This window comes from Musa acuminata, chromosome BXJ2-9, assembly GCF_036884655.1.
Source record: "Musa acuminata AAA Group cultivar baxijiao chromosome BXJ2-9, Cavendish_Baxijiao_AAA, whole genome shotgun sequence".
NCBI classification, from domain to species: domain Eukaryota; kingdom Viridiplantae; phylum Streptophyta; class Magnoliopsida; order Zingiberales; family Musaceae; genus Musa; species Musa acuminata.
Genome location: NC_088346.1, coordinates 7,779,543 through 7,911,877, shown reverse-complemented (window position 1 = coordinate 7,911,877; position 132,335 = coordinate 7,779,543). Strand labels below are relative to the sequence as shown.

General features: G+C 40.3%; 18 protein-coding genes and 1 long non-coding RNA gene across 29 annotated transcripts; 5 read left to right on the top strand and 14 right to left on the bottom strand.

Moving 5' to 3' along the window:
* Positions 1 to 599: 599 nt before the first annotated feature.
* Positions 600 to 6,382, bottom strand: LOC103997665 (glutamate receptor 3.4). The gene is made up of 6 exons (XM_009418958.3): positions 5,762 to 6,382; positions 3,659 to 5,004; positions 3,248 to 3,525; positions 2,071 to 2,102; positions 1,528 to 1,934; positions 600 to 1,437 (listed from the first exon to the last, which is right to left on the bottom strand). The coding sequence occupies exons 1-6, from the start codon at positions 6,042 to 6,044 to the stop codon at positions 988 to 990; spliced, it is 2,796 nt and encodes a 931-aa protein (XP_009417233.2). The 5' UTR covers positions 6,045 to 6,382; the 3' UTR covers positions 600 to 987.
* A 4,487-nt stretch (positions 6,383 to 10,869) lies between these two features.
* Positions 10,870 to 20,304, top strand: LOC103997788 (phospholipase A I-like). Of its 4 annotated transcripts, XM_009419117.3 has the most exons (18): positions 10,870 to 11,570; positions 12,273 to 12,420; positions 12,558 to 12,636; positions 12,733 to 12,886; positions 12,969 to 13,178; positions 13,267 to 13,512; positions 13,600 to 13,762; positions 13,871 to 14,131; positions 14,222 to 14,343; positions 14,421 to 14,582; positions 15,953 to 16,145; positions 16,282 to 16,418; positions 16,714 to 16,852; positions 16,957 to 17,160; positions 17,261 to 17,735; positions 17,814 to 18,030; positions 18,126 to 18,215; positions 19,734 to 20,304. In XM_009419117.3, exons 1-18 carry the CDS (start codon positions 11,007 to 11,009, stop codon positions 20,169 to 20,171), a joined length of 4,002 nt encoding a protein of 1,333 aa, XP_009417392.2. In that variant the 5' UTR covers positions 10,870 to 11,006; the 3' UTR covers positions 20,172 to 20,304. The 4 variants fall into 4 exon arrangements, with proteins under 4 accessions (XP_009417392.2, XP_018686732.2, XP_018686733.2 ...); XM_018831187.2 differs by having other exon boundaries at positions 12,558 to 12,886; XM_018831188.2 differs by lacking the exons at positions 18,126 to 18,215; positions 19,734 to 20,304 and having other exon boundaries at positions 12,558 to 12,886; positions 17,821 to 18,024.
* Positions 20,305 to 20,559: 255 nt separating this feature from the next.
* Positions 20,560 to 22,415, bottom strand: LOC103997664 (protein LHCP TRANSLOCATION DEFECT). Its single transcript, XM_009418957.3, has 2 exons — positions 22,078 to 22,415; positions 20,560 to 20,954 (listed from the first exon to the last, which is right to left on the bottom strand). The coding sequence occupies exons 1-2, from the start codon at positions 22,354 to 22,356 to the stop codon at positions 20,697 to 20,699; spliced, it is 537 nt and encodes a 178-aa protein (XP_009417232.1). The 5' UTR covers positions 22,357 to 22,415; the 3' UTR covers positions 20,560 to 20,696.
* Positions 22,416 to 22,676: 261 nt separating this feature from the next.
* LOC135622949 (F-box protein PP2-B10-like) lies at positions 22,677 to 24,137 on the bottom strand. The gene is made up of 3 exons (XM_065125321.1): positions 23,777 to 24,137; positions 23,518 to 23,636; positions 22,677 to 23,268 (listed from the first exon to the last, which is right to left on the bottom strand). Exons 1-3 carry the CDS (start codon positions 24,092 to 24,094, stop codon positions 22,845 to 22,847), a joined length of 861 nt encoding a protein of 286 aa, XP_064981393.1. The 5' UTR covers positions 24,095 to 24,137; the 3' UTR covers positions 22,677 to 22,844.
* A 1,613-nt stretch (positions 24,138 to 25,750) lies between these two features.
* Positions 25,751 to 29,815, top strand: LOC103997663 (putative disease resistance protein RGA1). Its single transcript, XM_009418956.3, has 2 exons — positions 25,751 to 29,303; positions 29,457 to 29,815. The coding sequence occupies exon 1, from the start codon at positions 25,854 to 25,856 to the stop codon at positions 29,268 to 29,270; it is 3,417 nt and encodes a 1,138-aa protein (XP_009417231.2). The 5' UTR covers positions 25,751 to 25,853; the 3' UTR covers positions 29,271 to 29,303; positions 29,457 to 29,815.
* Positions 29,816 to 31,295: 1,480 nt separating this feature from the next.
* Positions 31,296 to 34,755, bottom strand: LOC135622948 (uncharacterized). The gene is made up of 5 exons (XM_065125320.1): positions 34,489 to 34,755; positions 34,318 to 34,367; positions 33,240 to 33,366; positions 32,165 to 32,269; positions 31,296 to 32,058 (listed from the first exon to the last, which is right to left on the bottom strand). Exons 1-5 carry the CDS (start codon positions 34,586 to 34,588, stop codon positions 31,439 to 31,441), a joined length of 1,002 nt encoding a protein of 333 aa, XP_064981392.1. The 5' UTR covers positions 34,589 to 34,755; the 3' UTR covers positions 31,296 to 31,438.
* A 2,516-nt stretch (positions 34,756 to 37,271) lies between these two features.
* Positions 37,272 to 43,630, top strand: LOC135622947 (TORTIFOLIA1-like protein 1). The gene is made up of 6 exons (XM_065125319.1): positions 37,272 to 38,355; positions 39,223 to 39,414; positions 39,578 to 39,662; positions 39,747 to 40,468; positions 41,283 to 42,149; positions 43,258 to 43,630. Exons 1-6 carry the CDS (start codon positions 37,504 to 37,506, stop codon positions 43,450 to 43,452), a joined length of 2,913 nt encoding a protein of 970 aa, XP_064981391.1. The 5' UTR covers positions 37,272 to 37,503; the 3' UTR covers positions 43,453 to 43,630.
* A 552-nt stretch (positions 43,631 to 44,182) lies between these two features.
* Positions 44,183 to 47,356, bottom strand: LOC135623397 (putative disease resistance protein RGA1). The gene has a single exon (XM_065126319.1). It carries the CDS (start codon positions 47,220 to 47,222, stop codon positions 44,298 to 44,300), a length of 2,925 nt encoding a protein of 974 aa, XP_064982391.1. The 5' UTR covers positions 47,223 to 47,356; the 3' UTR covers positions 44,183 to 44,297.
* A 2,052-nt stretch (positions 47,357 to 49,408) lies between these two features.
* On the bottom strand, positions 49,409 to 50,275 carry LOC103997660 (15.4 kDa class V heat shock protein). The gene is made up of 2 exons (XM_009418952.3): positions 49,996 to 50,275; positions 49,409 to 49,915 (listed from the first exon to the last, which is right to left on the bottom strand). The coding sequence occupies exons 1-2, from the start codon at positions 50,138 to 50,140 to the stop codon at positions 49,629 to 49,631; spliced, it is 432 nt and encodes a 143-aa protein (XP_009417227.2). The 5' UTR covers positions 50,141 to 50,275; the 3' UTR covers positions 49,409 to 49,628.
* Positions 50,276 to 51,031: 756 nt separating this feature from the next.
* LOC135622946 (protein DETOXIFICATION 40-like) lies at positions 51,032 to 54,291 on the bottom strand. The gene is made up of 7 exons (XM_065125317.1): positions 53,944 to 54,291; positions 53,021 to 53,652; positions 52,736 to 52,792; positions 52,300 to 52,538; positions 52,107 to 52,225; positions 51,857 to 51,943; positions 51,032 to 51,483 (listed from the first exon to the last, which is right to left on the bottom strand). The coding sequence occupies exons 1-7, from the start codon at positions 54,223 to 54,225 to the stop codon at positions 51,412 to 51,414; spliced, it is 1,488 nt and encodes a 495-aa protein (XP_064981389.1). The 5' UTR covers positions 54,226 to 54,291; the 3' UTR covers positions 51,032 to 51,411.
* Positions 54,292 to 56,908: 2,617 nt separating this feature from the next.
* Positions 56,909 to 57,253, bottom strand: LOC135624023 (uncharacterized). The gene has a single exon (XM_065127494.1). It carries the CDS (start codon positions 57,251 to 57,253, stop codon positions 56,909 to 56,911), a length of 345 nt encoding a protein of 114 aa, XP_064983566.1.
* Positions 57,254 to 66,264: 9,011 nt separating this feature from the next.
* LOC135583054 (probable nucleoredoxin 2) lies at positions 66,265 to 69,173 on the top strand. Of its 2 annotated transcripts, none has more exons than XM_065125315.1 (3): positions 66,265 to 66,417; positions 67,684 to 67,983; positions 68,057 to 69,173. In XM_065125315.1, the coding sequence occupies exons 1-3, from the start codon at positions 66,316 to 66,318 to the stop codon at positions 68,666 to 68,668; spliced, it is 1,014 nt and encodes a 337-aa protein (XP_064981387.1). In that variant the 5' UTR covers positions 66,265 to 66,315; the 3' UTR covers positions 68,669 to 69,173. The 2 variants fall into 2 exon arrangements, with proteins under 2 accessions (XP_064981387.1, XP_064981386.1); XM_065125314.1 differs by having other exon boundaries at positions 66,270 to 66,417; positions 67,504 to 67,983.
* A 968-nt stretch (positions 69,174 to 70,141) lies between these two features.
* On the bottom strand, positions 70,142 to 71,197 carry LOC135583052 (MYB-like transcription factor ETC1). Its single transcript, XM_065125316.1, has 3 exons — positions 70,747 to 71,197; positions 70,572 to 70,656; positions 70,142 to 70,476 (listed from the first exon to the last, which is right to left on the bottom strand). The coding sequence occupies exons 1-3, from the start codon at positions 70,793 to 70,795 to the stop codon at positions 70,386 to 70,388; spliced, it is 225 nt and encodes a 74-aa protein (XP_064981388.1). The 5' UTR covers positions 70,796 to 71,197; the 3' UTR covers positions 70,142 to 70,385.
* Positions 71,198 to 80,642: 9,445 nt separating this feature from the next.
* Positions 80,643 to 84,535, bottom strand: LOC135623724 (uncharacterized). Of its 2 annotated transcripts, XR_010491468.1 has the most exons (4): positions 84,419 to 84,535; positions 83,977 to 84,311; positions 81,021 to 83,130; positions 80,643 to 80,950 (listed from the first exon to the last, which is right to left on the bottom strand). It is a non-coding gene; the product is annotated as an uncharacterized LOC135623724 (long non-coding RNA). The 2 variants fall into 2 exon arrangements; XR_010491466.1 differs by having other exon boundaries at positions 80,643 to 83,130.
* Positions 84,536 to 85,073: 538 nt separating this feature from the next.
* LOC103997654 (uncharacterized) lies at positions 85,074 to 94,017 on the bottom strand. Its single transcript, XM_009418944.3, has 9 exons — positions 93,452 to 94,017; positions 93,256 to 93,301; positions 93,090 to 93,171; positions 92,941 to 92,986; positions 92,751 to 92,849; positions 88,743 to 88,811; positions 88,322 to 88,652; positions 87,157 to 87,305; positions 85,074 to 87,080 (listed from the first exon to the last, which is right to left on the bottom strand). The coding sequence occupies exons 1-9, from the start codon at positions 93,950 to 93,952 to the stop codon at positions 85,662 to 85,664; spliced, it is 2,742 nt and encodes a 913-aa protein (XP_009417219.2). The 5' UTR covers positions 93,953 to 94,017; the 3' UTR covers positions 85,074 to 85,661.
* A 1,366-nt stretch (positions 94,018 to 95,383) lies between these two features.
* Positions 95,384 to 107,801, bottom strand: LOC135583042 (ATP-dependent helicase rhp16-like). 3 transcript variants are annotated; one of them, XM_065125311.1, is made up of 15 exons: positions 107,617 to 107,801; positions 106,467 to 107,539; positions 103,872 to 103,994; positions 103,715 to 103,788; positions 100,551 to 100,614; positions 100,302 to 100,448; positions 99,972 to 100,057; positions 98,156 to 98,225; positions 97,289 to 97,408; positions 96,942 to 97,169; positions 96,569 to 96,673; positions 96,346 to 96,498; positions 95,910 to 95,998; positions 95,746 to 95,826; positions 95,384 to 95,650 (listed from the first exon to the last, which is right to left on the bottom strand). In XM_065125311.1, the coding sequence occupies exons 1-15, from the start codon at positions 107,654 to 107,656 to the stop codon at positions 95,578 to 95,580; spliced, it is 2,526 nt and encodes an 841-aa protein (XP_064981383.1). In that variant the 5' UTR covers positions 107,657 to 107,801; the 3' UTR covers positions 95,384 to 95,577. The 3 variants fall into 3 exon arrangements, with proteins under 3 accessions (XP_064981383.1, XP_064981384.1, XP_064981385.1); XM_065125312.1 differs by having other exon boundaries at positions 107,626 to 107,801; XM_065125313.1 differs by having other exon boundaries at positions 106,467 to 107,556; positions 107,617 to 107,762.
* Positions 107,802 to 109,665: 1,864 nt separating this feature from the next.
* On the bottom strand, positions 109,666 to 110,094 carry LOC135624022 (glycine-rich cell wall structural protein 1-like). Its single transcript, XM_065127493.1, has one exon. The coding sequence runs from the start codon at positions 110,092 to 110,094 to the stop codon at positions 109,666 to 109,668; it is 429 nt and encodes a 142-aa protein (XP_064983565.1).
* A 252-nt stretch (positions 110,095 to 110,346) lies between these two features.
* On the bottom strand, positions 110,347 to 116,755 carry LOC103997652 (nuclear transcription factor Y subunit C-2). 2 transcript variants are annotated; one of them, XM_065125310.1, is made up of 3 exons: positions 116,582 to 116,709; positions 114,088 to 114,155; positions 110,347 to 111,400 (listed from the first exon to the last, which is right to left on the bottom strand). In XM_065125310.1, the coding sequence occupies exon 3, from the start codon at positions 111,392 to 111,394 to the stop codon at positions 110,621 to 110,623; it is 774 nt and encodes a 257-aa protein (XP_064981382.1). In that variant the 5' UTR covers positions 111,395 to 111,400; positions 114,088 to 114,155; positions 116,582 to 116,709; the 3' UTR covers positions 110,347 to 110,620. The 2 variants fall into 2 exon arrangements, with proteins under 2 accessions (XP_064981382.1, XP_009417216.2); XM_009418941.3 differs by lacking the exon at positions 114,088 to 114,155 and having other exon boundaries at positions 116,582 to 116,755.
* Positions 116,756 to 119,497: 2,742 nt separating this feature from the next.
* On the top strand, positions 119,498 to 128,411 carry LOC135585761 (potassium transporter 7-like). Of its 3 annotated transcripts, XM_065125306.1 has the most exons (11): positions 119,503 to 119,562; positions 119,693 to 119,984; positions 120,273 to 120,501; positions 120,601 to 120,849; positions 121,015 to 121,065; positions 122,845 to 123,105; positions 124,492 to 124,544; positions 124,655 to 124,769; positions 124,989 to 125,282; positions 126,036 to 126,558; positions 127,736 to 128,411. In XM_065125306.1, exons 2-11 carry the CDS (start codon positions 119,727 to 119,729, stop codon positions 128,259 to 128,261), a joined length of 2,559 nt encoding a protein of 852 aa, XP_064981378.1. In that variant the 5' UTR covers positions 119,503 to 119,562; positions 119,693 to 119,726; the 3' UTR covers positions 128,262 to 128,411. The 3 variants fall into 3 exon arrangements, with proteins under 3 accessions (XP_064981380.1, XP_064981379.1, XP_064981378.1); XM_065125307.1 differs by having other exon boundaries at positions 119,499 to 119,984; positions 124,989 to 125,243; XM_065125308.1 differs by lacking the exon at positions 124,989 to 125,282 and having other exon boundaries at positions 119,498 to 119,984.
* Positions 128,412 to 132,335: the final 3,924 nt, after the last annotated feature.

Sequence of the window (132,335 nt, the reverse complement as noted above, 5' to 3'; positions counted from 1 at the left end):
ACAACATGAATTGCTTATCTCAGCGTGAAGGTTACTTCGTGCTATATCTCTTGGTTCTTGAATGATGTACAATTATTCTCATTGGAAATAATCAATGATACCCAGCAAAATCTAATGAATAATTTGTATTACCTATAACCATTATGCTAAATCATGCAGCAACTATAAACCTGAAACTTTGGCAGTGTGTTTTACATCTGAGAAGAACAACAACGATAACAAGAGGAACAAAAGGATATGGTCCTTTCATTGATTGATAAGAGTGAATCATAGGTTGGGGTAGCAATATTCCTGCGACTATAAGCATGCAAGGTATGTATCATTGTTCAGTAACGGAACTGAGGTTGCATTTCCAATCGTAGTTCATGTTCAGTAATATTAACCACTGTAATATTACCGTCGATCATATCGCGATATCACTGTAATATTAACCACATGCAAGTTCTAAATCTGCATTTTTTGTGCACAAGCTAAACAAGTTCAACAGATATGCTCAATTTGTAAATGATTGGTAAGTGCACAAATAAGATGCAGTTCGAGTTGAATCAAATGGCTTTCTTAGAATATCATGATAGCTAACCACAAGAGAGTTTAGGACATGAAGAATCAAAATTTTTTGATCTCATCACTTCATTCTTACATGAAATTTATGTAATACATCAAACACAAGAAAGACTTGAGCAATATAATTGCATTCAATTGATACAGACTCAACAGATCCACCTGCCTAAATACTTCTCTTTTAATTATAGGCATGAAATCACTTGGGTTGCCTAAAAGTATCCATTACAGGGAATGTAGATTATCCAAATTCAGAAAAAGACCCTTCTGTGCTACTAAGTCATTAGCACAAAAGGTTTAAACTTACCATTTACAAGCTCACATCTTTGTAGATTGCTGCCTATCCTGCTTTTGTACTATATACTCAAGCACTCGAACATGCAAGGAGTACAAACTATTCTCTTCAGCATTTTCCAATTGCTCTTCCTATGCTGGTGATATGGACTGTTCATTAGTCACTTGGCTACTCTGTTGCTGCTTATCACTAGATTTTCGCTTGATTGCGCACTTAACTTCTTCTTCCTTCTTATCGACAAAAGAAATCAAATCCTTGATGCTAGTTAATCGCATTGGACGCCTGAAACTGCGCTCAGGCTCAATGCTTCCAACATCGTCTTGGCTACTATACCTGCTATATTGGCAGAATATTCTCATGAAGAACACAATGAGAGCTAACAAGCATGCAAGACCACAGATGAGGAAAAGGCCCCAGAAACTGCCAAGGCTTAACCGGTTCGAATCTATCTCATTGTCTTGTGAACTGCAACCAGTGCGTGCTAGCCATTTGTCATGGATCCTTTGGAGATCACCATTTTCTGACAGTGTCAGGATGGCTGTCGATAGATCCACTGCAAGAGGAGAGTCTCTTGGGAAGGCCTGTCAATCCAAAATGTCAATTTTCAGAACTACAATAGGCTTTAGCTGTTGGGATCATGTGATGCAAGTGCAAAGAATGTTGATACTTACAAAGCCCCATCCACTTTTCGTGAACTCCTGACCAACCGTCGTGTACTTGCAGTTGTTGGACAAGAAGAGTTCAATGTATGGAAGCTCATCAACTATTGCAGCAACGCCTCCATTTTTTGGCCCAAGCTCAAGTGCCCTTGCGTAAGCTTCAGGACTATTTAGGGATACCAACCGCGACTCAGCAATGTTTAGCTCTTCCATCATATAGTTTTTTGCGAATGAACCAACCTGGAATCCTATAGGGTCAGAGCTAGAGATCAAACTATCAAGTCCTTGAATTCCTGATGAGAGTTGCTGAACTGTGAGGATAGATGTCAAACTTGCTGTGTAGCTTGAATTGATTATCAAGACCACAAAGAGCCAAATGATCAGCACAAACCGCCCAAGCGTACTCCCGGTGTTCTCTCCTGAAAATATGCAGAGGTGATATTAGAACAGACATTTTGGTTTCCTTACAGTAATGTGCAGAGGGTGAAAGAACAAAACCATCTGCACAATTATGCTGATATGTCAGGATTTGGGGTATTGGTATGATTTACTTACTGTGTGCAAAGAACATAGTGGAGAAACTAAACCTGCAAAACAGAAAATTCGTGTAAATCTATGTATCTAAGCATAACAAAAAAAGAAGGGGACTTTAACAGGTCAGTGGATCTAGCACCAGAGAAAGCTTACGATTACACAAATATGGTTTTCAAAACTTAATTTCACCAAAAAGTCAAGAAAATCTTGTGTGTAATCACCGAACTACATTCACATGCATCAAATAAATACATGGTTTAAAATACTAATTCAAACTCACTGAGCAAACCTGGAATAGTGCTAATATAAAACTCTAACCATCTTCTTCAACACCATGAGAGGATGAAAGTCTAAAATTCATAAACACGGGTAAAATACAATTTCTGCTACTAGGAATTGAAGAATGAGTTAATCTAGTAAAAATGTTTCCTGAACTATCAATCAAAACAGCGTCAAAGCCTCAAAATATAAAATAAAAATAATCGACGTTTTCTGTTTTCACCATTCCACTACTCACAAGGTAACGAACATTAACCAGTGTCAACCTGACTTAAATGACTAGTTCAACTGTTTATCTTGGTTTTGTTTATGTTTTCACTTGGCCAGAGACAGAGATAAGTGCTCAGATAGGGCACCAGATGAACAGACAAATTTGATGCAACACAGTCGATAGGCATTTCGCTATATTGGAATTCCTCAAGAGCATTTCTTTCATTGTAAGAGAAATGATACATTTTTTAACAAAGTACCATTAGGATTATAGAACCATAATCAAACTTTGTGTGTCACTCTTAGAAATGTCCTGTTCTTGGCAATATGCAGTATATGTGTTCATAGAATCAGATCTGCCAGGATGCAGCAGTATAGGATTTTCCATCCATGTTGACCCGCTAAGATGTCTAACGACTTAATTGTATGATTATGAACACCATGTATTTATAAGTTTACCAGTGAAAAAGTCCGAACATTTGAACTTGCAGTAACCAACTGATATAGTAGGAAAAATATGCTACGGTTATAAGAATTTAGCTGAAAGTAAGTTGGTCAGATGTTATATCTAAAACATAGTCTGATTGGTGCAAAGTTTATGAGCTTTAAGTGCATATCCTATTACTACATATCTGCTTATTTTATCATCTTCCAGCATATCACATTGGTAAACCATGGCAAGTAAACCTGAATAGTAGATAATACTAACCAAAAAATTGTCACGAGTTGTTGTCTAGGAGATCCACGAAATTCAGTATTTGTTCGATGCTCAAGAATCCAAACCACTGCTCCCACAAAAAGAAAGAGAACCCCTGTGACACCCCACATCTGGATCGTAAAAGGTTTTAGGAAGGCCCAAGGACTTGAGGTTCTCTCTTTGACTGGTGCAACAATTACAAGGCCTGATTCTATATATGGCTGTGTGAAGTCAACAATTCTCGTCCTGTTTGTCACAATAGATATGTCCCCTACAGCTGCATCAAAGTACTAAAGGAGAAAACATACAAGTTCCAAGATTTCAGAAATCACTATACAGAAGATATAGATGAAACAGTCCATCTTAAAACTAAATTGGCCATAGGAAAGTAAAGCAACAGTAAGTTGAAGGAGAAGTACTCACATTTTGAGAAACCTTTTCCACCAGATCATTGTAGTTAGGATTCTTAAGACCATCACCAAACAGAATGACTGAATAGGGGACTGGATATGGCAACAAGTTAACAGCAGCTTTAAACACATCGATACAATATCCTTTTACAACGTCAGGGCCATCATCTTTCGTTACAAATTCCTTATAACTAGTCCGGTAAGGGACTCCAATCCTTAGAGGCTTTCCATTATTTGGGAACACCCAACCACGCGGTATAGTTGTGGTATCACCAGGCCAAATGACACTGTGAAGCTGCTGGCTACTGGTGGATGTATTTGGTGGCTTACCATAAAGAACTTCAGGAGCAACAACTGAAAGACCGGAATAATTAGACCAAAATCCTAACCTTCGTGGAACTGGCCCTAGGATATTAAGTATGTCATAGGCTGGATGGATCATATTGCCATCCGAATTAAATTTAACATGACCAGTCACACCTGTAAAGTCTGTAAGCAGCAGTTGCTTGAGCAACTTATCACCACTGTCGAAGTACTTGAGTGCAGTTAAATGCAATGAACTTCCATTTGTGTCATGCAATCTAGGATCATCAGAGAAAGAAATTTTCTGTCCTTCATAGAGGAACTGGTCAAGAGCATGAGCAAGTAACCAAACAGAATCGTAAGCATACAATGCATATGTGTTCAAGCTTGAAGTTGTAGTCCCATTTTGGACCATATTACTCCATCTGGACGTAAATGTTCTCTTGAGATCAGAATCTGCAGTATGCTGTCGAAGAACAATAGTCCCTTGTATAAGATCCGTGGTGTCTGGATTAATTGGCACAGTTGAATCTAAAACAGAAGCAAGCCAGTCTGATGCTATCCACACATAACCACTACCCATCATTCCTAGAGATTTTGCCACCGAGAAGATCATGAGACCTGAATCAGGGTTTACATGAACAACATAAACCCGAGACTCCAAAAGATTTACTTTTACCAGCAAGTCATTAAGCACACTTGTGTCAGCATTCGAAGAGAATGGAGCTTTATAGGAGATTTTAGAGCGTTTCTTTGCCAGAGCATCTTCTAGTGCAGTTATTCCACCTCGACCATAATCATCATCCACAAAGATGGCAATGACTTCCCTCCAACCGTAGTTACTGATTATATCAGCTATTGCTTTCATCTGGAAATCGTCATTCTGGGTCGTGCGAATCAAGTAGGGGTATTGCAGAGGAGAAAGAGTTGGGTCTGTGGCAGCGAAAGTGAGAAGTGGCACATGGAGTTCGTTGACAGCATGTGAGATAACATGGGCAATCCCAGAGGATTGTGGCCCTATCATAGCAACCACATTCTTCTCTATTAGCTGCAATGCTGCAATAGCAAGAACTTTCACTGTCACAGTTATCCAAGATCACAGTCATCGGAAGACAATAAGTACTTGAAACAAGTCTACGGCCACAAAAGATGCAGTTTTGGAGCTAAACCTTTTTAGTGGCAGTTAACATATAGCGAGATGGTTTACTTGATCCTAAAGAGAAGGAGAATGGAGGCAAGAAAAAAGAAGAAAACAAAAACGGACCAATTTATTATTCAAGCGAAATATTGTCCAAAGATCGACCATTGAAAAAATGGAGCTAGAAAGAAATGGAACTCAACAATGAAGTTCCTCAAAAAATCATGAATTCTTCCAACTATTTTTATTTTTGTCCACAAGGAAAATGTTCTTTAAACCATAACTAAAATCAAACAGAAGTAGAACCAAGCAGAAGAATAAATTAAACCATCACACGCAAGAAACAATCATCCCGTACTAAGGAATTCATATGACTAAAAAAGGTATGTTTGCCACAGGAACAGGCATCAAATTCTTTTCCTTGAAAGGAAAGAGATTAGATTCTATTTGGTGACAAGCTCGGAAGCTTAAATCTAGCAATTTCTTCGAGAAAGATTCACATGCTGAGATACAACCAAAAGCCAACTACAAATCTAAAGCCAAATAATTCTAACAATCCCAACTACACTCAATTACCTGAAGACTAAACGTGACCTTATCGAAATCACTAACTGGTAACTAAGAGATCAGCGCTATCTGTGAGGTATACGTAACCGGGAGGTCAGTGTCTGTTACCTTCTATGGTTCCAAGAAACCCGCTGCAATTTGTGTCCTGGGTAAACAACCTGAGCCTCGTCCCTGCGAGAACGCTCGAGTTCTTGTTCACATCGTCGACTGCGAGCTCAATCGCCAGCTTTGCAGCCCTCCCAATCGTGGAATCGAAGGTGAAGAGAGCCCCAATACTGATCTCACTCGGCCTCGAGCCGGAAATCGTGTTGTTATCACTTGCAGTTGCAGCCATGGCGGCAATCAGAGTAAAAGAGAAACACAGAACCAGGAGAGGAATCGAACCCATCATGCAGAAGAAGAAGACGAAGAAGAAGAGGTGTATTTTGTTGACTATTGTGTAGCTAAAATGGCATGGGATCTTGAAGCTCAGGAACTAGATGAATCCCCATGTAGAAATATTAGAGACAGCAAGGGGCCCGAAGACTCCATGGACGGAAAGACTTACCAGCCCATGATAACGAGGTAAAGAAACCGGAGAGGAAAATGATGGCAATTGTCGTTTAAACTTGATGCCTCAGGAGATGTGATTGATCTTAAACGAGCGCCCCACTTTGACGGAAGGGAGAGATGATGGTTTTGAGGTGGCGGAGACAACTGGAAATAGAATCTAATGCTCTTACCGGAGGCTATAAAATAAAGAATGGGCAAATGGGTGAATATACAAGCATAAAGAAAGATCATAAGATCTTGAGTAGCTGTTGGGGTGAGCAGTAATGTTTGGGTCACGTGCTGAGAGAAAGATCCCTTGCCCCTCCATCCAGTACTGCTGCCTTTGTCCTCTACAGTCAAGGAACCTATACTTTCCCACAGGGTCTCAAAAGCAAAGCAGGATTGTTGAGAACTTTGGAATCACCATCTTCTCTCTCCCAAGAACACAAGTTGTTTTGTGGCGGTGGAAGTTTGTGGGATTCATAATGGAAGGATAAAAGTTCATTGGACAGACTTTCTATTCCCAATAATGAACTCTGCATATGTCTCAGTGAAATTAAAAGGCTATTTAGGTGGACTGATCCATCCTGAAAAGTTTTGAAGGTAAATAGGCCAGTCAGTACATGAGATGGAGGGGATCAGCTTACAATTTATGACAATGTCCAATAATTTGGATGGTTAAAGAATTCAGATCCCTTTCAAGATATGAGATAAAGGTGTTTTTTTTGTTTTCCTTCCATCCTTGATGATGGATGATTATTTTTTTAAAAAATTATTATTTAAGGTTAAATACTAAAAAAATTATTATTTAAGGTTATGATGTTTAACCTTAATTATTGGCACTAATCAATCTCCTCGACTTCAATCAATCAATCTCTTGAAGACACTCTAATTATCATCCTATTCGTCTCTGTATTAGATGATGTGTCCTTTTCTTTATCATCCATTATCTTTAATATTATCGTTTTCTTCTCGTCCTTATTCTTTACGTAGAAGAGATGGAATAATAAGATGAAGATTCAAGAAAAATGATAAAATTGATTTTGTTATTATGCTTTCAATCAGAATAATCTCATAATATTCCTCTCATATATATATATATATATATATATATATAAACTAGTCTTATGGATAAAATTTTCAGTTAATAAACAAATAGCATTGAGGGTGGTTCACAAGTGCAATTAGGGAAAACATCAAAAATCACATTTTGAATGATGAACACACATTGTCACTAATTAAACTAGGGTTTTTATTCTCTCCTCTCATGCTATGACATGATATTTTCACTATTTGGCGCTCGCCAACCCAACGAAATATCTACATCTTGTATTATCGTTTCTTCAATGTGAATCACATATAACCAAACAAAAAAGGACAGATTCAATGACAAGATCTGTCTACTACATCAGTGCGTGCAGCATTCTATCTCATTCCTTTAAGTTAATGAATTGATTAGGTTTAACTATAGACGAATTACCGATGATCACCATTGAAGCTCGTAATAATTTTATGTGAGTTATGTCTAATAAAAGAAAATTCATGCTTGAAAATTCCTTAATCATATTTTATTGATCATAGTAAAGAGTCTCGAAACGATCGAATCATGATATCATGTAGATATCTTAAAGGAATTGATTGCAGCATCTAAATTGTTTGTTGACTCGATGCTCTTGTTGCATGAGGCATGACATTAATAGATGAATTGATTTCTTTAAGATCCTCCTCCACGAATCTAGAGAAGTCAAACCATATAAATGATACAATTTCTTCGTTTGCAAAAAATATAGTGTGGTTATTTTATTAAGTAAAAAAAATGATTGGCACAGATAGATAGATCCCTTAAAAAATGGATCCGATATCATTTTATATTCCATCTAAAATTCTACATAGAAGACTTAGCTATCATCACTTTGGATCCATCATCTTATAAGATTTAGTATTCACCTTTACCAAGTCAGTGTCAAGGCATTTATTTGTTCTTCTACAAATTTACTCGAATGATTTCCTCTCTTAATGTGTAATTAATGCACTAATCGTAGAGGTCAAAACTTGACATGGAAAGAGAGAACAACGGGTCAAAGTGGAACATTGTCGCTGTCATGAGTCATCAGATCAGACCCAGTTTTTTCTTCATTTAGTTCTTCATTGGAGCTTAAATATTTGTGTAATTTTATTTATGACCTAATTAGTATAATAACTTAATTCTACCTAGAAAAACATTTGAGCAATGATTCGATAAGTAGAGTAGAAGACCTATGTACTTCTTTTTATTTGTTTATTTTATTTTATTAATGATAGAAAAATAATGATGCGAATCGATACTTTAGCCTTTACATGATCAATATTTCGATGATATGTAAGTCTCTATGAGTACAGATATGTATTCCTTCTTATATAATATTTATATTCTCTCTGCAACTTTGGTATTATTGATATTGAATTAAGCAGCAATTCAGTAGAATTTAGCACTACCAAAGGGTTGACTTTTCTTAGCATCGTTGAAAGAGCGACACAGAACAAGCCTTCAATCGACTCTATCTAATTCAAACCATCACGAGGCATTGTTTTCTTCATTCCCTGTCATAAAAATTACAAAGATTCAATATTGACAGCCACGATGTGCCATTTCGCTGACAAAGGTCCAAGCAGAATTGAATGATGGTCGTTTCGAATGCAGAACGACGATTGACTCTACAGCCTTCCTGCTTGTTCTTTGTGAGTGATGAACTGGAGAACAATACAAGGAATTAATCAATCCCCAAATATGATTACTTGCTAGTTTCTAACTTCATTTCATATTTCAGACGATGCTGCATTTATTTCTTTGGGAATTTTTGACAATTAATTTTGGTCGGTTTTTTAAATTTGTAGATGGGGTTAATTTTTCTGATCATCTAAATTTTTGAAAACTTTTATTGGTTTTTCTTAGTATTTTTTTATTTTATATTCCTTTGAAGAAAATGGAAGGGGTTTAGAAAATGATGACGAGATTATAACTGATAGGACATATTTTGGATCCCGGCTACGTCATGATCCACGCCACATCACGCCACTGTTAAGTCAATATAAGGGTTAACTTCCCGCGTCGAACCGAAGCCTGTACAGGGAGACCCCCCCTCGGAAAGCTCGAGACTACGTCGTATGGTGCTGCTCCACGCATACCGAGTGTCGGTCGCACAAAGGTACCATCTCGTCACTCGGGGGTCGACTGTCGTGCCAAGTCTGTGTACAATCGATCCTCGAGTAGCAGTATAAAAATCCATGACCGGCACCTTACCAGGAAAAAGAGAAAAACAAGACCACTGAGTTAATCTACAAGGGGCCCAAGTCGGGAACCTCCCCGACGAGGGCTTGTGTGTAGGAACTCAGCCAAAGGCGCAATCGTCCCGACCCCTGATCCAGCCGGCTCCAGCACTTCTTCCAACCGATCGAGAACTCGGGACATCGACCCGTGGACCAAGCCGTGCTGACTCCTCGACCACGACGCAATAAGTTCACCAATAATGACATCCCGATTAATCTCATATAAAAATAAATAATATTAATATTAATTTATAAAAATATGTTCGGATATACTATTATTAAGATAGCGGCATCATGAGAACAAAATTGGGGGTAGTATCTTAGAGTCTCACCGGTGCCTCTATAGATTGATGAGTCATGGTGATCATCAATGATGGTGATCACTCATAACTTATGACGAGTCATCGATGTAGCATTTGGGATAGTAACCCGAGCCTCACCGTTCTCTTGTCATTCAGATCACGTGGTGTGTGAAGATGGTGATCATCGTTATCTTGTAAACATGTCATTCATGTCACCGTTGTCTTGTCTCATCATTCATACGGTGATCACCCATATCTTATCATTCATATGTTGAAATCATCACGGATGTCACACATGGGCAAATCCGATATCAGCTTGGCCATTTCTCGCAGGTGTTTCATGCGATACCCATGTTGACATGCACAAATACAGAGACAAGGGGTTCCCATCATTTGACTGGTGTTTCTCGTAGACCTTTAGGCTATGCAAATATGCTAGGTCAGGTATAATAATGCTTTCGTGAAATTTATACCTTCAAAGTGCATGCAAAATTCATACACGAGTTAGTTATAATTTACCTGTAATTTGTGTTTTCTTTTCGAAAATAAAATCCACGTAATTGATTCAAAGCATTTTTACTGGTAATGCGTATAAGTTGATGCTGACTAGATCACCTCTGTATGGATTCCTAAGCAAACAAAGCAGCGAGCAAGAGAAACAAGTATCACCACCTCACCATGTGGTGGTGAGCATCTCGGACGACCCTTTTGTTTGCCACCATTGATAGATGTATAGTACCCGAAAGGAGACCACTTGCACTGATGCATGTGTACAATCTAATGTATTAATTACCCCTTTAGTCATCCTCTGCGAAGAAAACCCTTTAGTCACATGGACATCAAAATGTCCGTCTGCTTGTAATTTGTTTGTTCATATGGGTCTGTTTAATGACGTTGAAGATCATGGCAATCTCCGCATGTTGACGGCCTCGATGATGTGGTTTGCGGCCTAAAGGGGCCCATCGATATGTCTACGGCCCATTATGGCGAAGGCCCATACGGCGACCCTCCCCGCGTTTCTAGTTATTACACGTTGCCATGATTCGAACGCAACGACTGCGTGTCCCGCACAGAACACAACAGAAACCAAAACTGAAATGGCAAAACGGAAGGCCTTCTCTTTCCCCCGGTCTCTCCTCCTCCTCTTCCGTCGACGCTACAAACCCTAACCAGAATCCCCTCGAAACCTGCCGAGAATTCTAGTAGAGGAGGCCATGCAATCGTGGGGATTGGGGTGGAAGCGCCCCTCCGAGATCTTCCACCTCGCCCTTGACTACGGCGAATCCGACGCCAATGCCGACGACGACGACCACCACCTCCCCCCCCGCCCTCCTCCTCCACCTCCTTCCCCTGTACCTCCGCTTCCTCCGTCACCGCCTCAGCCTCTCTCCCCCCACAGCCTTCCGTCCGGGGAACTGGGGTTCCGAATCGAACTCGACTGGACCGCTGGCGACGACGAGGAGCAGATAGCCCTCCGCCTCCGGTCCCAGCTCATGGCCTCGCTTCAGCCACCGCAGGATACGGTGGTGTTGGATCTGAATGGGGACGAGGAGCTCGGCTGCGTCGGGGTGGAGATGAAGGTCATCAAGCGGCGGGAGCCCCTGAGATCGGTGCGGTTGTCCAAGGTGGCCGGGTCGGGCCAGCAGAACGATGGGGCCGGCGTCCTGACGCGGTTGATTCGGTCCAATTTTACATCCGGGCCCGCAGATGGGGTTCAGGTGTTGGTTGATCACTGGAAGAGTGTGACGACGCTGAGCCTGTGCGGCTGCGGCTTGTGGGTGAGTTCATGCCGCTTCATGTTCGAAAATATATATCTTTTGCGTGATCGATTTACTTGATTTGACAGATTTTGTCATTGTCATTGTATCGTGATCCTCTGTGCTCTCTGTTTGTGGGTTTTTTTATCACAATCTTGACAATCATCATTGTGCTTTATAGTCTCAAAGCTGGTTTTATTATATATATATATATATATATATATATATATATATATATATATATATATAATATAATATAATATAAAATTGTTTAAGAACATAGACGTATGATGATCTGTTCTTGATTTCATGGCACCAATTGTTAAAACAAACTGCTTGAAGGTTAGTTGGGTTTGAGTTGAAATTTGGAGGGGAATAATTAGTAGTAATCATTTTTGGATTCTTTATTGATTTTCTATAATTATAGAAATTAGAATCAAGCTTTCAAGGACACGCTATGGTGCCATTTGATCTGGCTTGTGCATTTTTCTTTTACTCTAAAACAATACATTGTTATTCTCTAACACATGAGAATATATGTTTCCTGTCCCAGCTAGACGTTGCTATTTAATACAGTTTTTATCAGTTCGTTTGGTGCTCTGTTGTCATACAATCTAATGCGACTTATCATCTGGTGCCATACTAACATCCTTGTGCCAATATACTTAGTATGTAGCTATCAAACACACACCTATTAATACAACCTGTTCTAAGATTTAACAGGTATTTCCAGTGGAGCTAACAAAACTGCCACTTCTCGAGAAGCTATATCTTGATAACAATAAGTTATCACTTTTGCCACCAGAGCTTGGTGAATTGAGAAATTTGAAGGTGCTAAGAGTTGACAACAATATGCTTAGTTCTGTCCCTGGTGAGCTTCGATGTTATATGTCCTATACAAAAGATCTTTCTTTGTCAATTTGGTTAAGTTGTTGACTCTCCAATTTGGATAATGCTTTAGGTGGATGCACTTGTATTACATTATTATATTATTCTATTTTTGAACAGTTGAGTTGCGGCAATGTGTTTTGCTGGTTGAACTATCACTGGAACATAATAAACTTGTGAGACCACTTCTGGATTTCAGGTCATGTAGCTGGAATATTTGTTGTTATCTTGTCATGTTGTTTTGTGTCTCTCAGTGTACTATTAGCCTTAACATTTCTCTTCAGCTCTATGGCAGGGCTATGGCTGAGCTTCGCATTCTGAGACTGTTTGGTAATCCTCTTGAGTTTCTTCCAGAAATTTTACCGTTGCACAATCTTCGGCATTTATCACTTGCTAATATAAGAATTGAGGCAACTGAAAATCTGAAATCAGTGAATGTGCATATAGAGGTAATTGATCGCTGTAATATTCACTAATCTGCCACAGTTCCTGCTTAGTATCTGGTGTTATGACCCTCTTTGGTCATTACAGATGGAAAACAGCTCCTATTTTATTGCATCAAGACACAAACTCAGTGCCTTCTTCTCTCTTATTTTCCGGTTCTCTTCATGTCATCATCCTTTGCTGGCCTCTGCATTAGCTAAAATCACGCAAGATCATACTAATCATGTGGCTATTAGTAAAGAAGGGAATGCTATACGGCAGCTGATAAGTATGATAAATAGTGATGATCGGCATGTGGTATGTAGTTACTGGAATGCATTATTGGGTATCTAGTTTATCTTTGGACATATGTTTGAACATTTCAAACACCTCTGATGAGTTGCAGGTTGAACAAGCATGTTTTGCTCTCTCGTCACTGGCAGCTGATGTTTCTTTGGCAATGCAGTTGATTAAGTCTGACATTATGAAACCTATTGAATTACTTTTGAGATCAATTGACCAAGAAGAACTAACCTCTGTATTGCAAGTTCTGGCCACATTAGCATTTGCCTCTGATAGCGTTGCACAAAAGATGATGACAAAGGATGTACTCAAACCTCTCAAAGCACTTTGTGCACATAAGAGCACAGAGGTAAGGCTATTTGGATAGAAGATGTTGTATTTGATTTTTATATGAAAGTTTGTCCAAACTAAACTTCTGTTACTTTCACTTTATTAGGTGCAACGTCTATCATTATTGGCATTAGGCAATTTAGGTTTCTGTTCAGAAAATCGTCGCATTCTATCTCAATCTGAAAGCCTGCATGAACTTCTATTACGCCTTACAGTTACACCTGTGCCACGTGTGAACAAGGCTGCGGCACGTGCTTTGGCAATTCTTGGTATCTCAAATTTGCACTATGCATCTGATTTTTACTCAAAAGTGTACATACATGATCTGGATATTATCCGAGAAAACTATAACTATATTTTTGTTGTGTTAAATTCAGGTGAAAACGAGAACCTGCAGCGAGCAGTAAAAAGAAAGCCAGTGGGAAAGCAAGGACTGCGTATACTGTCAATGGATGGTGGTGGTATGAAGGGCCTAGCAACAGTTCAGATGCTTAAACAAATTGAACAAGGAACCGGAAAGCGTATTCATGAAATGTTTGACCTGATATGTGGTACATCAACAGGTGGTATGCTTGCAGTAGCTCTTGGTATTAAACAAATGACCTTGGAACAATGTGAAGATATATACAAAGAACTTGGTAAAAAGTCTGGAATGTGGAATATACTATTCCTCTTATGTTGAATTTAGTTTTCACAGTTACTTTTCCATTGCTGCTCTTATCTCTTAGGAAAACTTGTCTTTGCTGAACCTACTCCTAAGGACAATGAAGCTGCAACGTGGATGGAGAAGCTTGATCAGCTCTTCAAAAGTTCATCACAAAGCTTTAGAGTAGTTGTACATGGTTCAAAGGTATGGAGATCCTTACTATGTTTTTTCTCAACATATTTGTTTCTGTACTGCAGTATACCTTATATCAAAACTTGCAGCATAGCGCAGATCAATTCGAGAGGTTGTTGAAAGAGATGTGTGCTGATGAAGATGGTAATCTTTTAATAGAATCTGCTGTGAAGAACATTCCAAAAGTATTTGTAGTATCTACTCTAGTTAGTGTGACACCGGCTCAACCATTTGTATTCCGAAATTATCAGGTTTGTGACTTTATAGTATGTACTTTGCTGGTTCATATGCATGGTTATATATATATTCTATCTTGAAAAACATATTTTTATCATACATAGGATTGCAGATATGGTTTCTCACAATGAATTTTTTTCTTCATTTCCGAGATGACATTTACAGATCATGCCACTTCTCTATCCTCTTAGATTTGCAATATAACTTATCTTGCCCCTACTGCCAAAAATAGTTACACTAAAGTTGAATGCTAAATGGGTCTTGTAACAACATGGGCAGAAAAGTGAGTCATTATTCATATATTATTATAATGACTTAGTTGTGGCTTCTCACTAAATAATTTTGGCTGTTTGTTGTGCATTTCCATCATTTAGTCTATTTGTTAATTATTTACCATAGTTTTAATTTGTTGAATAGTATCTTTTCAACAGGTTAAAACTATGGTAAATAATGAGGCATCTTGACACACTGAATCTTATATGAAATATTTACTATTGAGTTTAGAAATCAAAAGCTCTAGTTAGGTTTTCAAATACTATTTGGACTGTTATGTACTATTCTTTTGCAAACCAACCAAGCTTTGGTAATGGACCACAAGCTTTGTATCACTCAGCATTTTCTTTTTCACTAATTTTTAGTGATACCGGATGATATAGGTCACTGTACTACTACTAATCAGTATTCAGTATATTGGCACTGCATCAGTCCGATGGTTGTCAAAACTGGTGTCGGACTGGTATTTGAAACCTTAGCTTTGGTTGGTCATTACATCGAGTGGCATCAAGGCTTTTCTTCAATGAGAGGATGCCTAATCAAGTTTCTATTGCAAGAAAAGCATAGACATTGAAATTGAGAAGCATCAGAGTATCTCATGCAACAAGAACACATCTATATAAGAATCGGTAGAATTTTTAGGCAATTATGAGTTTTGCCTTAGACATAGATTATTTTCACATAATTTCATTGCTGTATTATGCTTCAAAAGCTGGACCCTAGGTGGGCTTGCACATTTTCATAGTTTACGGTAGACAAGTTACTCCAAAATGATCTAAATATTGTCTTAGACTAGAACTTGTGCTGTTGTTGCTGTTCTGCCTCAGTCTTGCAACTTATAGGCAAACAAAAGACTTCTAGGCTGTTATATTTCTAGATAACTTGTCTAAATTAGTTAATTGTCCTAGTAACTATGTAGATTTTGATTCCATTATTGATTAGCTCAATCACCATTTGTATTATTATGTTTTCAAGATGTCCGTGGTAAATCCTTCCTTTTTGGTTTACAACTTTCATTGATGATTGGAATTTGAAATTGGCATATAGTAGTTTTGTTTCTTGTTTCGAAATATATTCCATTGGTAGGTAACGGAGCCTTTTCCTTCTGTAGTATCCAGTTGGCACCCCAGAGTTGCCATTAGGAATGCTTGAAACTCCTGCAGTTACTACAACTGGAACAACTGCCTCTGGTGCACAAATTGCTGGCCGGCGTGGTGCTTTTATTGGGAGCTGCAAGCATCGAGTATGGGAAGCTATAAGAGCATCCTCTGCTGCTCCGTATTACCTTGATGATTTCTCAGATGGTAATCGTTTCTTGTTTCCTAATATGTTCTTATTTAATCTCACTTTAAATTCTTACAATTCATGTGCTTGATTTTGCCCTCGAAAGAAACTTTGGTACTTTTTATGTGACTGTTATTTTGCTTTCCTGAAATTCAGGTGTAAATCGTTGGCAAGATGGAGCAATTGTAGCAAATAATCCAACCATATTTTCCATAAGGGAAGCACAGCTTTTATGGCCTGATGCACGCATTGACTGTCTGGTTTCTATAGGATGTGGTTCAGTCCCAACCAAAGTAATTTATTTCTCTTAGCTTTTTCAATCTTCCTCAATTTTCGCGTGAATGCATTTCCTCTGGCTTTATAACTATACTCTGCATATATCAGATGAAATTTAGCTCAGTGCTTCAATACTATTGGCTCATCCATAACAAGAACAAAATTTAGTCTTGGTTAAATAATTTAATATCTATTGCACAGTAGTTAAGGCTCACTCGTTAATCTCCATGATTCATGAATGAATCACTGGTATGACTATTGCTGTCAATGCTAAACAAACTTAATTTCATTAAAAATGATTTATCTGTGTAGGCTCGAAAAGGTGGCTGGCGTTATTTGGATACCGGACAAGTGTTGATTGAGAGTGCATGCTCTGTAGATCGAGTGGAGGATGTGTTGGAGACTTTACTACCAATGATTCCTGAAGTGCAGTATTTTCGGTTCAACCCAGGTTAGTAGTCGAGTGTGAAAAATATGAGGTACAAGTTTTCTAGTATGCTAAGTCAAGAAACCAAAGTGTCCTTGTGATGTAGTTGCTACTTTCTCTGCTAACAGTTGATGAGCGATTTGATATGGAGCTTGACGAGACCGATCCTGCCATCTGGCTTAAGTTGGAAGCAGCAACAGAGGAGTATATTCAAAAAAATTGTCAGCTTTTCAAGAATGTCTGTGAGCGGCTGGTTCCACGAGAAAATGAAGAAAAACTAATTGAAGGGTTAAATAGTCAACAATTTTCTAAGTCAAAACCATCGAATACAGGTATGTGTCATCAAGGACTTGCTACTAGGATCAGATTAACGTCAAACCCATCTAATTTTTTCCCTTATGTTTAATATTTTTTTTTCTTTTATTCTCCAAGGGCTCGATGAAAGCAGCCCTCAATTAGGATGGAGGAGGATGGTGCTTCTTGTAGAGTCTTCATATAGTCCTGATATTGGAAACACTAATTATCATGCCCGGTCTCTTGAGAAGTTCTGTGCTAGTAAAGGCATTAGGCTCTCTCTGACAAATCAGACTTCAGGATTTTCCAAGCCTGCAACTAGGTCTCCTACAACATTCACATCACCATTATTTACTGGAAGCTTCCCATCAAATCCACTTCAACGTAGTCCTGAATGTGGACCCCAGCGAATTAATCAGATTGATCATGTTCCACCTCTTAGCTTGGATGGTCATCCAACTGGGCTAACATCCATGTCACCACCGGCATCTCCATTGGCTTCATTGCAGCCTTCTCTACATGCACAATCAATAAATGAAAAATTGCAGAATTTGCCTCAAGTAGGCATCATACATTTGGCTCTTCAAAATGACTCAACAGGTTCAATACTAAGGTTAGGATCTTCCTCCTGGCTATATTATTTAAGGTTCTCATCTGTTATAAATTACCTCCTGATTCTGTAATTTGTCAGTTGGCAGAATGATGTGTTTGTGGTCGCTGAACCAGGCGAGCTTGCAGATAGATTTCTTCAGAGTGTTCAATTGAGCCAGACTTCATTGGTGCGAGGAAGAAATAGAATGGAAGCTTATTCCTTAGCTAAGGTTTCATCTGTTGCTGACCTGGTTACAAAATGGCGATGCTTTCATGTTGGAGGTATACTCCACCGATATATAGGACGCCAGACACAAGTATGTATTTTCTTTTTTCTTATGACAATTTCATATCTGTTTGTCTTTACTATGAAACTAACATGATATGTTTACTATCATGATGACGACTGGAGGTAATGGAGGATAACCAAGAAATTGGTGCATGCATGTTTCGGAGAACAGTTCCTGCTGTTCACTTGACATCTGAAGATGTTCGTTGGATGGTAAGTTTTAGCGTGGTTTGCTGTTACTTCATGTATGAAGAAAAATATGCAACTACCATGCTTGATACTGTGTTGAGTGCATGTTGGTGCTTTTGGATAGTGTTGTTGTTATGTCTGAATAAGTGGCCACATTGCTGTACTTTCTCATGATTTTTCCTGTCATAATTCTTTGTAGCTAATAGCGAATTAGTCATTGCGCATCTTAATAAATATTTTGAGTAAAAAGCCAAAAACTTTTATTTGTGCTGATCAAACAGGAACCACAAGCTTTGCAAAAAAAGACAGCATGTCCTTCACATCTTATCCAGCAAATCTGTGTCCATCTTTCAAAGAGTTTGTGCCCTTTCTTGCATTCTTTCAATAAAGAGTCCATACCTTTTGGTGACTTTGGTTATCTCTACTCTTTTCTAGATAGTTTCCTTTCGAAGTTCAATTAGAGACTTGAATTGGCATTTATGTAAATCTAAGTTTGATATCGCGACCTTTCAAATTTCTCATTTTGTCACATCTAGAGGGCATGCGGTAGTGCCCCCTGAAGTCAACCTGTGTGAAATTATAAGTTCATTTTGGCATGTTTTTAGTCCATTTGTTATGAAAAATCAATATTACATTCAGATGCACAGGGATTACTTGCTCCTATGGTTGAAATAGTTCTGATTTTTGGTTGGACTTTTTTTCACTTGTCATAAACAAATATCAACAAAAAGTTTCTCCCTATTAGCTTTGGATTTATGTTCTGTGGTTGAGTCAGGAGATGGGTTAGTGTATTTCCACCAACCAATACTGAAGCATCGATTCATAACTTGCCTTGGTTCTAATTTTTCATTGCCGAATAGAGTTCATCTCTTCATCTTTTCTTGGAAAAATAAAATTAATTATATTAATCCATAAGCAACATTCAGCTCATGTGCTGTAACCTTCATATTCTCATATATGAAGTCATGTTCCATCCATGTTCATGGTAGTGTGGCTTCTGCAATGCAAGTAGCTCTACATGTAGTTTGTCAAAAACAATTTTTCAAGGATGATTCTTTTATGGGTTGTTGAGTTGTATAAAGTTGAGACCTAGTGAATGTGTTGGTTTCTACAGAAACCTTGGAAATTGGAAATTTGTAGGCACGCATATTCTGTGACCTCAGGAAAATGGCTATAGGAGCATCAAAATTTATGTTTCTGATTGCTTCCTCTTTCATGTAATTAGATATAGATGTACTCGATGGTTGACCGATTGTAAGCAAACGATCTTTTTGATAGATGTAATGGGTCAACAATCAGCTCCCTACCGAGAGAATTATACATCTAAGTTGTTCAAGCACAAGCTAACTTGTCCGATCTGCATGTTGGTAGAACTTCTTGCATCTTTCTTTTATTCCAACTCCTAATGTTACCACATGTTCGCAACAAAGCTAATTCTGTTAGTTGGATCTATTTCTTCTGCTTATATGATTGTCTAAATCTTTTTTTATAGATGTGTATTGTCAAGCTTACTGCTTTTAATCTCTGAATTCATATCACCAGGTTGGAGCATGGAGAGGGCGAATCATAATATGCACCGGAAAGTATGGGCTTGCTCCAAGCTTGGTGAAAGCTTTCCTAGATTCAGGCGCCAAAGCTGTTGTCTCATCGTCGATCGAGCTTCCTGACATGAAGTCCATACAGTTCCGTGGCACAAGTGATTATAATGGCTTTGAGAATGGAAGGTTTGAGATTGGAGATGAAGAGGGCGAACAAGAACCAGTTAGTCCCGCAAGTGACTGGGAAGATGGTGATGGAGAGAAAGGTGGTGAACACTCGATAAGCTGGAATGGTGACTACGAAGAAGATCTATCTGAGTTCATATGCCATTTGTATGACTCACTGTTTCGCAAGGGATCAACAGTAGATGTTGCTCTGCAGAACGCTCTCTGCTCCCATCCGAAGTTGAGATACAGTTGCCATCTGCCAAATACACTTTAGTCTTAGCTACAAATAAGACATTATATGCCTACTAGATGAAATGATATGATTACACAAGATCAAGAAATGAGAAATTTTGTTTATTTGTTCACATAGAGTATGTTAAAGAAAGGTAAAATTTTGATTCAATTCTATTTGTATGTCTGCTCATGCTCTTGCAGCAACAGTGAATAAAAATGGGAAAGTAGCATCTTCTACAATTTAGCAGTATTTTGTGGATGATACAGAGACTAGTTAGATCCAGTGTCTGCCAGCCAATTGAAGGGACCTAAATGACATCAGAGTGCCATGCTTCCGGGGTACTTCTTTTGAGCTGACCTAAACTAAACTGAGATCCAAAATTTTGCAGTAAACCTTTTCAGGATGCATTTAGTGTGTTGGCAATGGGGAAATGAAAAGGTTCTTTAATCCATTACAAACATCCACCAACATGTTGCTACTTTGTTTGAAAAAGGTACAGAAGCACCAATCTACAACAAAGAAGAGAATGATAAATTACAGGATTAGGATGAAGCAAATTCTTGTTCAAGCTCTCTGAACAGAGAACCCCAAAATTAACTCCTTGATCTCCTCATTGGCTGCTCTATCGAGAGCTGTTCTTCCATCTGCATCTTTGACATCATACTTTGCACCTGCCCTCATCAATTCTTCAATTTTGGGTTTGTCACCTTCAGACGCAGCCAACATCAACAGTATATCCACAGGATGGATGTTTTGGCTTAGTAGTGCCTCCATCTTATCATATGAACCCTCCACGGCAAGCATTCCCATATAATTGAAATACTGCATAGGTAGCACAAACAGGCCTTATCTCCAACAAGTACTAGACACATCCATGGTAATTGTTTACCGTATTAAATATGATTTTTATTCCTCTTACATTTGATAATGACATACGGATAGTATCAGAAATTTGGGAGACCAAATTAGATTGTGGAATCCTACCAGAAGTTAAGAATGCAGCAAAAATAAAGTAGCAATAAGCAAAAGTCCCTAGCCATTTATGCAGAATTACTCCATCTCCATACTAGGTTTTCGGTATTGCCAGCATAATATGGCTCATAATGATGTGGCTCAGCATGACACGGTCAGGATGTCCTTTGTGCCCATAGAAACAAGCCATAATATTAATAGTTGTCACTGACTTAGCATGCCATAATACAACCTTCGGGTGGAAAACTTTGATCTGTGTCCACATAAAGATACATATATTCATATACAAAAAATTAGTTTCCTATTAGCTTTTGTCTTAAAAGTCCTCCTAATCTTGCCAAAATTCGATAGACATTTTTTGCTTTAGTAACCAGTCTTTTTCTGTGTGCAGAAATCTTACATCAGTCACTTGTGGTGAACCCAGTCCTTATATACTTAATTTGTTGGCATCCATATGCACTTCCTCTTCATATGACATCTTTCTCCATCCTTCATTGCCATCGGCAGATTGCTGCTCTCCATAGTCTGCAGCATTTACAAAAACTCAGGCCAACTATCCTTCTTTCCTACAGTCTCACTAGGTTTGGCAATCATGTCATAGATGATGACCAAACTGAAATTGATATGGAATCTGATCACCATTCATCCGTTTGGTCGCCGGAACTCGAACCGAAAGTTCTTCTGATGCAAGCTGTCAAACACTCATGTTTCTCTTGTAATTACACAACATACAATTCCATGCGAAAACGAAAAAAGAAGATCTTTTTAATCTCTCGATCCAAATATTCTGATTCAAGTTGAGATTTCCAAACTTCGTGACTTCCAGCTCTGGAATCCTCTCTTCAAACATTTAATACACCTCCACTCCAGACTTTGAGACCCAGCATAGAGCATGATATCACTACTTCGGCGAATAAACGACCAAAGCCAAAAGGGAAAAGAGATGTACAGACATCAGGAGCAGGGGTTTCACCTGTTCGACGTCGTCCCGATCGAAATCATCCCGCGTCTGACTCCCGTAGATGCCGGCGCCCTCGGCATCGACGCCGCGGTTCCCGAATCGGAACCAGCATGTAAATCTCGACCCGTTGGTTTCCGGCCCCAACTTGGATCTCATCTCGGAGGCCCTGAACCATCCGAGCCGCCTCGTGAGAGCGACAAAGGGAGAGCTCAGCCTCACCGAAGAGGAAGAAGCAGAAGAGGAAGAAAAAGAAGGGATTTGATAATACAGAGTGCAGGGAATCGAGGCCATGGCGCTCTCCCTCTTCGTGTGTGCGGAGGATTTATTTTATTGTTCTTTATCCATTCCGCTGACACGGGAAGTTGATAACGTAGGAAACACCGGCAATTTGTTTCCGTTTTCGGATGGGGAATTTACTTCTCCGTAATTAATCCGGATAAGGTTCAATCTTTTACTTGTTTTGGTTAAGATAAGGTCGGAAGCTGCGTGAATGGCAGTATACATCATGCCACCTCCGATCACCGTCGTATCTTAGGATTCCCAAACTGTCATGTTTGGTGGTTTTTATGGGTGCGTAAACCATTCCATTCCTACAGAAACATTGTAGCACATTAAGCGAATAGGAAACTGTTCTGATGATAGTGTAAGCATTCGCTGCTTATAATAATAACATGCCGTCAAGTGTTTGTCTAACAAATCATGAACATGTCACATAAAGAGACTGACATCAGTCCCTGGAAAGAGATTTCTGCTGGTCGGTGCAGGCAGATTCACCGTTCTCACTTCTTTGGTCTCACCTCAAAGCCTTGGAGAATTAAGCCATGCTTCCATTGCAGCTCGTCGGTCTCTGTCAGGCGCATCTCGACATCCCCTCCATCCCCTTCATCGTTATAGAACTCGCCCAGCGCAACCTCCAGCCACCCATCCTCCCTCGACCGCATTCTCCCTTCTTTACCTTCTTCTGCCTCCTCCTCATCAGACTCCTCCTCGTCCTCTGGCTGCAGAGAGACGTAGTTTCCTGATACAGAAGATCCTAGTGTGACCGAGCCCTTCTGATAAGGGGAATCAAGGCCATATGCATCAGGGACTAACTTGAAGACGATGTAAGCTACATATGCCGTCTTCCGAGAGAGTAGTCGACTGTCAATTGAGCCATAAATGTCGAACCAGCAAACGGATAGAAGTTCTGGCACCTTAGCAAACCTGACACCAAATGAAGAATGAATTTGAAGGATTTAAAGTGACTGATATCAAGAGATTAAAGAGATAGTATTTTGCCTTTCTATTTCCAAGAATCCAATAAATTGTATTTAATTATCATGAAAAATATTTCCCTGAAAATTCCTTTTTTTTCTTTGGTTTTACAAACAAATCGAAATAGCTCCAATTAATGGTCTGATAAACACGGTCACAGTTGCCCTGTGACTGTGACCAGTAAGTGATGCACTTTACCTCGACTCAGGAAGAGAAATCCATGTCCAATATTGATGATTGTAACCATGTGCCAATGTCATCTTATCGGGAGATATCATGTAGGTCTTCTTCCCGGTTGCCCTGTCCAGTTGGAAGCTCTGACAATGGAAGAGATAAATCCAATTACTTCGGTGACAAGGCTTTTTTTTTTCTTACCAATCAAATGAAAAGAGGAACAATTCTTCGAGGTTTACTTTACTCTTCTTCGGTAAATGTGGACGGAAGCTTAGCAAGTTACCATTTGTCCGCCGTCGATGAGGATGGGGTGGCAGAGCCGAAAGTAGAGATCCTTCTTGGAGGAGTACTCCACGGGGTGGACGGCCCGCGATAGGATCTCGGCGCAGTCGGACGGCAAGAAGCCCTCCCACAGCGCGTCGGATCCCGCCGCGGATAGGCAGGCTTTGGAAACAAGAGCCGACCTGCACGAATCACGAGGCGTCGTGAAGGATAGAACCTGGGCGACGCACTCCTCCGGGAGCTTCGCGAACCCGCCTCCCCGGTAGTGGCCTTCTTCTTCTTCTTCTTCTTCCGCGTGCGCTCTTTTCTGCGTTGCCATTCTCTGAAACAACCTGTAAGCTTCTGCTGCTCGGAAAGGACTAATTCAGGGAAGATATAATTATTTCTTCCGTAGACTTTGACTATAATACCTCTTTTCTAGTGGAAAAGTAGAGGAGAGTTGGCATTAATCAGTGCACTTGAAGTTAAAGTTCACCTAAAAATTTTTACCCACCGCAAAGAATAAATTATTAAATTATATGATCCTAATTAAATTCTGATTATATTTATCAGTTTAATTATAATAATATTTCTTAAAAAATTAAAGTCTATTATGTATTTAAACCAATACCTAAATATTAATTTTATAGGAATAGAACATTGAAAAGCTTCAAAAAGAATGATGATATATCTACGATTGACGAAAGAAAAGACTACGTGGTGTCTAAGAGATTATCAATTAGAAGTAATAAAATATTAAGATGTTAATTTTATAAAATTATTTCGATGGAAGGAAGTCCACTTCAAAATTTATATTCATGTTAGTTGAGGGAAGAGACAATTCTTTAAAAAATATATAAAGTAATCATTTATTATATTATCAATAATTGAAGTTAAATTTATGATATATCTTAAGGTTATAAAGCATAATAAAGTATGTGATGATTAGAAAAAAATTTAAAAATAATAAGTGTAAATTTTTTTATTTATTTATGATTATTGATTTATTTATTAAAACTTTATCGTAAAGTATTTAAAGAACATATTCGAGGCTTGTGAGCAAAACATAAAAGATATATTGATGTATTTTTCAATGGATACTATTATTAATATTTTTTTACTTATTAAAATTATTTATTTATGTTATATTATTTATATTTATACTTGTGTATATAATTGAATATGATAATATGATTGTATTGACAAGATAAATTACTACGATCATTATAAATTATATTAGAAAAAACTATGATACATAAAAGAGAATATGACATTAACGACATAGAATCGTTATGACTTATTATTATACTTATTAGACTTATTGAGTTATTTTAAAATTTAATTAAGTAATTATTTTTTTAAAATAAAATTTTATTTTATTTTTATATCTTATCAATTAATAAGCTAAGTGGGAGAATATCATATTGGACCCTATATAATTAAATAAAAAAATATTATAGATCTAATTAAATTATTATGGTAATTAGTTAATAGAAATTTTTTTTAATTATGTAAGACTCCTTAGATGATCTTAATGGGATAAAGTATTTTAATTATCATCTTAAACCATTTACTCTCGCTTATAACAAAATATGACCTCTTAAGGATAAAACATTAGAAATTATCTTAGACCATGCTCTCTCCTATAACATGATAGAACCTCATAAGGATGAAATATTAAAAATTAATATTATAAATATATTTTCAATCTCCTTAAGTTATTATTGTATCGTTGGTCATGTAAAAAATAGAAAAGAAAAAAAAGTTAAGTATAGTTCTCATTTCTACCCATTGTAGTTTTCAGATTTAATGACGATATATTTATATATTTGATAATTTTTTTGAATAATATTAAAAATATATAATCTTATTATTATTTAATTTTAATTTTAATTTTAATATTAAACTTTTTTACATAATTGTAATATAATTATAATTTTTATTCTTGCATAAACAACACATACGCAACCGTCGAAGCATAAACTGGTCAATATCTTGGAGGTTACAAGAGGGCAAATTTGCTCGAGAGAGATCCAGACCTGTGAGCTCCGTTTCCCGACCAAAGGACAAATCCACGAGACAGTTTAAGAATTCACTCAATGGATTTTGTGGGCGTGGGCAAGATGATGGTCGGAGAATGGTTCGCCAGTTACTTTGTGGACAAGCTGCTTAACATGGTCTCCTCCCATTTTGCCGACAACCGCGATCTGCTCGTGGGCGTTGAGGAGAAGCTCAAGGACTTGCAGTCCAGACTTCCTCGAATCCAAGCTGTGATCAACGCAGCCGAGGGCAGGCCGATCAGAGACGCAGCGCTGGCCAATTGGATGAGGGAACTCAAAGATGCTGCTTACGAGGCGGACGACATACTGGATGAGTTCGAGTACAGAGAGCTTCATAACCAGCTGCAAGACAAGAGCATGGTGAGTGCCCTCGCGGCCTCGGCTCTTAGATTTCTCAAGAACTTATTCGTGTCGGATGATGACCTCAAGAGGTTGATGAATCTCTTGGGGGATCTTGACAAAATTTGTCTAGACATCAACAACAAGAAAGTAGAGCTGGATGAGTACAATGCGAAGCAGAACACTGCTACAAGGGAGACCAGTTCGTTCACCCAGGAAGTGGTGTTTGGGAGAGACAAAGAGAGGGACAAGATATTACAACTGTTGTTGAGCGCGGGAGCAGAATCCGATTTTGGCGACAAGGGGGCTGGGAGCAGCAGCCATCCCAGCCTCGGTGTGCTTCCGATTGTAGGCATTGGGGGAGTGGGGAAGACAAGTCTAGCACAGCTTATTTACAACGACCAAAGGATTGCTCATCATTTTGAGCTCAGAAAGTGGGTGTACGTCTCTCATGATTCTAGCGTAAAAAAGATCTCGAGAGAGTTGGAATCTAATCTGGCTATTGATTCTCGCCCTCGAGAGATTAGTTTAGATACACAGCTTGAGAAACTCATGGATGCAACTAGAAACAAGAGGTTCTTGTTCGTGCTCGACGATGTATGGGATGAAACAGGAAGCAAGTGGAGAGAATTACGAAGCGTCTTAACCTCAGGGGCCAGAGGAAGCTTCATATTAGTAACAACTCAAAGTCCATTAGTTGCAGAGATTATGGGGACCATCGACCCAATCAAATTAGAGGTTTTGGAGGAAGAAGACTATTGGAGACTCTTTGAACATTGTGCAATAGGTGATAAGGAGCTTGACCCAGAGTTAAGAAGAAAGTTGCAATCGCTTGGCCATCAAATCTCAAAAAAGCTACATGGGTTACCCTTAGCAGGGAAGGCACTAGGAAGTCTTTTACGGTCCAAATTAGAAGAGGAATATTGGAAAACAATCTTAGAAAGTGAATGGTGGGAACATGATTTTGTTTTGGATAACATCCTTCCATCTCTGGGGCTGAGCTATCAACATCTGAGCTCAAACCTGAAACAATGCTTTGCTTACACTTCTATATTCCCCAAGGGCCACATTTTTGAGAAAGACCGGTTGGTCCATATGTGGATTGCTCAAGGTTTTATCCAACCCAGAATTCACCGAGGAAGAATGACCCTGGAGGATATTGGGAGTCAGATTTTTGACGAACTAACCAGCAGATACTTCTTTCTGAGTACAGTGACTAATGGATATGTGATGCATGATCTGATCAGAGACTTGGCAGTGTATGTTTCCCTGGATGAGTGTTGTGTGGTTAGTGATGAACCTGCCAAAATTCCACCAACTGTTCGCCACATAACTCTAAGGGCTGCTAAACTGGTTCCTCCTGGAGAAGTATGTAAATTTCAAAAACTGCGAACACTTATATTTTATCATGATTATAATTGTGAAGAATTTCTCAGCTCAGAAGGAAAAAGTTCTGAAGAACTTTATGAATTTCTAAAAGAAATTTTGGAAAATATGAAGAATCTGCGAGTGTTAGACGTCTCATACAGCCACATGGGGATAAAGAAGGTACCAGATGCAATCTGTGATCTATCGCATCTTCGATATTTAGACATCTCATGCACTAAGATTCGGCAGCTGCCAGGATCATTTTCAAAAATTTGCCATTTGCAAGTGCTGAATCTGAAGTGGTGCCGCTTTAAAAAACTACCAGAAGGAATGAATAGGCTAATCAAATTGCGACACCTCTACGCCGATGCTGAAACAATTTCTCTGATCGATGGGATTGGGAAATTGACTGACCTTCAAGGATTAGAAGAATTCCATGTTACAAGGAAAAGAGGCCACCAAATAGGAGAATTGAAGGAACTAAGAAATCTCCGAAAACGGTTAGTCATTAAAAATCTTGATAATGTTGGATCTAAGGAGGAGGCAATGGAGGTAAAATTAAATGACAAGGTGCACCTTAACGAGATTACGTTTGACGGCCAGGGTGATATGAAGACAGACATACTCGATGGCTTAGAACCACATTACAATCTCAAAAACCTTAGCATCCAACATTACGGAGGTACAAATTATCCAAGTTGGTTGGAGAAGAATCAGTATGTCACCAATCTGGAGTCTATTTGTCTTGATACTTGTGCCAGGTGGGTAAATCTCCCTCCTCTTGGACAGCTTCCATTTCTCAAGGATTTATCAATTAGGATGATGCCTTCAATAAGACGAATTGGAATTGAATTCTATGGAAATGCTGCTCAGATCTTTCCATCATTGAAGTGTCTAAAATTTCTGCTCTTGAAGGAATGGGTGGAGTGGTCTGATGTAGATAGGCGGCCAATTCTTCCATGCCTTCTTGATCTCAGAATAGAGGATGGCCAGAAGCTGACAAGAATGCCCGTTCTCCCTTTGAGCTCAATGACTGCACTTAGACTTCAGAAGTGTGGTGACATTGGCAATGCACTGCCGGAGTATTTGCTCAGCTTGACCTCTCTTGTAGGTTTAGAGTTGCTTGATTATCCACACAGAACATCTGTTTGTCTGTCTAACCTGAGAGCCCTTGAGCATCTGGTACTGAATCAGTGCCCGGAATTGAGTTTAATTAATGGATTTCAGTCCCTTGTTAACCTGAAAATTTTAACAGTTAAAAAATGTCCGAAGCTAATTAAACCCACCTCACAGCAAGAGCAACCCTATATTGAGCAGGATTTAAGATCTCTCTCTGATGCTGTGATTGATGAAAGCATCCTCAATGATGTGTGGGTCACACTGGGAAGGATCCCCTCTTTGCAAAGTCTAGGAATTAATAATTCTGGTATTGCTTACCTTGAAATGGAGCAAGAGGAGTGGTTTCGGCAACTAACCTCCCTAAAACTGCTTCATTTGATGGATTGTCCGAATCTTCAAAAGCTTCCTGATTTGGAAACATTTTACTCCATGGAGAAGTTAACCATTGGTTACTGTCCCAATGTTCAGTCAGTGCCAGAGAATGGCCTGCCAATCTTGCTTAAAGAACTTCATATCTGGGAGTGCACAAAATTGAGAGATCGGTGCAAAAAGGATGATGGGCCAGACTGGCCAAAGATTGCACATGTTCCATACATAATTGTTGATAGTAAAATCACACAGATGCTGTAACAGCTGCATTAGTTGGAGCAGTAGCTGCTTTCAGTATGTTTTCTCCTCCTCGTTCTTCCCATCTATCCATCTGTGTGCATGATTGGTACCATATTTGATTTATGTAAATGATGTAAAGATCATACCTGTCTTTGTTTGAAGTCAATTGTAGTTCCACCACTGACTACTGTTCGCACCAAATGTCAGGTTTGGATGTTGCCTGTGGTTCTTGGCACCTGAGTTGGTTTGGGGAAAATGTACTGCATGGCGTGGAACAACCGAGACAGCATATGTGAAGCCCCAGATCAGACAGCTGCCCAGATCCTTTTCTATTCTTTGCAATCTTCAAGTTCTGAAGTTTGGAATTCTCCAGATACACAAAATAGTCATCTCTGCCATGAAAAAATTTACCATTGGCAATTGTCTCTATGTTAATTCACTATATTGTTTAAAGATTAATGCGGATGCCCATTGCTAAAGAACCGGTGTACAAAGATGGATCTGATTGGCCAATGATTGTCCGAATCACATGCATGCTTATGAGAAAAATCATACATCTTTAGTGATTGTGTTTCCTATACCGTCCTTTTTTCTATCTATTGCAGATCACACTTTGTTCGATTCCCTTGTTCAGTGGTAAACATAAGTTGAACTTCATCTATTTGTACTGTATGAAGTCAGTTATGGTTTGATCAATGGAGCAGTGGTTGCTTTCCTTATGTTTTGCCTCTTTGGGTATGCTTTTCCATGAAAACTGTGATTGGCAACTTATGTATGAATGGCACAAAAGCTTTCTCATGCCATTAAATTTTAGAATGTACAGATGCTTCAAATTGGTTTTGAGTTGTATATTCAGGTCAATCGACCATGAGTTGTCGAATTAGTTTTTCTGAAATTAGACCATAAAAACATGATTTTGCAACACCTATCAGAATTTAAGCAAGCATTTTTCATCTCTGTACTTGGTATTATTCTTGATATATCCGGGCCTTGCGTCGTCAATAAGATCAGGTATCTTATATTTTTCACTAGTTGTAATGAACAGTGAGCGGATAATTGAACAGAGAAAGCAAAATACAGTAGATTTTTTGCTGCTGATGGTTACCATTGGAGGCATCCAACCACCACCAAGTAGTAGACTAGCTGATCACATTCTCATTATTCAAGCCAAATTTCTGATGTAATCACAAACAATATCTCAGTCAATTTTCAGAAGATAGACCGATAAATTCCCTAAGCTAGCATGCTCTAACAGATACCAAAGAACCTCTTCCGCTACTACTTCTAGGCCAGTCATTTGATCAGGCAAACCAAGGCAATTAAACAAAATGAAATGTCACTGTTTCAGCATATAATATAATCCTCCAACATCTTGAGTAGAAAGATTGAGAACATAGGATAAATTGTAGATGATATCCCCACCATGCTCCAATTCATCTGAAGCATTTATGTGAAAGGCAAGCAACAACTGCCCCTCCAACCATAAAGCACCGAAGAGCTATTCTCAGCAAGCCATGACGCTGTCATCAAGTCGATTTAGACAGAGAAGCATAAAGTATTCATGAGAGATTGGTTAAGAATCAATAACAGTCGTGCCAATAGTAAACATCAATGATAGCTGAAGCAAAGTCATGTTCAACTTTATCATCACTGCCAATGAGTACATCACACAAGTCTGACTTAACTTCCCCAAAAGAAAGTTTCGATTCACCATTAACGATAACACGAAAGATGCTAATGACTTTGTCTGTAGCTGTGGCTTCTTTGGTCTCACGTCAAAGCCCTGGAGAATGAGTACATCACGGAACAAAAGTGAAGGACATGAGAACTATCTGCTAAATAGTCAACAAAAATTGTTAGCAAACAGATGTCCTCAGTTGAGATTATAAATGCAAAAGACTTTCCCCAAAACACCAAGAGCATTGAACCTTCCAACATTGGTTGACAATCGGTGTCACAACCTCATGTGCTTCATAGCTTGCCGTAATTTCAGGAAATATTTGGAAAAGAAGAATACAACAATAAGATAATTAAACAACATGCCACTGAAAAGAAAACAAAGCCAAAAGGATAAAATTAACACTAGATGAAGTGCCTCATGTTCCTTGAGTTATTTTGTACATGTTATTACTTGGATGATCAACTCCTCCGAAAGGGAAAGAGTAAAACAAGAAGACCGATGATATCAGTCAGGTGGAGAACTCGAACAGCATTGTGTGCCTGTACTTCTCACCAGGTTGAACCACTACAGATGGAAAGTTTGGTTGGTTAATGGCATTTGGAAATCCCTGTGTCTCCAGGCATAACGCTGCATGCTTCCCATATACTGCACCTCCTTTCCCAACAACACCATCTACATAGTTGCCAGTATAGAACTGCATACCGGATGCATCAGTCCATAAATCAAGAACCCTTGAGCCTGAAGGATCTTTTACTTTAGCTGCATGCTTCAAGCCAGATCTCTCCTCACCACAGTCCAGCACATAATTGTGATCATACCCAACTTGAAGTTCGTGGATTCTGCTGCCTATCTTTTTTTCTGTCGTAAAATCAAAGCAGGTACCGCTAACTGGCATAATTTCCCCTGTTGGGATCAAGTTTTTATCAACAGGGGTCAGATGAGATGCCAGTATCTGAATTGAGTGATCAAGAATATTTCCCGAGTTATGCCCAGCTAAATTCCAGTAAGTGTGTTGAGCTAAGTTGACTGGAGTGGCTTTGTTAAGAGGCACAGCTTCCATTTCAAGTTTCAGGGATGTACTCGAAGGAAGGGAATACTTAGCAGTGACAGAAAGATCTCCAGGGTAACCTGTTGATCAAAGATTGAATGTTCCACCAGTTGGATGATATATATTTTTTCTTATTAATTGCATCATTTGCTTTTCTTTTTCTTTCAATTCAACTATGGTAGTTACCTTCCTCTCCATCCTTGCTTTGGTACTCGAAGGTAATTGAAGGAAACATATTATTGTTATATTCGGTGACCTCCCACAGCACCTTGTCGAATCCTATCTTCCCACCTATAAGAGATAATTGAACAGATCAGTTAGTACAACTATTTCCATCCAACTTAAGAGAAAGAAAATTATGTTTATTAGCTAGATTTAGGTGAAACAAGCTGTCTTGCCTCACACTGTATACATAACTGCAAAAAAGAGACGTTCGAAGGACACATAATATCTGCACTGGTTGACACTGGCCTCCAATACAAGTATGTACACCGCTAACTATTTTAGTTTCTAATTTGTTAAGTTATAGTTTTCAAAGAAGAAAATCCTATAACAACATGGTAATGTTTAAATGCTCTCTGTCATTCTACCAGCAGTTACCGTATGAATATATATTCATTAGTCAAGAGAAGCTGATATATTTTTCTTCTTCAGCCATTTAAAGTGACTTCTTTAACCTACATAATTTCAATATCTGTCCCAACCTTTAGTGCCACAGCATGAGGTACAAGAACAAGAACTTGAAGCCATAATGTCCTACATATTTAGTATCCAGTTGAACAACATGGATATTTTCTAGAGATTGTCGAGAGCAATATCATTGGTGAAACTAAAACCATAATAAGTTCTTACTCTACCTTTTCTTGTACCATCTAAATTGCTAAACAATGTTCTGAAGATCTTCCTTTGGACATGCCGATATCACCTTATACAATTTCTTCTCTTTTGTTATTGGAATTACCCCTGGTTGTTCATAAATGTGAATGTCATATTGTATCTTGCTTGAAAACCCGAAACATCAATTAAAAGATTCACATGCCAGCAACACAAGGATATATACTTGGACTAACAGGTACTATTTTTATGAAGATAGTCTATATTGTTTTGTCTTTCTATATATAGGCATGAAAAATGAATCAGTTCAAACCATTGAAGTGGACTAAATAACTTAACAGATGTAATCTTTTATTGCATCTAATTTAGGAATAAAAAAATGATACAAGAATAGCATCAGACTTTAGCAATTGGAATTCATTTCTACCATGAAGGCTGTTTGGTGGATTATTGATGTACAAGGAATAATCCGCCCCATTGAGTGCAAATTTTCCATCTTTGATTCTGTTTGCTACGCGTCCAACAATACAGCCAAAGTACGGAGAAAGACCTTTCTGATCAGGACCATATCAAATCAAGCAGAAACATTTTAGATTATCAAGTATGTGCCTCAAAACAAGATCAAATAAATGATAAAGCATTAGTGAGATAAAAGGTGATTAAGCATGACATAATTCTAACATAAAGATATTAGATCGATTCACACGCTTAGTTTATATCGAAGTTCAACCTCCATGGATTTCGCCAATGAATGTAGATCCACCACTGTATCATGTATGTGACACAGACACACAATACCTTTTATCGATTTAGTGAATATAAACAATTCTCTTCTTTCAGGAGCCAATTGGACAGTTTCTCAGACATCATTAGGTTCAGCATATCATACAACTGATCACTAACAAATGGGAATAGATCAGAGACTTCTAAATCTAAACATAAGACACCAGATTTCACATGCTTGAAACTAGTCCTCACGGATATATCATGGTTGAAACAACCATTTGAGAATATACAGGTCGAGATAAGGTCAAATCTAAATTGGATATAATGACACTAGACAATTCTACCAAGTCAGTTTTCCTTCATGGGTTGCAGCATTAGTTACAAAATCAAGGGAATAAAAATCCAATATTCTCACTTCCGTAAACTCACACCTCATTATTACAGCAAAAAGAACTGGAAATTGGCTCTGCTTTCCCTAATAACAGTGAAGTCTAACCACAAACCCTATTTGTCATCGAACAAAGGGATATGACGAACTTCGAAGAAAAATAATCCAGTTTCGCGGTTTATGAAGATATTGGATTTTTCGTCCAAAATGTCGCATAAAATACCAACAAAATCACGTTCAACCATCACCTCAAAGCACAAGAATAACTCAAACACCCCCCCCCCCCCAAACAAAAAAAGACAAACCTTTTTTTTAATTTTGAAATAAAATCCAAAACCCAGAAAACAGTGATCATATTCACACAAAAAAAAGAAGAAAAAAAAGATCTTACTTGATACGGCTCGACGGTATCGAACCCAAGCACCACATCCGCGAGCTTGCCTGAAACCCATCAGAACAGAACAAAAGAACCAAGATCGAGTTATAACATCAGAAAAGAAGACGAGACCCTTGTGAGGGAGGGAAGAAGATCGAGAGGGGAATAGGTTGAGGAACTCATCACCATTGGCATCGGGAACGAGGAGGGACGTGATGGTAGCGCCGAAATTGGTTAGTTTGACGGTGATGGTGCCATTGTGGAGTTCGTAGAGCTCTGCCGCCATCGCTGCCCCAACACGATACGATTCTTCACCGACTCAATTCTTCGCACCGGCAAGGCGATGGATTTATCGAGAAAGGTAACAGAGCAAATTCCCGAAAAATCCGATTTTTAATTGGATTTCGGCGTCGAAACGCGTGCCGGGGACGCCGAACCTGTGATCCAAGAAGCGTCGCATGTGGCTTTTATCCAAATACGTTTTTGAATATTACCATGCAATTTCCCCATCTCAGCCATTCAATGCCTCATCATGTAATATGAACCGTTTGATAAAATTCCGAACCCCTGTAGCAATCTGGAGAGGATCCTGATCCTTTGTCTCCCAACACGTCAACATCTTTACGTTACCCGTTTCCTTGCGCCTCCCTTGTGACTCCAGTCGTAGGTCGGGTATCTTCGTGGGTAAACAAACAAGGCTAGATAAAACTCACATCGAGACCATGACAAATGTACCAAAGAAATAAAAATACTTTCTTACTTTTTACCCGTCGCTCGCTATATTACCTGTTTTATGAATGGAGATGGTTATGAGTCTTCTCCGTACCTCCAATGATAATGACGGTAGTTAAATTGGGGCCGTCAAGCAAGTATCGAAAGTATACTGTTAGTTGGGCCGAAGCCCAACGAAGAGAGTTGGGTTTCATCCACTCGCATGCAGGCCGAGCCTATTTAACTAAATTTGAAATAAATTCAGATATCTTTTAATTGAGTCAGGAATAATTTGGGTTATCTTAGATAATATTTTCTACAATTATCTTTCTATAAAATAATAGTGTGTAGTATTATTTTTTGGGCTCCCACAGTTTCTCTATCGATAGAATCACTTGTTCTAACATTGGGTTTAGTTGTGTCATAAGAACAGGGGAACAAAACTATCGGATTCCTCCTCTCAAGTGACCCGCCACCAATCGCTAGTCTCACTGTGCAACTCACTCACATGAACGGTCCCCTTTCTAAATGCTTGGACGTGCATGTATCAGTCCAAGGAGCACACATTGGTACATGTAGGACAATGATAGATCATGCCAGGACTGGGTCCATTTACCCATGAAAGAAAGGGCTCTCATTTTGTTGACTCCAGGACTCTGGCTCATTCCCATTATTTTGATCGAAACTATTAGAAAGATGTGTGACATTACACTTTGATCCAATTTTTTTTTTTTTAATGTCTGAACCATGCAGGATTGATTCCTAATATGATGTCAACAAATGATATGTGTCTTCAGTGTTGTATCACCCAAAATAATGTGTAATATAGAGCCAATTAAGTTGCTTTCAACAAAGCAATTGAAATTATAGTGGAAAGAGGACGTGGAGAAATATGGACTTAAGCTGGCCTCATCATATGTTTGCATTACTTGGATTACACCTCCAGCAATTCTTTGCTTGGTAGCAAAAACTAATGATATGTTTTCACCAACCTAAATGCAACACTTGATGCATGATCTTCTACCAATCTCTTCTTTACTGAGCTGTGAGTAAACAAGCATTTTCATCTGGCAACTTGTAGTAAGTTCAGCAGCCAATGCTTAGTTACAGCTACAACTCCCAGTGGCATTTGTATACTGAAAACAAAGGTTATGTTTCTTAATCAAAAGGTTGGTAGCAGTGAACCTCTTATCATGTGAAATGTTCATAGATGCCAATCATGTGATAGAATTTATGCACCTTCTTAAATAGGCTCACCACCTAACATGAAAAGATCCATGGCAGGGCATGACCCTCAGCCACCATTGAATTTGTGTGCTCTCTTGTATGTATGTGCAAACTGAGTACTCTGATTTGCCTTTAGCTCTGAAGAGTAGTTAGTACCTGACTGACTACATACAGGGCAGCTTTTCATGCAATTTATGAAAGCACTTCTTCCAAATTATCTTGTCTGCTATGCCTTTCCATGTTCCACTTTGTTCTGACTCATCTCTGGATCTCTGCTATGTTTATCACAAAGAAGTTAGTCAAACAAACTCAGATGTAGTAGATCTGTAGTTAAGCTTCTGCTCAATTAAATTAAAGCACATACCACATGCAGATTATTTATTTTCTTCAAGGAAAAAAAAGCCTTTAAAAATGAGCTTAAGATGCAATTTTAAATCTACAGTAATTTTCATTTCTTTTCTTCTACCAAAGTCAAAGCCTTGTGAATTCCAAAAGGAGAAGATGACATTTACCAGGCATCTAATCTAGCTCAGGGGATCTTTCCAGCATAAAACATATAATTCATGTATTTGCCTTAAACATTGCTCTGAGTTGCTTACATAATTCTTGATTGTCAAGAAGGTTTGTGCACATCATTCCAGTGGCCCAATGGAGGCTTAACAAGGACATGACATCTGCACAATGGTAAAGGGAATACCAAAACAATTGGATTAGCTTCAGATTGTAATCCAACCAGTGGCTGGAAGAAGTATCACTGGCATCTGCAATGGGGAAGAAGGAACAAAAGAACAATGACATGGGATCTCCCATGGGCAAAAGAACACACATCCTCTATCAATAGGGACTGCTCCTCTTCATTTAGTGGATGGACACCCCTACCCCTACCCACCATGCTGGTCTCTCTCTCTCTCTCTCTCCTTTCTTATATGTCAATATGTCACTTTATTTAACTCTCTCACCTCACCATGGGCTGCCACACAAAGCCAAGCCCTGCATTTATTCTATTAATACCTTTCACAATTCACACCCCTGTCATCCCCTCCCAAATTTCTTCCCCTCCTCCTCTTCCTCTCCCTCTTCCAAACCCCATGACAAGATCCCCAATCCAAAACCCCCTCTTAAATCTCCCAATCCCTCTTTAACCATTCCCTAATCTTCCTCCTTCCATTTCAAACCTCTCAACTTCTTCCATTTCTTTACATTGCTTCCTCTTCCTTCCTTCCTTGCTGCATAAAAATCCAATCTTTTTCTTCCTCTGTTTAAATGGCTACTTCTTCCATTTCCAGACCCTCTTCGAAGCTCTCCAAGTCCCCATCCCCATCCCATAACCCCTCCAATTCCTCCTCTTCTTCCAAATCCCAATCTTCTTCCTCCCTTTCCTCCCATCTTGCAATGGTGGAACTCAAATCGCGGGTCCTGTCGGCGCTGTCGAAGCTTTCCGACCGCGACACCCACCAGATCGCGGTCGACGACCTGGAGAAGATCATCCGGACCCTCCCCGCCGACGGCGTCCCCATGCTCCTCCACGCCCTCATCCACGACCCCTCCATGCCCTCGCCCAGCCCCCAGGACCCGCCCGGGTCCAAGAACCCCTCCTTCCTCGTGGGTCGCCGCGAGTCCCTCCGCCTCCTCGCGCTCCTCTGCGCCTCCCACACCGACGCCGCTTCCGCGCACCTCCCTAGGATCATGGCCCACATCGTCCGCCGCCTCAAGGACCCCGCCTCCGACTCCTCCGTTCGCGACGCCTGCCGTGACGCCGCCGGTTCGCTCGCCGCGCTCTATCTCCGTCCCTCGCTCGCCGCGGCGGCCGCTCCTGTGGACGGCGCTGGCAGCGGAGGACCGTCTCCGGTGGTGGCGTTGTTCGTGAAGCCATTGTTTGAGGCCATGGGGGAGCAGAATAAGGCGGTGCAGGGCGGGGCTGCCATGTGCCTCGCGAAGGTGGTCGAGTCTGCTGGAGGTGGCGGCGTCGGCGGTGGTGGGCAAAGGGAGGAGGGAAGGGTGATGACGACAGGAGTGGTTTTCCAGAAGTTGTGCCCTAGGATCTGTAAGCTGCTTGGTGGCCAGAGCTTTCTAGCTAAAGGAGCATTGCTTTCAGTCATCTCTAGCCTTGCTCAGGTTGGTTGATTGCTTTAATCTGTTGGTATAAAACAGGAATGTAGGTTGTTTTAGCAGACGATATGTTTGCATGAATCTCTGATTTTGGATTATGTTTCTTGATATCTTTCTATGGTGACCATGGCCGTCAAAAGAAACCACGTTATGCAATCTTGAACTGAAGATTATGATCCATGACATTTTTCTCTCATTTTTCAGTTGTTTTCCCTATTTGACTTATTTAAGCAAACGAGATCTGCCATTTTCTTTGCCTTTGCAATCCAGATCTTGGAAACTTGTATTGCTTGTTTGCGTTTTTTTTTTTCTGTACACTTGTTTCTTCATCGAATCCTGTTTTAGATGGAGACAGAATTCGGCGTTTTTGTTTTTTGTTTATATATCCATTCTGTTTCTCTTACTTCACATAATTTTATTTGTCTTCTTTTTGTTGAGATGATCACAGTAAGATTCTAATCTGAGAATGTATAAACTTCTTGGTTGTTTCCACAATTTATTTTGTGTAGTTTTATCAAAATATCTGTCTACTGCATCATCTTTGCTATGAACCTGCTTTGTCTTTAATTCTAACAGTAGGTTGATATAGGATAATTATTTTAAATTCTGATTGGTGTTGAACAAAAAAATATCTGATATGTATTTTTTGTTTTTAGTCTCAAGAATTTTGAAAACTAAAGCACAAATCATGGACTTGCCTATTCGGAATTGGTAATAAGCTATTTTGCTTGGTAATAAAACAGTTAAGATACTTTTGCTTGAGCTATTATATGTAACTTCTTCAGCAATAGATGGATTGAGTTAGAAACTCATCGTAGAATTTTGGATTTGGTACTCCAATCGGAAAATAGATCATGTGAGTTATGTTTTCAGGTAGGAGCAATCAGTCCTCAGAGCATGCAACAAGTGCTGCAAACTATTCGTGAATGTCTTGAGAATAGTGACTGGGCTACCCGTAAGGCAGCTGCTGATACACTCTGTGTGTTGGCCTCTCACTCAAGCCATGTTCTTGGTGATGGGGCTACAGCAACCATAACTGCTCTTGAGGCCTGCCGTTTTGATAAGGTAAACCTGGTTTATTAATTTTTCCAAACACTGTATAGGTGCCTGTACCTGATGATACGAACACTGAAACAAGTTTAGTTAGCTCAATATGATTTTTACCAGCAATATCTCTAAGATAATTTTTCTTTGCTAAGTATTTCTTTATATTGCATTAAATTTTCAGGTAAAACCTGTTAGAGATAGCATGATGGAGGCACTGCAGCTATGGAAGAAGATTAGAGGAGATGGGACTTTGGCAGACACAAAAGGCATGTTCTTTATGTTTCTTGCCAGTTTCTTTTAATTAATTTTTCTGCCACCATATTTACATTAATTAGTGAATAATGCTGCAGATTCTAGAAGCTCGGACTTAACTGATAATGAAGAAAAGGAAGATCATAAAAGGTTTAACCCTAGCAAAAAGTTAGAATCTTTAAAAATTTCATCTGCTGGATTTTCATCTAGTGAAAGTGACTCTGTCTCCAAAGAAAATGGCACCAACATGCTAGAGAAAGCAACAGTGCTTTTAATGAAAAAAGCACCATCATTAACCGATAAGGAGTTGAATCCAGAATTCTTCCAAAAGCTAGAGAAGAGGAGTTTGGATGACTTTCCTGTTGAAGTGGTGCTACCTCGTAGGTGCTTACAGTCTTCCCATTCTCAATGTGAAGAAGGATCAGAAGTAACTTGTAATGATTCGACGGGCACATCAAACTGTGATGGAGCAGCACTCCAGGAATCAGATGACACTCATGGATATAACACTGCCAATTACCGGAATGAAGATAAACGACCAGGGCCTTACAAGAAGGTGCAGGACTTGGATAATTTTGCTCGGGACAAATGGACAGAGCAAAGGGGATCTAAGGCAAAAGAATCAAAAGCAAAAGTTTTGAATGTTGAGGACACAACTGAAGTCTGTCAGAAAGATCCTTCTCCTGGTCGTACAAATGTCCCTAGATCTGATGCCAACACTGATGGGTCTTTTATGAGCAATAGGGCGAATTGGACTGCGATACAGAGGCAGTTGGCTCAATTAGAGAGGCAACAAGCCAGTCTCATGAATATGTTACAGGTTTATCCATAAATTGCTACATTTTAAATATTTCATCATGTATGCTTAATTTTTTTCTTGCATAATTTAAAACTTCATTTATTATTGATTGCTCTTAGCATACTATCCATGCTCGATTTTTTGTCTTGTGATTGTAGGTTCTAAAAATTGGTTTCATGTTTAGTTTTGTAGTTGATAATGATTGGTTTACAAAGGAATGTTTTATAATTTTCATTTGTATTTTTCGAAGGAGGGCAAGCCTTGGTATAACAGTAAGATTGTTCTTTTGCAACTTGGGAGACCAGGGTTCAAGTTACAAAAACAATCTCTTTAAATATTTAAATGTAAGGCTGCGTACATTGACCCTCCCTAGACCTCACATTGGCGGGAGCCTTGTGTCTTGAGTATGCCCTTTTTATTCGTATTTATTGGAGGGTACCTTACTTGTTTCCTTTCTTAAAATAGATGACAATCATTAAGTTACCTTACTGATGGAGTATCACTCCACGTGCAGATTAAATTAATTATTAATTTTTTTTCGGCTTAAATTTATCAATCATTACATCTTTGCTCAGATCTTGAATTTGCATATTTAGTTTATTTTCATATGCTTCACATTATCAACTCCAACCAAAAAAGGGGTCTTAGTTCTTTCACTTAAGAAAAGCAGCTTTGCAAGGATTTTATGGTTGTGAAAGAACCTACATTATTGTTCTTGGGATTGTCCATCTTGTTGTATGATGTACTGATTTGCTTCTTGTTGTTTGATCATTCAGCTAATGTGCAAGTCCATGGGTAGCAAGTGTTTCATCTTTTATTTCATTCTTAAATGCAGGACTTCATTGGTGGCTCCCATGATAGTATGGTAACTCTAGAAAATAGAGTTAGGGGTCTTGAGAGAGTTGTTGAAGAAATGGCTCATGATTTGGCTATGTCATCTGGAAGGAGAGTTGGAAATATGATGCTGGGATTTGACAAATCTCCAGGAAGGTCTTCAAGCAAGTACAATGGCCTTCATGATTACTCCAGCTCAAAGTTTGGCAGAGTTGGTGAAAGGTTTCACTTGTCAGACGGTTTGGTAACTGGTGTTCGGGGAAGAGATTCTCCGTGGAGGTCGGAATCTGAAGCATGGGATTCCTATGGATATGTAGCTTCAAGAAATGGTGTTATGAACACTAGGAGAGGGTTTGGTGCTGTTCCGGTGGATGGTAGGTTACACAAAACCGAGCATGATACTGATCAAGTCAGTGGTAGGCGGGCTTGGAACAAAGGACCAGGACCGTTTAGGCTTGGTGAAGGGCCTTCTGCAAGAAGCGTTTGGCAAGCCTCAAAGGATGAGGCTACTCTTGAAGCTATCAGAGTAGCTGGGGAAGACAATGGAACATCCAGAAATGCAGCACGAGTAGCTGTACCAGAATTAGATGCTGAAGCTTTAACAGATGATAATCCAGGGCCCGACAAGGGTCCACTTTGGGCGTCTTGGACTCGTGCCATGGATTCACTTCATGTTGGTGACATTGATTCAGCTTATGAAGAGATTCTATCTACTGGTGATGACTTATTACTTGTAAAGCTAATGGATAAATCAGGTCCAGTTTTCGACCAGCTCTCTGGTGAAATAGCAAGTGAAGTCTTGCACGCAGTTGGGCAATTTATTCTGGAGCAAAGCTTGTTTGATATAGCATTGAATTGGCTTCAACAGGTACCATTAATTATCTCGAAACATTTAATTGATTATGTTTGATTTAAAAGATGTGTTTCATGTTATGACTAGTAGAAATATATTTAAGTAGGTGCATGGAGAAGGTATTAGGTGCTTATTCTATAGATTTCTTTTGTGAGTATATATAAAATCTTTTTCTAGTCTATCTACATTGTTTTTTGTGAACTGCTGAAAGAAGTTGCATAAAAATCTTACAAGTTGGTTAGTTTCATGCATGTGCACATATCTAGATGTATGCACATAATAGAAGAATTAATGGAACAATAATGTGTCAGGAATTATTATTTTTTCAGTACAATCTTGGAGCTTTAGAAGTTGTATCATATTTGTTTACAAACTTTATGTTGACTAAAATTAGATGTGGTGCATAGGTAACATGGTTTATAAGAAAGGAACACATCCAAACCCATCCACAAGATAGTCACTATGTCATTTGTGAAGTTTAAGCCGAGGATCCGTTACGGACTGAGCCCATGCAGGATTGGATAATAGTCTGTACACCAAGTACTCTTGACATTTTATAGCAACTGTGGGATAAGAGCTTACTGAAAATTATGATTTCAATGGTACAACCTGTCTTTTTTTCTAATATTTGCATTTGACTACATTGATCCTCGCCAGAAGATGAGCTTTGTAGTGGATAATCATAATACTACAAAGTTCCTTATCTCCTCCATACTGTTTTCAAGTCATTATCTCCGCCATACTGTTTTCAACCAAGATCCATTTCCCTTTCTGTCCAAACATTAAATTTTTATTGACTCAGCTTGTGCCAGATTTCCATATTTCTGGAGACAGATTATTTTGATTGAGAGGGGAGGTCCTTTGAAAATACTGTTCATCTTGAAAAGGACTAATTGAGTAACAGGGTACAAATTTATGGAGAAGGCAATAAGATACCATGATATAATTAGTACGATTACCTTTATTTCATTGAGATAATAAGGTCTCTCAGTCAGCACTTGGAGGGAAGCAGAAATCAGATACAACAGACTCTTTTTGGTTAAAATGCTAGAAAAAAAAGGAGAGGCCCAATGAGGCCACAGCAGCAGCAGTTTTGTAATTATTTTTATGTTTCATTTTGTAGTTGTCAGATCTTGTTGTAGAGAATGGAGCCGACTTCCTTAGAGTCCCCCTCGAATGGAAGAGAGAGATTTTGTTAAATCTTCATGAAGCTTCTGCACTTGACCTACCAGAGGATTGGGAGGGGGCAGCACCAGACCAATTAATGATGCATTTAGCATCAGCCTGGGGTCTCAACTTGCAACAGCTTGTCAAGTAGCTTGTATCAAATCTCTCCTATGTGTGTAATTGTTAATTTTTGTCCTTTTAATTTTTGGTTTGCTTGGCTCCTCAGAAGAAAGTATACTGAATGTAACTGAATCTAAAGGGAAACTGGAGCTCTGTTCTGCACATACTCAAGAATATTTCTCTTACGATCAAGACTCAATTTGTTCTTACTTTGCCATTGTCTCCTTTGTGTCAAAAGTGACTCTTCTCTTGGTGTGTCCCAACCTTCGAATGTGTCATATAGCTGAAAACACAACTCGACAAAGGTGAACTCCTTAAGGGAGAAATGCTGCTTTTGTATGGCATATGACACTATGTATTCCATCTTTGCATGAACAGGGAACTCTCTGTACATCACTACTAGAGATATGCAGACTTTTTGAAAACATGACATGCTTTGTTGTTGTTTGTGTATTTTCTATAAAAAAAAAAGCAAAATTATAGCGGTGCACATATCAAATCAAATATAAGGGAGTAATAAGGATATTTTTGTCTTAGAAAATAGTTATATTGAAATTTTTATATTTGTAAAATTAAAATATTTTATTTTATGTTTTTCATCATCGATTTTATTGATAAAAATATGATCATTTATCTTATTTTGATTTATTACTGAATATATATATGATATTTTTATCGATAGAATCGATGATATTAAAAAAAATAAAGTTAAATATTTTATTTTTATAAGTATAAAAATTTTAATATAATTTTTCAAAAAATATAGGCTAGATAATTTTAATATAATTTTTCAAAAGAAATATAGAATCGATGTGCTAAAGGCACAAGAATTACGTAAGTTGCTCCTTGCGAACTTCGAAGGTCTTTTGGATCCCTTTACCACCATCGACCTGAGCTCTTCATCTCCGCCACCTGCTTTTCCAGCTGCTCCGTCAACATGGGATGGCAACCGTCGAATTGTAGATACATGAGGGACGTGGGCAGCCCCTTCTCCGGCAGCGATCGGATCTCCGGACATTCTTCGATCCATAACGTCCGAAGGAATCGAATGGCATGCAACTCTGTCGGCAGGGTTTGGAGATTCCCGCAACCGGAGAATTGCAGGTTTCTGACACCCGTGAGGCTTCGGAGCAACTCCTGCTCCTCCCCGTCGAACATCGCCGTTTGTGGTGAGGATTTGATTGCGAGATGACGGACCGACTGCAGCGCATCTCTTATGGGCCACAGTTTGAGCAGCGCAGTGTCGTCGACTTCTAATTGCTCCAGTGGCAAGACCTCCCCTTGCCGGTCCCCTTCGTTCGCCAGAAGCTTGGGGCATCTGAAGATGGTCAAAAATCTGAGGGAGTTGAGAACTCGTAGCCCCTCCACAGATGTCAACTCGTCACAATGCTTGATGCTCAGACATTCGAGTTGTTTCAGGTGGAGCATCTGCTCCCTTGGAAGAGACATCAAGTATGGACATCTACCTATCTCCAATCCGGTCAGCGAGGTGATGTTGTGCAGGCAGGCAGGCAGGGATTTGCCGAGATCCCCACAGTCGATCAAATCTAGTTGCTTCACTGAGGGCGGCAGCAGTAGTTCAATGTCCTCATCTCGTGTCATGCTCATGAGCACAGGGCAGCTTTGTATTGACAGGTTCTCGAGGGAGGTGAGTTCTCTAAACCTCTTCACCGGCAGCGACACTAGTTCTTCACATCCCCATATGTCAATAGTTTTGATATTTCGTAGGTTGCTCTCCGGAATCATGCTGCTTCCATCGATTCCTTCCCATAGTCCGGTAAATTCTGTCAACCCAACTTGTCCTAACTGAAGTTCTGTAAGCGAAGGAGGAAGAGGAGACAACCTCTGAAGCTTGGGGCATTCTTGTATTTCGAGTTTACTCAGGCAGGGAAACAATGCTCCGCCATCGTTCCAAGACAACTCTTCCAATGCCGCCATGTCTCGGAACACAAGCTCTTCCAACATAGGGAAACACTTGCCCTGTTCTGTTGCACCGAAGAAGCCATGGCCTGTCACTTTCTCTGCCGACATGCCCTCCATGAGAAGGACCTTGAGACGCGGGATCGGTCCGATGCATGAAAAATCATTCCATCTTTTACAGTTTTGTAGTGTAAGTGTTTCCAAGTTGGGTAGCAGTTTTGCCTCCAGCCAACTGGGAGATCTGGCACCATTGTACCCTCTGATTACCAGTGTTTTGAGAGCTTGATGTGGTTGCAGACCTTCAAGTACCTCCTCAGAGACAAGCAACTGGTTGTTCTGCAAGTTGGAGTGTTGGTCAGACACCCATTCCAGCTCTAATTCAACGAGGTAAGCTTTATTGTTCAGTCCAGCCTTTCTTGCTTCCTCTTTGCTCCCAACGTTCTCCAGATTTCTAATCCGAAGGGTTCCGTGGAGCTGCGTCAAACCGCTGAGTTGTGCGATTTGGTGCCCCTGATCCTTCAGCACACTGAATGCCGTTAGTTCTTGAAGAGAAGTTAGCTTTCCAACCTCGTTTATCTTGGAAATGATCTCGTCTTCTGCATGAATTTTCCTCAGCTTGATCAGCTTGCTCATGCCCTGTGGGAAGCTCTGTAGCTGACAGCCCTGTAGTATCAGTGTTTGCAGATTGTGGAGGTCACACAATGACTCGGGCAGCCTCTGAATCGAAGTATTCTCCGAAATGTCGAGGTACCGTAGGTGTATCAGGTCATCAATCGTCTCAGGCAACTTCTTCATGCTGCAGTTCTGCAGAGTCAGCACGCGAATGTTCTTTAGTCTTTCCAGCAAGTGAAGAGGCAGCAAATAGCTCTTGACTCTTCGTTCCGACGACAACATTAGGGTCCTCAATTTGTAAGGGTAAGGGAACTCCATTAGCCTTTCTGATTCCACATCCTTGGCAAAGACCGAGAGATGACGAAGCGTGCTACAGAACTCGCGTGAGTTGTCATTGCGTAGCCTGGAAGACTCACCCGCGGAGATCAATCGCGCAAGATCATGTATGAGATCGTGCATCTCATAGTAACTCCAATGAGGGTTTTGTGACTTCTGAAAGAAAGATCTGCTGACTAGCTCTTGGAAGTAATTGCGTCCTAAATCCTCCATCCTCATGTTTCCTGGGGGTTCGATGAAGCCCTCTGCCATCCAAATCTGAATCAGGCGATCTTCATTAAATCGGTAATCTTTGGGGAACAGGGAGCAGAAAGCGAAGCAGCGCTTGAGGTGTGCAGGAAGATACTGATAGCTTATCTGGAGGACTGGCAGGACATCATCTTCGTCTTGTGGTAGTTCCCAGATTTCACACTCCATGATGCTTCTCCAATGCTGCTCTTCCATCCTCACACTCAACAGCGCCCCCAGCGTTCTTGCTGCAAGTGGCAACCCGCCCAGCTTGCGAACGATCTTCTTGGCAATGGCTTCCAGCTGTGGATGGTCTCCGAGGTTTTGTGATCCGAATGCACACTTCTTGAAGAATTCCCAGCAGCTCTCCTCGTCCAGGCATTTTAGATGGATCGGTTGCTCGTGGCCGACTATGTCTGCGATCTTTGTCGAGCGAGTCGTCACCAAAATCTTGCTTCCCGCTACTCCCCATCTCAATGGCGCACACAAGCTCTCCCATTTGTGTTTCTCCGCATTGCGCACGTCATCGAGGACGAGTAGAAATCGATCTGATGTCAACCGCTTTAGATTCTTTTGAAGGGTGTCAAAATTCATGGAATCACACTTTCTCTGGGTTGCAGACTCGACGATCTCTTTGGTAATCCTTTCCACACTGAAGTCATCGGATACACACACCCAAATCATATGTCTGAAATATTTCTCCATGCTCTCGTGGATGCATGCAAGCTGAGAAAGAGTAGTCTTTCCGACCCCGCCGATGCCGACAATTGCCAAGACAGAGACGCTATGGTTGCTAGCCGGGGATCCATGGGGCGATTGCAACAGCAGTTCTACGAGTTCTTTCAGCTCTTTGTCCCGTCCGAACATTTGAGTCGCAATTGGAACGGAAGTTGTTCTTCGAGTCTCCGATGTTTCCAGCTGTTTGATTCTTCTGCCGTCTGCATCTAACGAAGCTATGACATTCTGGAATGCATCTACAAGTCTATCTAACCTCCCTTGGATTTCCCTTACTCTGTTCACATCGTCGTCATTATTTTCTCCACCGAAAAAGCCGATGGTAACACCACCAAGCAATGAAAGTCTTCTCTTTTTCCTCGGAGGGAGACTAGAAGAAGAAGATGATTGGTGACTTGCCTTGTCTCCTCGTTGCTCCGCCTGCTGTTGCAGAACTCGGAAGTGGAACTCGTCCAGTAAGTGGTCAGCATCGTAGGCCTCGTCCTTGAGCTGGATCAGCAACTCATTGAATCTCCCTCTCAACTCCTGATCTTGGATCCAGATATTCTCGGCTTGGATGATGATGAACTGAATCTGGTGCAGGGAAGTCTTTAGCTTGATGAGATCATCTTGCAGCCCCTCCTCCGCCCCAAACTGCACCGTAAAATCTGCAAACTTTTCGACCAAGCTCCCGATGAAGTGCTCACCGAGCCATCCGAAGGCTGTCAGTACGAACGACATTTCAGCGCACAGCTGATCCTTCGTCCAAGAGCTTCTTTGTGGCGCAGAAGGAGCTTTTACCGATCTAACAAGTGCCAAGGTAGCTTCGATTGTTGATTTCTATTTCCTCGTAGCATCAACATGTGACGATGGAAGAAAGAGTCATGGCGGCTAATTATTTTAGTGAAATAAGCTTCAATAATTGTCGGCCAAATCCTTTTTTATCCTTTCGGAATATGTGAATTTTAAAAAATACATTTGAAAATAAGAAAGAGACTTATGAGTCCTTGCTTTCACATTCTTTAATTAATGTAGAACTAAATGATCTTATCATTCTTATAATATAAATAATTTAAATTAAATTTTTAAAAAATAAATGAGTTGAGGGGCTGTGGATAGACGGATAAGAATAAAAATCATAGTAATATGAATGACTACGACATCTTTATGTTAGAGCACAGAAGAAACTATTTTTAAATAAATACCACAATATATAATCCTTATCGGTATAATCCAAATCATACTAATGTGTTTCCTGATTTAGAATTTTTGATGGGATAATGGAGGAAAATAGACTGCTCTTTTGTTTTTTGTTTTTTTGAGTTCTTCCAACAAGGACTTTAAACTATCTTCCAAAGCATAAGTTTGGAAATTAATAAATTAATTCAAATTTTTTTTATAATTTTTTAAAATCATAATTACTTTGTGCATGAAAAATAATTTATTATAATTTTTTTTTTCACGACGATGAATTAATTGATCTATCAACTTTATTTTATCTAAGTCACTAATCAAGATTTTATATCAAAATTAATAATAATATATATATATTTTTAAGATTTTATATCAAAATTAATATCTTAATATTTTTTTTTACTTTTTGACGTGGGTCTAATCAAGATGTTATATTTTTTTTTATATCTTGTCTATGAACCATTAATGTCTATCATCTTTTCGATATATTTTTCTACTTAAACTATAGTTGTTGGTGAATTATTCGATAATAAAATAAGAAATTATATTTGAAATTGTATTTTACTTCCGTCATCGTGTTAAATAATTTATTATTTCATTTGTTCATCATCTTTTTATCTTAAATGTCATAGTCTATTTTCAAAATCAATAGAGATGCTAATAAAAATAAGAAAAACTTAATAATAAGCTCGATAAATATAATTCCAAATACAAAGACAATCAAACGGTATATCATATCCTATTGTAGATCTCATCATCACTCACTCTGATATGTCAATCAAACAGGATGTCACTCTGATAAGTCCACTCAACCTAGTCAAACTTGGCAGCCCTCACGTTATCGACACCCCTTAACTTGAGAACCTAACAAGGACAAATGAATGATATAATAACTATCAAGTTGTTCAGCTCATCTCCTCTGCCATTGATATCTCCCGACTGCTTGAAATTAATGTCACTATCCCACTCAAAAGCTCCGTATCTCTTCACGACGACGTGATTTCTTTATGTAGATATCAATTCGTAAACAAAATACAATACACTCCAAGGATAAATGACTGATTCTTAACTTCCAGTAGTTGCATGAAATGAATACTAAATCCTCACACGGCCATCTTCAAACAATGTTGAGCTATTAACTGTCGCAGACATTTCATCAAACGACAGTCGCGACGCGGATCAAATCATATGCTTAATACGTTCTCAAGCGGCGCGGGCCACCGCATGGCTCGCATCTGCCAAATCCTCGAGATCGAGCTGGAGCCTCCGGCGACTCACCAATCTCGGGACGGTGACCGTCAGGACGCCATCCTCGTACGCCGCCGTGATCCCGTCGATGTCCACCGTCTCTGGCAACCGGAACTTTCTGACGAATCCCCTCCTCTCCCTCTGCGCCGGCTCGCCGAGGCCGTCGTCGTCCCGCCGCTCCGTCCTGATCACCATGTACCGCGAGTCTTCCACCTCCACCCTGATCTCTTCCTTCCTCACCCCTGCATACGGACCAACGCAAATTCTGAGCTTCACCCGCCATCCCAAACGAAGAATGGACGAGGAAAAGAGCCTCTGTTACCTGGCAAGTCTGCACTGAAGCGATGCGACTCGGGCGTTTCCGTCCAGTGCACATAGTTTTGCCGAGTGGCGGAGTCCGATGACGAGAAAAAGTGAGGAGCGGGGAAGAGGGGCCATGAGGACTGGATCGGGTAGTAGAGTTCCATCTCGATGATGGTAATAGCAGGAGCCAACGTGAGGAGTATTTGTAAGGAAGAGGAAGCAATCGGGTGGGCTACGGATAGCCCGTCTGTGACTCTTGGGCGGTACTAATAGCCAGAGCTCGCCCCACTGGGAGTCGAGTGTTGCAGTACCGAGGGTGCTTCTCGCGGTCAAGTTTTGGCCACAAAAAAGGAATCTTGCTTAAGATCTAGCGAGGACATAATTGATTTCAACTAGATTCTGCACATAAAAAAAGATCTAGAGATAAGCCTTCGGGAGTTGGCGGCTGGGAGATATCTGTTGTGTACGCAAAGGCTTCCTGTCCTCCTCAAAAGATCTTCCCAAGTATTTTTCCCTTTCCTTTTGCTTTCTTGCTTAATTCTTAATCTTCTGCTCTGAGATCGATCGATAGTTAGTAGATCACAAATGCCTTCTAATCAATGATTACAAGTGAGTTTTCCTTCCGACGCTTGAGGGAGAGTAGGTAAAATTGTTCTGCCGACCTTATCTAGTCTACATCTGATGAATAAGTTTTCGGATAAGTGCATTACAACACATGTTAGATATATTTTCCTCGCGGATAAGATCAAAACGATTGATTGGTTGGTATGTCATGTCAAGATGTTGACAGAGGATAATCTAATAGATGTATGTTTCTGGTGATCTAATAAAAAAAAATAGGTTGCCTACCGCTGTATGCCTTTAAGCAGAATGTTAAGTTCAGACATATTGGAGCAATACAATATGAAACCCAACTCCAATTTAGTTCAGAATAATGTAACTAAAGCTCAGTTATGCAAATTATACATAGGAACAATATTTAGATTCCAATGCTTTATTTTATAGGATTTGAAGATCTTGTAGTCCTGTGAAGCCACCATTAACAGACTTGAAAGTACAGTCCAATAGAATTAATTGATCATCATCCTGAATTCAATCACTGTTGCAGAAATTAAGCTCATTGTGACATCAAGATGCACACGAATTTACAAATTGTCTTATGATTTTTCATTCTATAACTATGTACTTGTTTAGCTTGTAATGCCCAAGATTAGGACATAACTGCTAACACACTGATAGATCCATTTCTAGGAGAAACTTGAGGGAACCCATCTACTTTCTTGCTTTCTTCTTTTCATTCTTTTGAGGGTCTCTCTGTCTTCAGATACTAGCTTGCTGCTGGTAATGTTGTCATAGGTAATGGATGACACCACGTAAATTGTGATGTCAATGGAGATGTACCATAACTAGGAAGGCTGATTCTGTCATCTGTTTCCTAGTCAAGATTGCTCAGCAGAGGTTGCTTCGTGTCCTCCCATTTGTCTAGTCTTCTCATGGCTTGTTCCACCTGCATTGCCAGAAACACATCCAACAATTTTCCAGGACTTCAAGACAAATCCATCACATTTTTAACCTCTTCTCAGAATTACTGAATGAGTTATTGACTTGTCAATTTGCAAGTTGACACTTCATATAAAATCAATTTTGGAGCACTGGGATGGAAGATCAACTCCATTGAATGTGACTAAAATGACTTGAATTTCCTATAATCTCACCTATCATCGAAAAGAGCAATGAAACAGACCGTCTAAAATTGATTTAAATTGGTCAGGCAAGTTATCCTTTAAGCTAGCAATATAACACAGTGTAGCACCAGCTGATCAGATGCAACAATTACAGAAAGAAATCGACAAGATAATTGAACAGGAAAAAGTACATACCTCTTTGTTCCAATCTGTGCGGAAAGTAACCCAAATCAAAATGAAGGTCTGCATGAGTGTTCCGCCAAGCATGCCTCCCCATATGCCCTGCACATGCCAAGGTGATTAGGCATGCAAATTGAGCTCGTTACTGATGAATGTAAAGGCCTTGGATGCACAAAATATTTCTTTTCTCTAATAGTTATGACCATTTGGAGTAACTCGAACATTTCGATGAACTTTGTGATGAAAATAATGCAGCAGCATGTACCTTTGCTCCTAGATCAAACTTAAAGCCAAGGAGAATGCCAAGTGGAATTCCTACAAAGTAATAGCATCCCACATTTACGTATGCTACAATTGCTTGCCATCCGCACCCGACAGCCACACCTGCATTTATCATGTATACCAGTTAAATTGCAGTTATATCAGTGGAAGTTTATGCAGCAGAGTGCGGTGATAACCGGACAACACAGGTTGGATGCCATTAAGAACGAGGGTGGCGGCGAGCAGGGGGGAGAGCTCGGAGACAGCACGGGCCACCGTCTCACCCTCCGTGAAAGCATAGCTGATGTAGTGGCGAAGGCAGAGCATGATCGTAGCTACTATCAAGGATATTATGAGAGACAGCACTGTTACCACCACCACCGAGAATTCCGCTGACTTCGGATGACCGGCGCCGAGCTCATTGCCAACTCTCACGCTGCCAGTTCAAGAGAATGAGATCAGTTCGAGCGTTCCTTTGCCTTAAAATATGATCTTGTAGAAGATATAAATATGATCTTTTAAACAGGACTTTTGTGGGACGTATGGTCGAACACCATCAGTGTCCTATCTTGGGCTCCATTAGCATTGCTCTTCTAAGTTGCGTGAAACAGGAGAGGATGGAAAAGGAGAGACCTGGCAGCTGCATTGAAGCCGACTGAGATCATGAACGCCCACCCGGCAATGCTCATGCTGCATATAGCAATAAGCACTTCAGTCAATCAAATACTATGAATATTGTTACCGTCATCATCCAACATGCCTCGTTCTTTATGCAACATCAGCATCACTAAAAATTGCTATCATCATATTATCATGATCTAACGAGTTCCTCTCTGATAATTACTCTCTTTTCAGCACCTACGAACATGATTTATATCCAAGATTTCAGAACAATAGGCGAGCAGTTGAAGTTCTCACCACACCGTGAGTGAATCCAGGGCCAGTTGAGGATCCTTCAGCAGACCAGCAATCAAGACCATGATCTGGTAGTACCACGTCTCCAGGCAGAGCATCACCGCCGACGCCGTCGACAGCTTGAAGAACTCTGGCAGGCCGGCAAACGCCTGCCAGCTGAACCCGGTCCACGTGAACCGGCACCGCCGGCTCGTCACGATGTAGAGAAATTGGGCCGCAACTATGATCCACCAGTTCAGGCTCAACACCAGGGAGGCCCCCAACAAGCCCAAACCAACCTTGTACACCACCACCCAGCTCAGCACCAGGTGCACCGCCAGCGCGCCGGCGGAGATGCACGCGCTCGGCGTCACGATGCTCTGAGCCTGCAGGAACTTCTGGATCGGGAAGTTGGCGGCGTAGGCGAAGATCTGCGGGATGAGGCCGTACACGAATATCGACGCGGCCGTTGCGATCTCTGGCGATTGCCCCAGGAGTAGTAGTAGCGGCCTCGAGAAGGCGTATACCACCGCGAGTGGTATTCCGGTCGCCATCAGGAGCACCGTCGAGCGCTGCAGGTATATGCCGAGCATCTCGTACTTGTGCGCGCCATAGGCTTGTCCGCACAGCGTCTCTACGGCACTCCCCATCCCTAGCTGATATGTCATGCAAAAAAGATTAAAAACTTTAATCCAAGTTCGGAAAATATGAATTTATCCAAAAATCCAAAAAAAATTGTTGACCATATCAGTTATAATTTCTTTTACTAAGTCTTATGATCATCAAATTCTCTAATTATTCATAACGGATATCAAACATCATGTATGGTGGTAAAATCATCAATTTGAAATGTCATGAAGCAGCAACTTACAGGTGTAATATAGTAGCATTGTAGTAGAAATTTGGATGTCGTGTTGCTGTAAGGTCTACGGGGAGGAATGCCTTACCATGAGGCCGTAGGCGAAGATTTGGATCCCGTTGTTTCCGAGGGAGGAGGCGGCGAGCTCGAGGTTTCCGAGATGGCCGGAGAAGACCTGAGTGCCGAGCGAGAGAAGGTTGTTCAGCATGTAGACGACCACGGCGGGAGCAGCGAGGGGGAAGAGAAGCTGCATCTCGACGGTGGTGGCTGACCAGAGTCGGCGAGGCCATGGCATAGTTAGGTCTGTAAGTATGCTCTCCAGCCGGCGGCTGGAGCCGTGTGTGGCTTCACCGCCATGATCGCCGGCCATGGCAAACAAGGAGAGCTAGTGTACACCGTGGTATAAGAAAACTGGAATCCTTGGGCTGCAAAGGAACATGAACATGTGGTCCACCCGATTCCCATCTATCTTATCATCCATGACCATATCTTGATGTGTCTTATTCTGTGAGCTTCAAGGGAGTTCCAACACCGGCACAGTTTGTCCTTATACGGTAGCCTTATGTGATCTCCTCGTTAACCGCATGTAATTCCAATGGAGTAGCTGTACATGTTGCACCACAAGAGAAGCAATTTTATGCTCTTCATTAACAGTTCTTCGTGTGCATCGGAATCGACGGCTCTGTGCAAATGGAGTCCACTCACGTCCTCTTTGTTGATGTTGGCATCAACGGGATGGACAAATCTTTCTCAGTCACTCCTCGGCAAGTTTCAAACGTCTCCGTTACTATCAGGTTCTCAATTATTATGTGCAACCCTACAAATGCTCATATTGTCCTCTATACATTGGAGTCCATGTATCGGCATCACGAATACCCCTATGCTAATGTCTCTTCTAGTTCTGTCAGATTTTATGTTGCACTTCGGAGTTTTCCACCTTGTCTTGGGTTTGTCCCTTTTATTAATGCTCTGTATTGATCCAAGATATGATGGTTTAGGTTGTATATCCAAAAGAGATTCTGACCCTCAAAACATCTCATAGCTTTTGCAATATTTTGTTTCTTTAGTTTGTTTCCTTGAGACCATGTTGTTACGGACTTAGATGGTTTTGCCTAAGTCATGCGGCACCCTTGCGTGTCTGTCCGCAAAGGTCAACCTCTCCGAAGCCTCCCATTGTCCCTTAGGACCAACAAAAGAGAAAACGGGTTAGAGAGAACGCTTCACTCTGGATCCACAAGCAAACATCTCTGAAAACACTTCATAGACAATGCAAATTACAAACAGACTTTACAAGCTCTGAATAATTACACAACAAAAGGTAAAATGATCCACTACAGACCGAAAATCTCTTACACGTGTCCTCATGACACAACCTTTATTTACAAGCCTAAAGCGATCACCAATCTAACTAAAATGCGACTATTAAGTCTTCGGTCGTCCCTCTATATGCTGTACAAAGTATGAACATACCAAAAGACACGGACATCAATAATTATCTTTATGTCGGATCACAAACTGTTCTCAAGCAAGCATACGGTCCAATATCATCTCACGTATGCATATGTACAGAAGCAATTCTTCAGGCGTGTATTCGTTTCTTTTTTGATGGATCTTCATGGTTTGTGATATGAATAACATTTTTCTCATTGATTAATAAGCTTCTAGATTGGTAAGCCGTCATTTTGCTTGTGATATACGGCTAAGGTGGAGGGATGTATATAAAACCCTTGACCTTGCAGATGTACGTAGCTACCAAGACTGGTCCATAACGTGTGACGATGATCTTTGAAATCTGTTGTTATCGAAGAAGGAATAGATGATGCATGCTTAGAAAAAACTGTAAATAAGCAATCGATACTTATCTTGGTTTGCTTCATGGCACGTTGCTTTGAGAACGTGGCACCTGCGAGCCTTTGATGATGTGATACTTCCAAGTCAACTCATCTATTATGTCCATGGTTTCTACTGTTGTGTTCAGCAATGACGCACGTAGCATGAGACGATTCCATGCATGCTAAATGTTTGACTTCACGAGCAGCAAGGTTTTCACGACCATAGTAACCCATAGAAACGATCAGGTTTTTCCTTTACAGGGCCTTCGGTTGAGAGTTATTCAAGTCAAACATATCTCGTCGGATTCAACGTCTGATCTATAATAGACTTTTAAGATGTCATGGTCTTAATTAGAGAATGCAAGTAAATGTGTATAATCTTAGCTGTTGAAAAGCTTCCACAATAACAAATAGTTAAATCATTCTACGAAGAAGAAATCTTCTTTGCTTGCTTGCTTGTCGTTCCTTTTCTGGTTTATTCTTACTGCGACTATTTTCTACCATGCATATCTTCTTCCTGTAGCTTCTATTTGACTAAAAAAAGTTTATATAAATGTATGATTGAGTACACCTTCCGAAGAACAACACGGCATGAAATCTTCTAATTCAGAACAGGAAAATTGAGTAGCTTGCAAGTTCGCTTATACAACTGCGGAATCGTAGAAAACAGCAGAGATAGGAGGATTTCATCCACTCTAATTTTTTTTGTTTTTGCGAAGCATTTAGACGAAGAGATTGTTAGCCTTCACCACCGTCTTGTTTTTCCCAAGAAAGAGCTCCATTTTCTCAACAGTAAGGTGGCAAACCGGAGCGCAGTAGATTAGTCTTAAACAGCCAAAGAATTGGCTTAAGCCACCACCTCTTCCAGGTGGTAAAGTTCCACCAAACCATTCGTATCTCTCTTGCATGGTGGCATCCTGCTATTTAATCCATCTCTAGTTTGATACTTCACATATATTCACCTAAATAATAGATGTAATAAATATGTAATAAATAATACACATATATTCACCTAAAATGTAAACATCAAAACTCTTCAATAATCCTCTAAAACATCTTTTGTATGTCCTCCCTCGTAATTTATTTTACATCATCTAATCTACGATCTGTATATGACACATTAAATTGGAGAAAGAGGGGGATACAAGTATGAACCCTATCTTGAACAAGACACACTCTTGTAAGACAAGCATGCGTCGTCATCATCTTCAGATCAACAGCTTACTCGGGTACCTCAGGTATGGTCTGTAGACTCGGCCTCCAGTGCGTCTCTTGATCATGGTGTTCCCAGGTCTCGCCCGTGCTGATGAGATCGGCAAGGAGTTGTTGAAGCGGCCGTTCTTTGCCTCTTGTTCCTCGTAGCAGCTCCTCCAGTTGCTTCTTGCTGATCCTGATCTTGATCTCGGTCGAGCCGGCGCCTCCCTCCTCCCCCTCCGGTTCCAAGAAAAGCTTGGCTTCATCCTGCTGCGTTCCGCGACGCCCGGAGCTCTTTTGCCCCATGGCTCCCCAGAAATCATCCTCATCGACCCCACCGACCCGCTTCTGCAAGCCGACGCAGTTCCCCATCTCTCTTCTCTTCCTGGCAATCCGGGTTGAAAGCAGCTTCTTTTCGCTCAGAACGTGGATGTTTGAAGAGGTAGCAGCACGCGGAAGGAGTCTCTATTTATAGAGGGGCAGAATAAAGAAAGTTAAATACTTCGATGACGTGAGATCAAATGTGCGGAAATTAAAGGAGGAGAGGGTCAAATCTGATCTAGAGAATGGAACGCCACCGTTGGATCGAGTCCCACGTGGCGACGATGACGAAAGCCAGTTCAGCAACGTGCCTGCTTCGGCCACGGCTGGCGTCGGCGCTGTCGCATTGTTGGCTGTCGGGGCCCGCCGACACCGACACGGTGTGAAACGACCCGTTGCGCCGATCGTCCGTGGGAAAGGCCAACCGTCAGGGCAGCTCCAATCCGGCCGTCGAGTGCTTCGCTGTTGAAGCTCGTCGGTAAATATCTTATTTATTAAGTAAATAAATAATTCGTTATTCATTTTTATTGACGAATTTAAGGCGATGGAGTTGACTTTTGGGCCATGACTGAGATGCTATTGGTTGTGAATTAAAGATGGGCGGATGTGCAGTTTGCCGACATCAACTACTAAATGGCTTCGAATTAGACGTTTCAATCGAACCAAGAAACGTCAAGGAATACCGTAATTTTGATGAGAACAGTTTTGTCAAACTGGAATAAATGTGAAGATTTAAGATGATATGATGCGACACAGCATGTGTTAATTAGGTAAACAAGATGTTTATTACTGATGGGAGTATAACCTGGTCATTGGATCAAGCATAATATTGGATCTTAGCCTTTTAGAGTACAAGTCGAACTTATCTCGGTTCCTGCTTAGGTCTGCAGTGCATGCATTAGGATTATTCATTACAGCCATGAAAAATGATCTATCCATCTACTGGTGGACAATTGTAGGATCTTGAGAGCCGTGAGGCTTCGCAACAGTTACTGTTCCTCCCTGTCGAACGTCACCGCTTGAACAGAATTTACAACAGGATCTTGGAGAATTCCCAGTAGCTATCTTCATCCAAGCCACTTAGATGGATTGCTTCCTCGCTGCCAACCATGTCAGCAATATTTGCCGAGCGAGTCGTTACCAAGATCTTGCTGCCTGCTACTCCCGATCTTAACAGTGCACAAAACCTTCCCCATCTGTGTCTGTCCTCGTTCCATACATCATCGACTACTTGAAGCATATCATAGTTCTCGTAATCATGCTTCTCTCCTGTTGCAGATATGATCTTTTACGTTAGCCTCTCCTTGTTGAAGTCTTCAGATACACACACACAAATCTGAAGCTGAAAATATTCCCCCACTCGCTCATCATTGTAGGCTAGCTGAGCAAGAGTGGTCTTTCCGGCCCCTCCGATGCCAACAATAGTCAACACAGCGATGCCGTCGTTGCTGGATCGGGATCGATCGGGTGATTTCAACAACAATGGTAGAACTTGTTCCGGCTCTCTGTCTCGTCCGAACACTTGAGTTTCAGCCAAAATGGAACTTGTACTTCGATTCACCGAGGCTTTCCTCTGTTTCGATCGACTCTTATCTTCTTCATATGACGGACCAAAGACTTTCTCTGCTACAGTCGCGTACCTATCTGTTCTTCCCTGGATTTCCCGTATTTTAGACACATCATCGTCATTATCTTCTCTACCGAAAAAGCTTATTGTAACAGCATCAAATGATGAAGCTCTTCTCTTTCTCTTTGGAGGGAGATTAGAAGAAGATGGTGATTGATAACTTGCCTCGTCTCCTTGCTTCTCCATCTGCTGCTTCTGTAGAACTCGGTAGTGGAACTCGTCCAGTAAACCCTCAGCGTCACAAGCCGCCTCTTCGAGCTGTATCACCAATACTTTGGCATACTGTTTCATCTTTGATCCACGGATTCTCGGCTTTGCTGGTGACGGACTGAATTTTGAGAAGTCTTTAGCTTGATGAGATTATCTTTGAAGTCCGTCCTTCACCCCAAATTGGTGTTAGAAAATAAATAGATAAACAAGTTGTAGAAGTAGTTGATTGTTATTAACATATCCTCCTTCCTTTTATACAGGTTAGAAGGGAGAATTTTCCTCAACAGATTAGAGGATTTCCCTCAACAGAGTAGAGAGATTTCCTCAAACAGTTAGGAAATCTCATCTACTTATCATGCCCCCGCAAGATGGTGCTCCGATCAAGGAGGCCAATCTTGGACTGATGTAATGCAAAAAGTTTACGAGCTAGAGGCTTCGTAAATGAGTCGGCCAATTGATCAGCCGTATGAACATGAGAAACACGAAGTTGACGGCGGATAACTTGATCGCGTACAAAGTGGAAATCAATAGCAATATGTTTCATGCGGGAGTGGAATACCGGATTAGCGCACATATAGGTAGCTCCAATGTTATCACAATATATTGTAGGGGTGGAATCGATGTTGAGTTCCTGGAGTAGATTCGTGATCCAATTGAGTTCTGCAGTGGTAGTAGCAATGGCACGGTATTCAGCTTCAGTTGTAGACCGAGCGACTGTCTTTTGCTTCTTAGAACTCCAGCTGATTGGATGAGCACCAAGGAAGATAATATACCCTGATGTGGATGTTCTATCATCAAGGTTACCTGCCCAATCAGCATCGGCAAAGGCATGAAGACAAAGTGGAGAGTGTTTACGAAAAAAGAGTCCATGATTTAAGGTCCCTTTAAGATATCGTAGAAGTCTCTTGACCGCAGACCAGTGTAGAGTAGATGGTTGATGCATAAACTGTGATAATTTGTTGACAGCAAATGAGATGTCTGGACGCGCGAGAGCTAAGTATTGTAAAGAGCCAACAACTTGGCGGTATTGAGTAGGTTCTGTAGCAGGACTTCCATCCGATAATTTGAGAGAACCACTAGTAGAGATGGGGGTTGTAACTGCATTTGCATCCTGCATGTTTGTTTTTAATAACAAATCTTGAATGTACTTGCGTTGTGATAAAAGGAGACCGGAAGATGTGAAGGTAGCTTCGACGCCCAGAAAGTAGCTCAAGGGTCCGAGATCCTTAAGCGAGAATCGAGCTGCCAGCTGTTTGATGAACGCTTGGATGCTGATGGGATTGTTGCCTATGATAATAATATCATCCACATATACCAGAATATACATTGTAGTTCCATGATAATGTCGCAGAAACAACGAAGTGTCAGATTTGGAGTTAAGAAAGCCGACAGAAATAAAAAATGAGCTAAGTTCAGTGTACCAAGCTCTCGGAGCCTGACGAAGTCCATAAATGGCTTTTCGAAGTTTGCAAACATGCTGTGGATACTGAGGATGAGTAAAACCAAGGGGTTGTTGCATAAAAACATCTTCGGATAGAGATCCCTGTAGAAATGCATTATTAACATCCAATTGTCGTAATTGCCAGCCTTTAGTGGTAGCCAGACTCAAGATGAGTCGGATTGTAGTGGGTTTAACAACAGGACTAAACGTCTCAGTGAAATCAACCCCAGGTCGTTGATGAAACCCTTTGGTGACCAAGCGTGCCTTATATCGGGCAACAGAGCCATCTGGGTTCCGCTTAATTCTAAAGACCCACTTACACCCGATGATGTTTTGTGAAGGATGGAAAGGAATGAGATCCCACGTTGAATTATGAAGGAGGGCATTATATTCCTCACTCATGGCAGTACGCCAATGTGGAGATTTTTGGGCTTGAGTAAAGGTGGTGGGTTCAACGCTGGGGGATGAGGAATTCATGATAGCTTGAAGGTTAAGTACCTGACGAGGTTTAAAAATACCATGCTTAGAGCGAGTGGTCATAGGATGATTAGAGACGACAGGATTGGGAGGTGATGTTGGGTGAGGATCTGTGGCATAAGTCGGGTCAAGTGGAGACACGTCAGGGGCACTTGGGCAAGAAGGAGATAAAGAGGATGGTTGTGTCTCGGAACATATTGCCCCATCAATTGGGGAAGAGTGGAGTGGAGTAGAAACGTGCAAGTGTTGAACTGGAGTGATATAGTGCGGATCAGGAGGGGAGGAAGTAGACGAAGTCATGGGAGGCTCGTCCGATTGGACCGAAGGTATACCCCAGTGAGATAGTGAAGTGGTCTGTATGGCAGGATATGGAAGGGTTTGGAAAGGAAAGTTAGACTCAACAAAGACAACGTGACGTGATATGAAGATTTTATGAGTGTGGAGATTATAGCAGCGGAAAGCATTATGTTCAAGTGAGTAACCAATAAAGACACAAGGAGTAGATCGGGATGTTAACTTATGAGAGGCATAGGGATGTAACCAAGGATAACATAAACAACCGAACACTCGGAGTTTACGAAGGTTAGGGGGTTTGTGAAATAGTGTGTCAAAGGGGGACTGGTATTGTAGAACTGGTGTAGGCATTCGATTAATTAGGTAGACAGCAGTTTGAAAGGCTGCTGTCCAAAAAGTTGAAGGCATGGAAGCCTGATGTAGAAGTGTGAGTCCAGTTTCTACTATATGCCGATGTTTGCGTTCGGCAGAACCAACTAGTTGAGGAGTATGTGGGGGAGACTTGAGGTGTTGAATGCCACAAGCTGAGAGATGGGATGCCAGGGCTTGATATTCACCACCACCATCAGAGTAGACTGTCTTAATGGTAGACTGAAAATAGTTTTCGACCAACTTCTGGAAAGTGGAAAAAATGCGAGAAACGTCAGATTTATGGGAAAGAGGATATATCCATGTGTACTTAGAGAAGTGATCTACAAAAATAACATAAAATCGGAACTTATCAAAAGATAAGATTGGAGCAGACCCCAAACATCAATATATATAATTTCAAAAGGTTTAGAAGAGGAAATGGAAGATGAGCCAAAAGGCTGCCGATGACTCTTATTACTAAGACAAGCATCGCAATGCATCATAGAATTAGTGGACTTAAAAAGAGGAAGAGAGTGACGAGATAATAATTTCTGCTGAATAAAGGACGAGGGATGACCAAGCCGACGATGCCACACATCAATTGGAGCCGCAACAGAAGAATGAACAGTGGGCTGGGTTATTCGAGAGGTTGATGGTTATTCGTAAATGTTGTCTTTATTCGGGCCTTGGACCAATGATGCCCCTGTGCTCAAGTCCTTAACAAGAAAAGAATCAGGAAAGAATTCAATGGAAGCATTGTTATGTTTGCAAAATTGAGAAACAGAAATGAGGTTGCGTTTAATATGAGGAGCACATAAAACATCATCGAGCGTAAATGTATTAGAGTCAGAATTAAGCGTTGTGGAACCAGTATGAGTTATAGGAAGTCCTTTACCATCACCGATGATGATATCTTCATCGCCGCCATAGGGATTGTGAAGAGACAAATTCTGAAGATCAGCGGTGATGTGATGAGAGGCACTAGAGTCGACAATCCAATTGGACTGGCTAGGTGTCGGAGAAGTTAGGAGATTTGCCTGAGGCCAGTGTGACGGAGCAGGGAGGCGGGGACGAGACCGACAAACTTTAGCGGAGTGGCCGACTTTGTCACACAGTTGGCAAACGACCCGTCTTTGATGGCTCGGTAGGGCAGGACGCCAAGACGGATGATGGCTGGAGTTGCCACTTTGCGAGAAGTGATGACTAGGAGGATAGGAGGGGTGTTGCATGAAACTCACAGAATCAATAGGCGCATTAGCCAAACCTTGGGTGATGTTCGGCAAGTACCGAGTGCTCTTCCGTTTAGACTTATGACTGACTTGAGCAGTGACAGTTGATCCAGGTAGTTTGTCCGCACGCTTCAAGTACATCTCGTAGTCAGTCAGCTTATCATAGAGATCTTCAAAAGAGACTAGCGAGTCGCGTGCCCGAATTACAGCAGCCAATTCCTTGTAGTCGGTGTCGAGACCATTGAGGGTATGAATGACAACCTCTTCGTCACATAGGGAATGACCTATTAAGGCCAAGTCATCAATGATAACCTTGATGTGTTGTAGATAATCAGAGATACTACTTCCCTCTTGTTTTGTCACCATAAGCTTGGATAGAAGACTGAGCTTGCGAGTACGCGAATGATTCGCCAGGGTGGTTTGCAGTGTAGACCATGCATCAGCAGCTGTCACACATGAAGATATCAAGGGAGCAACAGATCCAGCAACTGAAGCTTGAATGGCTTGGAGGATGAGACGATCTTGACGTAGCCATAGTTTGTGAGCTGGATTGGGTACTGGACTGGGATCGCCGGGGATGTTGAGCATGGCCGGAGGACATCTGAAAGAGCCATCAATGTAACCTAGCAAGTGGTATCCAAATAAAAGATTAGAAAATTGAGCTCGCCAGGACGCATAGTTGCCACCCTTTGATAACTTAAAGGGTATCAGCGTGGCAGCATTGATGGAGATAAGCTCTGTAGAAGAACAAGAAGTGGGAGTCCCTACAGGAACTGAAACATCAGAAGAAGTGAACGAAGACATTTTTTTTTTCTTTGTTTTTTTTTTTTTTTGTAGAAGAAGTGGAGAATGAAGGAGGGGGCTGCTGCTATAGATTGCTGCAGCAGATTGGGCAATCTACAACAGTGCCCAAAGTTGTCGGCAGTTGCTGTGGATTGCTGCTAGCTGCAGCAGATTGTAGAGGCTGCAGTTTGCCGAAAGATGGCCGCGAAAACTGCAGCGATTCTCAAGACTGTGGTTCGCTGCTGTTGATTGCTGCTTGCTGCAGCGGATTGTAGAGGCTGCAGTTCGCCGGAAGATGGCTGCGAAAACTGCAGCGGTACTCAAGACTACGGTTCGCTGGGAAATGGTCGCGAAAATCTACAGTGTTACTCAAGGAAACTGCAGTGAGAGAAATCTACGGCAATTAGATGTAGACTATGGTTCGCTGCTTGCTGCAGCGAATTGGAGAGGCTGCAGTTCGCCGGAAGATAGCTGCGAAAACTGCAACGGTACTCAAGACTGCGGTTCGCCGGGAAATGGCCGTGAAAATCTGCAGTGTTACTCAAGGAAACTGCAGTGAGAGAAATCTGCAGCAATTAGATGTATAGAGAAAAGCGGCAGCGAAAGCTGCTGTGGTAGAGGAAGGAAGATGCAGCAGTTGCGGTTGCTGCTGGCTGGGAAGCGGCCGCGACAGCGAAGGAGGAAGACGCAGCAGTCGTCGTTAAGCAAGGAAGACTGATCGAGGAAGACACCATCGTTCGTCGTTTGTAGCTATTGAGGAGGAGGACACCGCCGTTAAGGAGGCGCCGTTGTGTAGAGGGAAGCGGCAGCGAAGGCTGCTGCGGTAGAGGAAGATACATCAGTTGCGACTGCTGCTGGCCGGGAAGCGAGGAAGACACCGCTGTTCGCCGTTCACCGCTATTGAGGAGGCAGTGAGAGAATGTTTTCCTCCTTGCGTGACGACGACAGAGAGTGTCTGCTGTAGGCAGCAAATAGGAGAGGGAGCAAGGCCGGCGAAGAAAAGCAAGATCGACGATGAAGAAAGAGAAGAAGTGGATGAGCAGAGCCAAGACGATGCTCGTTACTGGCTCTGAATCCCTGTCTTGTGCTTCTTCAGTGACTCCGCTTGAGGCAGCATGTTACTGTGGCTGTTTGGCCGCTTGGCTAACACACGACGATGCTGTTGTCGCTAAGGAGGAACTGCTCTGATACCATGTTAGAAAATAAATAGATAAACAAGTTGTAGAAGTAGTTGATTGTTATTAACATATCCTCCTTCCTTTTATACAGGTTAGAAGGGGGAATTTTCCTCAACAGATTAGAGGATTTCCCTCGACAGAGTAGAGATTTCCTGGAACAGTGTTAGGAAATCTCATCTACTTATCAATTGGACTGTGAAGTCAGCCAGCTTCTGGACCAAGCTCCCGATAAAGTTGTCAGCGAGCCATCCCGGGGCTGATAGGATCAACGACATTTTAGCGAAGAGCTGATGCTTCTTCCTCCAAACACAGAACAGAGAGACCTCAAGAAGAGAGAGCCTTTTGCTCCGAAGAAGGGCTTTTACCGCTGCAAATTCCGACAGGTAGCTGAAACCATTTGGAAGCTGGACACAAAACCCACATGCAATACGTCTGACACTGCAATGATTCAGTCATATATCTCGCTTATTTACCCCGTACACCGCTATCAAATACCTACTCGGAATTTGCAGTTCAATGTCCGGCGACGGTCATGCAATTGGGCTTCGACTGGGTCACACGTTGAGTGAACAGTTCATAGGGAGACCCAACAACATATGCAGCCCAGACCACGATCTTATGCCTTCATCAAAGCGGTTCTGCCACATTCATAGAGCAGCAACAACAGATCGCATACTTCTTGCTCCTCGGGCAATCCTGTCGGCCTCTTGGATAAGATTCGCAACATGTTATGTACTAAGATCTAGTTCTTGCTCCTTCCCTCAATCGGTGAATGAGTTGTAGGATAAGCTAGCGTTGGCTTTCACACTAGCTTCAAATGGACAAGGCAATCATGTACTTTACGCACAGTGTTGATATCATCCTCTGTCCAATTTTCGTGGAACTCATCTACATGATTGATTGATGCCCAATAAAACGCCCACCTGTGCAATACCAAAAGGACCAAAGCATCAAAGAAAGCCAGCTCTGCTCTCTCTCTCTCTCTCTCTCTCTCTCTCTCTCTCTGGCCCTTTTGCGGAAAGGCAAAGTTGATTTGGCCCGGGACTACTTGAAAGCAGACATGCACCTACCGTGGTGCAAGGTGTCCACTGGCCACCACCTAAAGCTCCCTCCTCGCGTGAGCTGTGCCCGAAAGAAGTCCATGGCCGATCGCGCTGGTCCCGCTCGCCGTCTCCCACGTGTGCCTCGTGCAGTGGAAGCAGGTGCCAGGTCGGGCGTCGCGCCCAGAAGCTTTTCCGTGACGAGAAGCAATGGCTGGTGGAGAATAATACTGTGGGTCGACAACAACGACAGCAGAATAATGTCGCAGGCCCCGAGAGTCGCCTCTCCAGAACTCGCTATCGGTGCAGTTACGTGGCATGCTCTCCATCCGAACCAAACATCGATTACGTAAAAGGCCGGGCGGGCTAAATCAGCATATTTTGGGTGGTAATTTGTGCTTCTGCTCACCGGGCGTGAGCGTATATCATGGTCGCAGTGATAAAACAAGACATGAGGTGAGAGAAGAAGAAGGGAGAAGGGAGATGGAAGCTCCAACAGTAACAGGGGTGGCCTCTGCGACAGGGGACGGTGGCCTCTCCGCTCTCTTATCCACAGAGTTCCTCATCTGTCCATCCGGGAATAAGGTGCGACTCATTGCTCATCTGATGCTGTCTATAGCCTTTTTTACTGTTATTCTTCAAAGCATCTGCTGCTTGGGCTTGCTTATACCTGCCAGGTTGTAGCTGGGAGTTCATTAACTTGATTCTCTTGCTCTTTGTCAGGGATAGCTTTCCTGTAGTTTCTATCAAGCAAAGAAATTCTACAAAAGCCATATACTGTTTTTTCTCTTGTTGAGGACTTGAAGTTGTTGTTGTGAGGTTCTCGAAGAGCATAAAACATATAAAAAATGCAGTAAATCTTCATTTCTGCATCTGAATGTGCAGTATCTCAGAGTTCAAAACTTGATCTAGTCCAAGTAGGGTCTCACCTGGCACTTTAGTTGACATCTTAATCCTTTATCTCTTGTTAGTGTGAGTTGTTGGATGGTTGATTGTAATTAGGCTTCTTGATTTTAAGAAGTTTCAAAATTGCTTTGTTACAACTTTTTTGTTTCTTCCTGCTTCTCAATCCAAGCTTAAAAGGATATATCCTTTTTCATTGTTGTATCCCTGTTTGTTTCTCTAATTCAGTTGTTTTGATTTGCTTAAGAAGGAAAAAAAAGAGAATGAATGAAAGAAAGAAAAGTGTCTCTTCTGAAATACAAGAATTTGAAACCTAGAACCATTATGTCAGGTGTTCCTTTTGAATTAGCATCAGGATCAACAATTCTTTATGCTGCTCTTCTTGCTACTGTTTGTTTCTCAGACATTCTGCCCTCTTTTTCTTGAAATTTAGTCAGCTCACTTTGTCTTCTTTAGGAATTCAGTGTACCTAGAGATGATCTAGAAGCATCTAGAAACCACACCTTAGTCGGGAGGCTCTTTTAAGTTTTATCGTAAAACAACATAGAAAATAATAATAATAAATCTGCGTCAACTGTGTTTGAGATAAAATCGCTATGTGAATTGATTTACTTCTCCACACAGGCACACATACATGCTCATGGAAAAAAAAGAAATGTCATGTTCCGGATTCATGAATCCGAAACCTCTTGCAATTGTCACTTAATCAAGAGCGTATCTCATATTATTTTGTATGACACAATATGTGAGATTAATGCGGACTTACAGGTTAATCCTAAAGACATAGAAGGAAAGACCATTGGTTTGTACTTCGCTGCAAATTGGTTCCAAAAATGTGTTTCATTCACCCCAGTTTTGGTCAGTGTTTACCACAAGCTAATGGAGCAGGAATTACCATTTGAAATTGTGTTTGTGTCGTCTGATGAGAACCAGTCCTCCTTTGAGCAGTTTTATAGCTCGATGCCATGGCCTGCAGTACCCTTCAGTGATATAAACTCCAAGAGAAGTCTGTCTCATAAATTCCAAATTGAAGGCATTCCAGCACTAATTATCCTCAAACCAGGTGGTGGCTTAATTCAGACAGAAGGAGTGGAGATCTTGTACCGCTACGGACTTCAGGCTTTCCCTTTTACATCCGAAAGGATCGCAGAATTGGAGGCCGAAGAAAAGAGAAAATATGCATCTCAAACCTTAGAGAAGCTCCTAGCGATCAGTGGTAAAAACCACATGATCAAACGCAATGACCAGGTAAGAGCATTGCACCTTAGATTTGAGTTGCAAGCGCTTATTAGATTGGTCCTCATGGCAATAGAAGTTGCAGGTAACTTTTTCGAGTTTGGTGGGAAAAACAGTAGGCCTGTACTTCGCAGCTCAATGGTGCCCTCCATGTCTGAAATTTACCTCAAGGCTGATGTCCATATACAATCACCTCCAGGAAAGACGCGAAGAGTTCGAAGTTGTGTTTGTTTCTATGGACAGAGATGAGGCAGGATTCTTGCAATACTTCTCTGGCATGCCATGGCTCGCATTGCCCTACGGTGAAGAGTCTTCGAAAGCACTAGCTCGGTATTTCGATATCCAAGAGATTCCTATGCTTGTTATAATAGGCCCTGACGGGAAAACAGTCACAAAGGGAGGAAGGAACCTAATAAACCTGCATATGGAAATGGCATATCCATTCACCGAAGCTCACATTAGGTTGCTCCAAGAAAAAATGGATGAAGAAGCTCAGCGATACCCAACTTCTTTCAAACATGACGGTCACCGTCACGTACTTAATTTGGTTTCAGAGAAATCAGGAGGTGGCCCTTACATATGCTGTGCATGTGATGAGCAGGGCTTGGGTTGGGCATACCAATGCCTCGCATGTGGCTATGAGATACATCTTAAATGCGGCCGTGAGGTTAAGGAAGACACAGGAGGCAGATGCTGATGGCTCTTCTTGTTCTCTGGGTGCAGGTAGGCAGTAGATGAACTTTGATAAGTAGGTGCTGATCATGTCTTTCTACTAGCGGAAAGCTTGGTTGTATAAAATATCAAAGTTAGACAAGTTCTGAAGATTAATTGGGCAAAGGAGATGGATGGCATGGTAGGGAATCAGAATCATAGGTCCTTTGAACCTAGTAATACCCTTAAGCATGAACAGTACTATCATTTTTGTCTCTTAGTATGTGTGTCTGGTGTTTCCTATGCTGGTTTTGTTTTGTTAGTGCCATGATCTGTCCCTACTCACCATACTGTACCTGAGAATGTGCTGATCGACTGTCGACGACGACGACGAAGTTCCTGTTGACATTAGAATATCAATTACTAAGTTTCCAGATCTGTTTATTTCTTCATTGCATGCTCAGTATGTTATACGCGAAATGTAATTGTGTTTCGAAACTGCTGTAGAATACTGGAAGTAAACTGTAATTCAGATTTTTGGTTGACCTCTACCGATTACTGTGTAATATATCACTTGCATGGTGTGAACCAGATCTAGTTTTTGCTTCCTATTCTGCAAAACCAAACTGGAATTTGTTCTTTTTCAATAGAGATAATTTTCTTTTTAGTGGGAACATGATAGAGGTGAAGGATTCAGGATCTCTCTTTGACATGGGCTTTGTTTATTTGGATGGAAAGAAGCAACATATCTTTCAAGAACCATTCTCCTCTATTCTTGGGTGTGTAAACTGTTTGTGTGATGATGCTAGCAGAATGCATCAATAATTAGTGATTTTTGATGAGAGAATGACAACAGCACATAAGCTTACATTTCTTCTTCTTCTTCAGAAAATGACCTGCTGCCTTTTTCTGACATCAAGTTGGATTCATCATTGTAATTTGCTTCCAGTCAAGTAGTCAGTTGTAAGTGGGATCAAGAACAAGTTAGAGGAAGTCAATAAGAAGCCAAATTATGTTGCTTTGATCTGACAATTTCGATTGAAAGTGACTTTGATGCTTTCCTTGAATTTGATTGAACAACAAGAGTATTTATTATGATGCGATTCTGAAAAGCAATCATAAGGCATCCACATCTATTTAATTTGTTAGCACAGCAGCAATAGATGGCACTTAATTTTTCTAACACTCCCACTATAGAAAAATAACACTCAAATTGATAAACATAGCTGAAAATAAAACAAATGACTCTCAAGGCATAGCAGCTGAGTCCCAATCAAAATACCCAAAAAGCACAATAAGTACATCATACCTGAACATAGAAAAAAGTATGTTTATGAGTTTAATTAAATCATCTAAAAGTGGATGAATAACTTATGTGGATTCTGCATGAAAGCTGAAACTACAAATCAAAATGAAACATAGCAACAAATAACTAAGAAGGAAAAATAGAAGCAGCTACTAACCTTTTTAAAGGCCATGGAGGATGATCATTCTATCCAGTTCATATAAATCCCACAAGTTTTTCTCAGCACAGTGAGGTTGAAGATTTATATTATGACAAGAGTAACATGAAAATTGTTGTAGACAAGAACTTATGTGGACATTTGGATTTCCCACCCAAAATAAACATCACTTTTAAGAACAGGGAAACTGTTGCCACACCCCTTCATCATGGAAATACTACCCCCCATAGGACAAACCAAACTAAACATCACCAAAAATTTTGCTTGCCATGTACACAATGCAGAATAAATACCCATCACTCATTCACTTGTTGTTGAGTATCTTGAGGTCCAGTACTTCTCAATTTCTTTAGCTGTTCTTCCAGGGATTCTTCCAGCAATCAGTGACCACCTGTTTTTCAGCATCACAAGAAACATCAAAGAAAAAAAAAAAGAAGCACAGATTGGTTCCAGCTGCAATCTCAAACGATGGCAAACCCAACCAACCTCTGTCCAACCAAATTATACATCCTGGCAATGAGTTTCTCCTCATCCTCTGAGAAATCCATCTTGGAAATTTGGCAGTTTCCTCCTGAAACAACCCCTAAGGTAGGCAAAAGGAGAAGAAGAAGAAGAAGAAGAAGAAAAAAGATGTCGGCCATGCCAAAGAGCAGATATGTACCTTTAGAATCCATAGAAACATCCTCAGATGATCGATCCAAATCTGCCATACTGCAATAAATACAGAAGAATCCAAGATTGAGCACCCACCCTTTTCTCTACTGCCTCCTCCCAAGAGATGTGGTGGTTTCTGTGGGAGATTAATGAGGTGAGTAGGCTCATAAGTAGGCCTATATAGAAAGGTGGGGGAGAAGAATGGACGGTAGGAATAGGAGAGAAAGACTGGTAGTTGCTCTTAAAATCAAGAGTCGAGGGTTGAGAGGTTGGTGGAGAACTCGAGGGGTTAGATGGATTGGAAGGACATGAAAGATGCCTATAATGGAAAAAAGGCATGGATGTCGGATATATTTTCCTGGAATGGAAACGTGGCTGACCCACTGATACTACCCAAAGAAGAAGGTCTGCTTGATTGCCAATGGTTATTAACCTGATGATTGATACGTCGAAAGCAGGTAGGTGGTGGTCACCGCCGAGCTAAAGAAAGAAGAACTGTGATAATGGCTTATTCTATGTGCTACCAAAACTAATCATTGGAGATAGAGGTGGTATTATTTGTGGATACAGTTATAGGTTTACAAGAGGGATTAATAATTGGATTGTTTTAAGTATCAAAAAGAGATATATTCATATTATACTCAAATTATCAAAAAAAAAATATCTAGTCAAATATCTTCTCCTTTGTTGTTGTTGTCTCTCATACTACTAAAAACTTAAATATTTTTAATATTTATATTTTATAATTAAACGGAGTTTTTATGATGGATATTAATGAAATTAAATTTATAAGGATAGATATTTTAATTTTTTTAAGAATAAATATTTATAAATATAGTATTCATCGTTCTGAGGTGTCGCTCGTTTCTCTTCCCCTCGTCTTCTCTCTCGTGATGTCTAATTTTAAATCTCTCTTTTTATTCTCCTCGAGATATTTTTTATTAAGAAAGTTTATATTTTGGGAGTTTTTTTTTTTTACTCCTTTTTCTTGTTCTTATTGTACTTCTTGATCGGTAAGATTATTATATTTGGGTTGAAATAAACTTGTCAATAATCAATTAGTTGAAATATTGGAGTTTTGGCTTGTTTACTTTGTTGTGGACCCAATTATGAAGGAGAACACATCTTTGACACTGATGTGCTTGCATAGGCAATGATGAGAGACAGTTTTGTTCTGACATCTCTTCAATTTTTGTGATGCTTGCATTTTTCTAGTTTGGAGTATGGAAGATTGTGAAATTTTTATTAGTGGTCCACAGTGTGTCTCCTAGCAACACAATATGATCTCTAAGAACAAATGGAGAGATAGAATGTTCTATTCTTGGACTTACATCTGTCAACATTTTGGTAAATGTTTTGAGCACAATTCACACATACAGTTCTATAGATGAAATGTGTGATACCAATTAACTCATATACCAAGAAAATTATATTATTTTTTTTTTAAAATCTATTATATAAAACTATATATATATATAATCTCATAAATAATCATGGAGACACCCAAAGTATCATCTCATCTTGGATGTTATTCCAAGTATTTTGCTAACTCAAAATCATAATCATATTATTTTAAAATAATATATATGGTAATATGTGAAATTTGTTTTGGATGAACATAAATGTCCAGTAAAAAATAGAGATCAAAGAAAAAGATAACAATAATATGCTAATCAAATATCATAATGAATTAAATGTGCAATGATATATGATAGAATGTAAAATCATTGAAGTACTTTGGGATATATGAATATATGTAATATGCTTTCATATAATATTATTCATAAATACAGTCGATAATATATATATATATATATATATATATATATATATATATATATATATGTTCAGAAAACAGTCTGTCTACTATTTGCAGCAATATCTAATTCATCCTTTACTGAAGGATGTATTCATGAAATCAACATAACAAGTGAAGTGACCGAATCTTCAAGGAGACATTGACTTAGAAATGGAAGAAGATTATAGCATGTCATAGAGTAAGACGAGAAAGATTGGATCATCTCAAAACTGTCTGTCTTAAGAAGAGTATGTAAAAGAACAAGAATTCAAAATCATAAAGAGAAGAAGGAAGAGACTAAGGATTCCTACCGGCAAAGGTGATGCTCACCATCAGCCCCTCTCTCTCTCTCTCTGTCTCATCATCAGCATCGTCTTCGTCATTGGCCTTTCTCCCTCGAGTGGTTAGGAGAAGAGGGAGGGGAGGGTCATGATATATTTATAGGACGAGTATCTTATCTCTCTTCGAGGAATTCTAACCCTAATCTATTTAGGAATCCTAGTTAGATTAGTTTAGCTAGATTTGTAATCGTAATCCATTTAGAATTTATACTAAATCTTCACCTCCACTTTGTCTACGTTAAATTAGGAAAATCCGGGACATCAATCGAATTTGGGATGATTCTGTCATGGGGATGCCATGAATTCCTTGTTACGAGCTGGTACAGACAATGAAATCACCTCTGAGAATTGGCCATACCATGCAATAGATGTCGGTCCAAACAGAGGCCGCTGTTCGTACTCCACAGTCCATCTAAAGTGAGTTGGAATTCCTATTAAAGGCCAAACATTATTGAACGCCAAAATGAACCCACCTTTCATTCTTCCATTTGCAATCGAGGCTTCTTTTGCTCAAAGAAGTGAAAAACCAGATGTAGTATGTCTACCTCTCTCTCTAACTTTCATTTTTCCTGTGGCAGCCTGTTTTGGTAAACCAAAATTTCTGAAATCCTGTACCAACTGAGATGCCAATTCTTGCCAGTATATACCTTCTTCTTCTGGTTGCTGTAACCTCTGAAATAGCTGCTTGTCATATTCATTAGAGAGCATCAGTGACATCTTTATGAAATATGTCATACATATCATAGGGTGATGAGTGCAATAATGGCGAAACGACGTGAATGACGTCGGCCACCCTGTACCGTGACTTCACTCCACGGTCAAACGAAACCCAGGGACGCCGTCCCAGGCGCATTAACGCCCGGACTGGATCCCGTCCGTCACCACAACACCCTCACCCCTCGTCCAACGAGCCCAGCCCTGCGCCTTCCAGGGCTCGGTCAAAGGTAAGGAACGCGCCAATCGAGACGCGCCATACCCTGCAGCAGCCCGGCCTCCAACACAGCCCCAATGGGCGTGTCAGACGCAGCGCGAGGTACTTACCCAGGCCCATCTATAAATACTAGAGGGTTCCAGACGAGGAGAGGGAGAGACTGGGACACCACACTTGTATGGAGGCATTCCGTCCTCCAAAACCCCCTCCACATCTCTCCCTCTAACTTGATCGTCGGAGGGGTCGGGCCGAGCTTCCGACCCGACCTGTGTGCAGGAGCGAAGACGAGGTGGCCTCTTCCCGGCGCTGCTGCGGAGCTGCCGACCCGATCTACTGCCCACAGCCACCATCCCGACCGGGAGACTCCGGGGGAGCTGCGCCCGAGATCCTCGACATTCCGAGCCCCAGAACCGAGCCGCGTCGGCCCCGAGGCCACGTCTTAAAAAGTTACTTACCGTAACATTTTGGCGCTAGAAGGAGGGCCCCCAGCATGTCGAGCGATCATCACGACGAGCGTGCCAGACTCGCGATCGGGGGACCATTCCCGACTGAGGCTACGGGAGAACTCCCCCCTCTCCGAGGACCTCGGGAAGAGCGTCCCGCTACGGCTTCGGAGCGCTACTGGCGGATCTTCAACGATCCGGGCTTATCGCCCCCCGACGGAACCACTGGCAATCCGCCGCCCGTATCGGCGGAAGCCTTCCACGGCCTCACTCACCAGGTCCAGCTACTCACCGACATGGTACAAACCATTGTCCCCCTTGTCTCTCGTCCATCTCGGCCCCCGGGCCCCCAGCCGCTGTATCAACAGGGGGTCCCGACTCAAGCTCCCACCCAGCTTCGAGAGCCCCCCACCTCACCACGGGTGCCGCTATCTCAAACCCGCGAGCAGGCGGCGGTCTGCCCGGAAGGCCACTCGGAACCAGAGGCTCTATCCTTGAACTCTGCAGTTTCCCTCCGCGCTCAGCTGCGTCTCGTCAACGAACGGCTTGACAATGTGCAAAGGGAAATCCGTGCCGGACCACCAGGAGAGCCCACGGAAGGCCCAGATCAGGGGTCGCCGTTCGTGCCAAAGATACTGGAGCACGCCATTCCCCCAGGCTTCCGACTCCCCCCCCTGGACACTTATGACGGCTCCGCGGACCCGGCCGACCACACAGCGGCCTTCCGCGCACAGATGTCGTTGTACGGGACCTCTGACGCCTTGATGAGCAGGGCATTCCCCACCACGTTGAGAGGGCCGGCCCTCGCGTGGTACGGAGGCTTGAAGACTGCGACGATCGCCTCATTGGTGTTCAGCTCGCCAAGAACTTCGAGCTCCACTTCATAGCTTGCGCTCGCCCAAAGCCTTCCATGGCGTTCCTCCTCGGGCTTACCCAGAAGGAGGATGAGCCCCTCTCCCTTTATGTAAATCGCTTTGCTACAAGGATCCGGGAACTCCCGGACGCTCACCCTTCACTATCAATGCAGGCGTTCGTAACAGGCCTGCGTCCCTCCCGGCTCTTCTGGTCTCTCGTGGAGCGACCTCCTACCTCGGTCCCCGAGATGCTCCAGCGCGCGAACCAGTTCGTGGAAGTCGAGGCCTGGACGGGGGGGAAACGGCAGGAGCACAAGAGGGAAAGACCAGAGCCGGCTCAGGGACCTCCCCCTGCCAGACGCAAGCTCCACCAACCCGATCCTCCCCTGCTAGGACCCCTCGGGGGTACATCCCGCACAGAAGTCTTTCTCCAGATCAGGGAAAGGGGACTGCTCAAAACCCCTTACCCGATGAACAACCCGCGAGAACTGGCCGACCGGTCCAAGTACTGTCGCTTCCACCGCCAAAACGGGCATGACACGGAGGAATGCCGCGAGCTCTCGCGGCAAATCTACGAACTCCGCCGGGAAGGACGCCTCGACCCCTCGAACTCCGCGGGGCTCGAAGGAGGAAGCACGACAGCAAGGGGGTGGAGGACAGGACAGGTGCCCAAACGATTAAAAGAGACACCCCCCCCGAAGTCAATGCTTCATCGCTTCCCGAGAATGGGCGGCAGCGCACTGGCGCAAAGGCGCGGCCGTTACGTCACATCGAAGAGCGCCCGAAGGCGCCCCGAATTAAAGAAAGGCCCTGACGTGGCGAACCCGGACGACACGGTGCCGCCCAAGGACCTCCTCGACCTCAGCGCCGGGAAACGTGCAAAGAAAGTAACCCCCGTCAACAAGGCAACGATCGACACGACAGCATTTAAGAGCCGCCACGGCCGCCCCTCGGCCGCTCGGCTTTACGCCACCCAAGACATGCTCGGCCGCTCCTCGGCCCTTCGGCTTTACGCCACCCAAGACATGCTCGGCCGCTCCTCGGCCCTTCGGCTTTACGCCACCCAAGACATGCTCGGCCGCCCCTCGGCCGCTCGGCTTTACGCCACCCAAGACATGCTCGGCCGCTCCTCGGCCCTTCGGCTTTACGCCACCCAAGACATGCTCGGCCGCTCCTCGGCCCTTCGGCTTTACGCCACCCAAGACATGCTCGGCCGCCCCTCGGCCGCTCGGCTTTACGCCACCCAAGACATGCTCGGCCGCCCCTCGGCCGCTCGGCTTTACGCCACCCAAGACATGCTCGGCCGCTCCTCGGCCCTTCGGCTTTACGCCACCCAAGACATGCTCGGCCGCTCCTCGGCCCTTCGGCTTTACGCCACCCAAGACATGCTCGGCCGCTCCTCGGCCCTTCGGCTTTACGCCACCCAAGACATGCTCGGCCGCTCGGCTTTACGCCACCCAAGACATGCTCGGCCGCTCCTCGGCCCTTCGGCTTTACGCCACCCAAGACATGCTCGGCCACTCCTCGGCCCTTCGGCTTTACGCCACCCAAGACATGCTCGGCCGCCCCTCGGCCGCTCGGCTTTACGCCACCCAAGACATGCTCGGCCGCTCCTCGGCCGCTCGGCTTTACGCCACCCAAGACATGCTCGGCCGCTCCTCGGCCCCTCGGCTTTACGCCACCCAAGACATGCTCGGCCGCTCCTCGGCCCTTCGGCTTTACGCCACCCAAGACATGCTCGGCCGCTCCTCGGCCCTTCGGCTTTACGCCACCCAAGACATGCTCGGCCGCCCCTCGGCCGCTCGGCTTTACGCCACCCAAGACATGCTCGGCCGCTCCTCGGCCCTTCGGCTTTACGCCACCCAAGACATGCTCGGCCACTCCTCGGCCCTTCGGCTTTACGCCACCCAAGACATGCTCGGCCGCCCCTCGGCCGCTCGGCTTTACGCCACCCAAGACATGCTCGGCCGCTCCTCGGCCGCTCGGCTTTACGCCACCCAAGACATGCTCGGCCGCTCCTCGGCCCCTCGGCTTTACGCCACCCAAGACATGCTCGGCCGCTCCTCGGCCCCTCGGCTTTACGCCACCCAAGACATGCTCGGTCGCTCCTCGGCCCTTCGGCTTTACGCCACCCAAGACATGCTCGGCCGCTCCTCGGCCCCTCGGCTTTACGCCACCTAAGACATGCTTGGCCGCTCCTCGGCCCTTCGGCTTTACGCCACCCAAGACATGCTCGGCCGCTCCTCGGCCCTTCGGCTTTACGCCACCCAAGACATGCTCGGCCGCTCCTCGGCCCCTCGGCTTTACGCCACCCAAGACACGCTCGGCCGCTCCTCGGCCCTTCGGCTTTACGCCACCCAAGACATGCTCGGCCGCCCCTCGGCCCTTCGGCTTTCCACCTCCCGACACATACTAGGGCCCTTTCCGGTCTCTCGGCCTTGGGCCACACGGGAGTCCATTCCTCTGCCGCACCCCCAGGGTCTACGACTCCGCACCCGACTGACTCGAAGAACGAAAGCCATGCCTCGGACTCTCGCTACGACTGCCGACGCATAGCTTCTTTCCGGGGGGGAATATGATGAGTGCAATAATGGCGAAACGACGTGAATGACGTCGGCCACCCTGTACCGTGACTTCACTCCACGGTCAAACGAAACCCAGGGACGCCGTCCCAGGCGCATTAACGCCCGGACTGGATCCCGTCCGTCACCACAACACCCTCACCCCTCGTCCAACGAGCCCAGCCCTGCGCCTTCCAGGGCTCGGTCAAAGGTAAGGAACGCGCCAATCGAGACGCGCCATACCCTGCAGCAGCCCGGCCTCCAACACAGCCCCAATGGGCGTGTCAGACGCAGCGCGAGGTACTTACCCAGGCCCATCTATAAATACTAGAGGGTTCCAGACGAGGAGAGGGAGAGACTGGGACACCACACTTGTATGGAGGCATTCCGTCCTCCAAAACCCCCTCCACATCTCTCCCTCTAACTTGATCGTCGGAGGGGTCGGGCCGAGCTTCCGACCCGACCTGTGTGCAGGAGCGAAGACGAGGTGGCCTCTTCCCGGCGCTGCTGCGGAGCTGCCGACCCGATCTACTGCCCACAGCCACCATCCCGACCGGGAGACTCCGGGGGAGCTGCGCCCGAGATCCTCGACATTCCGAGCCCCAGAACCGAGCCGCGTCGGCCCCGAGGCCACGGCTTAAAAAGTTACTTACCGTAACAATAGGGTATGACATATATTTATGAAATGTCACGTACATTATACTAGTCTAACGCAAGGTTAGACTTCTCGTATGCATTATATGGTTTGCAATGGTATCATTATAAACATTACTGGGTGTTTTGCTATTTTGGACGCCATGCCATCCGGTATCCAAGCTGTATGGTCTTACGTTATGGGCCAGCCATCGAGCGATATGGCATGTGATTCACATCGATCATTCGATTCAGTGCGACCTCTTCATGGGTACCAACATAATGATCGAGTTGTTTGACCACATCTGCCATTCCTTTTATTTGGCTAGCGAGCGAGTAGCAGAACATTAGGATGCTACTTACTGTTCATGCTGATTCCTGATGTTGATGGTATTGTAGAATCGTGATGTGGTGGATTCTCCTCTCCGAGCGAATAGCTAATTCATGAACTCGTATGCGAGGACGAGAGAATCTCTCATCTTAGTTTTTTTGCACGTAAACCATCGGTTTCATTTGCATATTATTTGCTTCAGCTTACTGGATGTTGAGACGATCAAAGAGAGACTTGTGTAGATTCAATATGACACTCAGAAGAGGTCTTTGGGATGGATGGAAGTGAAGGAGCTGATAATTTCCAGATCGGAAGACAAAACACAGTGTCTTCGCTTCCTCGGTCTCGGTTTCTAAGGACAGTCGGACTCCATTCTCATTCATCCGTGCCAGCTTGAACTTGCGAAATACGTTAGGATCTAATGTGTATCAGAATTTCCAACCATGACATGTGATGCTTACTTAGGTTACATAAAATGATCATAGAGCTGATTCTGGGAGAATTCAGAAGAAGACAGAAACAAAAGAAGAGCAAGAAAACACGATACAATTGTTACCGAGGAACATATTAATGTATTGTATCATTTTGTCTGATGCATTAATCCTCTCAATAAGGAACAGGAAACGAAGTAGCTGATGCAAATGTCACACTAAGCAGACAACCGATGATGGTAGACTCCACTGGGAGAGAGAAGAAGATGGGCAACAGCGCCCACTGCCATTAACGTGACAGAAATACCTTCCAAAAGAGCTGAGTCAGCCCTAGAGGAGATAACACCCATCGTGATCCCATTAAATGCTTCTCCAGTGCGAGACAGAGGTCAATTGAACCCGGACTCTTCACCCATCGATCGGTCCAAAGCTTCAGGTGCTTGTTACTTTTACTTGCTGGTGATTTCCTATTACTCATTTATGTTTCCTGTTACATTTAAACCTTACCATGGGAGCTTCGACAGCTTTCATCAATGATCATTCTGCTCGAGTAGCGATAAAATGTCAGTCAGTAAAACAGGTTCAGTGACAAGTCTAAATCTTCAGTCGAGAGAGAAGATGCTTGTGTACTGAAAATTGCCTTATAGATTTCAAGAAAAGATAGATAGATAGATAATAGGATATGCTGATAATAATCCTACGTGAAATTTTATGAAAACTAATCTTTTTTTTTTCTTAAAAGGTTAGTAATGAAAACAAGATTCAAAAAAATAAATATATCGAATGAGATTTCGAATCCTTAACATTTTTTTTATCTGAAAGCATACTTTTATTTATCCGAAAGCATTTTCTTCTGCTCGGACTCAAATGAGAGAATCTTCATCTTAATGCGACAAGAATTTTGACAATGGGACATCGATTATGATGAGATCTTTTGCTGCAACTGAATTGATGATGATCCTTGGAGTGGAAAAAAATAGCTGAATAGAAACAAGAACATCAGCAGCAAAGGCTGAGGTTGAGCCCCACCGGCTTCGGTGGCGATGGGCAAGAATTGAATGCTCTGGGACTCGGAAGCATATGGTGTTGTTGGTCACACAGAGAGAGAGAGAGAGAGAGAGAGAGAGGAGATGATGGTCCCTGAAGAAGTTAATGCACCCCAACAAACACAGGTAAGTCTGACCTAGAAATCATTATGGATGTCTGTCCATTTACATCCCACCAGCCACAGATTTACCTGATCAAATGTCCTCCATTTTTTTTGTCACTGCACTCAGATTCTCTGGTAGCTCATTGTCTTTTCACTCCTCGGTTCATCTCTGTCTTGATGATCCCTACTTGTGTCTTCTGACTTCCATGCTCTATGTTTCAGTGATTCATTCTTGCACTTTGAAGGATAAACAAGAAAAGCTTAACCCATACTTGTCATCAGGTTGTCTTGAGCTTTCGCATTACAAACACAGCTGTGAATAACAGCAACATTTATTGACCATCCACATTGGAACAATGCCAAGAACGACTATAACAATCTAATTAGTCCTTCGTCGAAATGAAAATTATAATAGTATGCAGGGTTATATCGGTCTATCATTAGTAACATAGTTTTTATGCATTTCAGATCACATTTAAATTTTAATAGAAGAGATATAGTTATTTCCACTCTTTACAGAATCTAATAGTTGTATACATGTCTTACACAGCCATTTGACAAAGCAGAGACACATGACAGATGCCTACCGGGAAGTTTTAATGATTGCGACCGACCGACGTATACATGGATTATCTTGAAAGTGATTCATGTTGATGTGGTCCTCTCAGATTCATTTTCTCCCTCGTTTCTCCTGCTTCTGCCTCTACGTATCCATCCACAGTCATGTAAGAGAGGAACCTATCACAATAGAGAGTAATAAGAAAGCTACTATAAAAGAAGAGCACTACTAATTTGATGAAAAGGAGACCTTATGTTGTTCCTCTCTTCTCCACAAACCTCGCTTCTTCTATCCTTTGAACAATACAACTTAGCATTATTACAGTAGATGCTGATCACGGCATGGTCAGGGAAGAACACTGGTGTCATGGTCTGTTTGGTACGCAGCTCGAAGAAGAATATAGGATGGGATCTGAAGGGGGAGGTATTGGCGTGCCTCAATCTGAAGACATGGCTGGATATGCTCATACAGCCATGTAGTTGGATTGAGCCGCGTCAATATCTCTCCTCTACGAGCACTCACATCAAAGGTACACTTTTCTTCTTCTCAAAAAAATCTTTTTTTCTGCCTCAGCTTTGCAGATCTTTCTTCTCTCTGGATTCATTTTTTAGCATGTTCTTTACTCTTTTTGACTGTGGGGTAACAGAAATATTCGGGTTTCTTTCTTGAGAAAAGAGAAAGAATTATCTTGAGTAAAATACTCCACAAATTCTCAAACAAATTCCAAGAACCTCTGCAAGATAGAATTCAAACAGTGAAGTTTGCATCTTTAGCTTCATGACAAAGAAGCATGTCTTTAAAGTCTCATGCATGTGGGACAGGAGGAAAAAAAATTTATGTTGCTACGATGATCCCATCACAGCTTTAGGGAAATCATAATATACAAAAAGGAACATCTCCTAGATTAGCAATGAAACACGAAGAAATTACTAGGACATGATGAGCTATAAGACGGCAACAAGACAGTTCTACCAATTTCTGCCAGCAATACTGAGATCAAAATATGATTAGCTATCATTTCAACAAAAGGCCTATCAGTTTCATCTCAAAATGACTATAGGAAGCTTCTTGACAAACTTAATTAACAAGAAATGAGGACATTGGGCAGAAACTATGCAGCATTGGAAATTTACTGTACTTAGCCAGTTCATGCAACTAAAATTTGACGCATGAAATGAGCATCGATGCATGCTAAAATTTTGTATCATATTGGTTATTTCCTTTTCTTATCTTATTTGTTTCTGAAATATTAATGGTCAGGTCAACCGTGTAATATTTCCAGGAAAGAATGCTAAAGAAGGAATACTTTCCTTGGTTTGTTTTCTTTTATTTCAGTAATACCCACATACTTTTCTCATTTGTTGTTTTTTTCAACAAAACTCGAATACCATGTTAAAAGAAAATTTTATTTTGTTCTTGGTTATTGGCTAACAATTGAAAGTCATAACTGAGATAAGTGCACTAATCTTAATTCATTTATGAAAGACATCTGAATAGCTTGACACACTCTTGAGATATGGTTTTCCAAATTGATAAATTTAAATTATTGTTGTAGCTTTTTATAAATTTTGATCAATGTAAACGATTTGTATGGTCAAACACGTTGGTATCTTCCTATTGTATACGTAGGCGAAAGCCAGGAAACGACAATTGTTTTATACTAATGAAATACTTAGAATTTATCATAATCATGCTGTTTGTTAGTTTCTTTAATAAATTCTCACAAGTCTTGGATTCTGTAAATCAGGTCATTTATTTGCTCATCATCAATCGTAATCAGTTTATATGTTCAGATGGAAGCCATCTTTTCACTTCATGGTTGTGCTGCAGCATGATTAAAATATCTTATAAATTGCAGCAACTTCATAGGACAATGTTCAATGGCTTCCTAAGGCTGCCAGTGGAAGTAATTTGCATGGCATGGCCTCCTTAGAACCTACTGTTCAATAATCCAATTGGTTAATGACTACAAATAGCTATTATTAGCTTAAGATGAAACAGATGAAAGATAAAATGATGACATAGAAATACTATTCAGTTCATTAGCTTGCTCACTTCATTTCAAGATAAGGTAAACGGGCAAATGCATTGTGAGCTAGCAAAGTGCAGGTTCAAGAATTATACACAGTGAAACTAAAAGGCATTAGACACATATGATAAGGGTTTCACTAAGTTTATAACTTAGTGACGAGAAAGTGGTTAAAAGCCAATTGCACCTCATCCACATATGAAAAGTTAATTGTCTTCAAGATGATATAAACAAGAACATCGAAAGCAACTTCAAACCTTTGACATGTAATAGACTCACAATGTGCAATGCTCGAAAGGCATCAACCTCACCGAATGCATCTGAGGAACCCTACGCACAACACAAAAGAAAAAGATAAAAGCATAATGATGATTGCGCAAAGTTTCAACAGTGGCTAACACAAAATCAGCAGTTAATTAACCAAAAGTTATACCTGATGCATCTTTATTATGTGACATGAGTATGAGATTTCAACAGTACAACGAACAAAGAAATGAAGTTTGATATATGAAGTAGCAGCACTAGTGTGACAGACGCACGCCACAGATACACACACATGTAGACCTCAGCTGTTATAATCACAAATAGGATTTGCATAAATCAATGGTTTAGAGATACAAACACGAAGGTTGCTATGCCATTTTGAGAGGGAAAACATCAACTAGCATGCAAGCATTCTTCCATTAACTAGAGTGTGTCTTTACCTCTTACATTAAGTGAAAGATGAAATGTTTCGACATTTTACCTGCCTATTGTGCAACTAATGCAAAGCTTTCAAGAAATAGGATGTGAGAAACTGGAATTTACTGACAAGCTGGCGATTACGTTTATATCACTCTTCCCCGAACCCAGACAAAAGCGTTAACAGATACATAAGACAAGTGATCAAGAAATTAATGTAACTGTAAAAAACCATCAAATTTCTACATTTATGAACACATTTTAGACTTCAATTGCCTAATAAAAATCACTCCTTTACCTATCAAGAAACCATGCAGATTCACATTTACATCAGCATAAGGAAATAAGGTCACAAAACGTTTCCTGCGTATCATCCAGACAATTAAAGACATAAAGCACCTCGATACATGCCACGATCAATAATAGCAAATCAGCGACGTCTATGCCAAAGAAACAAGAAGAAGAAGAAGAAGAAGAACTAAATAGATAGAGCACCTTAAATCCCGTTCCGCCTCGGCAGGAGTCGGAGGAAACGAGCACGTCTCATCGTTGCCCGCGGCAACGACAAGTTCTCATCCTTCACCACCTTTACGGACAACCCAAAAGACTCCAATCTCCCGCCTTGCGTCCTCCAAATCCATCCCTTGCTTCCAAATTCCAACCGACGAACGAAGGAGAGGAGGAGATTTTTTGGGAAACCGGGCATGCACGAAAAGAATGCGTCTTTGGTAGGCAAAATGGGATCTATTGATGCGTGCGAAGATTTGAATGCGTCATGTACGTCTTGACGGCTGGCTTTGGTGGACAGTCGCCGTTGCGTTGCCATCAACCTAAAGACCGGCGGCATTTAATAGCAAATCTTAGGGTTAGTCGACGGGGACTCTGTAGCAAATCTTAGCTGTACCTTTGTCTTGTTTACTATGTATTTGTGGCTTACATCAACAGGGATTCGTCGACGCCGGCCGAGTAGAAGAATTGGATCGATGATGTAATTGGGAACTCCTCGGAAAATTTGGTGCAAATCTTTGACGGAGGACTTATCATGAGATCAACGGAGTAGCAGTACGTTATTCATCAGAATAAATCAACAGTGACTTCAGAAATTTAATTTAGTAGGATGATTTGAGAGTGTGATAAGAGCTTTTAAATAATATGCGAAAAATCATGAAACCTAATGTTAATAATAATTTTAAAATGTTGAATACAGGATAGGATTTGATCTAATTTGAGAATATTTTTATCCTCAATATTTTGTTGAATTATGAATTGAAAATTAAATCCCTCACCTTTGGTCCCTCTCGACTGACTCCTGGAAATCATCTCCATGATTTTAATCAAATCATTATTTCGTCGTATAAGATAACCCAATATCTCAATCAATCATAAAAGTTTAACTTGTCCTCTGCCTCAACTACCTCACCAATAAACTAGAACAGATTAGTATTTCACATTCTCGACAATCGATGATGTATTCAATCAACTAACTAGCTATACAACACAAAAAAGGCAAGGATAAGCTACAATATATATATACACATGTGTGTACATATATATGCACACATATATATATATATAGAAAGATTCAGGAAATATAGAAAATTCAAAAACCATTATAGTTATGAAAAAAATTGAGCACAAAAAACATAATTTGACATCTTCCAATGTACAAAAAGATTCCAGCAGAAGCTACAACTATCAAACACTGCTGGAAGAAAAGCCAGATCGAGGTGTGAAATTGCGCAGTTCAGTTCCAACTCACTCCAAGAAGATATCTTGAGTGATAGTACCATCTTGAAAGCTAAAGCTGACGACAGTATCACCAACCAGGAGCCATCAGCCAAAAGAGCGGCCGTGAAGATTCCTAGTTCCTTCAACCACATCAGACATCCTCGGTGGTAAAATGTCATCTGCCAGTCTGGCCTTGAGAATTATCTCACTTTCTGCTGACATGCCTCTATATCATTGATTCAAGCAAACGATCAGTTGCATTTAGCGGTTTCCCTTGGGATCTGCATTTCTCTTGGGGAATCTACTAAACTTCCTTTCACGAACTTCATTCAGTTAGAGAAACACCACATCCATAATATAAACATCTTTTTGAACATGTCAATTCACAAGGGTTGGTTGCATGACATCAAAAAACTTCCTGCACAGAATTTTACAGGAACAAACATGAAATGTCAGAGCTGCAAAGCTAAGTCTGGCTGCTGAGAGTCCTTAAGAATCCCTGAAGTGTGCCGGACAGGAGATCCAGGGGGCTGGAAACTAATGTTCAAGTCTGGAGGGCAAGCATTCCTGGAATGCTTGTTTTCTGTTTGTGGAATCAGACCTTGACGTGGAGCCTGGCCTTGAAATCTGGGCATATCGGTTGCGATTAGTTGTGGGAAGATAACCAGTCCTCTGTTATGAACCTGTGGTTCTAAACCAACCACCTGAATAGGTTGCCTAAGAGCTTGAGGCATGGAGGTTGTCCTGGAATTATCAGAATTCCCGGGGGATAAGGTTGGTGTCATCCAGGAAGAACCAATAAAATAAGTAGAAGCGGATCCATTTGGATTGTCACAAACATTCACAGGCTCAACTGATAATTTAGATTGCAAGGAATTCCCGACAGACATCCATGATCGAGCTGTAGCCGCATCTGCAGTAATTGAACTTTCTGTACTGGTTGGTGGAACAGTTGATGGCAAAAGTTTAGAAGAATCAACAGAACTGTTCGTGATGTTTGACTGGTTAAACATCTTGATTGGCAAACCCATTAATCTTGAAGGATCACTGAGGCCATGCTCATGACTACCAAATATCCGGCGGTCGTTACCTACAATTCCTTTTTGAGACTTGGAGACAAATCCCATAGTATTATTAAGACTATTAGTGCTATAATTCTCCAGGACTTTCCCATGACTAAATTGATCAACATTAACTCTTCCATCAGTTGTACTGCATGGCACCATTGCCTCTGTTTGTTTTAAAGGTTCGTGCTGCATAGGTTTTCTGCCTAATGAAATGTTCCCAGGAGATTTAAAACTGGCAACACCTGTATTAATTTCAGGCCTTTGTAAAGCTTGACTTACCAATCTGCTATTTGAGCAATATTTAAAACTGGCAACACCTTGTTCCTTCTGCTGCCGTAACATAACAGCATTTCCCCTTTGCTGGGTTTCAGACGTAACACTAGACGACTGTTGCTTCACTTGTGTAATGCCACAGAGATTATTTCCCTCCTTCATAGGATCAGAACTTCTACTACTGTAACTTCTAGTGCCTACCTGACTCTGGATTCCAAAATTTACTTCCTTTGAATGATCATTATCGCTGGCATTTCTCCCCGCTGCAGTCCCTTTGTCCCTCGATGGCATGTTGGTTTGCAAGGATGTATTGGTATCCAGCTGGCACTGTTCTAGCTGGTTATCTTTTTCAAGAAAAAGAATAGTAGTGGGAAGTGGTTCATATTCCCCAACCCATCCAGAGCCAAACTTCACACCAGAAGGCAAAGCACTTTCAATTCTCTGTGAAGCAATTCTCCAGGCAATGGGCCCAAGATCACCAGCAAAACGAGCCAGGCTCCTTGCATATGAGTATTCTGCATCAAGTCCAACCTGATTCAAGAAATACAAAATCAGATGGGCATGGAAACATGAAAGATATCTATAAAGTGTAACTTTTATAACATACCGGAACCAGCTGCCTTTGCTTGCCCTCAAGAACATCATAAACAGTGCCAGATTCTGTTGCAGGCTGTTGGTCACAGACATTATAAGTGGCACGCCGATTTTCATCCACATCAAGCGACTTCATCCCAAGCTTAGATGGAGACCCTTTTACTGGAAGAGAACAAATCAGATAGGTATTAGATAAAACCAACAGATACAATTAAAAGACAAAAGAAGTTGATGATATAAATTCCCACTTAAATTTTAGTCAGATATCACTTTGCCCATCAGATGCTCAATCTAAACACTTCACCCACCTTTGGTTATTTACATTGCATAGACAATCTTCTGTCACCAACTAAATTACATAACATTAAGTTATTGACAATGTCATGAGAAATTCATGGAATCATTGATGTGCAGGCACATTTATGCCAATGCAACTCCAATTAGGTGCGTCTCTGGTGATTCTGTACTGTCATGATAAAGCTGTGAATACACGACTCCTAAACTACATGCCAATAAGCAGCAAATAAAGGCCACAAGCTTTGGTGTATACACTGTAGAGACATGACACTATGCTGTATCTATATAGCCATAACATGATGTCGATCTGGCATCAATTAGGCTGATGCAGAACCTATGTCACTATGTGGGCTAACATTTACATCACTATATTAAAATTTCATCTCTTTTATATTGGATTCTAAATCTAGGACTATCTTGACCCTTTGTTTACAGTGTAAAGGGCATTTTGCCTAATAATCTAACAGTTTAGCGTGAGGTGGGAAAGGAACTGTAGCTATCGAATGGAATAAATCTTAGGTGGGATTTATGACAAAGAGTATATCACAGGTCAGTGAAGTAAAATCAGACTACATCACATGAGAAACACTATATTTACCCAACAAAATAAATTGATCAAATGGATTAAATCGATGTCACCATAGAAGCTACTGAAAATTATCATCTTCTGGTGAACTTGACTCTTGAACATAATCAGATGCTGCAGCAATATTGCTATTGCAAACGATCAGGTTGGCCAGCTGGTTCTTGAACTTTAAATGTTTAAAGCTAAAAACTGGATCATTTTAGATAAAGCTTCAGGACATATTCTTCGAGCATCATAACCTATTTTAAAGAATCAAACCACAAAACACACAGTTGAAAGCTTTTGATGACCATACCTCTAAGGTCATCCACCTTCTCTGATTTACTCTCACCTAGAGAACAACTGCCATCAGCAAGACCATTGGAAGCACTAGCAGGCTCCGCGCCACTAGCTTCTGCTGTGCTCAAACCGGTACAGGGATCCCCTCCAGAAGGATGAGTGGTAGCAGAAGAGATATCCGATACGAATGATTCTTGAACAACTTTTGGCAGGCACTTTTGAAGAGGTTTTTTCTCAGTGGAATCAGGTCTGATCTTCTCTTCACATTTAGAAACAGTCTCAATGCATTTTCCCTCAGTTCTTAGCTTTTGAAATTCTTTTCTTCCAATATCTTGCATGGTCCGTGCCTTTGAGTAGGACAAGGACTTTTAGCAACGAATATAAAGAAGATAATCAATTTTTCTTTGTTTGAACAATAAAATATGAGCTTCTAGTACCTGTCTGAAGTAAATTGTGTCTGGTGCATTGTACTGCATGGCATTAGTGCAAATCAAGAAGACGTCATCCTGCATTCGATACCTATTCTCATAAGGGAACAATACAAGGAAACAAAGTGCACACGGATCACTTTTTTGACAGTTAAAAAAACTGAAGTTTTCAGTTATAATGTCAGAATGCATGAAAAAATGGTCGGTCAGTAAGATATACCACAACAGGTATCTAGCACTTCGATTGTCAACTGGCATAGTTGCAAAAGTAATGATAAGGGAGGAATCCAGCAATATAAGACAAGAAAAAAAAGAGGAAGTAAAAGGTGTGAGGTAAATAGGAGGGAATGGAAAGAGAGAGGGTGGGAGTTGGCTCTAGCAATCTTGCTAGGTAGGGTCATCATCTTAGACTACATTGGAAAAACATAAAATACAATTTTCTAGCTTCTTCAGCAATACTTCTTTTGTGATGCTTATTTTGCAATGCTTGCAAATATGTGATTCTTCACAATGCAGGACATGAGCCCTCCTTTTTGTGAGTACAAACAGAGACTATTGTACAGTCAGTTTGCAGTTTTATGTAAACTTGAAAATGCATGACACACAATAGTAAGGATGGATATAAGAATACATTTCTGATATCAGGTGTTCCCAAGAAGAGATGTCTTTAGACCAATTATTTAGCCCCTGATCTTTACCATTACTAAGGTTCACTATGAGAATATGAACTAGGTTTATGTCGTTGCAAAGAGCCTGCAAGTGCTAGTGCAATTTAGCAGTTCTTTCACAGACACCGCCAATTAACTTATTTAATCTGACCCAAAAGACGTAATGATAGAAAATGGAGCCATATTCCATTCAACCCACTTCATCAACCCTCAGCCATATGCCTGAGGTTAGTTGTGGCTAGCTGGAATCCACCCCCTTCTTACGTCCTTATTTGGAGAAGTCACTACTTTGAGAAAAATGAGTCTTATAATCTGTTAATATTTGATTTCTTCTGCTTCATTTCTCTTGAACAATTGAATGTTACATGTTTATTTGTCCTTTGTTGCATTTGATAGTTTCTGCAAATTATGCATTTTCCATAACTTGGCGTTCTTTATTCCGTTTTGTTCTGACCTGATCGCATGAATTAAAAATGGCTTTTTTTTTCAAATTAATTCCCATAGAAAATATAGGTTACTTAGCCAATTGGAAAACTCAGCAGAGTTCAAATATCTAGTCAAGTTCTTATTTAAGTGTATCATGGAAAATTTCAGTTGAGGTGCAGGCAGTTTATATAACTGGTTTCTCTGATGGAAAGCATGACAAATCCAATAGGAAATTTGAAGGCATCGATGCCATTGAATGTCCCTAATATGGAAGGCCCAAACCCAGGAGGTGATGACACCAGCCAGAATGCTGCACTCCACAAGGAGGCCAAAACAGGTATGTCGATGGCAGTAATCATGTAACATCAATAACACCAGCACCCCATACCTTCTCTCCTGTTCTAACTGCAACCTTCAGAAGAACCACTAGAAGATAACAATTCTCCTGCTTTATCAGAACTTGAGACCCAAACTAAAAGAAACCAGAAGTTGGTTTGATTCAGTTCTGGTGTTTTCTTATATATTGGTTTAGTCTAGGGTTTTAGCAAATGAAAAACCAAAACGTTCAGTCCAATTCAAAAATTAGAAGATGAACAAGCCCAGTTGAAGACAAATACCCATAAAGATATGATTGTTTGGAACTCACCCATATTACATTTAGTGATTTAAAAAACGCTAGACGCCAAAAGGCACCAAGGTGCAAAAACGCCTGAGGCACTAGACACTCGGCCGAGCGAAACGAGACGCTAAAATATAAAAATATATAAATTAATTAATAAATATAATTATTTAAATAAAAATATGATATTAAATTAAAAAAATCTTATTGAATCACAATATCACATTAACAAAAAATCTCAAAATTCAAAACAATAACAATAATTTCAAATAAATAAAAATTAACAGTATTAAAATCAAAATAATATATTATTAATCTAATAAATAAAAAAAATATTGTTACTAGTATACAATTAACAATATATTATCGAGTCGATATGAGTAGAGGGAGTAAGAGTAATAGTAGCAGCAATGGCAGCGGGAGCGGGAGTGGGAGCGGGAGCGACGATAGTGGCAAGCAACGACAGTAGCAATAGTGGCAGCGGCAGCTATAGCGGTAGCAGCGAGCAGCGGTATAAGAGTAAGACTGAGGCTGCTGACTGAGAGAAGCAGTAACAGTAACAGGAGTGGGAGCGGGAGATGCGATAGTGACAACGGCAACAGCGACGGCGAACAACGACAACAACGACAAGCAGTGACAGTGGCAGTGGTAGTGGAGAGCAATGATAACGAAGACAGGTAATAATAGCGGAGAGATGCAGCGGCAGTAGAGAGGAAATGTCAGCGATAGAATCGCGAGCAGGATTAGGGTTGGGGAAGTCGCGAGAGGGATGTTGGGAGGCTGATATTGATGCTTTAGTTGGTTCAATCGAACCAATTGAAGCACCGGAGACCAAACCAAATGTAAAACATTGGTTCGGTCGCCTAAAGCACCCGGCGCCTGGGCTCGGGCGAGCGCCTAGGCGGCGCCTCTTTGAAGCGAGGCGCTCAGGCCTCGCCTCGCCTTACCCAAGAGCTTAGGCAAGCGCCCGAACGTCTATTGAAATCGCTGATTGTACTTAGCTCTAAGCAAGCAATGTTAAATGAAACTTTTCAAGTAATAAGTTATTGAACTAGAAATAATGCAGCTCAATACCCAAAAACAGAGCACAAAAAAAAACAGAAAGTGACCTAATTTCTCATATTCAAGCATATATAGCAATCAAAATCCAGAAAGAAGGCATCGATCAAGAAACAAAATATGAGTGGTAGCAAAGGCAGCGGCTATTGCATAATCAAGGGCATAGTAAAAGTGGAGGTTAAGAATAAGAAAAGAAAGGGAAGTGTAGCAAGAAGGGCAAGATAAGAAATAAGCCATATGCAGCTACCTTGAACAAAGTGCACAATGTGGACACCATATGGTGCTCGGATACATGCTAGAGTGTTTTGTAGTATGTAATGATACCATTTTTAACCTGCAACTCCACCTGGTGTCCAGCACTTGCTAAGCACCGTCATTGGTGTCTCATTTATTGCTCTTTTGTAAATCTTTCCATTTTATCTCATTCTGGATTTAATTCTCAGGCAAATAATGAAGCATCCTATTGTGAAAAATAGTAAGCTTCCCTCCAATGTCATTTCATGGATGTTATGCTAACTCAACCAGCAGAGGGGACCATACATCCATTATGCATGTTTATGTGCCAAACAGGGAATGTGAAATCATAAATGAGGCACAAAAATTATCGATAGAATTATGATTAAACAAGTTTGTAAGGAAGTAGCCCTGGTAAATTTTCACGATTTACATGCATAAGAAACAAACTAGTATAAGCTAAGGACTTTTTTGCTTGTAAGGAAGTGACCCACGATAGGTATGGTTCCTAAGAAATTGACTACTTCAGTTTTTTACAGATGAAAATGTTGCTAACTGTGAATATGTAAGTTTTAAGAAAGGAACTGACTGCTTTTAATTTCCAGAAGGGAGCACCAGAGTTGACTTCTGCAAAATGTAGGCACACCCACACACCATACACTTTTGATAACCAAACAGACCCTTGATAAATATGTATGTATAATATAACTAGTGTCAGCTGAAGAAAAGGTTTGAAATACTTGAGCACTTTGTAATGACCCTATTAAGCAACTAAGAAGAAGAAATTAGCACAAAATTGGAAAAGATAACAAACTAATTTCGAATGGGCTAGGTTAATTACTACTAGCAATTTTGTTGTCTATCATGTTATTACTAGAGTTTGTGAGTCCTCTAGAAAATTAAAGTAGTTTCTTCAGCAATTCATAAAGAACTTTTCTGCTTAAACAAACATTAAAAATGAGAAAAATCAAAAATATTTTTGCAATGGTAGTAACCATAGTAGAAATATACCTCTAATTGTTCAAAAGAACGATAGGCATTGGTTGCCAGCTTCGTCTTAACAGTCCCAAAATCCATTGGATGCTCAATTACATCATAGTAATCAGGAAGCTGAAACAAGATAGGCAATATAGTAAGGTTCAAGAAAGCCCCATGACTTCACTATAGTGCTATGTTTTCCATATATCATGTATAAATGAACCTCTTCAGGATCCACCGGCTCCGCAAACACTCCGTAGATGTCCTTCCTGACACACCAAAATGGATGAACTCATTGTTAACACAACACATGTTCCAGCAATTACAACAGGAAACAAGACTGTTATTCATATAGAAACTGAAGCAAATTACTTCTGAATCTTATGAAGAACGGCCTCCAGTAGTTTCTTCTCAGGCAGAGGCGTTTCCACAGCATGTGAACCAGCTGAGACACCTGAAAAAGAAAAGCTTACACCATCTACTCCGACGATAATGCTTTCTTCGAAACTTAGCAATGAAGGACCATGTGGATTCTAACCTGAAACAGATCCCTTCAATCTCTGAAAATGATTTTTCTTCTCCGTCTGCAAGGATAAAGAGCGTCGGATAAAGAAATCTACGAAGTGGTAACAGGTCCGGTTTCTCATAAATAAGCGTCAAATAATTGGAAGGAAATCGAAGTAGATGGGAAAAAGCAGCGGTTCGTGGGGAACAACTTGAACAATACATTATACCTCTCGATGACCAGATCCACCAGAACGAAAGCCATCGTCGCATCCCTCGAAGCGCCGCTTCTTCAGCGGCTTGATTGGTTCCTCCTCCACCTTCTCATCCCCTTCGGCGTCGTCATCATCGTCGTCCACATATGAAGAGGACGAAGCCGACGAAGAAGAGGACGACGCGCGACCCACCGGCGCAGGCCTCCGGGGCTTCTCCTCCTCCTCCTCCTCCCCTATGGCAGCGATTGGGCCAGGAGGAGGCAACCTGAGGATGACCTTTAGCTTCCTCCTCTTGCCCCTTCCCTCCTGTTCCTCCACCTCCTCCTCCTCGTCTTCATCCAGGTAGTCGTCGAAGTCGGCGAAGCCGTCGAGGAGGGGGCGGCGCCGCCGCTGACGAAGAGTCCTGCGGGGAGCCGAGGCCAGCCGCGGAGACGAAGGAGGAGACTGGAGGAGACGGCCGCCCTCCTGCTTCTTCCGCGGCCGGCCCCTCTTCTTCGGCGCCGCCGCCGCCATCATCGCTCGCTTTTTTTTCTTGGTTTTTTTTCCTTTTTTTTTTCCGGTTGTTTCCCCTCTTTGCTTTTCTAAGACTACCGCTGGTGTACTCACCGACCGATATCTTCTTCTACGCGGCCATTATTTTCCCAACACTTACCCTCTTTGTCTCTTTGAGACGGAGCTCCCAAGTGGGAGCCACCTTGAGTCGTAGTTGAAAGACAGGTAGCTGAGGCGTGTAGGTCCGAGTCTGTAATCATACTTGCAATTATGAGTGTAACTCATGCTGACATTGTCCTCATGTTTTTACCTCCCGTTGATTTCTTTTAGAAAATTACACTATTCGATGGGTAGATGTTTTTTTTCTCTCCTTAGAGAGAATTTTGAAGTATAGAGAGAGAGAGAGAGAGAAAGAGAGGTAAACGATGCAATTAATGGTGTTGCCATGAGGAATAGATATGGAGTCGGGCTGCTGCCTCCTGCTGTTGGTGAGCTTAGCGAGGAGAACTGACTTTGGAATTCGTCTTGAATGAGGTGATTTTAACATAATAAAAATGTGGTCCCTACTTGAAATAGAAAACATTATTTTGCTTGCAACAATTCAGATTTCATAGGACATACGTATACATTTCTGGCACTTGATTCTACACATTATTCAACATAAACTCCAAAATGATTTAGTGTGTTCGCTTAATTCTACTTTGAAATCAGTGTGTTTGCTTATACATGATGAACGTAACGTCACACCTTACAAGTCTATGCAAAGTTATATGTTTCATGTAAGTTGGCAAACTAACTGCTCGTATTTGAAGGTGTTGTTGTCAAATAAGCAAGCTCCGACGACCAGAGGATAACATCAATAACAGTAGAAGTACAATAAAAAAAAATGAGCCGGAGAAGAATGTGCCAATGTTCGCAGATTACCCCCTCCCGACCAAACATATTAATTATGTACTAATGAATTGGGCCACATGCATTAATTATGTACTAATTCTTGCCACCAACACTTACGTACTCTTTCATCTCATTTATGAAGCTAAGTTTCCTCTTATGGGGAATTCAATACGTGGCCTGGCCAGGATTTTGACCTGACATTCTATTTATTAGTCTTCAATCTTCGAGATTGAACACTCGTAGAGATGTATCATCTTACCACATCAGACGCTGCACAACTTAGCATCTCACCCATCAATATTTGTTGGACCAAAAGTTATGTCTACGATTGACGAAAAATCGACGAGGACTTTAAATGCATGAAATGAGAACTTTCCATGTAAAAGGAAGTCCAAGAAGAATAAAAATGTAACTTCGACGAAAAATCTCGTGAGTGCTACCGACAATATGTGAATAAAAAGGGGCAACAATGGAACAGATTTCTTACTTGAGAACTCTGAACATGCATTTGACGAGTGTTTGCTCGGAGAAGAATTATCTCAGAATGTTTGCACTAGGATCTGAAAACACTAAAAGCCATGTGATTGCAAGTTCTTGTTAACTTCTATGGCTAAATTGATCTTGATAATTCAGATTTTTATACATTTTTCATAAAGAATTCCCAAGAAGACTAGTGCCAGTCAACCACATACAATTTCGAAGCAACCTATGCATGTCCAATAACTTTTCTTTTCACGTCTGGATTGAGAAAAATTTTAGACCTGGAACAAAAACCGCAGGTCCTCTTCTGTTAATTTTGTGATGGCCTCTGAACAGTGTCCGATCGTCCTATAAGACATGATCAGAATGCAGATATCAGCTTAAATAGCAAACATGATCTACAAAAGCAGCTCTTGATCACCAAAAAAATAAAAATGACCAACCCTTGAAACACAAGTTCCTTCTTCTCTTGCAGCTTCAGTATGCGTTCCTCGATTGTGTCCCCGATCACAAATCGGACAATTCTGACGACCAAAAGCAAAGGAAGCATTATAGACAAATGGAGAACTTTGAGCTTATTATCAAAATAACAGTCTCCACGGAGTACCTGATAGGCTTATATTGGCCAATTCTGTGAATTCGATCTTGAGCTTGGCATTCAACAGCTGGATTCCACCAAGGGTCCATCAAGAAAACCTACAAAACCATGCTCTAGATAAATATACCGTCACCATGAAATGTGGAATTACATCATACATGTACAAAATTATTTGTTGCGGGTAGGATTGTTGCTTGTACTGGAATATTACAGCATTAGCATGGATGCATTGACATTAGAAGAGAAAGAATTCAAATTTTGATTTTCAAAGATTGAATTTTAATATTTCCAATCAAAGAGTGATAAAAAAACATTGTGGGGCTTAACGAGAAAGCTTTTCGGATTATCTGTGATGTATCATTGGCAATATATTATTTTTTTAGTTTAAATATTCACAGTCTGAAGACTCTAAACCATAAATACAGCAAACAAGAATAGTGCTTACATGTGATGCGACCGTCAGATTGAGGGCTACACCTCCAGCTTTCAAGCTCATCAAGAATATCTTGCAATCTCCATCTTCGCTGAAAGCCTTAATTGCTTTATCCCTCTCAACAAGACTCATGTTTCCAACTAATTGAACACATTTGATACCAGCCTGCAAACACTGTTTGGTCAAGCGCAGCAATCATAATTCAAGAATAGAACCGTTTGATTAGCCAGCTCACCTTCTGGAGGGAGAAACATATCAAATCTAAAAATGATGTAAACTGACTAAACACAATTCCTTTTGCAGAACCATCACATTCAACCATGTCTCTTATCTCTTCCTTCTACGGAAACAGAAGATCCATGTATTAGCCCAAAATATGTAAAAAAGTAAAACTGTAAAGATTGACAAGTATTCAGCAAGCATCAACAAAAGATCAAACTCCCATAGCATAACTGTTGCACCCTGTTAGTCAACAAATTATACTCCTCAACTATCTCTATAGGTTGCTTCCTCCGAACTTTTAAGACATTCTCATGTAAAAATAATACAGTTATTTAGAACAAGATGTGAATCACAGACTAGCAAATATAGCACAGTGAGTTTCATACCAATGCATCAATTTTTGTACTCGTACGGAAGGCTTCAATATCATGAAGCCTGTTCAATATGCCTGATTTATGGCCCTTGACAGCTGTTGCTGTGATCCGTCCCCCAACATTTTTTGTTGTTAAATCTACAGTAAGAGGCCTTGAACATGATGGACATGTTACATTCTCCAAGGATGCAGAGTAGTCAATCAAACAAGCCTTACAAAAGACATGCTCACAAGAAGTAACCTAAAAGGGGGAAAATGGTATTTAAAAGTTGTGAACAGTAATTAAACAACATAATCCAACGGAATTAATTATTTATGTTGTGCTAAATATTTATGTAAAAGAAATAAACAATATATTACCACCATATCCTCTGGAGGGTCATGACAAATTCCACACTCTTGTTTCTCAGTATCATCCTTGCTTGCATTAGCTACTTCTGCAGTCTTAGAATATAGTACAAGATATGGATGGTCAACTGCCTGGCATCATAATAAAACAATTAATCCAGCTGAGGCTCGCAAAGATGCAAGACAAATAGAAGATGATTATATTAGTGAACTCCAATAAGACGAGCACATAGAGAAATTATCCATTAAGACAGTGACAGTATGCTAACCTAAGCAGTATCACATCTATTTCTGTTGCAGAGAATTTATCTAAAAGATCTCATGTCCTGGGCTATAAAAAATCACCAACATTGATCGTCCAAATTTCACATTACTAATAACAACCATTGAATATTACTATGATAAACAAATTGTTGTATATATATGTGTATAGTGTGTATATATTTTTAAACTGTTGAGTGAGCTACTAGGTTTCTAGGCCAAGGAAGTAAAAAAAATATTATTGGTCTGGAATGGTGGAACCTAGGTACTCCTTCAATGCCTTTTATGACTTTTAAAAGCAACGCCTCCAAACTCCACATATATATAGGTCATCTTGATCAAATGATCTACTGAAAAATAATCAAATAAAAGGAAAAGCAAAATTCAGTATATTGAAAATTCAAAAAAGTAACTGCTCAATAATCTGCTTTTATTTACCATCCCTCAAAACATACTCTGTGATAGATAAAGCTTTCACAATGCTATTCGATAAGATACCAATACCTACTTCATATTATGAATTAGTTGGAAAATAATGATTCCAGAACAACATGACAATGTGGAGAAACAAAAATATTTTGTGTCATCTAATGTTATTTAAAAATCTGTGCTCTATACCTGTCGCAACCGTGTAAGCAGATCAAAGATATGGGCATAATTATTCATCAATGTTCCAGCTGTAGCATATCTGGAAAAAAATTATAGCCCTTAAAATAATCAAAACAAAAGATATGCTGAGAAATGAATGCATAATATGAAAATAAATCATGAACTCAAAAAGTATTAGCATCAATGTATCCTTAAATACAAGGCAATTTTGTTAAGCCAACCCAGAAAACTTGATAGTTATCTGAGTGAGACACCTAGCGATCTGGGAATCTTCCTTAACCCTCAAAGTATGAAGGATGGGAAGGACCAGCCAGCTGATAGTGTTTAGAAGTCACTTAGACTGATAAGGCCATATAGACAATAAAACAACCAGAGGAGGAAGAAGACCGACATGTGATAACAAAAGAAAAAGGTGAAGGGATAGAAGGAACTTATAAAAGGGCTTACAACGTAAGACCTCTTTCATATAATCATATAAATCACCATAGAGTAACTAGGACATTAACGCTTGTTAAAACCAGCAAGATAATTTATTTTTAATTTGGCATGGGCTATTTTACTCATTGTAAGACCGTAATACATTCAAAATGAGGAATCAAATGAAGGCATCAAATGCTAGTTGAATTGATAGGAGCCGACCAGTATTTACCTGTCCAAACAGGGACCAGTACTAGAACATATCATTCGATATGATCAGTATGTATTTATAATTATTATTTTCTCAGTGATACTGGATCATAAAGGTTAATGTACTGCCCACTATATACCAAGACTGTATTAATATGACAAGTTGCCGTGTGTTAGATCAAGATTCTAAACCCTGATCAAGTTGAAAGTTGGTAATATCACGAGAAGATAAAAGGTATAGATAACAATGTGTTGACATGAAGAACACAAAAGGTATAATTTTTAGATATTTTATATTCATTATTCAACTAAACAAGAAAGATCGATGAAGATATTGATCATAGATACAAAGAAAGAATATTAAAATGGAGAAGGCTATTGTGAGTGTCACGTTGTTATCGCACGTCCTTAGAGTAGAAGGTAAATGTTACAAGACAACTATAAGGCCAACTATATCTTTTGGCTTATGAAGTTAGAAAAAAATAACTGATCACAACAAAGAAATCTGGTGCTCAATCAATATTTGCACTAGACCTAATTAAAACACTATGTTAATTGTACCCAGAACCTATAGGAAAAAGGCAACTAATCACAATTTATGGTTAATTCCCTCTACTTCGTCCCACATCAGAAGTGCCCCTCATATGCAATAATATATTTAGCAAAATGGTTCAACACATTTTTTCCTAGAAAAAAGTAACACCAATATTCATATACTAGAACTGAAAGCACAGAGTCGCCTTTTATCAGAATTGAAGCCTGAAATAGATTTTCCTAAGAGGGAAACTTTCTAAAAAAAATGCTGGCATAGATTCGTAGGTAAGAAAATAAACTAAACCTTATAATTTATAGTTTTATACAACAAAGTCTGTTGTGCTAGTAGTAATTTGTAAACATCAATATCACTATGCTTCATCGGTCAATTATCTAAGAATAAGCTAGCTGTATATTATAATTAAATCATGTTGTATAAGCAAATAAATCAGCACCAATACCACCCACTTCAGTTTATCTACTATTAGGAACATGTCATATGTTCTAGAGTACAGCATTTGTTCAATTTATTGCTGAGAATACTGAAGATGAAATAAGTAAATAGATATCCCAAATAAACATACTACAAAAATAAGCATCTACTGCAAAAGGGTTATACTGAAAAGAAAAGAAGACAGAAACAACAGAAGTAGAAGTAACCCACGCATCAAATTGCACACGGCTTTGGGTATATAATGCTTCATAGAACTCCTCTTCATTTCTATCCAGAGAATCCCGCCTCAAATAAACCTACAATAAAATGTGCATTTAGATACATGCAAATCACATAAATCAACCCTTTCATTCAACCATGCACATTCATGGCATATAAATAACCTCATCAGTATGAAATATGCATATATGACATTCATATACAAATCATTCCAAACACTCCACTATGTGATCATCATGAATATTTTTCCATAAGTGACATGAGGAATATTGGATCTATTATTTCCTGGTAAATGGGTAAAAAGGTTGCAATGACATTTACAATTCTCGGTGGAAGAGCAAGATCTGCAGCTCTGCCTTCTTTGGTACGCCTCAACACTATGGTTTTCAGAATTCTTTCCTTTAGCAAGATCATGGCTCTTCTGCCATCATTATATATTGATGTTTTTTGTATTGGACTTGCGATAAACTGAAATGCAATAATAGTGATCAGAAAAGTAGATGTTTCTTCTAAAAAAAATTATGAATATTGAAAGGAAGTATCAAACAAATGCTGTTTAATAACACTCACTTTATTCCACCAGCAAAAGTGCCTTACTTTAGCATGAGGACAACTGGTGCAAATTTTCCCAGAACTGCAACATCAGTAAATGCAAAACATGCTCAACAGGTTGGTTGCAACAGGCAACTCTTTCAATAGTTTCGGAGTACCAATCAGAACAACTACATAGAAAGACTGGATATCCAAGGAATAAACAAAATAAAAAAGGAGTAAAATTCAGCTGCTATGGCTTTGAACTGAGTAGGTTTTAAGCCCCACTCTAACTTTCTGGGCTTGTAGGTTCATCAAGTCAAATCATTACTATGGTCACAGTACAGAACATGAACTCTATGGAATCAGATGCTCGCAGACTAGCACAAGATAATGTTGAATACAAAGTTGTATTGGCACATCATCTGCACCACAGACCACCAATGTCAATATCATGCCAGCACAGCATGGGAAAGTTGAGTCACCATATTCTTCTTAACTATAACCTTCTCGTGCCAGCACAGTATGACCCTTTCCCACCTCTTAACTATCACAGAAAACCCTAGATTCCTCTCCACTATCCACAGATAATGGGGGGGGGATTGTAGTACTGAGAAAGAGACTCTTCGAAGGGCTAATCATCAACTTAGAAGAGAGGAATAGGGTGATTATGTTACATTACAAATTATATTTGCATAATATAGGCAAGTGCACTAAAAAGTGAGTGCATTAAACCAAATCTTATCATTCAGATTATTGTGTATACAACAACACAAATATTTGTGGCAGGTTGGCAGATATGAATTTAATCTCCATTTTAACCACTCAGTTCTTACTCTGAATCAAGGTTTTTAATTTTGTACCATACCAAGTCTTGCTTAGTATGGTACGGTACCGGCGTATCGAGCGGTACACTAAGATTCTAATGATAATGCCTTCAGCAGAACTATCGTGCAAGTGAGAGGAATCAACAACAAAGAAGGTAGCTAAGCGATTCTACATCTCATATTAGCATATTTTTCTTGGACATAATATGAACTCTTACAAAGGCACCATGACAAGTAATATTTGTATGACTATCATATTTACTTTATGTCTGCAAACATTGACAGCCAAGTGGCCTCAAGACGAACCCCATCCCTCCCTCTCGCTTTCTTCTTTCCTCCCTCTCTCTCTCTCTCTCTCTCTCTCTCTCTCTCTCTCTCTCTTCACCTTTCGCGTCGACACTTGCCGCTTGCTCACCCTCCTCCGCCAGCGTCGCGTCCCTCTTGGCGAGCTTCGTCGCCCTTCCACGCATCCGTCGAACCTCGAGACGTACAACCCCATCTCTCCCCCTCGCTTTCTCCTTTCCTCTCTCTCTCTCTCTACCTCTCTTGCTCCTCCCATCACCTTCCGCGTCGACGCCCGCCACTTGGTCGCCCTCCTCTGCTACCGCCGCATCCCTCCCGACAAGCTTCGTTGCCCTCCCATGCACCAGTCCGGCCTCGAGACGCACAACCTCATTCCTCTCTCTCTCTCTCTCTCTCTCTCTCTCTCTCTCTCTCTCTCTTGCTTCTCTCATCACCTTCTGTGTCGACACCCGCCGCTTGGTTGCCCTCCTCTACTACCGCCGCCCAATAGCTAGCGGTCCGCTAGGTCACCTCTTCCCCTAGTACTGCCTAGTAGCGGGCGGTCCGCGTGCCGGTTTGCTAGCAAACCGGTATGTACCACCCGTACCAGGCGGTACGATACGATTTTAAAAACCTTGCTCAGAGTTTTGAATATCAACTTGTATCAACATACTGAGCTTTGCTCGATACGATATGTACCGGTATATACCATCAGTCAAGCATTTTAATTTTGAATAATACTGCCCGTATCAGATAGTTTACGAACATCCTAAGATAAACCTAAAGAACATATAATATCATATGCAAACTCTGTTTCTTGATATTTCTTGATATATAAACTTATAAGAGTATCAAAGTGCAAGAAGATGTTATGCAATACCATCAAAGAGAGAATTATAGGTGCCAAAACTAAACACCACTAAGAAGTGCAACTATGTCTGAAAAAAAAATCTTAAAATTGCATCCATAAGAGCCCCTTAGTTGATTTGTTCAATTTACCACTTCATACAAATTAAAGAAGATGAAATACACATTATTTTAATTTCAATGGAAGGCAATTACCACATTATACAAATTAAAAAGGATGGAAATACACAATAATTTAATTCCAAAAGGGAAGACTTAAACAATCAAGGACCTTTGGTCAGTATCTAGTATTTTCAAAACTGGATAAAGCTGAAGGCATTAAAGAGATCTAAAGAAAAAAAAAAGAGAATGTAGAATAAAGGAATAGTCTAGTCATTTGTGTTAAAATATCAAGAACAGGACATCGACGTTATATCCTCTTGTAGTTTTTTTGTCTGGAAGCATTTTGGGTGCCTCATAAAGATATACAAGTGTTCTCATAAATAGTCATATAAACCCTACATTACAAAGATCATTCTCTTTTATCCATTGGCCACTCATTTTGACTAAATTTCCCTTCAACATTCAAGTACATCAAGTCAGATATCATGCAGATACTAGTAGCCAGAAATTTGCCGTCTCTTTTGTGTTCTCACAATTTAGACTAAGAACCTAGACATCATTACTAAAGAATCTTCATATTATGCCTAAAGACTCAATTCTAACCATGATTCTTCAGTCCCCATCACAAACCTAGGCAGTTTAACTGGCTGTGAAGTTTCTAATGGAATTCAGATCTACATTCATGCTTTCTAACTATCAACAGCAACAGATTATTTGGATCTGACCACAAACTTTAACAACCTGTGCATCCAAAAATGCACAAAGTAGACCATTCTTTAAATGGACCTGAAACACGAAACTACCGCTAAATATATGAGTCCCATATGCCTCTAAAAACTGCAAACACCTCAAAACATGCATTTTCAAACATGTTATGTACTACATGTTCCTTTATATTGGCTTGGTAAAAATCTATAATATTCATATGCAGTTCCAGTTTAATACCTTAAACTTTTGAATTTTGAATGATTTCCTGAAACTTGAAGAATAATTGACTTAAATAAAAAGATCATAGAAATATAGAAATATTTACTAAAATCCTTCAACATATGTTATATAAGTAATACAAGATCATAGGAAAAGAAAACAATTTATGAATCATTTTAAACTGATACAGATACTTACCCATAATCTAGTACCTTACAATTACAGTCTTTGCAGAGGTAAAATGAGTAGGGCCAGATTTGCAAAAACCGAACCTGATGAGAAGGATAACAGTGTTTTAATATAAGGCATAAAACTATAGATAGCTGTTGGCTAGAAAATTGACACAAGTACAAACCAGCGAGTAAAGCTCTCCAACTCGATTTTGCAAAGGAGTGCCACTTAGAGCCCATTTGTAGAATGATTTTAAAGCAAAAACAGCCTTAGCAGTATTGGAGCGCCTATCTTTTATGAAATGAGCCTGCATAAGTACATAAAAATACCTTGCAATAAATACCATTACTAATGTAAATAAGTAATTCTTGGATATATAACCCATGCTAAAAGTTTAAATCAACAGCATAAGTATGAAACCTGAGTTAGCAAAAGAGATTGCTAATTTTACTAACTCAAGGGACAAAGACAAAGCATTATATGTACACAAGGTTGAAAATAAGATAGCCAAAACAAAGCCTTATATGTTCACAACAACCTGCTTAGCAACCATTTTTTTTACTTACAACAATTAATGGATCTGCTGCTTGAAATGACTATTGGAGCTGTTATATTCCAAAAAATGTGTTATCTCACTTTTCAGAGAAAGTGAAAACAAAAGAATTGAAAGTCAACCTATATGATCCTATTCTGCCTGCATCTCTTTAATTCTTCTCTTACTGCATGCCCCATTTGGTTCTTTCAATCGCTTTGCAGACCTATCTAATGTTGTTGTCTTCTTAAGGTAGACTCTTACACAGTCACTATAAAGCATTGCATTACTTGAGAGACTTTGTAATAGCCCAACTCATGGATGTCCATACTTTATCATGTTTTCTGATACTTTAGAGTGAACATACAAGATAAAATCGAGAAGCTCTTTACCAGTATGTCAATCTGTAACAACTAAATGAACTCCATAATCAGAATCTTTTCATAAGCATTTACCACATCCTACCTGAAATCATTTACAAAATAAAACAGACAGGCACAGGACCTGCTACATAAACTGTACCAAGGATGAATCTTCCAAGATCAAGCATAAATTTTTGATGAAATATTAATATTAATTCTTCTTAGAATGCAATGAACTCAGCCTCAATTCAATCAACAAAATAAATCAGACCAAAACCCTTTATATATCAAACAGAAGAACACCAACATTATAATGGTGTCCTTCATCTTTATCCTTATAATGGTTAGTAAGCATTCCTTGAAAAATTTTGATCACCCCTAAAATCAGAATAAACATTATTTTCCAAACCATTTAAGGGATCACGTTATAGATGGGTTTCTTTAGCTTTAAATCTATACACAATTACTCAATCTACATTCCCTGATTTATTTCCATCAATGGATGAGATTTCATTGATTAAGAAAATAAAATTAAGGTTCACATGAAATTAGGCATTACTTACTAATGAAAAAATGCCATAAAAGCTAACTGGCATACTTAGACTGGATCAGTTTTCTCCCAGATGTTCATGTCTCGGTTCAACAAGATGAAACTAGAACTGAGATAGACCTGCACTGGGTTCAAACTCTTATTGACTTCGACTCAACAGTAAACTTGCCATTTGAAACCTAAACAATCATTTAAGCATCTGTCATGAAGAATCATAAGGAGCAGCATCATAAAAGATTATTTGTCAAGAAGAATTTCTTTGTTCATATGATATCAAGATTAAATGGTATGGTATATGATAAAGACCAAAGAAAGTCACATCTTGCCTAGTTCTGCTCAAGGTGAATGTACATGCAAGTAGGCATTTTGGCACAAGGTGCAATTTCCAAGGTGCCAAAAAACAGAAAATGTTATTAGTATGTCTAATTCAAACTGTGGCACCTTACAATGTCTAACATGATGTGCATCTTGGACTTATTCCTATTAGATTGAGTTATAGATCATACTAACATATTAGGTTCACAAGCTGAAGAGATTTATCATTGATGCCACAACAGGTCCAACTTCTCAAGAAATAACTGGTTTGAAGTAAGAGATAAAATTTCATGATTCCATTGTATGATATGCTTCAGCATCCCCAAAAGCTCAATCTTTCTTAGCCAATAGCTTTCTTTGAAGCTCGTTTGTCGAAGTGGAGATACAGTCTAAGTCTTACCTGTAAAATCTATTTAATCTCACTTGACAATATGGATCAATCCATGTAGCCAAGGGTAACAGAAATTGGGCAGTTATGTTATAAACTATAACCGCCAGATTTAGATTGTCAAATGCTATATTTTGCCCTGCATAGTATACATGGTAATGACAGCTTATACAAATACCTATTCAGATACTTGTAGTGTGACACAACATATATTGTTTTAGATTTTTCTTTCAAGAAAAGATCCATTTGTTGATAGTTAGATCATATTGTCTAGAGGTATCATCTGGAAAATGTGCATTGACATTGGTGACCAAACACTTACCTTGTAAGTTGTATCAAATGGAGTAAGCATCTCCAAGCTCCTTCACCTGTGATTAGAGGCATATTCGAACTACCACAGTACCACTTATGCCTAGCTATGTCAGTAAGTTTTTCCAAGCCTATGAGCAGAGTTAAAGTGTTTTAGAGCCTGAATCTGATCCACTGATCTCCCTAAAAACATTATATTCAAATGCCCTTTCCATTGAAAGATGACTTAGCACTCACTAATGACTACAATCATAGAGATCTTACTAAAAACATTCAAAAATGGCCTAGAAAATGGTACAGGGAGCAAGAGGATAGTTGCTTACCTCATCCAGAATAATTCGTTCCCATTTCACAGAATGTAAGATTGACTTTCCCGGTGATGGGTTCATGAGCTTGTCAGCTAATTCATCCTGTTTCTTGGTCTTATCAAATCCCTTTCTCTTCCCTTTCAATTTTTCAATCTTCTTCTTGCTCACTTGTTTTGATTGTTTTTCCGTCTTAGAAGCATCAGGCCCACAGTAATACTTCAAGTGTATCCGCAGCTTGTTAGGGTACAACATCTTAGAGCACCACTGGCATGTCACCTTTGGCGGCATCATGTACTTCCTAAATTCACACTCAATCGTCGAGTATGTGGTAATGACAAAATCATAGTCATCAAAGTTAGAGTTAATCTTATCCCTCTTTGCCCCATGATAGACCAAAACCCTGGTGCTCCCCTTTTCCGTGTACCTGTCGATCTCACCCACCCACTGGATGACTGCAACCACTGGGCAAATGACCAGGGTGCATTTGATCTCTGGTAGCGAATATGATGAACAGGGAGGTGGCAAGTTCAAGTCCAGGCCAGAACCAGTGCTCCTTGAGTGGAGGGCGCGAGCGGTGAGGACAAGGGAAATAGCCTGTATAGTCTTTCCCATGCCCATCTCATCAGCAAGAATCCCCCCCTTAATGTCCGAATTCTCCTGCTTAAGAGCCCAAGCAAGCCACTCCTTTTGGAACCTGAGGAGGGGGAGTATGACGTCAGGCGACGGTTCGGCAGTCTCAACTAATCCAATCGGTTCAAAACCAAGTTTATCCTGGCCCTTCTGCTCAAACTCATCGATCCATTTCTCATTCTCCCTTTCCCAGATCTGCCACAAAAGCAAAGCGGCACTTCTATCCCTCCTACGACTGTCGTTTCTCGGCCGCACAGGTTCCTCTCGGCCGTGGCCGCCGCCAGCGGTGTCGATACCTTGCAGAGACAGCATCATGCCCAGTGCCAACGCAGAAGCATCCTGGTCACTCTCATCAAACCCATCTTCTTCCTCGTCAAGAACGTATTCGGAATCCGAGGTGGAGACGCGATCATCGGCGTCCAAGAAATCGAGGGTTTCCTCCTGCCTTCTCCGCCGCCCTGCACAAAAACACCACCTGAAGAAGGATCAGACCACGAAAACACCAGCGAGGGGATGAGGCAAGAAGAAATTTTACGGGGCCGACGATTTCTAGGGTTTGCGATTCGGCGAGCCATGGAAGTAAAGAGAAGGGAGGGCGGAGGGGAATGGATTTAAAGCATTTCTAGTCGCCAAGGGAAGCGACAAAACAATTAAAATAGTGGAGAAACGGGATTCGGTTGGATGGCGGGAACTTAGCGACGAAGCTTTGTTGCGGTTAGCTACTCGTCTCTGTTGTCAAACTGGTCCGACCGCAGCGCTTAGCGACGCATTATAATTCGATTCATCAATTTTATCTCTTACATAAATCGAGCCTGTCGTTACAGTATTTTATGATTCTAACCTAACCTATATAAATTGATTTATTAATTAATTTATCATAAGCAGAAAAAATAACGATCGGATAATACGATTCCTATAAAATGCGTATATATGATCGAAATAATATATTATGTGTGCTTATTATACTAACCTCAATACATACTTAATTCAAATAGGTTGTATTTAGGTCGGCGTCACCCAATATCTCAATTATACGATAGTTGATATCTACAAGAATAATTCACTCAAATTGGAATATGAAGAATAACTATAGAAAGAAAATATTATCAGATTTGGTAAATATATTAATTATATCAACGCCCTCCCCCTTAAGATAGTGTACGAAGGTCTAAGTTGTCCAACTTATAGATGAAAATAGAAGAGTATATTTTTGAGTGGTATAGTAAAAATATCTATAAAAAATAATTTTAATATGTTTTGTATTTATAAAAAATAAGGTTTGTTGCAATATGTAATATTCTTTGATTATGGTAATGTAATTTGGCTGAGAGCAAAAGTATCAACTTGTAAATATTGTCAAAGATGTTTCCATCAATTAAGTTTACAAGTGATTATCTTCTTCACCAAAGGATAAGAAATAATTTATCATTTCTTTATCCTAAAACAAAGGAAGTCACGACATAATGCAAATATAGAAACTAATCTTCCTGTAGTTCAGCAACCTCCCCAATTAGTCAAAATTAGGTCATTTTTGTTGACTTGAATGTGTGTGTGTGCAAAATCTCAGTTATGTAGTAGCTGACAAGAGAACATTGTTTTCATCATGAAGACAATGGAGGAGCTTCAGTTGAAAGTATTCCCACTATTATGATATTTTGTTAGCACATGCAATTTTGAATGGTACCATCCAGGATATTTTGTTCACACCATACAATTTTGAATGGTACCGTCCGAGTACGAGCGGTATGTACCGGTCAAATGATATATCGGTACGTGGACCACTCGTTACCGGACGGATCATGCTACCGTATACATTTGTAGCAATGCTACAGTAGTATAGTAAGAGGAAGAAATATTTAAAATCGTTCAGTAAGTCCTAGTGTATCACTCGGTACGCCCTAGTACACCACTCGATACGTCGGTACCGTATCGTATCAAGCCAATCTCGAAACACCGATATATTATTATATACCTTTGTTCACACCATATAAAAATATAAAATCTCAATCTCGCAATAGTTGATAAATGAATATTTTTTTTATCAGTATTATCGTAAGTGCGATGGATGAAAATGACAATAATTACTAAAATTTGATGGATTTAGAGAATTACTTATCTATATTAATGAAGCCAATATTCTCTTCCTAATGATTGAGATTTTGCATGATATAAATGAAAAAGATATCAGCATAATGGGAATAATTAATTGCGAGTTAATAATATTAGAAAAATAAAAGTAATTGATGGTGATAGAAGTAGTGCATTCTAAAAAAAAGATTTTAATCCATAACAAAAGTATATATGGGACATTTTTGATGATATAGGTCTACTTAGAGATACTCCCATCACTTTTTTAAATTATTTTACTCCTATTAATATAGAAAAATCATTCACTCGATCGAATGGTGCATGCAAACTAATTAGATATTAAAAATAGCAAATGATATCACCTCATATTTGTTCATGCAATTGCAAATAGCATTCATAATATGTTTTCAAATATTCGTGACATTTTTTTTTTCAGTTATTGCATTTTAATTCTACGATATATAAGCAATGGCTTATTGCACTAACATTGCGAGCCTTACCAACGTCGGCGCCGGCCGCTACCTCCTGCTTCAGCTCCTGCAGTCGACGAGTCTCCACGGCCTCCGGTACTACCAACACCCCTGCCACCACTTGACGCCCCATTGCCGCTCCCCATACCTCCGCCCACGCCACCACCGATGCTCCCGGTCGCACCGCCACTCCCTATACTAACACTAACCTTCTTTGCACTGGCAGCACCGCCTCTGCCGAACCCCACCGCGACGCTCATTCCGTCTTTCCCTACGTGGATGCCGACCCCAACACCGATCCCTCCCACAACGCTGGCTCCACCGTCACGAGCAGTACCAGCCCCACCACCGGGTCCTCCGCCAATGGTGATGTCAGTGCCGGAGCTGTTATGGCTCACACTGATACCAAACCCGCCGCCGCTGCCATCAGAGCAGCATAGATAGTACTCTTGCATGGATCATGAACAAAAGGAAGAAACATGAGGTTGCCATGCATGTAAGATCAACTCAGGACTGAGACTTCACCCCCACCATCACCTGCATTGAATCTTAGACCAGAAAGAACTCAATTTATATATGGGATACCTATTGGCATGTATGATGGGATCATCAAAGATTTATTGACCAACGACTATACTTGGGTTCTAATGTATTTATCAGACAACAACTCTGAATTAACCTGTACTAGCACTGGAAGATTTGGAACAGCAAAAGAAAAACTCTGTTAGGCTGATCTGCCTGCATTCAATTTTCAACAAATATATTTTTATTTTCCGTTCAAGAGGCACACAGCTCTCAACTTGTAAATGCTTTATAATATAAAGAGCAAAATTACATGTTTTCAGCTCTTGAAAGTTTCCGTAGACCTCGTAAACCAAGCGACAATCACAAACGATCTCTTAAAGGAAAGAAAAGGGTTGAGTTCCCAGCCTCATTTATGATGGTGAGCATCTTAAATATTGGCTGCTGCAACTTTCTTGCTTAATTAGAGTCCTTTTCTGTCTGTTGCTGCAGCTGCTTTTGTTGATGAATTGTCTGCTGCTGCTGCTGCTGCTGTTGGTCCCATATTTGCTGAGGTATGTAAGGCTGAGACTGCTGCATGAACAACAAACTTTGGTCCACTTCTGAGTTATTCATGATCATTTTGAGAGATCCAGCTTGAGAGGGAACGTAATAGTATGGCAGAGATTCATTGGTGCCATCCGTCGAAATCGATGCAAGCACATCTTCCTTCACATCTTCCATTGGTACAATATCCACCAGGAAATCAAAGACATCCGTCCTCGTGATTGCACCAGCTATGTCATTCTTCTGCAAGGTTCTTCGCTTGTTTTCCTCGGCATGAGCCCATGAACGGTATGTCAGTTCAAGAATGAACATTTCGCATGCCCGTGCAAACAGGACTGGTACCTCTGCCGCTATCATCCTAACATCCTCATCTGCCTTCATGATCTTTTTGATTCGTGCCAGTGGAAGACTGTGGTTTTTGAAGTCACAGGTTGCAGCTATCTCCTGATATTGGTTTGTCCGAAACATCTGGAGTGTTTGGTGCAGTTGATTCATCTGTTGTTGCTGGGCTCTCTGATAGGCGAGATGGTGCTGAGTGAGTTGTACCTGGGATGCAGGATTTGTCATCTGGCCAGCTGAAGGTGGTAAGCTGGTGACCATCATTTGGTTAGCTTGATACGGCAAGCTAACATATGGTAATTGGACGACCCCAGTCCCTGCTGGCTGTCCGTGCCCAGGCACTTCCATGTCAACCTGCACCATTAGAAACTCTACTTCCAATACAAGAAGCCACAGGTGAAAAGCAGAAAACATGAGAAGCGAAAGAATGAATTAGCATCAGTATATATATATATATATATATATATTTTTTTTTTTTTTTTTAAATCTTTTAAAGTAGAAGAAATCATTGATATCAACAGTAATTTTCCCTCAATATTAAATGCAAACCAAGCAACAAATTAGAAAAAGAGAATGATAACAAGTGTCTTCTACTTCTGATGTTCAAAGTAAAGATTTTTGGTACTGTCCATAATGGTCCACCATGAGGCATAGACCCAGACGTATCTAATGTTTGAAAATCCAGAAGTAACATGGCCCGAAAATGACAATAAAACACCATATAATATGTAGCAACAGTTTTATATACAAACATAGATTTTGTAGAACTTGTGATTATGATATATGTAGCTATATAAAGGTAACAATCATTCACAAAATACCTCAATTATTCATTTATCAACAAATGATACATATAGACATTATTAATTGTAGATGATGCAGATATTCTAACGTGCTTTGAAATATTTGACACATCCAAGGCAGTGCCCATGCTTCGTAACTGGGTTGTGCAAGGTACATGTCATTCCACTTAAATCAGCTACCAATTAATAACCGGTATCCCTTGAACAGAGAAGTTTCTCTGGCCCAGATGATGTTGCTAGAGAGGAACCACACCACACCACATCCCTCTCTCTTTCTCCTTTTTTCATATCATATTTTTCTCTTGTCTTTCTTTTGGCACACCCGTTTCATGCCGATGGCAAGTGCTAGGTCTAACTAACAACCGGGAAGGCCATATGCCATGAAAATGTCATTTTTAGCTGATTTGAGTGTTTTTCAAATTATAAGTGGAAGCTAAAACTCAGCAACTGCAGTTATGAAAAAAAAGGAGAAGCAAGCAAAACTTCTGCTTGACCAGTTTTCCTAAGCCCTAAGACTACCAAACAAGTAAGCAACCACATTGACATCTCTAAGGACTTTAGTCCCAGTACAGTATAAGCCTTGAATCCTATATATGCATTTCACAATTAAATTTTTGACACATTGATGCTATGCCCTGCTTGTAAAGGCGATGACCCTTGTGCTAAAGGTAAAGGGTTTACAACTTAATGACTTCCTAAAAATTCTTTTTGTGGTACAGAAAAATCCTCTATATCTTACAATCATGCAAGTTATAACAGCTTGAAATAGTGCTTATGTTGCTAACATCAAAATCTTCAAATCTAACAAATAAAAGTATGAGGCATTTCATCCCAAATTCAATGTGTATCATAGAGGTCAGAATAAGAGCAGCTGAGAAGGAGCTTAACAAATGAGCTTTTAGAAAATTCATGAACAAGATTAGGCCGATTAATACTTGGCATAACTATTTAAGATATGATTCTAAAGTTGAAAGACATTTTCAAACCACTCGACCTGAACAAAAATCCATTTAATAGTGGATGCTGAAATTCATTCCACGCAACTGCTTCCCTATTCGGGCACTACATCATTCTTGGTTTACTTTGCTCTTGACAGTGCAAGAAAAACAGTAAAAGAATCCAGCTAACTTACAGATGAAGGCATGGAATTATAGGGAATCTGAGTCAAAATACTAGAGGGTGAGCGTTGATGTCTTGGTAAGATTGCTTCTTTGGAACCAGGTAAGCAAGGTTTGACCAACGGAAATAGACTATTTGGTTGTAGACTAAAACTACATACATTAAGGTTCCTAGACCCCACTAACAAAACAAATAAAAATTATTAAGAAGTTGATAGTAAAAGTTTGCAACATAACTGATGGGGGATTAAGTAATTTCTTATTTGTTAACACTAAACAAGTATAAATCATAGTGACTTGTAAATCAAAGTTGACCGACTAAAGAGAATATAAGTTATGGAAATATCAGAAAAGCTGAAACTTAAAGCACAGTAAAAAAAAATGATAAATGGTTATGTCTCAAACGACCCTCTGGTATAGTTTGGCAAAATCAACTGGCATGTCTAAAGTGCACAGCACAAAGTCACAGTTAACCACCGATTGTTTTATCCTTTCAATTATGTAACATGATATAGCCTTTATAAGAAGCATGAAGAAGAAAGAACATAAAGTGCAAGGACAAAATATTGGCATATTCACTTTATTTTTAATAGAAAATTAAGAGAATGTTCACTGGGGAGTAAATATTCATTAAAATACTCCCCAGTGAACATGCCAATTATTAAAATACTCATTGACAATGGTTGAATTTCACCAGAGTTAATGAAGATAGCATCCTTGAGCTTTTCCTAGTTGCAACTACAGCACACAATGCTATAAGGCCAAAAAAGAAAAAATGAACATGGATTATTGAATAATAGGATATTGCAACAAACAGACACCTTCAATGATTAGATGGCCAGGACTGGGCACAGAGAAATTTAAGAGTGAATTCAAGTTACATGCAATTAAGTATCTCCAACTGTTGGTGTTATATCAACAGAATAAATGATATTGACCTTCAAAAGACTTGTCAAACAGCAAATATAGTCATATGATGATGCTGATTCTCCCTAATTACCATCAAGATCTTTTGATCATTATGAAGCAAAATAAGTTCAGAATGAAGGAAGCACAATATCAATGGTTTTTGTGAATATTTTTCACAAAGATGTGAATTTGGATAAATATTAGAACCTACGGGGAGTTCCTCGGAGTAAAAGCTATCTCTGTTTCCTACCAGCTTTGGACCACATTATCTCAGTCACCCTAAAATGACCAAACTATCATCAGTTTTTATCTTACATATCTTAAAGTTGTTTGAGAGGAACAAAAAACTACACCAGATATATATAGAGAGAGAGAGCATATAACATCCACAATATATGATAAGAAACTAACTAAATGGAAGAATATACGAGGCCGACGAGTGATAGGCTTGTTTCTGTTGTTGTAAGTTGCAAAACAAAACTTTCTCATCTTCTTAAATAACTAAAAATCGAAGACATGCATATCTCAAGTCAAACGGTTAAATGCCTCTGCAGAATCCTACATTCGGTTAATAGATTAAAGCCAACTATACATATATAATGTAATTTCAAATTTAATATTCTTGCCATATTATTGTTAGTTTTGCTTGCGTTTGTGCTAGTTTATTCAGGTTTATTGCTATCAAATCTTAACTATATGGGCAATCAAGAGTCAACCCAATCTGTACATATTATTAGCAACTCTAATATGTCAAATATCGGTATCGAACCAATAATGCATCTTTCTAGGTAAGTTCTATTTTTCTTAATCCATCATGACTTTTTTAAAAATAATTTAACATTGGTTACTTTGTTTCTTCCACAGGAATCTATAACGTGAATTCTAATTCAGTACACAAATGGCTCTGTTCCTGACCTAAGCAATGACAAGCAATACATATCTCACTTTCTTCAAGAGGTAACTGGTTTTCTCTTCATTTTCATCTGATGAGTCAGGCAACACCAGATGACTGCATGATAAACACAGATTTCTGTACTTGACAAAGCATAGAGCAAGAACCACGGTTTAAATCAAAGTGCTTCAGATCTCAAATTTGTTTTCATTGACCCCTCAAAGATAACCTACACCTGCAACTGAACCTCCTATACATGGGGTAGAGTTAATTGAAAAAGTAACATTCAACATTTTGTGCAGGCTATACTTTTAGTTTGACACACGCCCTTGAGAAGTTGTAAATATGTTGAATTATTCTTTTGTGAAACAAGTTCATATTCTTTTTCTGTATTTGTTCTTTCATTTTTGCCTTTCACTAAATAATAATATACAAACCCAAATCTTGGAAAGAAACCATCCTGTAAAGTTCAATCAGTGCAAAAACTTTTATGATATAACATTTTACTACAAACGTGTTTTAGGCCTGGGTTAGGTCCATGTTAGTGTGAGTTTTTCCAAGTTGTAAAAACACAAAAGATTAAAGGAAAGGAAATAGGAAATTTTCCTTTGCTTATCCTAGATGAACATTTGGTGTGGAAAAAGAAATAGGGAAAACAGACAAAAGATCTATGAACTTATCCTAGATGTACAAGGACATGTAGCTTGTTCACTATTCAGTAAATGGGTGGCCTTGTTTGTGCAATTCAGACTCAATTCAACCACAAATAAAAGGAAAAGATAGTTCCAAGTCGAAGATGCACCAAACTGTTGAGATGTGACTAGAAATTCTTCTATTCTACACAAGAAGGTGATAAAAATTCCCACTACATATAAGTTGGAGCAAGAAAAATGTCTGATACACTAAAATTATGCAATTAAGCTGTCTGTGATTTTGATTTAAACATAGTAGACACTGTTTTCAATATGAGCATTAAGAGATTGGGTAGATAAAACACCATACATCTTAAGTTTATCTGAACTGGAACAAGAGGATGTGAGAACTTGGGAGGACCAGGAAATGTTTTATAGATACATCAGTCAATATGTTCAGGACAAAGAGAGAGAGAAAAGAAGGTACAAACAGCAAAAGGGGAAAAAAACCCACCAAAACAAAAATTAATCTAACGAGTTGAGAGAAAAAAAATTGTTTATCATAATGAACACAACAGGAGACACTTTGAGTGCTTATCTATCATAAACAAAAGTTTTGACAAGATACAGAGGTCAATGAGTCCGGCAAAAAAATTAACTACTATGCAAGCAGCGAAAATTTAATACTAGGAACATGGATAATCTAGACACCCGTCTTAATACGAACAGGACAGTTTCTAAATGTACAACAACAGGAAAAAATAAAATTTCCGAGTTCAATGCAATGATGAAATAGTATGTCGAGTAGTGTCAAAAAAACAAAAATCCAGGGAAATTACATTGGTAACATAAGATCAGGATCCAAAGTTTAATTTTTGTGTGAGATCCCAAAAAACATAAAAAGGAGCCGAGACTGAGTTTCTACAGAAAATACCAAAAACATATATTTTCTTTTAATATTTAAATCTTCTAATAGATCAAACGCATCCATTTCCCTCAATACTTCAACATCTATGATAACAAAAACAGCAGATGTATAGACTGTAGCGTCTCGACCGCTGTTTTTGTTCTTTTGTTCTCATCTTCTGGTTGGTTGGTTTAAGAGCAAATAGATACAATTAAAGGAGGAAAAATAGAGGAAAATGGAACAAGAAAAGAAAGAAATGATCAAGAAGTTTTGCCTGCTGGTGATCTCCGGTGGGCACTGGATTGTTCTTCAGCGGGTGGGCCATCGATGATCTTCGAAGTAGATCAAATCCTACGGCGAGGCGAGGAGGAGAACACCGAGAAAACGGCGAAGCGGAGGATTCCGGCCCGTGATCGGTATTTATCGTGGAGACGTCAGTAAGGTTTGCTGATGAAACCCGATAAGCCGAATGCATCCGTTCGTCGAGTGGTCCGAGTCAACTAAACCGCCTCGATTTGATATCCACTCAAATGGTCCGGTTCGAGAAAGCAGTACGTAGCTGCCAAAGTGGCCGCGAACTTAATCACAATCCTTTGACGTGGACCGGTCGGTCTAAACCAAGCTGATTGTTTCTTAGACCGGCCGTCTCCGTTTCGAGAACGCAGAAAGTTTAATCGTCTCGGGAATCCTAAAAGTCATCTTCTGGTCCGAGTTAATCAAATCGATTCGATTCGGACCGGCCTGTTCCGTTCAACGATGTACTGCGTAGCTGCCGACGTGGCCTCAAGCCGGTAACCCCTTGGCACCGACTTCAGCCCACTGCCGGCTATAAATACCCCGACTTCGGGGGCGCCGGTTCAATTTCGAATCCTGCCTCTTTTCCTTCTCGAGGGTGCCTCCTCTCCTTCATCGTAGAACTCGAGGAAGGTATATCTGTGTTATGTAATGCATATTTTCTAGTTTTTCTTTTGATTTTCTCGAATCTGGGTTTCCTGAATCGTAGGTTGGTTTTGGATCTCGAGAGATGATCTTCGAATGTTCTGTATCTTGTCCAGTGAATATTCACTTGAACAGAGTGTCACTTCATGGCTGGTTAATATTTGATCTGCTCTATGCAGTTTGGTTGTTGTGTTACTGCTAAATATGTAAAGCACTTGCAACGTTTTGATGAGAAATTTCTGCCCATTACACCACCCTTGGGTGTGAAATGCCGAATACAATCTCAAAATAGTTTAGAGCATTTCTTCGATGGGGTTTAAGTTCGAAATAGGGTTTTATGGTGATTTCGTGTAGCATCCTGTCTGAATCATTTTCTATTTTGCATAAGATTTAGATGTCATTGTTATTTCTGTTCAGCAGCATGAGGTATTGGATCTTTATCTTCAGAAATTGAATAGCGGTTACAAGCGCTTTTCATGTAGGTATTTTCCTCATAATTTATTATATGACCTTTTATCATGCTTTTTATTTGCTGAATCGAAGTTGTTATCGAGGAATTTTGGAAGTGGAATTTGGACGTTGTCGATCTAGTGGCTTTAAAAGATTAGACTTAGGTTAATCAACCTTTTTCACTTTTTATTCATGTTCTTGTATGTTTGTTTTGATATATGACAACAGAAACGTGATTGTTCTGATATTCCGATGCCATAAATGTCTATTTTAGGACTGATAATATAATATATTTTGATCTAAAATTGAGTTAGAAACTCAGAATAGCACTTGGCGAATCGAGAATCTCTAGGGCCTCTAGGATTTTGAACTGTTTTCAAATCAAAACTAGCAAGTATAAAGGATAACTAGAAGAAATTTGAAGTCCGGAGTTGGACCGAGTTTAACTGCTCAAGTTTTATATGTGAAGATTGCAAAAATATTATTCATCTATCAAGGAAATAATCCTTCAGAATTTAATATCAACTTCCAAGATCCCCTTATGATTTAAAGATGGTTCAAAGTGTTAGTCATGGTATTTGTTTTATTAGATGAAATACAAATTTTGACGATGAAGCATAGTTCTGATTAAGGGAAAGTTTCGAGTTTATTCCTCCTCAAAAATATTAGAGCAAGTTATGTGAGATTGGTGAAAGGAATGATGGCTGGTTATACATTGGAATTTGATGCCCCTATTTCCTCCTCACTTGGTGTGAGGATAACAAGGAGCTACAATGACGACTTTGTCTATGTGCAATAGTGTTTCCTCTGTACATTGGAGTGTGTTTCCTCTATGTGAAATAGTGTTTCTACTTTGTCTATACATATTTTTAAAAATTACAGTTATCGAAGTATTTTTTTTCTCCTTAGATTTTGGCTTATCTGGGATTCTGACCTCTTGTGTGCCTGAGGATTACAATTTTTTTGCGAAAAGAATGTTGAGCTGCTGCTGCTTGGGATATTGACTTTTTCGTCTAAAGAATTTAATTTTTTTTTCGAGGTTTCTTATTGTTTTCCAACTTATTGGAAGAGAATCATTAATTAGGTTCTTGAAAGAGCCAAATTGAAGATCATTTTGATTGAATTTTTTTTATGAGTTTTTATTTTTTTGAGATTTTATTATTATTATTTTTTGCAGCAAAGTTTTGGTTTTTGTCTTACGATTATATTTATTTACCGACGTATTTATTTGGCTTGTCGCTAACGATTTTGATTTTTATTATTTACTTAGCTTTTTTCCCTCAAAAGGAATAACCGAGTATTTCTAATCTCTGGATGGTGGTACTGAAATAGGATCCTACATAATTTTCTACGCGTGCATGGCTTAAACGTGGCACCAGCCTGCTCTGTCAGCGAAGGGCAGCAGCGTATTGTACTGCCCACTGGCTGCTCCGGTGACAAGGCAGGTAGAAAGCGAGTAAATATGTAGGTTTACGGTTTCTTATACTCACAGATCCAACTTACATATGTAACTACTCAACAGTCGTTAATTTCTGGTCCCAAGCTACGGCCGTTGTGCCGCCGTTAAGCAAAACCACGTTAGGAAGCATCGCCATAAGGTCGGGTGGATCTTACTTGTCTTGGTTCAGGCAGGGAACACCTTTTCCCTGTACCAAATAGTTGGCCTCAACCTAGTTCTTTCTGTAGGCCCACCTGTCTACGCAGAAGCTTGTGTTCCCTGACGCGTTCCAGACATACGATTCACCCATAACACCGTTTGCAAGTTAACGTTATTATATGTCCTCATTTTTTGTCCATCCGGGATATGCGCCTCGTAGGTTCGCTTCCCGATCCTCCGATCATTGATTTTTCTTCCCAATCCCTCGGGTTTTTCTTCTCGCTTTCCGTCTCTCTCATTTTCCCTTCTCGATTCTTGATCTGTTCTTCGTCGTCTTCCCTTTGATCGATCCGTTTCCATCCGTTTCTGGTGACATTCGTGTGGTTCTCAATGCGTTAGGCATCGGTTCAGGGAGTAATTGGCGAGGCGCTCGATGGCGGAGGGATTGGCGAGGGGGAACGGGCAACTGGCCAAGATGGACTCAACCGAATCCAGATGGGCCGCCCGGGACCAGGAGGATTCGGAGGACGATTCGGAGGAGGAAGGGGAGGAATCGTCGCGGAGGATGAGCCTGTATTCCGATGAGGAAGAGGACAATGTGGAGCAGAGGCTGATCCGCACCGGCCCCCGGATAGATTCCTTCGATGTCGAGGCTCTCGAGGTCCCTGGTGCACACAGGAATGACTTTGAGGTTAGTATTGGTTCTCAAAATGATAGCTTTCTTGAATTTTTCATGTTGGCTTGCATCATATGTCAATATTATCCTGCTGGTGATTGTGCAAGAAATTTGCCAGCTCAAGTAAATTCAATTTTGTTTTCTGAGGCACGTCAAAGGATTGATTCTTTGATTAACGAAACAGTTTATGCTAGTCTCAACATTCTAGATTTAGACTTGCTTGCTTTAAAGAACCATCTTTTTTGGAAAAATGTGTTTGCCTGCAATAATTGCTTTCTGAAGTCGTTCTGTTTAATTGTGCAGGATGTTAGTCTGGGAAGACAGATAGTGCTTGCACTTCAGACACTTGGAGTTGTATTTGGGGATGTTGGGACAAGCCCATTGTACACTTTCGATGTCATGCTTAATAAGTATCCTCTTATTGAGAAGGAAGATGTTCTAGGAGCACTCTCTCTTGTTTTGTATACATTGATTCTCATACCACTTGTGAAGTACACCTTGGTTGTTCTTTGGGCCAATGATGATGGTGAAGGTACGCTAGGAGTCATATGTGTGGATCTTGTTTTATGCAAGTCTTCTTTTCACTAGGAGGTTATTTTAGTGTCTTATCATTATGCTTCACCTTTTGCAGGGGGGACCTTTGCTTTATATTCTTTGATCTGTAGAAATGCAAAGGCCAGCCTTCTTCCAAATCAATTGCCTTCTGATGCTCGCATATCGAGCTTCAGGCTCAAGGTTCCATCAGCAGAGCTGGAAAGGTCTCTAAAACTCAAGGAGTATCTTGAAAATTCATTAACACTCAAGAAGCTGCTTTTGATTTTGGTTCTCTTTGGTACTTCTATGGTGATTGCTGATGGTGTTGTCACTCCAGCAATGTCAGGTTGTAAGATTATCTTTCTTGAAAAATAGATACTGCTAGTATGCTGGCCAACATTTGTGAACAGAACATTAAAAAAAAACATCCTATTGTTTGGCTTAACTAATATATGTCATATATTTGTTTTTCTTTTAAAATCATATTTTATTTATTTTTTGTAAATTGCAGTTATGTCAGCATTCAATGGATTGAAGGTTGGAATTTCTAGTGTTGAACAAGGTAATAATGTGGTTTTAATTCTTTTAAAGCGTAGGCATGTTCCCACTATCATTCAAGCTGTGCTAAATGGATTTGTTGTTAATATGAAAGTAATCCCTTTGTGTGTTTGAAGTCGGTTAAGATTTCCCAATGCCTTTTGAGCTCATTTCATTTTTTTATACAATTTCTTAACTGCTTATGATAAACAATGTTTACAATAAGGGGTGACATGAAGCATAAATAGTCTAAATTTGTGCTATTCCAGCCTTTCTCGTTATATATGTATCTTTAAGAGTATATGGATGTCTGGTGCTTTTTGGTTTGAAGTTTTTATTTGTTTACCATTGTACTGAAAGTGTCCTATAGTGGCTGAGATCTGGAATGAGTTTGACAATTATAGTCATCCTAGTGCCAATGACCATGGTGTCATGGTTTGGTTGCTCCTCAGTAATCTAGATGACTAGAGTTTGAGTTCTGGAAACTATTTTTAACTGCAGATTTAAACCTTTGTATGTTGACCTTCTCTAGATCCTACATCGCGAGAGGCTTATGCACTTGGCCGCCCTTAGAGTTGTTGTCTTAGTACTTCTTTTAAGGTCCTTAATACTAAATTCTAATGTTGGGCTAGTGTGGTTGTCCATATCTATGGTTCTCTAGAATTTGAAGTATGATCATGCAAATGCCAAATTTTCTAAAAGGCTTAGAATAGAATTCTACAGAAAGCCTATCTGGTCTTGAACAAATTGAAGGTTAATGGGTGAAAGTGAGTGAGTTAGTGAATATATAATCAAAATATTTAGTAAGGTCTTGGTCCAAACCCAATTTAACTTAATAACATCAAGCTTTCCCAGAGACAATTTCGAATTGACAAAAAAAGAAAGATATTGTGATTTGTGATTCTTTACAAACATCACATTACACGAAAGAGAAAGGGACTATCGCACTTAGATACAACAAATATTATATTCAATATGTGGCATATGTTTGAATATACATGGTTATAAGAAAAATAGAAGATGATCCTTAACCATAGAAAAGCGAGATTATAGATTATAAAAGAACAAATTATGAAAAGTAGGAGTAGACAGTCAAAGTATGATGAATTACTTTTGTCAGTTGTAAAAGTGGTCAATTGATGCTGGATATCTAATGGCCAACTAATATGCTATTTTTGGTATCATTAGATGTGATGTGTCAAGTATTTTTAGAAATTATGGAGAGATTTACATAAAAAGGAAGCATAACTTCCTGCAGAAGACAAGGAAAATAAAGGGGTGTTGTGCTTGAGAGTTTGGTAAGTAAAAACAACAAAGAAATTTATGCTTTTTAAGAAAACATAACAAATAGAACTAGGCTTATTGCAAATTGAATTTTCTGAACTCTGTATATGTGACCAATCCTGTTTTCGTTCATTAATAATGAAAATGTTCAACCCAGTTTTCAGCACAACTTAGGATATCTGCCTCACTCTGTCGGACTGGGTAAGTTGGATAGGTTGGAGAATCTTTTTGCCACCCGTAACCCATTATGACAATCAAAGAAAATGGCAACAACCAATTATTGTATCAAGATCTTCCAGACAATTTTAATGTAGCTTTTCTCACTGTGAACACCCAGGCAAAGTACGCCCCATCAGGTGCTTTCTTTAATCCATGATGATTTTGATGATGTTTAGTACCTATTATATCGAAGCTTAAACTGGAGCTTGAAAATCAGATTTTGCTTGTTTGTGATGTCTTTCATTTTTCTATGATTGTTTATCAGTTTACTTAATTGCTTAACCGTGCAACCTTTTTGCAGATGAAGTGGTGATGATTTCAATTGCATCTCTTATTGTCTTGTTCAGTGTTCAGAGGTTTGGAACAAGCAAAGTGGGGCTTTTAGTGGGTCCTGCATTATTCATATGGTTTTGCTCACTTGGAGTCGTAGGAATATGCAATCTTCTTAAGTATGGAACATATGTTTTAAGAGCATTTAGCCCTGTTTATATCTACTACTTCTTTAAAAGAAATCCGACTCAGGCGTGGATGTCTCTTGGGGGTTGTCTTCTTTGTGCAACTGGTAAGTAGTAAGTTTCTAATTATTTATACCAAAGCCGAAGAACAAGTATACTACAGGTGACTTCGTTACCACCATTAAGTTTTGTTTTGTCATCAATTCATGAAAAAACAACAGTATCTTCCGTTGCAACAGGTTGAATTTTTGGGGCAAGCTTTCTATACAATTATTTTATACTTGGCCTATGTCTGCAGAAATGCATCCTTAATCATGTTTCTACTCTGTTTCTCAGGAATAAGTGCAACTTACTATGACCAAACAAACATTTTCGGTTATTTATTACATCTGTAAAGTTTAAATGATTGAGTCATAAGTAAATCTTTTCCTGTCATTGGACATTCATGATATAGTATGCATATAATAAATATTTTGGCTATAGTTGTCCAGTATTTGCCTATCATCAAAACAAGTAATCAGCCTAATAATTGGATCTCAGTACCAATTTGGTAATCTGATTTTGGTTTACCACACGGTTACTATTTTCATAAATAGCCAAAATCATATCTAGCCATGTCAAACAGTCAAATCCTGCTGTTGTTTATGAGGATTATTACTGAGCAGGTCATCAACCATATTGAGAACTATTATAACCTCTATTGATATAAATGAACCCAAATAATTTTTGAGTAAACTGTGCAATTCTCCTTGAGTAAGCAAAAACTTGATTATATTTGATGTGTTCACAAATGTAGTCTTGACTCTTAACCATGGAGTTCAGTTCTATGGCACTGTGCCAAGATGCAATTTTCATTAGTGGCAGTTCACAGTTACATAGTTAGTAGCAGTTGGCAGCATATATCTACCATGATACAATATGTTTACTATATTTACCATCTTCATGTATAAGTTTGGAAAATTTATGTGATTGTTTTCACACTTGAACTTTCAACTTTTTAAGTTACTGAAGAATCAATCACCTCAACCATCATCACAGTAAGAAAGGAAGAAAACCTTCAGGTTGCATTGAACACACAACAGTGGGATCCATAATTCCCAACTATTTGAGTTTGCTAAGATGCCATAAAAATAGGATGTTATGGCATAGGCTTATATACTCTAAAGTCAGCTCAGTATTTAGTCGATATGAATTGGGGCTCTTGACCATAATAAACATGTTTTTTTATCCTTTTAAGCTTAGGAATCCCAAGTATTTACCACTATCAAGCTGAACTTAATAAAACTTGACAAAGTAACTGATGTGGCAATATGATTGAATATATGTATGTTCCAGTAATGGTATCATGACATGGAGATTATGTGAAGGAAAAACTGAAATCTTTAAATTACTCACTACAAAGACTTCTGTAGAAATTTTTCTCAGCTCCTCTGTTGTTCAACATTATTTAAAACTGTTATATAAAACTAAGTGATCAATGTGGTTGAATTCAGGGTCCGAGGCAATGTTTGCTGACCTTTGCTATTTCTCTGTTAGATCTGTCCAGGTAAAGCATCGGGAACTATGGATTTTTATCCTCTTTTTTCCCTTCTCAAATCTCTCAAAACCTCATATTATATTTTTACGTGTTCTGATTACTTTAGCTCCTCATTGCAGCTCACTTTTGTGTTTCTCGTTCTGCCATGCCTTCTTTTGGGATACCTTGGTCAGGCTGCATTCCTTATGGAAAATTTAACTGAAAAGCAGCAGGTCTTCTTTTCATCTATCCCGAGTAAGCTAGATCAATCTATTTCTTGGGTTTGTTACTCTTTCTTTTCTCTCATATCTGCAAGTTCATACTTTGGCCTCTGTGTGATTTGATTGTTACATGACCATTATTATTTTAGCAGTATTACAATTTTTATCAACAAATTAGGTCTAAGCTTGAGTTTTGGCTCTGTTTTTAACGTTCAGCAATATATCAGGACATGACTGCTATGTACAATTTCAGGTGGAGCTTTCTGGCCAGTCTTCTTCATAGCAACTATAGCTGCGCTAATTGCAAGTCGGGCAATGACAACAGCAACTTTTTCATGCATTAAACAATCAATAGCTCTTGGTTGTTTTCCTCGACTTAAAATCATTCACACATCTCGAAAGTTCATGGGCCAAATATATATTCCAGTGATGAACTGGTTTCTGCTGGTTTCGTGTGTGGCATCTGTTGCTACCTTTGGAAGCATATATGAGATTGGCAATGCATATGGTGTTTATTCCTATCCTTTGCTTGTCTTTTGTATTAAAAGTATATTTTCTAAGCCTTAATTTTCACTTATGTTTTGTTCTAAAAATACTTTTAATCCGGAGGGCCTTTGGTTGAGCATAAAAATTATGGATAATTTGTTGGTTTTGGATTAAAAAATCTTCTGATGCATTGGGATATAGGATATTGGTGTGGGTCAAAGGAACTTTACCAAGAAGTCAATACTTTTTGTTTGGATCACCTCTTTAAGTGATTTGATATAAGCAGTTATTCAGTTAGATAGCTAAGACTAACTTAAAGAGTGATTAGCACTAGTAAGACATTGTCCGAGGTCTCCACTCTCCACTTCCTGAATGGAAGAATAGCCTAAAATAGTATATTGGGAAGTTTTGGAATCTGTGCTCTTTTTCTAAGAGAATGCTTATTGCTAGTCTTTTGACCTTAGTAAATTGATTGGAAAATCATGTCAGGGAAAAAATAATTTTTTTCATTTCATTTTAAGCAGGTTTTCCTCTCTATTGGATATGGTGCCTAAGTAGAAGTGTTTTGATTCAGTTTACTGGAGATTCTTTAGTATTTGCCGCTATAAACTTTTGATCAGGAAGTGTAAAGATCATGAGACTGTCTACTATTATATATTTCCATTGACAACAGTTCTTACCATTTCATTATACTTTTGTTTCCCTTTTTCTGTATTTTCTAAGATTTTTTTTTCTTTCACTGACCAGAGTAGATCATTCATTAGAATATATGTTCCCTGTTGGCTTCCTTTATTGATATAGGTTTATTCTGCAGGAATTGCTGAGCTTGGCGTGATGATTATGACCACAATCTTAGTAACTATCATTATGCTTCTTATATGGCAGATCAACATTACGTTTGTGTTGTGCTTCTTAACTTTGTTTCTGGGGTTGGAATTACTTTTTTTCTCTTCAGTTTTGGGCAGTGTGGTGGATGGAAGCTGGGTGATGTTGGTTTTTACAGCAGTGTTGTTTTTTATAATGTACATATGGAATTATGGCAGCAAACTTAAGTATGAAACTGAAGTGAAACAGAAGCTTTCGATGGATTTGATGATGGAACTGGGTTGTAACCTTGGCACTATTAGAGCCCCTGGAATTGGCTTGGTTTACAATGAGCTGGTTAAAGGAATCCCTGCAATCTTTGGTCATTTCCTGACCACCTTGCCAGCAATTCATTCAATGATCATATTTGTCTGCATCAAATATGTGCCAGTTCCTGTAGTGCCACAGACTGAAAGGTTTCTCTTCAGGAGGGTCTGCCCTAAAAGCTATCACATGTTTCGTTGCATTGCTCGGTAAGATTCACATACTAGACTTTGGAGATGTTTATATCATGATCATGGGTAAAGACTGCATGACAAAAATAAATGATGAGAAAAAGGTAGAATTTGTAAAACCATGCTTGTTTTCTCTCAATTCTTGAATAGGGATCTGTCAGTCAATGAAGTTGGAATCTGGATTAGTCTGACTGCGTGACCCAACAGGGTGAATTTGCATCTTGGTAAAAATTGACAAAAAAATATAAAATGTCTTAGAATAAACACAAAGGTAATCATCTAAAATTAAGGAACTAATGAAAGGATAACTATCTATGCTGTTATTGTTTTAAGATGTTTAAAATTATTTAAACAGGCTTTTCATATTAAAATTACTCCTTAAGAGGACAACACAGTCACATTGCTTGATCTGGGTTGAGAACACCCTGTCATTGATCTGGGCTGATCCTAGATCTGAAGCTGGTGGGGCTCAAAATGTTGAATAAACCAACTTTCGACTTCTGTTAAAGTTTATTTGGATTTGGATTGGCTGACTGTTTTAGACCATGAATAAAATACTTATGATTAAAGTTGTGCCAAGCAACTGATACAGGATGCTAAGACTATTGATTTGAGGAGTAAAGATAGCTGATGTTACTGATGGCTACCACATAGTGCCTCAACTTAGACGGTCCCTTCTGGGATCTCTTTTTTGGTGGTGGCATCCTCCATGGGTCAACAACATATCTCTGGATAGGGGACCAAATGAAGATTCTTTGGTTAATTTTGGTTCTTGATAACTGTGATCTATGTTAGAATAAAAAGAAACTGCTTTTTTTCAGTTGGATTATAAGGATGAGGTTAGACCTCTCGGGTGATCTAAATTTGAACAGTAAGATTTCATGATGAAAAACAATTTGGGTTAGGTTAAAATTATATAATATGTATTTTTTTTTTCATGAATTCTTTGTGATTTTTGGGAAACAGGTCATTGATCTCAAACAGCTACATGTCATCGTAAATTTTTCTTTAGCACACGTCTGACATATTCAGTGTTCAAAAGTTTCCTCTTTTTTATAAAACACAGAGAGGAGGACTGATGTGTTGGTCGGTCACCTTGCCCTGGTCACTCGGTTGGTCGGCGGTCATGTGCAGTTGTTCAACACTATTTCAATTAATTTGTCTGCTATTGCTTAGTTATATTTGCTCGATGTAGATACGGCTACAAGGATGTGCGGAAGGAACATCACCAGACATTTGAACAACTTTTGATTGAAAGCCTTGAGAAGTACATTCGTCGAGAAGCCCAAGAGCGTTCACTGGAGAGTGATGAGGATGCTGACACAGATTCTGAGAAGGAAGTTTCTTGTTCAAACATTCTTGTGGCTCCCAACGGCAGCGTCTATTCCCTTGGTGTTCCACTCCTGGCTGGTTATAGCCCTATTGACAAGACACTCTCAGAAGTAAGTACTTCTTTTGATGAGCCACATAATGAGGTTGTGGCAGATGCGCAACAAAGCCTTGATCGGGAGCTTTCATTCATACACAAGGCAAAAGAGTCAGGGGTGGTTTATCTTCTTGGGCATGGTGACATTAGGGCTAGAAAGGAATCTTGGTTCATCAAGAAGCTGGTTATAAACTACTTCTATGCTTTCTTGAGAAAAAATTGCAGAAGAGGTATTGCATCGTTGAGTGTTCCCCATACAAACCTGATGCAAGTGGGCATGACTTACATGGTCTGATCTCCCAGTTGCTGCCTTTTTCATGTTGGAGTTAGATTTTAACAAATAGAGTTTCTTTCACATATGTTTGCGTTTGTTTTGAAGGGTGGCTTTATTTGTAGTCTCAGCCGACCTGGATCTTTGAATGCTAACAAAGCTTTTTCTTTGCCATATCCAAAGAGTTGTTTGTAGGCTGCTGTTATCTGATTGACGTCTGTTCTTTCGTCCATTCACCACGACATGGGCTTATTCGCTCATTTATTTCATTCAACTTCTCCCCCCCTTTTTTTTTTGTTGTGGTAGAAAATTGCTCTTGATGATGTTTATGTGATCAAAGTGCAGGCAATGAACAATAAGCAGTCATCTATTCTCTCCCTTTTTGTTGTGGTAGAAGGGCTTGCTGATGTTTTATATACGCTGCAAATGTCTTTGCACGTATCTTTCGATAATTCAAAGCACCACCAGAAAAACCAGACATTTGTGCAGGGTGTCATTCCAATGTTGTGGGAGCCCAACCCCCCCAACCCATGTCCTGATGGCGACAAACCGACTTGGACAAACACAACCTTCGAGGGAGCTTTGCACCCCAGCATTCTCGGTCTATGAGCTAAGAAACGGCACTCGAGTCTAAGCATTAGCAGACCGAGACAATCTTATCTTGCCAAGAATCCTTCCTCTGTTCCTACAAGCTCAATGTATATCTGATGCTAACTTGCTCTGTCCGCAGCAGATGAACCCCAGCTAAGCATCTCGATGATACTCTCTGCTTCATCACTCCTATACTCCCATGAATAATGATGCTTAAGCTTTTGAACGTAGCTTCAATGGCGCCCGCTTCCGATTAGTGGAGACACACGTGCCAAGTTGCTGGCGAACTGCATGCAGAGTCTTTTTAAAACTCATGTAATGGGTGTTAATCATTGCATTGCTCCATAGAATATAGCAGATGGGAGAGTGGAGTTAGTGTGGCGTCGCCGTCGCCTCTTCAAGAACTTGGAAAGCTCTCGAAATGCTCCAGAAACGTTTAATCTAATCATCATTCCCAACCTTCACTTTGGACTATCAAAATCAAACAAGTCATCCAGAGACCAGGTACGGCAATGCATCACTCTGCTCCTTAAAATATGTCAACTGGGAATGGTGATCAGGTGTGGCGTTCTCCCTTCCAAATCATGCAGTGGGGAAATGCTTTCCGTCCTCATGTTTATAATTTCTTTTATATTTTTTTTTCAGAACATTTAAGTCTTTTTCATTATAAGGATGAACAAGAAGAAAATTCTTTTATATTCTTTACTTTATTACTATTATTTTTTTACGATGTGTCTGTCCCATTGACATCGTAATATAGTGAACATTTCTTAATATTAGCCATGTGTTTTTATAATTTTAACATTTTACATGATTGCATTCTATTAGCACAAAATTATCAAACACGTTTAATCAATGACGTAGTGATCTTAGTGGGACCGATGTATCAATTCACTTACTTCTATTGCTAATTACGTGCTTATATGATTTAGCGCATTTAGAATAGTGGACAGTAATGGACTATTTTACTTCCATTATGAGACAAAGGATGGGCATCATTCTTCACACTCTCCGTATCAACCTACGCCACCCAAACACCACATCAACATTCCCTTTCCCTGGAAATCCAGGCATGCAATTCCAAGACCCAACTTAGATCGGTTGGACTAAGAAAAAGATCATATCGACAGCAAGCGGAGCAAACTTAGCAGCGGAGGAGGCCAAGGGATCCTTCTCCAGCAAGAAACGGATGACGCTTGTCCACCACCAAACCTCGCAAAAGCAAACTGGGCATTTTGATGGTGCTCTCCTCCCTTCACCTCACCCAAGGCTGCTGCTGCTGCTGCTGCTTCTCTTTGTGTTGATCAATCTCAGAGAGAAGAAACGTGTTCTATTAGAAGATAAAAATACTGGAGAGTTTGAATCATTTACTGTATCTTTATTCTCCTTGATCTTATCCGATCACTGAGATGCATGAATTAAGGAAGTGGAGCCATCCCTCGAGAAGTTTACGACACACGAATAAGAAAAAAAATACAGGAAAATTCGCTATGTTTGGGTCCAATCTTTGACTCTCAAGCACGCGTAATCTGCAGAGTCTCACCAACTTCCCACACAAAACAAGCTTCACGTTCTCCACACCTAATGCTGAACCATAACAGTATAAACAAATATATCAGTAAAATAAGGGAGCAAGTGTCCCATAAACAAACACCAAAACCGAGCACAAAGAGGAGGTGCAAACAAGGAAGATCCAATTGCTTCTCACCAACATGGCATGCACTTGGCTACCTTCCCCTGTATTTTAATGCCACACAGGTCTTGTGATAATCTACTCATTTAACCCTAACATTCCATGGGCCCATGAGACAGCAGATGGGACTTGTCTGTTTGATATAACAGACATGGCATTACATTAAGAACTGGCATGGCCATGGACACACCCAGGAGATCCTAGTTTCCATTTGAGCAAGCTGGCATTGCCCACTAATAGATGGAGATGATGATGACTATCGATATCTTGTGGTCCTCGGTCCAATCTGTCACCCTTGGATTGATGACGTTGAAGATGTGACAATGGTGGAGCAGATGGAGCCATGAGTTTTTAATGTTCTTGCTATGATGCCTTGCACCAAGCCACCATGCAATGTCTTTGAAATGTACCATCAGGCAACAAGATGACCGGATTCCGTTCGTGGAGGCTTTGCTCCTCCTTCTCCTTCCTGTATAGTACACACAATTGAACATAGAACAAGTCATCGACAGCTATGAAAGAAGTTCTTCTTTTAGCATTTGTTCCTCAACAATTGTGTGATAAGACTAAGAAAAACATCCATGTCCTCGTGCTTACATGCGTCAACTAGCAAAAGGACTTCATGAGGCTGCATAATCACTAGAAAACTTGCAATACCAGCAACAAAATTCCAGTGGAGCTCTCAAACTTGTACTTCTCTTTCTATATTACCAAGATCCAATTTTTAATGTTGACTTGATGCAGTTGCCGAATCCACTTTGACAATGTCTTCTCTCCAATATGTAGCTGTCGTCTGTCTCATGGAGTGCCATGTCTCTCACATACAAGGGCAGGTAATGCAGGTGCAATTTTCAATACAACATACTTGACCAAGAAAGAAACTGATCTCCTTCTGTCTCCTGGGCATGAAAAGCACTTACATCCCACCAAGATTATTTCATGAGACATGCATGGAAAAGTTCAACATTGGTTCAACATCAAGCTTAAGCAACCATGGAAAATACCACGAAGGAACATTGGATTCACAAGAGATGTAGCAGTCAAAAATTTCTTCAGCATTGATTACGATATGGCGAAAGAACGATTAGTATTTGTAGTCATAGACGATGACTTCGACCAAGAATCGCAGCTCGATTATCTGGTTGATCCTGTCACCTGTGGTTACTTTGTCATGGCTGCCGTAGATTTCCAAGCTTAAATTATGTTAGTTCTTCCACTCAATGTGCCGAGCTTTTTCTCCTCTCTGCTCCTCAAAATCTGGTCTGACCAGATTTGTGGATGGAATGGATCACCACCAACTCTTCAAAATCTTGTCCGACTTGATTTGTCATCAGATGGATGAAGGAATCATAGCCAAGACTAAATCTGTTGAAGAAGAAGGTTCCCATTCATTTCTAATATGATTTGGCCACCGATAATATTACACCTTAAATGGAACATTAAAACGTGAAAGATATCTATTATGTGTATGCAATACATATTCTGTAGAGAAACATTTTTATCAAGTGTTCAAAATGAATGCTAACTAACATGGGTTGAACTTTACATCAAGCTCTGAAACCACTAAACAAGATTCATATCCAATAACATAATGTCAATGCCCAAGTTGGTCTCATGGTCTTATTGGATGGAAAACCATTTAGTGCACCTGGACCTAACAAGATTCCATGGATCTCACACTTACCTCCTGTTGAAATTTTCCCCTGTTCTTATGAGATACACACAGCATGAAACAAGATCAAGTTTGAATATTTCTAGTGGGATCTGAACGTTGACTATCAAAAAGTAAAACAAATATCTCGATCTAAACTGTT

Excerpts from the sequence above, each read along its gene's own strand:
- LOC103997654 (XM_009418944.3), bottom strand. The coding sequence starts at position 93,952 with ATGATGGCGGCGGCGGCGCCGAAGAAGAGGGGCCGGCCGCGGAAGAAG. Across the intron at positions 87,306-88,321 it reads GAAGGTGGATGACCTTAGAG|TAAAAGGGTCTCCATCTAAG; the intron begins GTATGGTCATCA and ends GTTCTCTTCCAG. Across the intron at positions 87,081-87,156 it reads AGCAAAGGCAGCTGGTTCCG|GTTGGACTTGATGCAGAATA; the intron begins GTATGTTATAAA and ends TTCTTGAATCAG.
- LOC135623397 (XM_065126319.1), bottom strand. The coding sequence starts at position 47,222 with ATGGAGAAATATTTCAGACATATGATTTGGGTGTGTGTATCCGATGAC.
- LOC135622947 (XM_065125319.1), top strand. The coding sequence starts at position 37,504 with ATGGCTACTTCTTCCATTTCCAGACCCTCTTCGAAGCTCTCCAAGTCC. Across the intron at positions 39,415-39,577 it reads AGGCCTGCCGTTTTGATAAG|GTAAAACCTGTTAGAGATAG; the intron begins GTAAACCTGGTT and ends TTAAATTTTCAG. Across the intron at positions 42,150-43,257 it reads CATTGAATTGGCTTCAACAG|TTGTCAGATCTTGTTGTAGA; the intron begins GTACCATTAATT and ends TTCATTTTGTAG.
- LOC103997788 (XM_018831187.2), top strand. The coding sequence starts at position 11,007 with ATGCAATCGTGGGGATTGGGGTGGAAGCGCCCCTCCGAGATCTTCCAC. Across the intron at positions 17,161-17,260 it reads GTCAAAACCATCGAATACAG|GGCTCGATGAAAGCAGCCCT; the intron begins GTATGTGTCATC and ends TTATTCTCCAAG. Across the intron at positions 18,031-18,125 it reads ATATAGGACGCCAGACACAA|GTAATGGAGGATAACCAAGA; the intron begins GTATGTATTTTC and ends TGACGACTGGAG.
- LOC135583052 (XM_065125316.1), bottom strand. The coding sequence starts at position 70,795 with ATGGCAGATTTGGATCGATCATCTGAGGATGTTTCTATGGATTCTAAA. Across the intron at positions 70,657-70,746 it reads TGTTTCTATGGATTCTAAAG|GAGGAAACTGCCAAATTTCC; the intron begins GTACATATCTGC and ends GGGTTGTTTCAG. Across the intron at positions 70,477-70,571 it reads TATAATTTGGTTGGACAGAG|GTGGTCACTGATTGCTGGAA; the intron begins GTTGGTTGGGTT and ends GCTGAAAAACAG.
- LOC135622949 (XM_065125321.1), bottom strand. The coding sequence starts at position 24,094 with ATGGCAACGCAGAAAAGAGCGCACGCGGAAGAAGAAGAAGAAGAAGAA. Across the intron at positions 23,637-23,776 it reads TCATCGACGGCGGACAAATG|AGCTTCCAACTGGACAGGGC; the intron begins GTAACTTGCTAA and ends TTCCATTGTCAG. Across the intron at positions 23,269-23,517 it reads ATTTCTCTTCCTGAGTCGAG|GTTTGCTAAGGTGCCAGAAC; the intron begins GTAAAGTGCATC and ends ATTTGGTGTCAG.
- LOC103997663 (XM_009418956.3), top strand. The coding sequence starts at position 25,854 with ATGGATTTTGTGGGCGTGGGCAAGATGATGGTCGGAGAATGGTTCGCC.
- LOC103997665 (XM_009418958.3), bottom strand. The coding sequence starts at position 6,044 with ATGATGGGTTCGATTCCTCTCCTGGTTCTGTGTTTCTCTTTTACTCTG. Across the intron at positions 2,103-3,247 it reads CAACTCGTGACAATTTTTTG|GTTTAGTTTCTCCACTATGT; the intron begins GTTAGTATTATC and ends TCTGTTTTGCAG. Across the intron at positions 1,935-2,070 it reads CACTATGTTCTTTGCACACA|GAGAGAACACCGGGAGTACG; the intron begins GTAAGTAAATCA and ends GCATATTTTCAG.
- LOC135583042 (XM_065125311.1), bottom strand. The coding sequence starts at position 107,656 with ATGGCTCGCCGAATCGCAAACCCTAGAAATCGTCGGCCCC. Across the intron at positions 103,995-106,466 it reads AACGAATTATTCTGGATGAG|GCTCATTTCATAAAAGATAG; the intron begins GTAAGCAACTAT and ends GTACTTATGCAG. Across the intron at positions 96,499-96,568 it reads TATGTTTCTCCCTCCAGAAG|GCTGGTATCAAATGTGTTCA; the intron begins GTGAGCTGGCTA and ends CAGTGTTTGCAG.
- LOC135585761 (XM_065125306.1), top strand. The coding sequence starts at position 119,727 with ATGGCGGAGGGATTGGCGAGGGGGAACGGGCAACTGGCCAAGATGGAC. Across the intron at positions 120,502-120,600 it reads GGCCAATGATGATGGTGAAG|GGGGGACCTTTGCTTTATAT; the intron begins GTACGCTAGGAG and ends CACCTTTTGCAG. Across the intron at positions 125,283-126,035 it reads GCTTGTCTTTTGTATTAAAA|GAATTGCTGAGCTTGGCGTG; the intron begins GTATATTTTCTA and ends TTTATTCTGCAG.
- LOC135583054 (XM_065125314.1), top strand. The coding sequence starts at position 66,316 with ATGGAAGCTCCAACAGTAACAGGGGTGGCCTCTGCGACAGGGGACGGT. Across the intron at positions 66,418-67,503 it reads TCTGTCCATCCGGGAATAAG|GTTAATCCTAAAGACATAGA; the intron begins GTGCGACTCATT and ends GCGGACTTACAG. Across the intron at positions 67,984-68,056 it reads TGATCAAACGCAATGACCAG|GTAACTTTTTCGAGTTTGGT; the intron begins GTAAGAGCATTG and ends TAGAAGTTGCAG.
- LOC135622946 (XM_065125317.1), bottom strand. The coding sequence starts at position 54,225 with ATGGCCGGCGATCATGGCGGTGAAGCCACACACGGCTCCAGCCGCCGG. Across the intron at positions 51,944-52,106 it reads AGTTTGATCTAGGAGCAAAG|GGCATATGGGGAGGCATGCT; the intron begins GTACATGCTGCT and ends TGGCATGTGCAG. Across the intron at positions 51,484-51,856 it reads GCACAGATTGGAACAAAGAG|GTGGAACAAGCCATGAGAAG; the intron begins GTATGTACTTTT and ends CTGGCAATGCAG.
- LOC135622948 (XM_065125320.1), bottom strand. The coding sequence starts at position 34,588 with ATGGCGGCAGAGCTCTACGAACTCCACAATGGCACCATCACCGTCAAA. Across the intron at positions 34,368-34,488 it reads CCTCGTTCCCGATGCCAATG|GCAAGCTCGCGGATGTGGTG; the intron begins GTGATGAGTTCC and ends GATGGGTTTCAG. Across the intron at positions 32,059-32,164 it reads AAGCAAGGATGGAGAGGAAG|GTTACCCTGGAGATCTTTCT; the intron begins GTAACTACCATA and ends TTTGATCAACAG.
- LOC135624022 (XM_065127493.1), bottom strand. The coding sequence starts at position 110,094 with ATGCAAGAGTACTATCTATGCTGCTCTGATGGCAGCGGCGGCGGGTTT.
- LOC103997664 (XM_009418957.3), bottom strand. The coding sequence starts at position 22,356 with ATGGCCTCGATTCCCTGCACTCTGTATTATCAAATCCCTTCTTTTTCT. Across the intron at positions 20,955-22,077 it reads ATCGGGACGACGTCGAACAG|TATTTCAATTATATGGGAAT; the intron begins GTGAAACCCCTG and ends CTACCTATGCAG.
- LOC103997660 (XM_009418952.3), bottom strand. The coding sequence starts at position 50,140 with ATGGAACTCTACTACCCGATCCAGTCCTCATGGCCCCTCTTCCCCGCT. Across the intron at positions 49,916-49,995 it reads CTTCAGTGCAGACTTGCCAG|GGGTGAGGAAGGAAGAGATC; the intron begins GTAACAGAGGCT and ends GTCCGTATGCAG.
- LOC103997652 (XM_009418941.3), bottom strand. The coding sequence starts at position 116,632 with ATGGCCCACCCGCTGAAGAACAATCCAGTGCCCACCGGAGATCACCAG. Across the intron at positions 111,401-116,581 it reads CCACCGGAGATCACCAGCAG|GTTGACATGGAAGTGCCTGG; the intron begins GCAAAACTTCTT and ends CTAATGGTGCAG.
- LOC135624023 (XM_065127494.1), bottom strand. The coding sequence starts at position 57,253 with ATGGGGAACTGCGTCGGCTTGCAGAAGCGGGTCGGTGGGGTCGATGAG.